The following is a 144,179-nucleotide window of genomic DNA, read 5'->3' as shown; positions in this document are numbered from 1 at the left end:
CACGAGATCTGATGGTTTGATAAGGGGTTTCCCCTTTCGCTTGGCTCCCGTTCTCTCTTGCCTTCTGCGATGTAAGACGTACCTTTCACCTTCCACCATGATTGTGAGGCCTCCCCAGCCACATGGAGCTGTGAGTTCATTAAACCTCCTTTTCTTTATAAATTACCCAGTCTCAGGTATGTCTTTATCGACAGTGTGGAAATGGACTAATACATATGGTGTGGTTAGAACACCTCCAGGCCATAACGCACCATTCCAGGAAAAAGGCCAGGGCAGCCCAGCGGGCAGAGCGTGCTCCCTTCCTTATGCAAATGTGCCTGGGAGCTCTGGAAGGTACCGGGGAGCAGAGAACAGAGCTGACTCCTGCAGGGAAGGAGACCCCCACACACCTTCCCGTACATCTGAGTTTTGAATCAGGTGGCTCATATTGGCTAGTCAAAGAATTAAATTTCAAAGTAAGTGTTTTAAATTTGACATTGAGACCAAAGAGCCCCCAGTTTTGGAGTCAGCCACACCTGAGTTCCAATATCTGCTCCTCCCCTATCAACACTTTGGGCCAAGTACCTCACATCTCTGAGCCCTGGTCTCCCCATCTAAGAAACAGGCTGGAATCGGCGTGTCTCTCGGGGTTTCCAAGGATTACGTGAAATGAGATCATGCATGAAAGCACTTGGGGCTGCGTGCCGTGGCTCACGCCTGTAATCCCAGCACTTTGGGAGGCCAAGACGAGAGAACTGCTTGAGCCCAGGAGTTTCAGACCAGCCTGGCAACATAGGGAGACCCTGTCTCTACAAAAAATAAAATAAAATAAGTTAGCTGGAGTGGTGGCACATGCCTGTGGTCCCAGTTACTCGGGAGGTTGAGGTGGGAAGATTGCTTTAGCATGGGAAGTCAAGGCTACAGTGATCCATGATTGCACCCCTGCACCCCAGCCTGGACAACAAAATGAGATCCCATAAGTAAGAAAAGAAAAGAGGAGAGGAGAGAGGAGAGGGGGACGGGGAGGGGAAGGAGGAGGGGGAGGGAGAGGGAGAGAATCATGCAGGTAAGAGTTTAAATACTCCTGAGACTCAGGTCTGCCCTAGCCTGATTGCACCCCTGCACCCCAGCCTGGACAACAAAATGAGATCCCATAAGTAAGAAAAGAAAAGAGGAGAGGGAGAGGGGGAGGGGGACGGGGAGGGGAAGGGAGAGGGAGAGGGAGAGGGAGAGAATCATGCAGGTAAGAGTTTAAATACTCCTGAGACTCAGGTCTGCCCTAGCCTGATGAAGTGCTCTGGAATGGGACCCAGGCATCAGTGACTTTTATACCTCCTCAGGGGATCCCAATGTGAAGCTAAGACCTGCTGCTGTCAAGGCAGCGGGCCATCCCATGCTGTTTCACCCAAAGCTGACCTCAGAGGACCTTCAGTCTAATGTGGAGAGCCAGCAGTGTGACATGTTCGTTTTCTCATCCTGTCTTAGGGCTGTGCCTAGAAGGTGTCCTCAAGGTTGGAGACAGCTCTACATAATAATTCACTCCCCACTTAAAAAATAAAAATAAAAAGAACTGGTTACAGGACCAGTTGGGACATGAAGGAGGCAATTCTACTTGAGAGTGCTGGTGGAAGAAAGGAAGAATTAGGAAAAGCTAGCCAGAGGAGATAATGGTTTAGTTGATCTAGACAGATGGAAGTATTTATTAGGTGCCATGGTCTAAATGTTTAGGTATCTTCAAGACTCGCGTATTAAAATCCTAAAGCCTGATATGATGCTATTAGAAGGTGGGACCTTTGGTAAGTTATTAGGTCATGGGGGTGGAGCCCTCATGGATGGGATTAATGTCCTTATAAAAGAGACCCCAGGCCGGGTTCAGCAGCTCACACCTGTAATCCCAGCACTTTGGGATGCCGAGGCGGGCGGATCCACAAGGTCAGGAGATGGAGACCATCCTGGCTAACAGGGTGAAACCTCATCTCTACTAAAAATAAAAAATTAGCTGGGCATGATGGCGGGCACTGGTAGTCACAGCTACTCAGGATGCTGAGGCAGGAGAATTGCTTGAACCCAAGGGGCAGAGCTTGCAGTAAGCCAAGATCGTGCCACTGCACTCCAGCCTGGGCAACAGAGCGAGACTCCATCTAAAACAAAACAAAACAAAACTCAGAGAGATCTCTTGCCCCTTCCAACACGTGAGGTTGCAGTGAAAAGATGAGGAACGGGGTCCTCACCAGACACCAAATTGGCTGACACCTTGATCTTGGACTTCCCAGCCTCCAGAACTGTGAGAAATAACTTATGTTGTTTGTAAGCCACTCAGTCTGTAGTAGTTCATAAGAGCAGCTCGAACAGATTAAGACATTAGGTAGTTGAAGGAAATGGGCATTCCCAAATGGGAAAGCAGCATGAGGGAAAGCATGAGCAAAGGAATGGAGGCATGAAGAGATGGTATGTTGGCTGGGCACAATGGCTCATGTCTGTAATCTCAGCACTTTGGGAGGCCAAGGCAGGTGGATTGCTTGAGCTCACGAATTCAAGACTAGCCTGGTGACATGGCAAAATCTCATCTCTACAAAAACTCAGAAATTAGCCAGGTGTGGTGGCATGTGCCTGTAGTCCCAGCTACTCAGGAGGCTGAGGTGGGAGGATGGCTTAAGCCTGGAAGGCAGTTTGCAATGAGCCAAGATCGCACCACTGCACTCCAGGCTGGGTGACAGAGACAGATCTTGTCTCAAAAAAAAAAAAAAAAAAAATTAATTAAAGAGGTGGTGTGTTTAGGAAACAGCAGGTGTGGCCAAAGTGTTAGTGCACCGTAGGGAGGGGCATGAGGCAAAGCCAGCACAATCAGTGGCAGTAACCGGATATCTAGAAGTGCCATGCCACCAGGAGTCTTTTATTCTATGAGCTCTATTTCTCAGTGAACGATCCCTGAAAGCTTAAGCAAGGGAGTGTCACAATCAGGTATGCATCATAGAAAGTTCACTGCGACAGCCCTCCAAGATGGCAGGACGATTAGTAAGGAACCCTTTGCAATGGTACCAGCAGGCAGAAACAAATGAATTATAGGTCATGTTGCACAATAATAAAAAAGAACTTTTTGAATGCAAATGCAAAAGTCATTTTCATAAACATTATACATATACATGTTTAGGAGATTATTTTTATTCAAACAATAGCAATGGAAGTCTTTGAAGAATGGCCCAGAAAGCCCAGAATTAGTACGGCTCAGGACCTTTGAGAATTGAAAGGAGCTGGCATGCTCTGGTTCAAAGGGGGATCAGGAAGGGGGAAAGGCCTCTTTAGAAATAAGGTTCCAATAGCCTTCTGCCAGTACTGAATCCAGAACAATATTTAAATATAAAGGGGGTAATATGCAGGTCAGAAATAGAGTCCGTGATGACAAATTACAGTGGCCAGCCAATTTTGAGTTCTGCCTGCATTAACTCCGCTGCTGTTAACTGATTGGTTTATGGCTGATTTCTTTAGTGGGGCATTAATAGCTCACAAGAGTATGTTTCTTGTATGTGATTCACCACTTAGCCATGAGAATACAAGAATAAACATAAGTGGTATCAGTGAGGATTTTTTGACTGCAAATAACAGGAAAAAACTACTCAAATTGGCCTTGTAGCTGAGGAAAGGCCAGAGCCTTCAGGTATGGTTTGATCAAGGTGCCAGGTCCATTTCTCTCTGGGTCTCTCAGCTCTTCGCCTGTGTGTGTGTCAGCTTTGTCCCCAGCAAAACAGAAGCAGTTTAAGACCTCACACCCTCAAGCTCACTTTTCAGAAGAAGAAAGTTTCTCTTTCTCCAAACTTCCTACCAAAGTTTAGGCTTTATTCTAATTGTATCCACTTATGCCACATGTTCACTTTTAGGACAATTACTGTGGCAAGGAGGCATGGGATTTCACTGATTGGCTTGAGTCAACTAGGGCCAACCTCTGTAGCTGGGAGCAGGATCAGCCCCACCCAAAATGCTCGGCCGTTTCATCATGGGGTAGGAGTGGGATGTGCACGGGAGAAGCAAATGTCTCCTGTCCAGTAGAATGTTACCTTGGGTAATCCAATAACCCCTAATAAGGACAGCAGATGTCAATCACTCCCATTTACCATGTGTCATGTTTGCTATTTAAAATGAGACTAACTGCTGTGTGCATCATCAAAACCCCCAAACTTAGCCTGGGCAACATAGTGAGACCCTGTCTCTACCAAAAAAAAAAAAAAAAAAATTAGCTGGGCATGATAGCATACTCCTGTAGCCCCACCTACTCAGGAGGCTGATGTGTGAGGATTGTTTGAACCCAGGAGTTTGAGGCTACAGTGAGTCATGTTCATACTACTGCACTCCAGCTTGGGTGACAGAGCAAGACCGTGTCTCAAAAAAAAAAAAAAAAAAAAAAAGCCCCAAACACAAGAAAGGACACCATCTGACAAAGGCACTTTATTGCTTTACCATTCACAATTAACAGTCAAGAACAAATAATAATAACAAATAAAATAACTTTTAAGAGGACAAGACATTAGAAATAAAAAAGGACACTAATAACATTTGTAAAAGCTTGTGCTGGATATGGTTGCCCCCATTCGTGTGTGTGTGTGTGTGTGTGTGTGTGTGTGTGGCTGTGTGTGTTGGTGGCCACAGCTAAGCCTCTGTCACCAGGGAAGGCTGAGGCTCCAAAGGCACACCTCAGGAACCTATACCTCGAGGCTAGGTGGCCGGACCCCTGAGCTTAAGCTCCCTCTCGCACCCTTCGCTGGACAGCATGTCTCCAATTTCAAACTGACCTAAGGCTCTTACTCCTGGGTTTTTTGTTTTTACATCTTCTCCCAGCCAGTCTTTGGAAGGGCATGATTAGAGAAGTGCTCCTTTGCTGATGGAGGAGGGGACCTAAGGAAGAAGGTGGATCTCAGGTGCCTCCTCTCTAATTAATCCTCCCGCCCAGTTTCCTTTGCCTCTCTTCCTTCTACCCCGTCATGTTTTTTTACACTCTGCCCCTTCTGCCTCTTAGCATTTCAAAAACTGTAGAGTGTACCCCATAGTGGGCATTTTTAGTCTAGGCCTTCTAATTAGCATCAGAAATTTCCTGGATTCCCAGTCGCCTCCTGAAAAAGCTGAGAGATATGTCTCCTTCCAGGCTTCTTGGGTGAGGCTAGGTTGCAAGCTCTGAGCTGTTCAAAGGTTGCCAAAATCCCTCCAATAGATGCAGTATCCCTATTCTGACGTGTCAGAGAGTGAGCTTGTGACCCTTGAAAGATGGTGAGTATCTCTTCTCATCTCCTCGGACCTCCACAGTTGATGCATATGTTTCCCAGGGGAATTAGGTCATTTATTTCAACTCAAGAGCAATGTTCAGCAAGCAATGCTGGGGAGCTTTCCTCTACATTGGAAATGATTCTTGTTGCCCTATCAGGAAAGAAAATTTAAAAAACAACCCTAACCATTGTCTCAGTACTTTGTACTGATCGAAGAAAACCACCTCTCTGACAAGCATCTAATAGCATCTACTACATTTAGTGTCATAGACTCTCATTTTGCAAGCGAGCTGGATTCATTGCAAACATCCACAACTTCCACTCAGAGAGGCAGGCAAATGTCAGATGGAAGAAAAACCCTGGAGGCCAGATCTTTACTAGTGCTCACTTCTCCATCAGTCTTTCTAAATGTTCTGAATAATAGCTTGTACATTGTTTGGGGGCCATGGCGGGTTCCACATTCTTATGATTCTAGACAGAAAGAGAGAGGGAGAGATAATACTCTTAGAAAATACTCCAACAGAAACATATGAGATCATTTAGATCTGTAAATTATTAACATTATTTTCATTATTTGTCTTCTTCAGCTTTCTCCCACATTCTCTCTATCGTTTCTCTCGTGTCTCTTCCATTCCCCATCTCTTCCCCAGCTCCCTTTCTCCTCTTCCTTCACCATCTTCCTTCTTTCCATCTCAGTCTCCTGTCACTCTTCCTCCAAAAGTCTCGTACAGGGTTCCTCCTTTCAACATTTCATTCAATCACACTAAGCAGTGCCAGCTATGATTATCCAGTACAAACCCAGTGGGTACAAGCTATTGTCCTTGAAAGTTCTCCCTAGAGAAATACAGTATTGCCAGCCTAACTAGCCTTATCTCCTTTTAAAAAAAGCTATATTTTTATTATTATTATTTTTTGTAGAGATGGGGTCTCATTATTTGCCCAGGCTGGTCTCAAACTCTTGGGCTCAAGCGATTCTCCTGCCTCCGGCTCCCAAAGTGCTAGGAGTATGGGGATGAGCCAACAAGCTAAGCTCCATTTTATCTCTTTAGAAATGGACTGATGCCCAGTTCAGTGGCTCATGCCTGTAATCCCAGCACTTTGGGAGGATGAGGTGGGAGGATCACTTGAGCTCAGGAATTTGAGACCAGCCTGGGCAACACGGCAGAAACCCCCATCTCTACAAAAAATACCAAAATTAGCCGGGCATGGTGGCATGTGCCTGTAGTCCCAGCTACTTGGGAGGCTGAGGTAGGAGAATCACTTGAGCCCAGAAGGTTGAGGCTGCAGTGAGCCAAGATCATACCACTGGTCTCAAGTCTGGGTGACAGAGTGAGACCCTGTCTCGAAACAATAACAACAACAACAACAAATAGAACTAAAAAAATAGATTGAGTTGCCTTGAGATCAAGCAGCAGGGAAAGAGAGCATTGCCTTTACACAGCCTGGTGAAAAGGATCCCACAGAACTATGTTTACATCCAATGTCCTTCCCTGGTCCTGGCGGAGGACCTAGGTCTTTAAACAGCCTGAGAAGTATCACCATGATCTCTGGAGTCATATTCATGGAAGTTGGTAATCTAAAGGACCTTTGGGGTATCTAAATTAAGCTGCCCTTTTTACAGATGAGAAAATCAAAGGCCAGGGAAATTAAGTGATGTGTCTGAAATCACATAGATGCTCAGAGTTACAACAGCAGAGAACTCCCTTTTTGATCTCTCTTTCTTTCAGTTAAGAAAAAGAAAAAGAAAGCCTGCAGGGCAGCCAAGGATTGAAGATCCAACAACCAGGTCTCTGCTCTGCCCTGGTGTATTCAGTCCCAAAAGCAGGAGCGAAAGCCCACTGACTCACCTAATAGTCAGGGCGGGGCACGTTGCTCTGGCTTACATAGGGATTTTGCATCTGGCTGTCTCTGGAGGCCGCTATCCTGACCTTAGGAAAGATGCTCCCTTCTGCTCCAACATTGGTGAAGCCTGTCGACTGCAGTTTTAGATTTTGAAAGTCTTTGTCAATCAAGTTCTCTTCTTCAATATCCTTCTTTTTGTTATTTGATCTGTAATCAGTAAGAGGAATTAGGATTTGACAATGACAGAAAGTTTCTTGAAGTAAATGTTAACATTCTTTTTAAAAATATTTTCAAATTCTGAAATAATTTCACATTTATTTGTAAGTTACAAAATACATATATTACAGTGTTCTCACACACTTATCACCCAGATTCCCCAATTATTAACATTTCTGAACCAATTAAGAATAAGTTACATAACCAAAGAACACCAACGGTTTTTTTATGAAAGAATAAGTTGCAGACTTGATACCCCACTAAGAATGAAATAAAACACTTCATTATTTTCTTCAGTGTAGGTTCCCTAAGTTTAAGCTCATGAGCTCTGAATATCTACAAAACCTGGACTTCAATGCTGATCCAACATAACCATCTAATTCCACTGGCCTCATTCATATTTTGGTCATAATATTATTATTCTTAAGTGTGCTTTTGAATTATTTCTGGAAATGATAATAGAGGTCAAAGAGAAAAGATAATTTGTGATACAGCATTTCATTCAAGCAAAGTCAACATCTAAGAATCACCTCGGTGGGTAAAATGAGTAAAATAAGCTCAAAGACGTGAAAAGAGGCTGGGCTTGGTAGCTCACCTCTGTAATCCCAGCACTTTGGGAGGCCGCAGTGGGCAGATCACTTGAGGCCAGGAGTTCGAGATCAGCCTGGCTAACATAGTGAAACCTCATCTCCATTAAAAATACAAAAATTAACCAGGCACAGTGGCACGTGCCTCTAGTCCCAGTTGCTCGGGAGGCTGAGGCAGGAGAATCGCTTGAACCTGGGAGGTGGAGGTTGCAATGAGCCAAGATCATGCCACTGTACTCCAGCCTGGGTGACAGACCAAGACTCTGTCTTAAGAAAAAAAAAAAAAAAAAAAAAAACAAGAACAAAATATTTCAGGAACCTAAAATCTGTTTATCCTCTCACATTGTAGTGGAAAACTACTTATTTTGCCAAAATATAAGACATGAACTAAATGTTAGAAAACAGTAGCTTTAAAAAATCAAAGTGGATCCCCAGTTGGCACATGTAGAATGGGAAAGAGATCACAGCATTTGCCTCCCTGTTAATGGGAGGACCTTTAGTCTATCTGAATATCTGTTGAATGAATGAACTCTACTGCCCTTTCCATAAGAGAAGAGACCTTAAGGTACCAAGCTGAGAAATAGCCTTGCAGAGATAACACATGTGTGTTTGTGTGTGTGCGTGTGTGACAGGGTCTTGCTCTGTCACCCAGGCTGGAGTGCAGTGGGGCAATCTTGGCTCACCGCAGCCTCCGCCTCCCAGTTCAAGGGATTCTTCTGCCTCAGCCTCCTGAGTAGCAGGATTACAGGGGTGCCACCACCATGTCCAGCTAACGAAATAACCTTTCTTAAAAAAAGTTTTAAAAAACCCAGGGGTTCAGTTGAGGTTGATTTTAGACCATCTGTAGCAGAGTCCTGGACAGGGAAGTGACGTGATGAAAACTGTATTTCACAACTTCAGTGGAGTTAAATACTATTACATTAATAAAGAGTTTTTAATGACATAAGGAAATGGTTGCTATGTCATCTTACGGTGTTAAACCAAAAAAAAACCTAATCCAAAATTTTAAAAACACAAAAGATACAAAATTATGTATATAATATTATTTTAAAAGATAGAAATAAATCTGGAAGGTTACATCTCAAAATGTTAGTTGCCTCAGCGTGGTGGGTTTTGTGAGTGATTTTTAAATTCCACCCCTTTACCCACTGCTCTATTTTCTTGATTTTGTTCCATGATCATGCTATTGCTTATATAATAAGAAGAAAACTAAGGTAAGGAAAAAACGTTAGTGGTATTAGAAAGGCCTCTCCTTTTCTCCCTTCTCTTGCCCAGGAGAGGATGAATGTGTTTGGAAACTAGAGAGTGTCATGCTGGTGGTGCTGTGCCACAGGAAAAGGCCACTTCTGGCAGGTGTGGTGGCTCATGACAGGCTCATGCCAGTAATCCCAGCACTCTGGGAGGCCGAGGTGGGAGGATGGTTTGAATCCAGGGGTTTGAGAACAACATGGGCAACAGAGTGAGACCCCCATCTCTCCATAAAAAAAAAAAGAATTAAAAAGGACACTTTCATCCCATACCTTGCTGTGATGATCAATGCAATTATCATGCTGAGAATGACAACGCCAGCGATGGTGCCCACAATAGTGAGGATCAGCTGAAATTCTGAAAGGGAGAAGAAAATAAGAACAGTCTCCAGCAAGCCGGCCCCCAACTGTCTACTGCACAGGTTCGTGATTCCCAGGGACTCCTAGCTGTGAAGACGATCAGGCTCTGGTCTCCAACCCTCCAGGCCCGGTTGGATAGTTGGCCTATTTCCTTTAGCATCCGCCCCTCATACCTCCTAAACTGTGCCTTCAGAACTCAATTGGAAAGGGCAGCCTTGCCAGACAAAAGACTGTAAATACAAAGGAGGTCGATGGTGGCAGGGTCTTCCTGGACTTTGTGGGGAGTGGAGTATTAACTGAGGGCCACACCTCCCTCCTTACCTCTGCTGCCTTTGCCTGCCCTCCATACCTCACCTTACTGATAAGCTAAGGAAACCAGGTTGGAGTTAAATGTCACTGCTAGAGGAGCCAGCTAATGGCTTGATAATAACATCAATGAGGGAAGAGTCTAGACATTCATTATCACCCATTCTCCTCTCCTAACTCTGCCCTGGTTGGCACTATTGACGCCTGACTGCGGCTATGAGACACAATGTAACAGACACACCAGATTGCAAACACCTCATGTGAAAAAAATGTGAGATAATTGGTTTTTTTTTTTTTTATTGATTCCATGTTGAAATGATATTTTGGCTATATGGGTTAAATAAAATATATTCTTAAAATCAACCTCATCTGTTTCCTTTCACTTCTGACAATTTACTTGAAATTTCTAAAATTTGAAATGAAATGTGTAGCTCGCATAATATTTCTATTGCACAATGCACAACACTGCTCTAGACCTCTTTGTCTCTTTCTGTTATATGACTTCCACAAATGCCACCGTTAATGTGGATTCCTGGGGCCATAGACTAGCAAATCTGGAAAAGACCTCAAAGTTTGTCTGGTCCAAACTTCTCATTTTATAGGTGTGGAAATTGAAAGCCCTGAAAAAAGACTTAGCAAATTATTCCTTGCAATAAAATACAGTAAAAATGGAGAATGTCACTTATCACTATCTTCATGGCTGGCAGGAAGGCTGACAGTAATATTTCCTTCATCTTGGAAGACTGATCTTTAGTTCATTATGTACATTTTAGAATATAAAATGATTGAAAATTTAAAGCTAGTATTGTCTTAATCTGGTGGGGGTGGGGCATGGGAGGGAACAGAATTTGAATTTGTAGCAAAATATCCCAAATCAGTAAATAGCTCTGAGACAAAAGGATTTGAGTATTTAAATGTCTGGTTTCTAGGTCTGCTCTTCTACAATCACCAGAATTTTTGGAATGTACTGGTCTTTTATCTCTAGTAGCAGCAGATAACACATAGGTAAGCTAATGTAGGAAATCAATATAATGCTAAGACACCCTTCTCTGGTCTCAAGCAAGTCCAGAGGTACCAGCCCACTCCTGGGGCTGAGTTCTGTTATTTTCTACGGCAGAGGGGCTGCTGTTCATAACCTAAGGGTGGGCATGGCATGGCAGGACCCAGAAGGCAAACTGGAGGCAGACGGTCTCTCTCTTTATGAAAGAGGACAGAGACTTTGAAGGACTGGGCAGGATGTTGAATGGAGTCACTACTGATTTCTCAGATGTTTAATAACTTGTTTATAATAGCAAGACTTTCATACTCACTGTCCTCACAGTCGAATCCGCTGTAGCCAAATGCACACCTGAAATACAGTGAGCGATAGGGAACAGTGTTAAAGAGCCTGTGTGGGGAGCGTGTCAGAGTTCCCACCCCAATCTCCACCTTTTCCTTTCCATCTTCCTTTTATTCTGTCCTCCCTTGCTTTTTTTTGCTCTTTCTTTTGTCTTCCTTACACTCTCATTCTTCCAGGAGACCACCTTCCATGGGGTTCTGGAAAGGTGAGGGGGGTATGCAATCCCATGCAGGCTCATTTGTTACTGACTGAACACTCCATCCTCCAGGCTTCAGGAAGATTCTGCAATTCAGGCAAAACTGGACCCAAGAGGCATGGAGGGTAGTGGGACCCTCTCAGGCTGTGACACCACATGGCTCTGCCACTTATTTGCTGCCCTGTGAGCTGGAGGATGTTATTTACATTCAGTTTCCTCACCTGAAAATGGGAAATTAAGACATTTCCTGACAGTGTTGCTGTGCGATAGGTATTACCTAGTGTGTTTCCTGGAGCATAGACGATGCTCAAAAACTATCGATGATGCTGGGCGCAGTGGCTCATGCCTGTAATCCCAGCACTTTGGGAGGCCGAAGAGGGTGAATCATGAGGTCAGGAGTTCAAGACCAGCCTGGCAAAGATGGTGAAACCCCATCTCCACTAAAAATACAAAAATTAGCCAGACGCAGTGGCAGGCACCTGTAATCCCAGCTACTCGAGAGGCTTAGGCAGGAGAATCGCTTGAACCTCAGGGGCGGAGGTTGCAGTGAGCCGAGATTGCGCCATTGCACTCTGGCCTGGGGGACAGAGTGAGACTCCATCTCAAAAAAAAAAAAAAAAAAACTATTGATGATGATGATGAAGATGCTCTGTCTCTGCCAACCTATGCCAGCTTACCAACTTCCTGACTCAGCGCCTATATACGTGTTGTAAGGTCTCTCTTCTTTGCCTAGCTCCAGCTATGGTAAGACAAAAACAAAGTAATTTTTCTTACTTTTGGCAGTTCCCATTACCATCTTCCTCGTAGCCGGGCACGCACGCACACTCAGGGGCCCCGCCGTTCTTCTTTATTAAGCATTCCTTGTGCTCTGCATTGCAGGCATCAGGACACTTGAGACTGGAAGCTTCAAAACAGAATGATTTCTGGGTAATTTTCAGAAACAATCTCTTTAACCCCAAAGTCACATGTGACAACATGACAGTGTTTTTCACATTGCTTCTTCTAGGTAAAATGAGATGCTTATTGACTCCATACATGATGTGTCCCCTGTGAAGCTGGACATGGGTTAGCAAAGGTCCCAGCCATGGTCCATATGTCTAAAGTCAGAAGTCACATCACTTGGACTCTGAAATGCATGTGGAAACTTAAGCAGTGAATTTTGTTGCAAAAGGAGAGAAAGTGGAGTTGTGAAGAACATTTAAAAGCAGGTGAAACACTTACCAACACAGAAAGGGCTCTGTGGGTTAGTCCTTTGCAGGCCAGGTTTGCAATCACATGCCAAACTATTGATGCATTCATCCGCAGTCTTGTTACAGCCATAATAATCACACCTAAAGGTCACTGAGAAGCACAAATAATTTTAAAATATATTCAGCACGACAATATGGATAAGGTAATTTGTGAAAATTACTCCACCCCATTGCTGTTATACTTTGCATTTTAATAAGTTTTGGGGCCAGGTGCAGTGGCTCACAACTGCAATTCCAGCACTTTAGAAGGCCAAGGCAGGAGGATCGTTTGAGCCTAGGAGTTCAAGATCAGCCTGGGCAACACAGTGAAAAAATTTAAAAGTTAGCTGGGCATGGTGGCAAGCTCCTGTAGTCCCAGTTACTCAGGAGGCTCGAGTGGGAGGATCACTTGAGTCCAGAAGTTCAAGGTTACAGTGAGCCATGATCATGCCACTGCACTCCAACTTGAGCGAGAGTGAGACCTTGTCTCGAAATATAAAAATAAATAAATAAATAAAACTGGGTTGGAAGGCATTAGGGTTAAAAGATGAGTCTGGGCTGGGCGTGGTGGCTCACATCTGTAATCCCAGCACTTTGGGAGGCTGAGGCTGGTGGATCATGAGGTCAGGAGTTTGAGACCAGCCTGGCCAATATGGTGAAACCCTGTCTCTGCTAAAAATACAAAAATTAGCTGCGTGTGGTGGCAGGCACCTGTAATCCCAGCTACTCAGGAGGTTGAGGCAGGAGAATTGCTTGAACCTAGGAGGCAGAGGTTGCAGTGAGCCGAGATCATACCATTGCACTCCATCTCCGGGTGACAGAGCAAGACTCTGTCTTGGGAAGAAAAAAAAAAAAAAACTGAGTCTGAGAATGGATTAGGGGGAGAGAATAGGAGTAGTTAGAGTCATATGGCTCCTCTCTACTAAACATCCCACACTGTAACTGAGCCTCCTTCATCAACTGCCACATGAAAATGCCTCGGATTAAAAGCCTAGAGCAAGATATTCTACAATTTTGGGCAAAGAAAACAATTTATCTTTGCCACTGAAGCCAGAGAACAGGAAAAAGTATTTTCCGGCCAGGTGTGGTGGCTCACACCTGTAATCCCAGCACCTTGGGAGGCCAAGGCGGGCAGATCACCTGAGGTCAGGAGTTCGAGGCCAGCCCGGCCAAAACGGCGAAAACCGTCTCTACTAAAAATACAAAAATTAGCTGGGCGTGGTGGCGCATGCCTATAATCCCAGCTATTTGAGAGGCTGAGGCAGCAGAATCGCTTGAACCCACGAGTTGGAGGTTGCGGTGAGCCAAGATCATCCCACTGCACTCTGGGCAACAGTGTGAGACCCTGTCAAATGAACAAACAAACAAACAAACAAGCAAACATTTAAGAGATGAAGAAAGGAGTCTTAGAAGAAGCAAAAAGAAGGATGAGGGAGGCACAAAGGTGATTAGGAGAATGGTGGATGCAGGCCCAGGAAGAAGGAACATCTAGAAGGGAACGATACTAGTGTCAAATGCTATAGAAAAGTCAAATAAGTTGTGGCCCAACAGAGGATTCTGGATTTGGCAGCCAGCCAGGACTGAGAACCAGCTGCAAACACCTCTTCCCGGGACTGGCCCCAACGGGTCACCTCTGGGGTGAGGAACTTCTGATGACTGCTGTGGTGGGTTGACTGCAGTCATGACATCAATTTATTCACACCTTTCTGTACCCCTTTGGCAGGGCCCTTCCACACTGTGCTTGGTCATGAGAATTGCTTTAGCCAACCGGACAGTTGTAACTCTGATGTAAGCAGAGCCTTGAGAAATACTTGTGCATTTTACCCCCTTGCTTCTCTTGAAATCCTTTGGATGGGTCTGCTCAGAATAAGAGACCATGTGGAGCAGAGACAAACCAATTATCTGACCCAGGAGCTTAATGGCAGATGCTTAAGTGAGCCCAGCAGAGATCAATTAAGCCTGGCCCAGATCAGCAGACTATCCACTTGAGCCCAGCCCAAATTCAGACCCAAAGAATTCCAGGGTTGCAATAAATAAATGGTGGTTGTTTTCGGCCACTACCGTTGTAACACAGCATGCGCAAATTGCTACAGCTACGTGGTGGGTTTGTGTGTCAGTCTAAAGGGGAAAATAGTACAGGTAATGCTTGGTCTTGCTCTATTGCCCAGGCTGGAGTGTGGTGTCATGATCTCAGCTCACTGCAGCCTCACCCTCCTGGGCTCACGCAATCCTCCCACCTCAGCCTCCTAAGTAGCTGAGACCACAGACCTGCACCACCACACCTGGCTGATTTTTTGTATTTCTTTGTAGAGATTTTACCATGTTGCCCAGGTTGGTCTCAAACTCCTGGGCTCAAGGAATCTGCCAATCTTGGCCTCCCAAAGTGTTGGGATTACAGGCGTGAGCCACCACGCCCAGCCATAGGTAAAACTTTCTGTAATCATTTGGAAAGCTGTAACTCGACAGAAAGCCCCGTTGTTTCTCCTTTTCCTTTCCCTGTCCAGCAGTGGTTTGTCTGGTCATTTATACCTCCCTAGAGAGGAACACACTGGTCAGTTTGATGACTTGGAAGATAGCTGGAAAGAAGCAGAGGGCAAGCGAGCAAGAAAAGGGAAGAAGAATTGGTTAAAAGGAAATTTAGAGACAGTTGTCAGTTCAATGACGCAGTTCTTGCCTCCTTTTCACATATAATGAAAAGGTTTACAAAAAAGGTAGGTAAGTCTTCAGGTAAACTTTGAATAAAATTATACGATACTTACAATCATAGCTTAGAATGCCGCTTGAGTTCTTTCCAACTGCTATTTTAATTTTATCAGACACAGTCGTCTCATTGTCACTTGTGGTTTCTGTTAAAATTGTTACTATTGTTACATTAACAAACTTGTCAGCAGCACGCATTTCAGATCTTGAGGACAGAGGTGTGCTAAAAATGAGATGAATCTGCTGTTACTTAATGAATTGAACTCAAGAATCAACAAATAAGTCTTCTAATCTCCCAGACTCCCGAATCTCCCAGCCCTAGTCCTGACCCGCTGTCCTGTCCCTACGATTGGGACCCACATATGGAGGCCAGGGGCTGCAAAAAGATGGCAATGTAAAGGCTTGGAGGTCTCTGTTTGATGTGTATTCAGAGGAAACCTATGGTGAAAACAATATTCTGTTGGAGAAAAATTAGGAAAATTGTGGATAATCATTTTTGGAAGAATTGTGAATCATCATTTGAAGGATCTAGGAGCCTAGAGCTAACCAGAATTAGAACAAGTAACACCTGAAATGGGAAATTGTCACTTTCTGTAGGACAGCGAGAGTAGGTCTCGCTGAACTGTTAAATCTCAGACTGGTTCTTTGAGAGAGACAGAGGGGCGTGTCCCTCCCTATACACGGAGAAAGCAGCAACCAGCCATAGAGAGCCTGGATCACTTCCAGAAAGGACCAGGAAGTCAGCAGGCAGCTTCAAAGCGGGAACATGATTGGCCTGGACACACACGACCCAGAGGAGAAGTGAAAAAGAGGGCCAGGGCTGCGGGAAACATGAGCACATACTACCAAATCCTACCCTCAATATGAAGTGCCTGCCACGAGCAAGACATTGTCACTGTCTCTCTCTCTAATCAGCACTGCAGTTCGGAGCCCTAAGCACAGCTGTGCAATTATTTCATTGTCCAAAATGAATCAAGCAATACAATCACTGAGAGGGGGAAAAGGGACTTTTAAAAACTTCTTCACTATCTGATTTGTCGCTCTGTGCTATTAAGCCTCAGGATATATTTTTGTTGTGTAAATTTTTTTTTAAACTCCTTTTTGACTTTTATTTATTTTTTATTTTTTATTTTATTTTTTTTTTTGAGACAGGGTCTTGCTCTGTCACCAGGCTGGAGTGCGGTGGTGAGATCACGTCTTACCGCAGCCTCGACCTCCTGGGCTCAGCCGATCCTGCCGCCTCGGCCTCTCAAGTAACTGGGACCACAGGCACGTGCCACCATGCCCAGCTAAAATTTCATTTTGACTTTCAAATAAATGCAGAAGCCTGAAAATATAGCCAGCCTATTTAGGCAATGTTTGCAGCCACCTTGGGTCCTCAGAACAATCAAGAAAAATCCAAAACATGAACCAAATTCCATTTTTAGGCACAATCATCTCAAAATGGAGTCCAAAAAATGAACTGGGCTTCAGCATTGTAATTTAATATTTTCTACCATAATTCGTTCACGATGGGATTTGGTGGTGGGGCAGGGGCGGGGAGTGGGAGTGGAATGTAATAGGGCAGTGCGAAAGGTGAACTTGATAAAAATTATTCTATATTGGTTGAAATACATGGTATAGCTTTGCACTGGGGCTAGGAAAGCAAATGCCATCCAAAATTTATTCGTTAAAAGAACCTACAGGTTTATACTCTAATTCAGGAGGCAAGACGTTACACCTGTGAAACAGTTAAAGTGAACACTGGAGCCACTGCACACTTGAATACAAATGACGAGGGCACTAGGCTTGGAGTTAAGACATGAGGTCCAGACCCTTGTGGCCCAAGACCAGTCAGCTTCTCTGGGCCCGAGTTTTAAAGAGAGGTTTTAAAGAGAGAAATTCTGAGGATCCTTCCAATTCTAACATTGCTGTAGTAGGAAAGAGCTTCGGGAGTCAGAGGGGAGAGATAATTTTGGCCTGGAGCCTAAGAAATGCCTTTCTAGGTGAGCCTCAGATGCATTTGCCCTGCAATGGGCCCCCAGGTGGGGGAAGTAGTTCCCTCCATGCCTCTGAGCTCACGGGTGAAGGTTTGCCTCCAAACAAGCTTGGCTCCCTTTTAGTAACTCCTTAAGAATCAAAGGAGTGCCACAGTTTTGGGGATCCCCCAAATGACCTTGTGGGACCAGCTCTCCATCACACTGCAGGGTCCCATATTCTAGAAAGGAAACAGAATGGTGTCGAAATCAACCATGTGCCAGGCACTGCATACAGGGAATCTTCCAAATGTTATCTCAGTTACTCCTCCCAAGGCTCCAGGGAAGTTGATCAGATTATCCCAATTACACAGATGCAGTGACAAAGGTTCTGAGAGGTTAGAACACCTGCCTGGTCACTCAAGGATGAAGTGCCAAGGCCAGGATTCAAGTACAGGTTTGGCTAACTCCATTCCAATTTCACCGTTCCTGTTTGTATCCAGTCATCCCCTACCCATGAACTGGCTGTTGTCCACTAAACCAAACCTAATCCCTAGAAACAATTCACAGCCCTCCAGCAGCTGTCTGCCGTACACCTCCAGCTACAGAGTCTCTGCGTTTGGGCCCAGCCCGTCTGCTTGCTGCCAGCCTCCCACCATGCAAACTGTGCCTCTTCACTGCCAACCAGACTTGCCCCTCATTCAAGACCAAGCTAGAAATCCATCACTTTCAAAAGACCTCTCTGAAATTTTATACACAAACTCTCTCTCCCTCTCTCTCTCATTCCACAAAAGATTTTTAAAAGATTTTTTTTTTCAGGCCGGGAGTAGTGGCTAATGCCTGTAATCCCAGCACTTTGGGAGGCTGAGGCGGGTGGATCATGAGGTCAGGAGTTCAAGACCAGCCTGATCAACAATGATGAAATCCCGTCTCTACTAAAAATACAAAAATTAGGCCGGGTGTGGGGCGTACACCTGTAATCCCAGCTACTCTGGAGGCTGAGGAAGGAGAATCGCTTGAACCCAGGAGGTAGAGGTTGCAGTGAGCTGAGATCATGCAACTGTACCCCAGCCTGCATGACGGGAGTGAAAAAAAAAAAATCTTTTTTGTAGAGATGTAGTGTCACTATGTTGCTTAGGCTGGTCTTGAACTCCTGGCCTCAAGTGATCTTCCAATTTCAGCCTCTCAAAGTGCTAGGATTATAGGTGTGAGCCACCATGCCTGGCCTCCACAAAGGATTTGATATGGCTTATAAGGATAAATACAATAGTAAGACTTAAGATGTAAATAGTGCATTGCTACACGAGGACTGCTTTTCCTACCTAACTTCGTTTGTCTTAGAGCATTCTTTCCTCAGCCTGAGTACTTGTGTATTAATGTGCTTCAGAGGAGGCTGAGATGCAATTGCTAATTTCTTGAGAATCTTCTTCCTCTTTATTTCCCTAAATAGCACCCAGCACTTGCCATTACCTGTTAAAGTGCTCAATAAGTGCTTGTTCTCACTGCAGAAAGAGCTCACCACTGACCCTTCGGTAGCCAGGTGTGTGATTTGGGTGTTCTTGTCCGCCTCACACTTGCCATATGAGGGAAGAGATGATCACGGGCCATTCAGTCTCCCCCTGGCCCGCTGGAATGCACATTCCAGGGATTGACTAGGTATGGTTTGCAGCCATGGGATCAAGACAAAGAGATCCAGATGATGTCCTGGGCCGTGTGCACAAGTTGTTGCACAGCCAAGCACAGACAGAATCTTGCCTTCCGCAGGCCACACCCTGCCCAGAGTTGGGGTGACATCAGAGGCAGGGCCAAGGCACACAGTCCTGTTTGCAGTGCTCATACTGAGACTGACCCTCTCCTCTTAACTTGTGGCTTGCCACAGAGGGTCTTAATGTTACATGCAGACCTCAAGAGAAGCTCGGAAGTTAGACAGACACACATCTGCCTCCAAAGTACCTCGGCAGTCCATAACAAACTTACCTTACATTAAGAATTACAGTCTGTCCATAAACAGATGTGCCAAATACACCTTTAAACTGTGGAGGAGAACAGATTTAATAACAAGTGAAAAACAATTTTTTTTCACATTTTCTACAAATCAAATGAGGCAGAAAAAAATAATAGTCTATCTAGCTTTTAACAGGATCCAACTGGGTAGCAAATGGGCCCTGGGGGACTTCTTAGGGCCTGAACTGGGACTGCCCCTACAAAGGCTGCAAAGAGGACCGTGAAGAAAGTAAGCTGTCTCTATTTTCCTAACTCGATTCTAATGGTTGCAAGGGAGCTCTGGTGCATCCCTTCTGGATTACAAATCTCCCAGGAACTAAGAATGCCTCATCACCTCACTGGTTTCCCCAGGAACATCAAACCCTGACTGAGATCAAGTCTCTGATCTCTGAAGACCGGGACATAAGGCTTGTAACTGGAGGGGGCTTTTGTGACACTCACACTCAAAGTCAAGTTTGAGGAAAGTAGTGCTAAGTGACCATTGCTCAGTAAACCACATGAAGTACTTCAGGGGTTCCCTGGAAGTAGGACCACATTGATGTTGCTGTCTTCAATGTACTGAAACCATCCATGCTGGCAAATTTGAAAGCAGATCCGAGATGAGAGGGCAAGTCACTGCCAGCTGGCCCACAGGGCAGAGGTGACATGGCAAATGGGCAGAGCAAACTCTGTGACACAGCAGCCACAGATTCTATCCTAGCATTGTCAGGTACTGGCTGGCTGTGCAGTCGGAAGCACTAGCTCTCTTTGCACCATCTGTAAAATCATTTCCATGATACGTTTTTTACATGTTACCAGTTCTAATAGTGATATAATTTCAAATTGAGAGACACTGTCATGGAATAAGACTTCAGCTTTAAAAAAATGTCTCTCCATCTCTACTTCTTTTTTTTTTTCTCCAGGCAGAGTCTTACTCTGTCACCCAGGCTGGAGTGCAGTGGCATGATCTTGGGCCACTGCAACCCCCACCTCCTGGGTTCAAGTGATTCTCCTGCCTCAGCCTCCTGAGTAGCTGGGATTACAGGCGCCCGCCACCACGCCCGGCTCATTTTTCTGTATTTTTAGTAGAGATGAGGTTTCACCATGTTCGCTAGGCTGGTTTCAAACACCTGACCTCAAGTAATCTGCCCGCCTCAGCCTCCCAAAGTGCTAGGATTACTCGCATGAGCCGCCGTGCCCAGCCTCCACCTCAACTTCTAAGACATATTTAAGGCTAATATTTTTTCCTTTAAAACTGAACTTTGAGCTATATTGGCTGGATGCTCTCTGAGAGTCCTTCCAGGGCTAACATCTGTGGCTGCAAAATGGAAAAACCCTTTCCTTTCATGCTCGCTCACACGTGTGTACTCGGTCACAATAACCTAAACGATGGGAAAGTATTGTTCATGCCAACATTTTTGAAAATGGGAAAAATAAATAATAGATATTCAGATATAATTATTCTTCTAGACATTTTTTTAAAGCCAGACTAGTATGAAAATGTATGCAAATTTGAATATAAAAAAGAAAAACAACATCTTTAAATTTTTTCTCTTTCATTCTGTGGAAACAATTTATTTTAAAACTTCATAATATTTATCTGTCCATTTAAAACTGTATTAATAGCTTATGAAACAATGGGTATGGTATGGCTGGAGCCAGCTTCTGCAGGCCCTCTGCCATGCCAGGCCAGGTGCCATGCCTCCAGGTGCAAGACGATGGGGTGGTCCAAGGGTCCCAGGGGAGAGGCCTGGGCAGTGAAGAAGTGGTGGCACCGGTGGAGGCACTCAGGACAGCTGCTGTTTACCAACCAGTAAAGGTACATTTCACTGTTTGAACAACTGGTACCATGGTACCAGCGTGAACCACCTGAAGACCAGCTCTACTCTCTGCAACTCAGTGTTAGAACAAAAGAATGTTTTACAGAACGGAAAGCTGGAAAGTACTTACGAAGTCAGTAATTTTACTATGCAAATCTTGATAGGCCACAGAATGTTTCTCTTCTGGATCAAATGTTTCTGATACGCTCACTGAAATCATCCCAGGGAATACCTTTCCTGAAAGTTAAGCAGACTCTTTCTGTAGTAGTTAATGAAAAGAGGGTCATTTCCATTTTGTTTTAAAACATAGATTATTTTTTAGAATTCCCAACATTGTATAATGACACTACAGGAAATCTGGAAATATTTTTAAAGTTATGCATAATCCCACCCAACCTGGCACAACCATTTTCATTTTGGTATATTTCTTTCTGTTCACAGTTTACATCATTGTTGTAATTCCAAGTTTATGCCACATTTCTTTTTTTCTTATTATATAATAGGTATTTTCCAAATCGTTGCCTAGTCTTTTTTTTTTTAGAGAAAGAGAGAGACAGGGTCTTGCTCTGTCACCCAGGCTGGAGTGCAGTGGCACAACTGGCTTACTGCAGGCTTGAACTCCTGGGCTCAAGGGATCCTCCTGCCTCAGCCTCCTGACTAGCTGAGACTACAGGTATACGCCACCACAGCCAGGCAATTTTTTAACATTTGTAGAAATAGGGGTCTCAGTATGTTGGCTAGGCTAGTCTCAAGTTCCTGGCCTCAAGTGATCCTCCTGCCTTGGCCTCCCAAAGTGCTAGGATTACAGGTGTGAGCTCCTATGCCTGGTCTCATAACCATCATTTTTAAAGGTTGCGTAATATTCTATGAAGTATATCTTCCCTTCCTTGATGTAATCATTTTTTGTTATTGGACTTAGTGCTTTTAATTATTTAAAAGGAAAAGAAAAAGGTTGCAATGAACATCTTCACACAGAAACTGTTCTTCTGTATTTGGGGTCACTTACTTAGAGTAAATTCCCAGAAGTGAGATTATTAGTGCTAAAAATATGAGCATTTGGGGGGCTTTTGATATATCCCTAACCCAGTGGGCAATGCAATGCATTAATTTCTTATAGAATTGGCTGCTCTGGAAAATGAAGATATTTCTCATTCATAAAACAGAAAAAAAACCAGAACTAGAACTCAGACAGTCAGTCCTCAGACCTTCATTGCACCCTGGTGTTTGATCTAATCAAAACATCATTATGCCACAGGTGTATAAATGTACTCCTGAAATCCATTTTTAGAGCTGAAGGGCTCTTATATCTCTAAGAGGGGGATCTGATGTTGTGGAGCAAACAAATCTTGTGACACAGAACTGAAGATCAGGTTCCCAGGGTTGCTGGACTATGTGGTCTTAGATAGATCACCTTGTTCTACCTCAGTGTCCCTAAGTAACAGCACTTTTCTCTACTTTGCTGGCCTTTGTTGCCTCCACATTTTCTTTATCTCTGATATTTTGGAATCTCCTTTTGCCACCATTTTGAGTTTTCGATTGCATTTTTGGTATGAGATACAGAGCTCAGACACGGCTCATCCCTTGTAACTCACCTTTCTGACACGTAGAAGAGTTGTAGTAATACCCTTCTAAACACAGGCAAAAACGTGTATTATGCAGCTCAACACATAATGAATTATCTTCACAAGGATCATCTTGGCAAGGATTGCTGGGACCTTAGATGCAGTAGAAAGAGGTTAGAAATCCAGAGAAATGACAATAAATAACAAGAGGAAATGTATTTTTCCATCTTCTTGCCTCCCTCCTGGGCCCTTTCCATTCCTTGGTTGTGTTACTCCACAGCACACTTTTGGAAGAGTTAAAAACAAATATTTGCTTGCTTAGGTCTCTAGAGAGTTGTTTCTGAAATTCTAGAACCAAATATAATACTCGTCAATAGTAAAGATCAGAGATTAGTGGACAAGGACTTGCCCAGAGAAAGAGAGATTGCAGTCTTCTAACGCCAAGGAGTCAGGAATCTTCAGATCTTAAAGTGCCCCCAGAACCTTGAAGCACGGTCCTCTAACACAAGCTGGGGCTCCCCAAAACATTCTAGATAAAACATCTTATTTTTAGAAAGGTATGAAGAATCGAACAGCCAAGAAGCTCGGAAAAGAAACTCGATGTCATATTCTGGTAAGCATACCTAGGAGACATAGCCATAAAAACAGGAATGGGACAGGAAAGGAGAGAATGTGGATTAACTCAGTGAAAATTCTAAGAGGCCATGAGAAGACACTCCAGCCTCTGGCTTTCTAAGTGGATCACTTGAATAAATGGTGAAAATAACACTGCAATGGGTTCTACACTGCGGGCCGAGACTCCCAGGCCAAGCAGAGTGCAGTATCTTTCTATCTCTGGGAACTGATGAGGTCTGAGGAGGAGAGTTAGCTCAGTGGTCCAACGGTGATCTGGGCTGCCAGTTTTCTTCATTTCTGTCAAGTGGAATGATTCTGAGCTACGATGGCAGAATAGCTTATGTGTTTGATAACCTTCAAAGCTGTCTTGAGAGTCTTACAAACCTATATGTAGAAACCACTGATTTCTTTAAAAGTTGTATGTAAGGTATGATGTGTATAACATGCTCTCTTTTGTGAATAAAAGAAGGGGAGGATTATACACAAGCAAATATGTATGCTTATATTTGCATAGGTAATTTCAGGAGGGAGATACAAGGAATTGGCCACAGAAGTTGCCTCTGGGGAAGGAAACTCGGGGTCTGGGTCCGAGGGGTTCAGGATGAGAGCGAGATTTAATTTTTATTGCACATGATTTGGCCCTGTTTGAGCTGCTTTTTCCATAATCATAGGCCTAATTTACTTCTTTTAAAAAATAAAAAGTAAAATAATGCTGGTGAGAATATGGGGCAACAGGAACTCTCATTCATTGTTTGGTGGTAATGCAAAATGCCACAGCCACTTTGAGAGGAAAGTTTGGTGGCTTCTTACAAAACTGAACATACTCTTACGAGAAGATCTGAGAGTCGCCCTCCTTGGTATTTAACCAAAGGTGTGGAAAATTTATGTCCACACAAAAACCTGCACATCCACGTTAATATCAGCTTTGTTCATGAGTGCCACAACTTGGAAGCAACCGAGATACCGTTCAGTAGGTGAATGGATAAACAAACTGGTACATCTAGACAATGAAATATCATTCAGCACTCAAAAATGAGCTATCAAGCCATGAAAACACATGGAGGAAATGCATACTACTATGTAAAAGAAGTCAATCTCGAAAGGCTACATACTGTATGATTCCAACTGTATGAAGTTCTGGAAAAGGCAAAACTATGGAGACAGTAAAAAGATCTGTGGTTGCCAGGAGTTAGAGGGGAGGATGAAAAGTGCAAAGGATTCTTAGGGTTGTGATCCCATAATAGTGGATGCATGCCATACATTTATTTGTCCAAATTCATAAAATGCATAACATCAAGAGTGATCTCTAATGTAAACTATGGTCTGTAGGTGATAATGATGTGTCACTGGAGGTTTATCAATTGTAATAAACACACCGCTCTGGTAGGGGATGTTGATAATGTGTGTGTCAGGCCAGGGAGTATATAGGAAACCTCTGTACCTTTCTCTAAATCTTGCTATGAGTCTAAAACAGCTCTAAAAATAAAGTCCATTAACATTATTTTTTTGAGACAGGGTCTTGCTCTGTGCCCAGCCTGACACAATCTTGGCTGGCTGCAACCTCTGCCTCCAGGGCTTGAGTGGTCCCCCCACTTCAGCCTCCTGAGTAGCTGAGACTACAGGTGTGTGCTACCACACCTGGCTAATTTTTGTATTTTTCTTTTGTAGAGATGGGGTTTTGCCACGTTTCCCAGGCTGTTCTTGAACTCCTGAGCTCAAGTAATTCACCCACCTCAGCCTCCCAAAGTGCTGAAATTACAGGCGTGAGCCATCATGCCCGGCTTCCATTAACAATTTTTTTTTTTTTTTTTTTGAGACGGAGTCTTGCTCTGTCACCCAAGCTGGAGTGCAGTGGTGCAGTCTCAGCTCACTGCAACCTCCACCTCCTGGGTTCACGCCATTCTCCTGCCTCAGCCTTCCAAGTAGCTGGAACTATAGGCGCTCGCCACTATGCCCGGTTAATTTTTTGTATTCTTTAGTAGAGACAGGGTTTCGCTGTGTTAGCCAGGATGGTCTCGATCTGACCTCGTAATCTGCCCGCCTCAGCCTCCTAAAGTGCTGGAATTACAGGTGTGAGCCACCGCGCCCGGCCAACAATTTTTTAAAGAGAAAAAAATAGACTATATAGGATAAAAGGAGACATAGTTCAGTATCTTATAAACAAAATAAGGGTCACCCCTCTGACAAAGTATGAACCAGTCTTCTAAATAAAATTAATGGCTTCTTTAAGAAAAGCCTCAGCCACCTTGCAAAGATGACTTGGGACATCTTAGGGAAGAGACTGGATGTATCTCCTTCTGGAGATACCAGACAAGTAACTCCCGGGTGCTTTCTCTTCGGCAACGAAGGACAGACTTGTTAGCTTGTTTCATGGCCAGGAATTGATTAAGTCACAGGATGTTATAGCCAGAAGAGATTTGGGGGCTTTTTAGTTTAGTCTCGCCTTATTGCAGATCAGTAAGTTGAAGCCAAGAGAGAAATGACTTGCCCCAGACCCCACAGTTTATTCATGGTAGGGCCAGAACACAGGAAGATGGCCTGACTCTTAGGGAACACCTGGCAAAGCAGAAATGGCTTAGAAAACCTCCCTTTCCTGATTCCAGGAGAGCTGTGTCCCATTGGATCCCACTTTCAGAGTGGCCCCTCCAAACATGAAAGAAGACTGGGGAAAGACGTCTTAGATACAGCCTCTGGGCTCTACTTGCTTAACCATCCACTTCTTAAATCTATCAAAGAACATTGAGGAAGCTACCAGAAGTTAAGGGTAGGGAGACATCCACTTGGTCTTTGACCCTGGGTGAGTCATGGCCCTCACTGGGTCCCAGCTTTCCCGTCTGAGAATGATAACATTTATCTAGATTCTTCAGGCTCTAAAGTGTGACGATTCTTCTAGATCAAGGGCTGGCAAACTATAGTTCACGAGTCATATCTGACCAACCTTTTGTTTGTTAACTGTGGCTGCTTTCATGTTAAAATAGTAGAGTGCAGGAGTTACAACAGAGACCCCAGATGGTCCACAAGGCCATTTAGCCTTTACTGATAAACTTGGTTGATTTCTGTTATAGACTGAGCTTGGGGAAGTGAAGCAAATGGTTCCTGTTTCATTAACTTCTGCTTGAGGTCATTTGTCATCTCTTAGTGTTCCCAAAGCATCTGTCCTTTGGACAATGGCCCTGGTTATGCCTAGGACTGTTTGAACACTGCTGTTGTTTTGCTTTCTATGCGTCAGTCTCAAATTCTTGGCTTGACACAAGTTCCACATTGTGATCAGCCACCATCTTACCTCAAGGGTAGAACTCACTTCTTCCTTAGGTAGACCAGAGAGCTAGATCAGTGGGGCTGAACAGTCCATGCTTATTTGGACCTGGTCTTCTCAGAGAAGCTAAAACTATTTCTAAAAATCCTCTAGGGAGAGGAAAGCTATAGAGATACCTTTCACAAAGCCCGAGTTCATCGAAAAAAAAAATACTGCACAGCTAGCAAATAACTTGAGGTAGGATAGGAGGAAAGGAAAGGAGAACAGAAGGAAACTGAGGGTTTTAGGATCTCTGCCGTCACTACATTGTGACCCAGATTTCAAACCCACAGTTAATTTCCAAGGAAACCTTGGGCTTCTTTAGACTCATTTTCCTGGCCCACCAGAACATACCCACCTCCCTCCCTCCACAGTGGTATGCTCCATTCTTGGGGAGTCTTTGAGGGAATCGCCCTTACCTGTGGTGTTTAGGGTGCTGGTCTCCAGTGAAGTGATGCCAGTGGGAGACTCTGATGATTGGTTGTCTTTTGTGGTGGGGGACATTTTATTGTCACTTTGTGTTTCAGAAGGAACCATTGTGATTGATCCATCATTTGTAGATGAAGCAGTGATTCTGTCAGTTGTAGTTAATGAATTTGCATTTGCAGTTGACTCATTGTCTGTAGTAGTAGGTGTAGGAATTGTGGAGGAATTACGTATATTAATTGTGGGGGAAGCAGGTGAAGCAGCTGTTGGGGAAGAAGGTGTAGTTGTGCTGCCAGCAGTTTCAGAGGAATTAGTTTCAGTGGCATCAGTTATAGCTGCTGCAGGATGACTAGTTGCAGTTTCTATGTTTTTAAAAGCAACAGGTGATTGGCCTTGGATAGTGGCTGCAGGAACAAAGATACCAAGTTTGAGCAGACAGTACATTGAATAACTAATGGCAGTTCTTAATACTAATTCGTATCCAACTCATTCTTTTTTTTTTTTTTTTTTTTTTTTGTAGAGATAAGGTTTCCCCAAGTTGCCTAGATTAGTCATAAACCCCTGGGCTCAAGCGATCCACCCTCTTTGGCCTCCCAAACTGCTGAGATTATAGTTATGAACTGCCATGCCCAGCCTCAACTCATTCGTTTCTGGAAAAATGAATATATATGACTATATTAAAAATTAAAATACATGGTTATTTCTAAACACAAAAAATTCCACAATAAACAAAATTAAAAATTAGACAAAACTGGAAAAAAGTTATTGAAAAATATGACAGAGTTAATGTTTATTTATTTATTTTAGAAATAAGGTCTTCCTCTGCCACCCAGGCTGGAGTGCAGTGGTGTGATCATAGTTCACGGCAGTCTTGAGCTCCTAGGCTCAAGCAATCCTCCCACCTCAGCCTCCTAAATAGCTAGGACTACAATGGTAACGCCTCCATGGCTGGCTAATGTTTTTTGTGTTTTAGAGATGGGGGTCTCACTATCCTGGCTAGGCTGGTCTCTTAACTCCTGGCCTCAAATGATCCTCCTGTCTCAGCCTCCCAAAGTACTGGGATTGCAGACATGACCCACCAGTCCCACAGAGGAGTTAATATTTTTTAAGTTGAATACCAAGAAGCAATATTATTTATGCCTGTAGTTGTACAACTGTCGATCTGGGTTTAATATACTTCAGACTGTTCTCAGTGACGACAATTGAGAATGCCACAAGGTGGCGCAGTGACTACCTGGAAGTGGACTCCTTTTGTCTTTCTGCACTTTAAGGCAACCGCCCCCATTTTTCATTACCTTGATAGATTGAGGGAGGGAAAGGTTAGGGTTGGGTAAAGAACAATAAAATAAAAATACCTCATTAAGTGCTTATTATACTTCTTCCAAAATTGTATTCTAGTAGTGTTTTCCCATTCACAATTCTCGATACATTGACTAAGAGTAAGATGAGTAAGTGATCTTTGCTTTCTGAGCTATGATGGGTATCAAAGTTGCATTTTCACAACTTTTAGGAACCCCTGGATACATGGAGTGGTAAACTCTAGTGATTCAGTGATCTATTTTCTTTTCCTTTTTCTTTTCTTTCTTTCTTTCTTTTTTTTTAGAGACATGGTCTTGTTCTGTCACCCAGGCTGGAGTGCAGTGGTGCCATCATAGCTCACTGCAGCCCCAAACTCCTGGGCTCAAGTGATCCTCCCACCTTGGCCTCCCAAGTGTTGGGATAACAGGTGTGAGCCACCTTGCCTGGCCCAGTGATAAGTTTTCTAGAAATTTTCATTGTCTCTAAGAACTCTGACCTTGACAATAGGTTAAAAATTATTGAAAGAAAAAGTTTTAGTGAGGAAGCAATTTCCAAACCTTAGAGTACAGAGAACTGTGGAATATGCTTCCTGATTCCCCCATGGGTCTATGAGCCCCTTGAGGGCAGAGCCTGGCTCTTCACCTTGAAGAGGGCTTGGCTAACATAGCCATTCAGAAATGTTGAAGAGATCAGCAATTGCTCTTCCTAAGCAAGAAATACATCATCAGCTGGCAATGTTGACTGCCACTCTTCCTATTCCTGCCACTCAGGATAGTTCTCATCTATCAAGCGCTGGCCCTGCGCCCGACAGTACCTGTGAAGTAGACGTAAATGCCCTCATTTGACAGAAGAGCCCACCAATACTCAGAGGGGTTAAGAAATTTGCCCAGAGGCAAAGCCAGGTTTGTGAGATGACAATGTCCTAACTACCACTTGATTAAAGTTACGGGGAAGGCCATCCATTTAATGAGAAACCAAGACATCCCCGAGGAGCAAACACAAGAAGAGCAAATAGAGAAAATTGGAGATCAGAATGAAAGCAGTGGAAGCAGAAGTGACCTCCACGGTGCCCTCTATCACTGGGGTAGCAGTGAGAGTGGCCAGGGGCTGGCTCTCGCCATGGAAAACTCTAGACAGAAGAAAAGGGCTTGGCAGACTGTGGATGCAAACAGCCCCAACCCCACCAGACCCTGAATTTCATGCTTTGGAAATGTTCATTCTCGGCCGATGCCAAAGAACCAACATGTTTCTGTATATGTGCATAAAACAAATCGGGACATCTTAAGAGGTTTTCTGCAGGTCTTTGGAATTATGACAAGGAGTTTTGGACTTCTAGGCTTGTTTATTTTGGTTTTAAATTTCTGTTCACTAGGGAGATTACATTTCAGAATAATCAATTAGTTTGAATAAATGAGACACATTCCAAGCTGACAGCAATTCATTGCTGTGAATAGCTACAATTTTTTAAAATAACTAAAATATACTTGTGTGTGTCTATGTGTATATGTGTGTTTTATCCGAGGGTTGTACAGATTTTAGGGAAGACAGCTTAGAGCTGATATCCCAGGCTTAAATTATCTAGTAAAAATACCCAAGAGGAATTGTAAAATAACCTATTCTGTTCAATCTATAGATAACAGAAATATATGAAGACATCTGTGCAGTAAAAATAGCTTTAGTCTTTTTATTTCCTTAGGTCCTAAAACTTCTAAATAACACAAGGATAGCACAATGTCCACGGAGGTACAAATCATAGGTTTCAGTGGCAAAATATATGCCCTGACCTGGTTTCTTTCTGGGGAAGACTCCATAATCACCGCCCCTGTCCAGGGCACATCTATAACTGCTTTATTCAAAGCTAGCTGAAAGTCACAATCAAACACCTTTCTCCCAGATCTAAACTCTTCATTGTGATGAGATGTTGGTTCCCAAAGGCACTCATCAGATTCTGTGGAATAATGCAGTCCTAATCTCTCAGAGAAAGCAAAAACAACCTGGAAAGTTTTGCCTGTTAAAGGCACTTCAAATGTCACTGGCATATTTTTCGTTTGTTTCAGTAAATGCTTGTGTAGAGGTCCCTGCAGTCAAGGTGCTATACAAGGCCTAGGGGTGAGGAGGAACGTAAAGGTGTACAAGACACACTTTCTGCCCTTGGTTGGTCAGAATCCTGAGAGGCAACTCATGTTTGAAGTAGTGATTCCTTACACACACCTCCAAAATCCTTAACATTACAGAAAAAAGCAACTTTAAAAAAATTTTCAGGCCAGGAGTGGTAGCTCATGTCTGTAATCCCAGCACTCTAGGAGGCTGAGGTGGGTGGATCACGAGATCAAGAGATTGAGACCATCCTGGCCAACATGGTGAAACCCTGTCTCTGCTAAAAGTACAAAAATTAGCTGGGCATGGTGGCACACGCCTGTAGTCCCAGCTACTTGGGAGGCTGAGACAGGAGAATTGCTTGAACCCAGGAGGCACAAGTCGCAGTGGGCCGAGATCGTGACACTGCACTCCAGCCTGGCAACAGAGTGAGACTCTGTCTCAAAAAAAAAAAAGCAACTTTTTAAAATGTATCAGGCCAGGTGCGGTGGCTCATGCCTATAATCCCACCAGTTTGGGAGGCCGAGGTGGGCAGATCACCTGTGGTCAGGAGTTTGGGATCAGCTTAGCCAACATGGTGAAACGTCATCTCTACTAAAAATGCAAAAATTAGCTGGGCATGGTGGTGGGCACCTGTAATCCCAGCCACTCAGGAAGCTGAGGCAAGAGAATCACTTGAACCTGGGAGGCAGAGGTTGCAGTGAGCTGAGATCTTGCCATTGCACTCCAGCCTGGGCGACAAGAGCAAAACTCCATCTCAAAAAATAAAATAAGGCCGGGCGTGGTGGCTCACGCCTGTAATCCCAGAACTTTGGGAGGCCAAGGTGGGTGGATCACAAGGTCAGGAGTTTGAGAACAGCCTGGCCAATGTAGTGAAACCCCATCTCTACTAAAAATACAAAAAAATTAGCCAGGCATGGTGGTGAGCACCTGTAATCCCAGCTACTTGGGAGGCTGAGGCAGGAGAATTGCTTGAACCTGGCAGGGGGAGGTTGCAGTGAGCCAAGATCGCACCATTGCACTCCAGCCTGGGCAACAAGAGCAAAACTCTGTCTCAAAATAAATAAGTAAATAATAAAATAAACTTTTTTTTCCAAAAGCAAACCTTAATAGCCACAAAAACTGTCAATATTAATATATCTGGAGGTAGATGGGTGGGAAGGCAGATTGGATGCTCAATTTTTATTTCATATACATCTGTTTTGTTTGAATTTGTTACAGTGGGTCTGCATTACTTGTATAACTTTTTTAAACAAAGAAGAGGAAATCAAAACCAAAGTCTGAAAATCAGATCCAGGCTGGACGTGGTACTTCATGCCTGTAATCCCAGCACTTTGGGAGGCCAAGGCAGGTGGATCTCCTGAGGTCAGGAGTCTGAGACCAGCCTGGCCAACATGGTGAAACCTCATCTCTACTAAAAATACAAAAATTAGCCAGGTGTGGTGGCAGGTGCCTGTAATCCCAGCTACCCGGAAGGCTGAGGCGGGAGAATCACTTGAACCTGGGAGACGGAGGTTGCCGTGAGCCGAGATCGTGCCATTGCACTCTAGCCTGGGCGACAAGAGTGAAACTCAGTCTCAAAAAAGAAAAAAAAAAGAAAGGAAGAAATGAAGAAAGAAAGAAAGATCAGATCCAAGTGCAGACATGACAAAAAGGGAAATCATAAGCCCCTACTATGTGCCAGGGAGTATCCCAGCACATCAGGCTCTCTGTCTCATTTAATCCTCAGTCACTCTTCAGTATAGGGATCTCCCCTCTATTGTTGCACAGGAAGACACTGACGGTCAGAGACACCCCACAGCTAATAAGCGGTGGCATGCTGTCTGAATCCCTGCTTGCTCCACGATTTGCCCTTCCCCCTGGGTTCTCTGGGTTGAGAAACATCTCCACTCCCCTAAGGTACCTTGAGCCTCAATGATTCCTGATTCCCCTACCTCTCTATTCATCTCCTTGGCCCTCCCAGCCAACTTTCCCCTTTCTACCGCCCTTCCATTCTATTTTTTAAAAGTCAAGCATTTTTTAATAGTGGCTCCTGAAAGTCATACAAGCCTCACCAATTCTTCCTTGGTCCTGAAGGCTTGGACCTGGCATCTGCCCCCAGCGTTGGCAGGAGAGATCTGGTGAGCCCTCCCCTCCTGTGCACCTAGCCTTTTCCAAACTTCCCACATTAAAAGCCTGAAACCAGCTCTCAAAAACTCTAATCCCGATGCCATTCATTCCTGTTCTCTGAAAGGGCTTAATTTCTCTTCATATGTCTGCCTCATCAAAGACTTTCTTCCTTTTTGCAAGCAGCTTCTAGATTTCAACTCATTGAACCTGAAGGAAATCAAAATATTTCACCCTCGAATATAACTCCCTGATATAATGAGTGTTTTAAATTAAAAACTCTCAGAGGTCAACAAGCGCTGTAAGGACTGACCCACCAAAGAAGAACTATTGCTCCTGTTCCCCTCCCTGTTATGTCATTATCCACTACAGGAAAGAAGACCAAGAAGGAAACCACCCCTGAGCAGACCCTTCGTCAAGATAATGACTGTCTCCAAGGATCTTTAAATTCCAAGGAAAATTATCTACAAGTTCATTTTTGTTCCCAGATCAGATTGTTCTCCCTACTAATCATTTATTGCCCCTCAACAGAATTCCTCTTCTCCCTTCTTCCGTAACTTGTTTTATCGAGATCCAAGCCCCCTTTCTTTCTGTAACTTCAAGATGAAATATAAGCTTCTATACCTCATCAGGAAGTTGGGTGTTCATGCTGAAGGCTCCTGGGTACACACATTAAATACACTTGTATGCCTTTTTTCCTATTAATCCATCTACTTCATGGCAGTGATTTTTCAGCAAAATTTTAAGCCAATTGGCCCCCACAACCCTCACCTCTCAACGTATTGATGATCTCACCCACATGTGGCCCATAGAACCCTTCCTAACTCAGAACAAAGAGTACATGTCTGAAGTCTAATCAACATGACAACTACTCCCTATGGTTTAGCCTTCTCAAATTCAAGTACATTTGTGCAAGGAGGCTTTTTCCTGCGGTCAGCTCTCTGATTATCATGAGGGGGGATCCAGAACGCTACAGTAGAGAACTGGGTCCTTGGAACCTACTTAGTCCTTCTTATCTGGCCTCAGGAACTCTCAAAGACAAACCTCTGATTTGCTCTCAAAGACAAACCTCTGGTTGCTTACTCCATAGGCCACTTCTTCTCCCCAAACCCCCCGAGATGGACTCTGGCTCTGTCACCCTGTGCCATCTCAGCTCACTGCAACCTCCACCTCCCGAGTTAAAGCGATTCTTCCTGCCTCAGCCTCCTGAGTAGCTGGGACTACAGGTGCCCACCACCATGCCTGGCTAATTGTTTTTTTTTTTTTTTTTTTTTTTTTAGTGTAGAGATGGGGTTTCACCATGTTGGCCAGGGTGGTTTCAAACTCCTGACATCAAGTGATCCACATGCCTTGGCCTCCCAAATTGCTGAGATTACAGGCTTGAGCCACCGCGCCCAGCCCATAGACCACTTTTGCTGCTGCTCTATCTTCCCCATCACAGGATAAAATGCCTGTGTCTTTGAGCTGAGCTGGAGAGGAAACTTCATTTATAAAATAGACCATGTGCTGGGCTGGGAGAATTTGTAGCCGTAGGCCTGCTGATTCTACCTCAAAGACAACATACATGATTGGAAGAATTAAAATGTAAAAATATTCCTTACCTGTGTGTACAAAAAGGAGAGCAAGAAGAGTAAGATGAGTGACGGCTTTCATTTTTGCTGTTCTTGCTTGGTAATCCAAGGAGGAAATGATTTCCCTCCCTGGCTACCTTTAGTTTTAACTGTCTTTCAGGTACAAAGTCCGGTCATTAATTGACGTCAAACCAGAGAAAGGCAATTATAGCCAGCATTTTGTCATATACCATAGGTCTCTTCCGAGCTTTTGAGATAGAAGAGGTGGAGCTGGCCTTACGAATCATTTTTCTGACTTGAAGCCCAAAATAACTTAGGACATTCCAAATATCCTTGTGAGGTTGGTGGCACAAGAGTTTGGTTAATCTCTTGATATCTCAAATGTCTCCAAGCTACCATGTTTTAGGAGGTCACCATTCCATTAAACATTCAATAATGAACTGTGCTCTACTCACCCGCATTTGAGTGCAGGAAACCCACTTTCCTCCAGCTGTAGTTCTGAGAATCCCTGAAGAGGACTTACATGTTTCCCAAAATTATTAGTTGCTTAACTTTAGTCACCATATGCTGGGGACCACCATTCCGGGCCTCTCTGATGGCCATATCTAGCAACTTAGTAATCACATCTCCAAGCTTCTATGACTCTACCTGGATACAGCCCCCCAGTAAAGTTTCCAAGCATAATGAACATCACATCATGGCATCTAACCTAACTTTACTGAAGTCTTGTGGGTGACTGGTGTGTTGGGGAGTGGGAAATAAAGTACAGAAAAGAGAAAACCTAGAACAGCTGATTTGATCTCTCTGCTCCTGGCTGCGCATTGGGCAGGTCCCCACCTCTCAGTTCCCTTTCTCACCTTCTCTCTAGTTCCTCAGCCCCTCACCTCTCACCATGTGTCAGGAACCAGCTTTACGACTTGGATTTGGGTCTTCTTAATCCAGTTCTCCCTCCTTAAAGTCCAGGGCCCCAACTGTACTGTGTCCAGCCCCAGCCAGAGGAATGTAAACTAATGATACCTTCTGAGTTGTGGCTAGAGTTTTGAGTTTAAATTTTCTTTTTTTTCTTGAGACAGAGTCTCACTCTGTCGCCCAGGCTGAAGTGCAGTGGCACAATCTCAGTTCACTGCAACCTCTGCCTCCAGGGCTCAAGTGATCCTCCTGCCTCAGTCACCCAAGTAGTTGGGATTACAGGCATGCACCACCATGCTTGGCTGATTTTTGTATTTTCAGACGAGATGGGGTTTTGTCATGTTGTCCAGGCTGGTCTCAAACTCTTAGACTCAAGCAATCCCCCACCTCAGCCTCCCAAAGTGCTGTGATTACAAGCACATGTGCCACCACGCCTGGCCTTTGGGTTTAAATTTTTAACTCTGACCTTGATGAAAACAAAACATTTTTGTATGATCGCCCATAATTGCTTTTTGTCCTAGAGTCTCCATTCAAGAATAAGATAGGGGTTTGTTCTTACATGGCTGAGAGGTCCATTTAAACACTTTTTCCAAAACAAAGACACGTCTAAGACCCATTATGTTGTGCTATTATTCTCAGCTTGAATAACTCCTGGAATCAGTATTTAAACAAAGGCTTGTTTTTCTTTTCTTTTTAAACTAGCTTTATTGAGCTATAATTTATGTCAATAAACTGCCCTATTTACAGTGTACAGTTCAACGAGTTTTGATTGATTTATATACATGTGTAGCTACCATTGCAACCAAGATACCAGGCATTCCCGACACACCCAAGACTTTCCTCTTGTCCCTTTTTAGTGCTGCATCCCCCACACTCCACCCCAACCCCAGGCAACCGTTGATCTGCTTTCTGTCTCTAGAGATTAGTCTGTATTTTCTAGCATTTTATGTAAATGGAATCATACAGATGTAGTTTTTTGTTTTGTTTTGTTTTTTTGGGCCAGTTTCTTTCACTTAACATGATCATTTTGAGATTCATCCTTGCTGTGTGTATTCATAGTTTGTTTCTTCTTATATCTGAACACTACTCCACTGTATCGATGCACCATGGCTTGTTTATCAATTTGTCTGTTGATGGACATTTGAGTTGTTTCTAGTTTTGACTATTACAAATAAAAATATTATAAATAAGGCCAGATGTGGTGGCTCATGCCTATAATCCCAGCACTTTGGAAGGCTGAGGCAGGTGGATCACCTGAGATCAGGAGTTGGAGATCAGCCTGGCCAATGTGGCAAAACCTCATCTGTACTAAAAATACAAAAATTAGCCAGGTGTGGTGGCGGGCACCTGTAACCCAGCTACTCACGAGAGTGAGGCAGGAGAATCCCTTGAACCCTGGAAGTAGAATTTGCAGTGAGCCAAGATCACGTCACTGCACTCCAGCCTGGGCAACAGAGTGGGACTCCGTCTCCAAAAAAAAAAAAAAAAAAAAAAGTTATAAGTATTCATGTACACATTTTTTTATGAACACACACTTTCATTTCTTTAGGGTAAATATTTAGAATAGAATGGCTGCATCACATGGTAGGTATATAACTTTTTAATAAATGGTCAAATGGTTTTCCTAAGTTGTTATGCCATTTTCCATCAGCAATATATGAGAATTCCAGTTGTTCCCTATCCTTGCCAACACTTGGTATTGTCAGTCTTTATATTAGCTATGCTAAAGGGTATGTAGTGGCATCTCACTTTTGTTTTAATTTGCATCTCCTGATGACAAATGATGTTGAACATCTTTTTATGTGCATATTAGACACTCATGTCTCTTCTTTTGTAAAGTACCTGTTCAAATAATTTGCACGTTGTAAAATTGAGTTGGTTTTCTTCTTGGTTTTTAATGGTAGAAGTTCTTCACATATGTATTGCTAATCTTTTCTCCTTTTCTGCCATTTTTATATGGCATTTTAAACTTACTATATTCACTTTATAAAAGCCTAACCAGGAATCTAGAAAACTTGAAAAAGTGGCCTGGGGTCACGTAAGTAGCAGCAGGATCTCAAATGCAGGGTCTCAAATCCTGTCTCCTAAACTGGGAGGAGCCTATCACACCCCTTCACGTCTTAGGTTCAAGATATCAAGTGAGTAGTGCCCACAGTGCTCTATCACCAGTGTCTACTGATGCCACCATATTATAACAGTGTCAATATTTCCATGGTTTTCTATATTACTTATCTGCTGAGCATAGAAAGAAAAGTATAACCAGGAAGGCATGGAGGACTGCCAAGCATCTGGCTCCCTGACTCTTCCCTGGCTTTATCATCTGGAAAAATATGGGCAGCAAGAAAGTCAGGCAGTCCTCAAAGTATAAATCAGCAATCACTGTTATGCCCCCTCCTAACTCAATCCACACTCGACTTCAGTACTGCAGGATCACAGAGAAAATGCACAGAGCTTTCATGAGGGGAACAGCTTCTTCCTCAGGGCTGATGTTTCCTTGCATATGGAGGGAGTTTAATTCCTGAAACACTCCTGGCCTCTTGGCATGTCTTTATTCATTTTGCCCTAAATGAAGAGTAGTGACTTATTTCAGAATAAACTGGGAATACTCACCTCAGATCCTGCGGTTTCCCTTTGGGGAGAGAACCTGGATTCAGGATTGTTATGCCAAGAAGGTAATGATCCAGTAGGAGGAAGGCCTAAGCCACATTCTCAAAAATAAGCTTCTATAAAAGTAATATTTTGTGTCCATCTGTTGTACTCTTTATTTTACTTCTCACAGAACTCAAAACCTGGATAGGAAAAAGGGGTGATATTTATTAGTATGAAATGGCTAAATTCTAAGTATCTATAAGTCAAGAACACAGACTCCATTTTCCCATAGAAACAATGTTATATGTTGGTAACGTTGTCACCAAGTCAGCTAAACGAAAAGCTCTTTACCCATAATTACCTGGTTGCAAAAGAACTACTGTTCAGGGTGAGCTTTTCAATGATTCTATTCACTATGCAGAGGAATGGGACATGCCCATTAATCTAAAGTAATATCCAGTTATATAGGCATAAAGTAAACTCAAGAGAGCTATATCGGAGCCTTTTAGAATTAGAATTCAATCCATCAAGAGCCCCTCTAGTCAGGTGCAGTGGCTCACATCTTAATCTCAGCACTTTGGGAGGCCGAAGTGGGAGGGTTGCTTGAGCCCAGGAATTCGAGACCAGCCTAAGCAGTATAGTGAGACTTTGTCTCTACAAAACTATTTTAAAATAATTATCTGACCATGGTGACGCATGCCTATAGTACCAGATACTTGGGAGGCTGGGGCAGGAGGATCCCTTAAGCCCTGGAGGTGGAGGTTGCAGTGATCTGAGATTGCACTGCTGCACCACAGCGTGGGTGACAGAGTGAGACCCTGTCTCAAGCAAAAGAGCCCCTCTTCAGCTACTTTGATTCTGCAACGCTGCAACACCGTGCTAAGGCTCTAGAGCATCATTAAAACATAACATTTCTATCAAGATTAAATAGTTAGACCCAAAGATTTTTTTCTGTCTATAGAACCAGATGTAAATACTTGTTAAGCTCCTATCTCCTCTCTAATTCCAACCCCTCAACAGAAGTGTGAATATAGCTTTCCTAGAGTCACTACTACCATTTATTGATATCACATTTAGATACTACATGAAGCTGATCAGCATTTTCCTCTCTAATTCAGAAGACCATTCCCAGAGAAATGACTTGTGGAAAGCAATATTCCCAACTCAAATGTCTAATTGATGACACATTGACAGAACCATTTCCACTCTTGTTTTTTATACCCTCTGAAATTAACTTTTCAGCAAATGGTTGCTTTACATGAGTAATGTTCAGGAGGGGGCTGTTCAATCGATCCCTGGTACTCAAGGCATCTCTACACATCCATCAGGTATCGAGGATGAAGCAGTGAACAAGACGATGAAGGTCGCTGCTCTCCCGGAGCTTCTGTAAGCTGATGGGTAGTGGGAGTGGGTAAAAAAGTAATTAAATACAATGATTTTAGACAGTGATCAATGCTCTGAAGAAAATAAAAACACAACAATGGGATAGTGACTTGTGGGGTATGAGATGCTACTTTAAATAGGATGGTCAGCAAAATCTTCTTGCAGGAGCTGATATCAGAACTGAGAGCTGCTACTGAAGGGAAGCCTGCCATATATACATCAGAAAAGGGGCATTCCAGCTAGAAGAGCAGTAAGTGCAAAGGCCCTGAGGCCAGAACAAGTCTGGTGTGTTTGAAGAGCACCATGATCTAGGAGGAGATTGTGGGGAGATGTTGTCAGAGAGACAGGCTGGGGCCTGATGCTGCAGGATCTTAGAGGCTGTGGAAAGGAGGGTGGATTTTATTCTAAGCACAATGGCAGAAGCCATGGGGACATTTAAGCAGAAGAACAACAGGCCAGATCTTCCTTGGGGGCCTTATCTAAAGGAGCTGGTCTACTCGCCTGACCATCCGCCTCAGTTCGTTTCCTCCATGGCCCTCATCACGATATGTAATTACTTTGTCTCTTTGCTGGCTTAGCTACCTGTTGCCTAACTTCCATGAGAGTTTCTCTTCCCTGTCCACTCCTCTGTCTCCAGCATCCAGAACAGCTGGCACATGGCAGGTGCTCAGTAAAGATTTACGGAAGAAAGGAAGGAATGAATGAAGGCCGTCCGATTTGTTCTAGGTGCAAGGAACAGGGAATGCAAAGTAAGTAAGACACAGTCCGGGGTCTTCAGACCCACAGTGCATTCAGACAATTTAACTTCCAAAAGTTGGTTGTCATGATCAAATTATTCACAAAAGAGAAAATATTATTATTAAATAAATGTGTAGGGGAAAATATTTAATTTTTTACTCATTTTAAAGACGTTACAACTAAAACAAAAGTGAGATTATATTTTACCTTTCTTTTTTTTTTGAGATGGAGTCTCACTCTGCCACCCAGGCTAGTATGCAGTGGCACGATCTCTGCTCACTGCAACCTCCACCTACTGGGTTCAAGCAATTCTCCTGCCTCAGCCTCCTGAGTAGCTGGGATTATAGGTTTGTACCACCCCACCTGACTAATGTTTGTATTTTTAGTAGCGATGGGTTTCACCAAATTGGCCAGGCTGGTCTTGAACTCCTGACCTCTAGTGATCCACCTGCTTCAGCCTCCCAAAGTGCTGGGATTACAGGTGTGAGCCACCACACTGGTGTAATATTTTACATATTTTAAAAATGTGTACAATGATATATCCAACTCTGGTGTAGGTGCAAATAATTCAATATGCTTTACAATTGCTACATAGTAATATCCTACACTTTGGCAACAGGTATTAAGAGCAATTTAAAAATGTTCTTGGCTGGGCATGATTTTGAGAGGCCAATGGGGGAGGATCGCTTGAGTCCATGAGTTTGAGACAAGTCTGGGCAATATAGTGAGACCCTATCCCTACAAAAAATTAAAAAATTAGTTGAGCATGGTGTCGCATGCCTGCGGTCCCAGCTAGTCAGGAGGCTGCGGTGGGAGGATTGCTTGAGCCAAGGAGGGTGAGGCTGCAGTGAGCTGTGATTATGCCACTGCACTCCAGCCTGGGTGACAGAGTCAGACCCTGTCTTAAAACAAAACAAAACAAAACAAAATGTTTTTACCCTGTGATCGAGAAATTTACTTCTGGAACTTTATCTTAAATAATTTCTTCAAAAAAAAATTTTTTTTTAGTTTTGTAGAAACGGGGGTCTTGAACTCTGGCCTCAAGCAATCTTCCTGCCTCCGCTTCGCTAAGTGCTAGGATTACAGGCGTGAGCTACAGTGCCTGGTCAAGGAATAATTTCAAATGAAGGGAACATTATATGCACAAATATATTTGCTGCAGTATTACATATATACAGTATAAAAAATTGAAAACAACCTTACCCAACAACAGAGGTTTAAATGTGGTGACCACCCTTGATGAGAGGTATGACTATCCACACACAGAACGATGCAGAAGACCACAGCATTGACGGGAAGTGCTTATTCTACTATGATAGAAGTTGAAGAGGCAGGATTCTCGTTATATCTCTAATTATATAAAAACCATGCCTCCATAAAGATAAGCGCTGGAAGGAAACATGAACACACGAAAATGACTTGCTTTGTTGGGTGGCAGGACAGCGGTTGAGCACTCCTGTGGCAACTTCCTCTTCGTACACAAACAATGTAATGGGCTCAGAGAAAGGGTCAAGTACCAACGTAAAGATTTTCTTTTTCTTTGAGAGACATGGTCTCACTCTGTTGCCCAGGCTAGAGTGCAGTAGTGCAATCTCTCTTCACTGCAACCTCTGCCTAATCCTCCCACCTCAGCCTCCCAAGTAACTGGGACTACAGGCAGTGCACCATCATGCCTGCCTAAATTTTGTATTTTTAGTAGAGATGGGGTCTCACTATGTTGCCCAGGCTTGTCTTGAACTCCTTAGCTCAAGGGGTCTGCCCACCTTGGCCTCCCAAAGTGTTGGGATTACAGATGAGAGCCACTGCGCCCAGCCATGTGTTTAACCACTGGAGATGTGTTCCAAAACACCTTGACCTTCGAAAGGAGCAGGCATTGGCTTTTTGAGTCTTGGTTTATACAATTTCACAATTGCTTATCTACTCACCTCACTGAATTTAGTCAGCTCTAAAAATATATTTCACATCATAAGAGATTTTGTGGGCTTCTTATTTTATTATTTTATTTTATTTTATTTTATTTATTATCTTTTGGAATGAAACTCTTGGAGTTCTATAAAGAGATTTTCCCCAGGAAGGAGTTTGATTTCTTACCTACTTCCTCCTCTACTCACCCATCAAGACTATGGGAGGTTTGACTGAGATCAGAAAGCTCTTGCAGTGGCCACAAATTGTAATTCACATCTCTTCAGAGAGGAAGCGAGTGGTTCCAGAGATTAAAACATTGTCCCCAGAGATGCTAGCACCAGGCCTGGACTTGTTGCTCTTTAAGAGGAAAATTGAAAACAATGGGTGGGAATAGGTTTGCCCCTCTTTGGGGTTTGTACCTCTCAACCTTACCCAGTCCAGTTATTCCTAAAATGAGAGATGACACAACTAGGGCATCGGTCCTCAAAAATGTGTTCCCCAGACCAGCAGCACCAGCATGACCTGGAAACTTTTTAGAAATGCATATTTTCAGGCCCCCACCTAGGCCTACTGAATCAGCAATCTGTGTTTTTTTGTTTGTTTTGTTTTGGTTTGTTTTGAGATGGAGTTTCACTCTTGTTGCCCAGGTTGGAGTGCAATGGTGCGATCTCGGCTCACTGCAACCTTGGCCTCCTGGGTTCAAGCGATTCTCCTGCCTCAACCTGCTGAGTAGCTAGGATTACAGGCATGCGCCACCACACCCGGATAATTTTTGTATTTTTAGTGTGACTCTGCTTGTGCTCTGCTCTGAGGACCACTGCCTTTGTGACACACAAGATGATTTTAAGTGTCCACGGACACAGCATTAGATAACAGTGATTCACCTGGAGGGGAAAGTTATGCCTTTTCAAATTTCAGTCATTCTGATTACACAATGAGAAAATCTCATGTATTGCTAAGATATGTTTAACTCTTCTCTAATAATTACACATTCCTTTTTGTGAGGAATAGAGATCAGGCCCCAGACACAGAGGCTTTGGCAATCAAACTCCTGGTAATCTAATAACACTTTATTTTTGTTTATGTTTCTTATGGCTATTTTCTATCCATGGCAAAGGAAACTAGTTTTTTTTTTTCTTCTAAATTTGGGATGGTGATGACAATTTAATTTAATTTTATTTATTTATCTATTTTCTGGAGACAGGGTCTTGCTCTATCACCCAAGCCGGAGCACAGTGGCACAGTCACAGCTCACTGCAGCCTCAAACTGCTGGGCTCAAGAGAGCCTCCCACCTCAGCCCCTTGAGTAGCTGGAACTACAGGCATGTACCACCATGCTTGACTAAATCATAAACAATTTTTTTTTTCATAGAGACAGGGTCTCAGCATCTTGCCCAAGTTCATCTCAAACTCCTGGGCTCAAGTGATCCTCCATCTTGGCCTCCCGAAGCGCTGAGATTACAGGTGTGAATCACCACACCAAGCTGTAACATTTATTTTAAAATTAAGTTTGGCCTGGCACAGTGGCTCACAACTATAATCTCAGAAAAGAAAAGAAAAACTAGTTACCAATAGGACATAATCTTTGGAATTCTTCCCTACCTTGAATAAAACTTACATTTTCAATGGAAATGACCTGATGTTCTTACAGAGCTGAGCTCCCAGGGTGGTGTCCTCACATGGACCAAGTATGGAGTAGTATGAATGATCGCTTTCCCCATTGCCCCAACTTGGAGAATTAAGAGTGCGCTGGATACTATTTCATAGTTGCTAGAATAACTATCAACAAAAAGGTAATTGCAAGTGTTGGTGGGTACGTGGTGAAATTGGAACTGTGATATACTGCTAGTAAGAATGTAAAATGGTTCAGCCAATCTGGAAAACAGTATGACAGTTCCTCAAAAAGTTAGACATAGAGTTATCATTTTGATGCAGTAATTCCATTCCTAAGTATATACTCAAGAGAAATGAAAATATGTCTACACAGAAAACTCATAGCAGCATTATTCATGATAGACAAAAGGTAGAAACAACCCAATGTCCATCAATTGATGAACAGATAAACAAAATGTGGTATATCTATATAATGGAATACAGGTGCTCTTCAACTTACAATAGAGTTACGTTCCAATAAACCCATTATAAGTTGAAAACATCATAAGTTGAAAGTGCATTTAATACATCTAACCTACCACACATCATTACTTAATCTAGCCTACCTTACACAGGCTCAGAACAGTTACATCAGTCTATGGTTGGGTAAAACCATCTAACACAAAGTCCATTTTATAATAAGTTTTGAATATCTCACGTAATTTCTTGAATGCTGGTATTGAAAGTGAAAACAGTATGGGTACCACTGTAAAGTCAAAAGATCACAAGTCAAATGATTACAAGTCAAGACCATCTATATTATTTGACCATAAAAAGGAATGAAATACTAACACAGGCTACAACATAGATGAACTTCAAAAATATTATGCTCAGTGAAAGGAGCCAGACAAAAAGACGACATGTTGTATGATTCCTTTTATAATAAATGTTCAGTATAAGCAAATCCACAGAGGCCAAATGCAGTCTAGCAGTTGTCTAGGGATTGGGGGACATGGGAGGTTTGGAGTATGATGACTGAGAAGTTCAGGTTTCTTGTTGGAATGATGGAAATGTTTTAAAATTGATTGTGTTAATGATTGTGGTGATGCACTGAATTTACTTTTTATTTTTATTTTTTAATTTTGAGATGGAATCTCACTTTATTGCTCAGACTGGAGTGCAGTGGCATGATGTTGGCTTACTACAACCTCCGCCTCCTGAGCTCAAGTGATTCTCCTGCCTCAGACTCCCGAGTAGCTGGGATTACAGGTTCTCACCACCACATCCTTCTAATTTTTGTGTTTTTAGTAGAGATGGGGTTTCACCATGTTGGCCAGGCTGGTCTCAAACTCCTGACCTCAAGTGATCCTCCCGCCTTGGCATCCCAAAGTGCAGTGTGAGCCACTGTACCTGGCTGACGCACTGAATTTAAATGAGTGAATTAAATTGTTTGGTGCGTGAATGATATCTAATAAAGCTGTTACCAAAAAAAAAAAAAAAAAGAGAATTTTTTTCTATGAGTTAGGACTGATTAGATGGAAACCCCTCCAGGGCAATTTGAGAGAGGACTGTCTTAAAGGAAATTTTTACTCAGAAAAGGCCTCCCTCTGCTACACATAATCTTTTGCAATGACCACAGAAAATAGATTTTGAGATACGGAAATTTCAAAAAATTTTCTTTGCACTTGCATTGGGGGCCAAAAAGCAGCTGTTAAGACGATAGTTTAACTTCATAAAATACGTCTGCTGCAAATTTGTGTGGGAAGGGAGATCTTGCTTCTCATTGTAACTTTTGACCACCTGGTAAGGAAAACTGTTTTACATTACTTGTGAGTCATACAACATTAGTTGTTAAAATGACTTTACCGCAGGATAAAATTTGCATGTAAGTGCTGTTTTGCCTTGTAATTGTAAGTTGAATTCATTAAGAAGCATTATTATCTGGTCAGGTGAGGCGCAGTGGCTCATGCCTGTCATTCCAGCACTTTGGGAGGCTGAGGAGGGCAGATCACTTGAGGTCAGGAGTTTGAGACCAACCTGGCCAACATGGTGAAACCCCGTCGCTACTATAAATACAAAAATAGCCAGGTGTGGTGGCACACACGTAGTCCCAGTTACTCAGAAGGCTGAGGCAGGAGAATCGCTTGAATCCAGGAGGCAGAGGTTGCAGAGAGCCAAGATCGGCCCACTGCACTCCAACCCGGGCGACAGCAAGACTCCATCTCAAGGGAAAAAAAAAAAAAAAAGAAGCATTATCTAACCTTCAACAAAAGATTATTTCAAAAGCCATCCAGTGTTTAATAATAGTGGTTAAAAGTGGTTCTTCTCACTGAAAATTTTAATCTTAGCCCTGTGCTCAAAAACTTGCAATAAAATGTTGCCACTACTAAGCCACGAAACTGCTGTACAGTAGGGTGAGTGACAGTATTCAGCTTCTCTATCTGACAAAAATTCATGGAATCAATGATGGTTAAATCTATTTAGAGTGTATAAGGCTCACTCTTGACACTACTGGTTCAATAACACATGATATATTCAAATATTTTCTGCAAAATACTTGCTCATGCGTGCAGTGAATAACCATATATTTTAAATGCCTCACAATTTTACAAGCTTTGCAAATATGCCCAACTACAGATGGTTCTGTTCCAACATATTTCTACCACTGTCAATTGTCATACATCTTAGAGGATCCTACTTCAGTTTATACTGAAATATTGCATTTCTGTTCTTTGAAAATATTCATTAAACAACAAAAAACCCAGCTTTATTGAGATTTAATCCACATATTATAAAATTCACCCATTTAAACTGTATAATTTCATTAAAATTATTCTTGCCTATAGTTGTTCCACAGAAGTTATATAGGCTAATTCTTTAGTCACTTCAAACTTGTCATTGACTCAAATAAACAGCAGAGTAGTATTGGTAGCAACTGTCAGCTCATCAAGATTCAAAGAAAACCACTCAAAGTCATTTGCCTTGTTTTTAAATTAACTATTGATACTGTTACCAGTGATTTCAACTCTCGGAGCAACTATTCTTTCCAAAGCAGTCTTAAGCAAGTTTTGCATGGTCTTGAACAAGTTTCTTTCCTCTGGATACATTTCTTTGGCTGCTGCAATCAAACATAATGTAATCAACTCATCCCTAAATGGCTTTCCTTGCTTGGCTTACAAATGAAGCACTCAGAAACTTGCTTTGGTTGCAGCCTCATTTTCAATATTTAATTTTAAGAAGACATTCCGCTAGGAAAAGATATTCCATTTTACATTTTCTGTTTTTTTCTATGGCTGCTTTCCTGTGACTTGGGAATATTGTGATATGTGCTTAGTGTAGTAATATTAACATGAACTATTATTTTAGGCTACCTATACTGTCATTGCACAGTACACACAATGCTTTGCCATCTATTTTGATAATAAAATAATCCCTGTTCCACACCCCAAAATAATTCATACTGTGACTTAAATGCATGACATTTAAAGTCCCCTTTTCTCTTCTTTTCTTCTTTTGACACAATGGGTATGCATTGGTAATTTAATAAAAAGAAAAGAAAATGTGCTAGGCACTGTGGCTTATGCCTGTAATTCCAGCACTTTCAGAGGCCAAGGCGGGCAGATTGCTTGAGGCCAGGGGTTCGAGACCAGCCTGGCCAACATGGTGAAACCCTGTCTCTACAAAAAATACAAAAATTAGCTGGGTGTGGTGGCAGGCACCTGTAATCCCAGCTACTTGGGAGGCTGAGGTAGGAGAATCACTTGAACCCAGGAGGCAGAGGTTGCAGCGAGTCAAGATCGTGTCACTACACTCCAGCCTCAGTGACAGAGTGAGACTCTGTCTTAAAAAAGAAAAAAAAAGAAAGAAAGATAGAGAATGTCACAGTATGACCATATGCATGGCATTTGAAATATTATTGAGCCATAGCTGCATCATGGGATGTGTGGTGTTCTGTTTCAGGTGCAGTGATGAGAGCATCACATACAATCTCTGTCATGACTACTATACTCTGCTATTACAGCACAAATACAGCTACAGATTATATGCACACAAATGAGTGTGGCTGTGCTCCAATAAAATTTTGTGGACACTAAAATTTGGATCCTATATAATTTTCATATTTTACAAATTATTACTTTAAAATTTTATTTTAGTGATTTAAAATGCAAAAATCATTCTTAGCTTGTGGATCCTACAAAAATAGGCAGCTGACTGATTCTAACTCATGGCGTTATAGGTTGCCAACCCCTGATCTAGAGAGTTATCAGCTCAATGAGGATAGGTCCTCCCTCACCAACATAAGAGCTCATCATTGCCCAGCAGTGTCCCAAAGATTGACAGGGGAAATAGGCTCTCAATTTTAACCTCCTAGAATGACCACAAGGCTTGACATCCATTAGGATGTCAGAAACCACCATCTCTCAGAACTCTTTCCTGAGGCTAGGTTGAATATTATAAGACATCCATTGTCTCCTTTAACACAACTCTGAGAAGTCAGTTTTATGGGCACATTTTTACTGATTAAAAAATTCAGCAATAGAGAAGTTAAGTAACAAAGGGATATGTGTCAGATCTGGGATTCCCAGGTTTCAAAGCCACGCTGTACTCACCAGGCCACACTATTACTATTTAATCTAGACACTTAATCTACGCCTGCCCCTCATCTCTGCCCATGTTCTCCAACCAGGCCTTCTTCTAGAATCACCAATGACATCTGCCTGTATCCTGCCTAATCAGTCAACATAGCTGTGCTTGCGGGCCTGCCCTCTTCCATACACTTCTGTAGCTTACGTGCTTTTATGACACACACTTTCAATGACTACGTGTATCGCAGAAAGGATAATAAACTGGACTTTTATTCCAATCCTTCTATAAACCAGCTATGTAACCCGCAAAATACTTTGCCCTCTCTGATCTTTAGTTTTCTTTTCTGTAAAGGAGGACTGGGGAGTTGAGCGATATCAACATTTCCTGAGCTCATTTCTAATTTTAGCCTTCCATGAGTCAATTGATTCCCTGTTTTATTACCCACATATTGCAACGTCACACTATTAGTAACTTACAGAAAGCTATTACTGCTGATAGACTAGAGTAGCATAGACCCTGAACCTTGTTTCAGGTATATGACACAATTGTCTATTAATAAACATGCCACCCCTGAAATGTCAACTGGTTGGCACATTCACAAGGGTATTTAAGGATAAATTAACTGTGTTTCCTGTTGGGCGTCAAAAAAAAAAAAAAAAGAATAAATTAGTCAGAGGCCAACTTGATCTTTGATCTTTAGCCAAATGCATGAACTAAAGAGGGTAGAGAATGGGGCATTATGGAATGGGGAGGGACTGAAATGAAAGCCAATTTTACAAGTACTTATTAAGCACCTACCATGTGTTAACAGCGGGGAGCAGGGGTTGATACCAAAACAAATAGATAAGTAAGACTGAGGTCTTTGTTCTTGAGGAGTCCACAGTCTAGTGGGTGATGACCAAGAAGCTAATAATAGAAATTTAAGAATAATACACATTTATGAATGAATAGCATTGATGTCAGTGAGTCTTTTGACCTATCTGCCACTGTAGAGAAGTAGGAGGAGAAAATTTGCTTTATTGTGATGCCTATTAACAAGGGGACAGAGAGAGGCTCAGTGAACATTCATGGCCTCAAAGTTCATTACCACTGAAGGTTACTCTGACTTAATTCTTTGGACACAAGCACAGTGTTGGGGGGCAAGAGGGTGAGTAGGATGTGCTCCTCTCATTACAGTGTGCTTCTCAACTTGTTTCACAGTTTAGGAGGTTGTTGGGAATATGCTAAAAAAAAAAAAAAAGAAACACGTTATTATGTGAAATCAGCTACATAAATGGTGAAACCCAAGTCACAGTTCAGTTGATTGATTCACAGTGTGAACTACAAAATGTATTACCTTTAACAAATAGGTACATTATACATGTAATTTAATACATATGATTGTATTAGTAAATGCTGTATTTAGTCAATATTGACTCGTTCAATTCTCATAACTCCAACAGGTAGATTCTATTATTGTTAACATTTGAAGAAACTAAGGCACAAAGTGATGCAAAATAATGTGCCCAGGGCCACGGAGCTAGTAAGTGGGGGAGGTGCACCCAGGAAGCCTGCATGAATGGCCTGTGATTTGGCACCGTAAGTCAGAGGCACCTGCCTAGGACTTGTACTTAGAAGAGAGAAAGGGGCCGGATGCGGTGGCTCACGCCTGTAATCCCAGCACTTCAGGAGGATGAGGCAGGCAGATCACCTGAGGTCAGGAGTTTGAGACCAGCCTGGCCAACATAGTGAAACCCCATCTCTACTAAAAATACAAAAATTATCTGAGCATGGTGGTTCATGCCTATAATCCCAGCTACTCAGGTGGCTGAGGCAGGAGAATCACTTGAACTTGGGGGGCAGAGGTTGCAGTGAGCCAAGATCATGCCACTGCACTCCAGCCTGGGTGACAGTGAGCCTCTGTCTCAAAAAAAAAAAAAAAGAAGAAGAGAGAAAGGAAGCAGACACAGAGTCCTTTTTTTTTTTTTGCCAGGGTCAGTGGTGGGTGCTGTGTGGTCCATGCCCTTTGGTGGTGGCAGTGGGGCTGTCTTCACTAGAGCCCTCCTGCGGAGTGACTTGACCCCTGTTCCTGTCTGCAGATCTTCCAAGACCCTCTGGCAATTCTGTGAGTCATCTGATATCCTTTAAATCAAACAGATTGGATGCTTACGTCTGCAACGAAGAACCCAACTAATACAGGGGGGTATGATAGTTAGAATTTAAAGCTCTTATTTGCCTCCTCAAGAAAGCCATAATAATAGCCCTCAGCATCTATTGAGTGCCTACAATATGCCAGGAACTGTGCTAGGATATATATAGATATACACCAAAAATAAGCAGAAGAACATCGTATTCTTCTTTCCATACCTCCTGTTGTGTTGCCTATATTATTTTTACTCTATCAGGGTTTTATAACATATTCTATTTCCAAATCTTAATGCATTCAGTTTTTAGCATTAATTCTACATCTAAACACATCCAATACTTATCCCTCATAGCTTTTTCATTCCCAAATTTTGCGTTTTGATTCCTCTCTTAGTTGGCAGATGTCCCCATGGAGTGCTTTTCCTTGCATGCCAGGTTCCCTCAAATCATTTCTATTGGACGAAATCTGCCTATTGCTTTCATGATTAAATTAATAACCTTATAGATGTTGACTCATTGTCTTCTGGCTTTGCATGCTGCTGTGAAGAAGTCTGATTCTGCCCTTTCAAAGGGCAGAGTTTTTTGAGACAGAGTTTTGCTGTTGTTGCCCAGGCTGGAATGCAGTAGCATGATTTTGGCTCACTGCAACCTCCGTCTCCCAGATTCAAGTGATTCTCCTGCCTCAGCCTAACGAGTAGCTGCAATTACAGGCGCCTGCCACTATACCTGGCTAACTTTTTGTATTTTTGCAGAGACAGGGTTTCACCGTGTTGGCCAGGCTGGTATCGAACTCCTGAACTCAGGTGATCCACCTGCCTCAGCCTCCCAAAGTGCTGGGATTACAGGTGTGAGCTACCGTGCCCGGCCAGGACTTCCTTTTAATGCCTGGTTTTAAACTGTTCTGGTTTTAAAAGTAGCCAACAAAAGCAACAACTAAGATCTGAGAATCCCATGGCCTTGCCAAGGTCCTATCCTAGTAAATAGCTCATTTGAGCCCAGGATTTGCATCTAGATCTGTCTGTGAAGCCTGCTTTCTTCTATCCCACCATATGAGGATGTTTCTGTCCTGCTGGGGAAAATACAACCAGGGATATTAGGAAGCTTTGGATAAAGTCATTCAGCCTCACTGGGCCTGAAAATCCTCTTTTGTAACATGGCAGACCTGGACCACATTAGTGGCTCATAGATTTAAAGGCTTAGAAAAATTAGTGACATGTCAAAAAAAAAAAAAACTGATTGTGGAGGGGACTGACATGGAGCTGCTGACTAAGTGTAGGTACAGAAAACTACCATCTTCTATCACCATTATAAGGAACATTTTTATTACCAAAAAAGTAGAAAGGATATTATCTCATATCAATGAGGTAGCATTTAAATTGAGTAAATATTGCTTTTAAAAAATCTCCCTACTTATTTTATGCATTTGACCTCTGCCCAGTGATAACGTCTTCCTGAATCAGCATCTGTCTCTCTCTATGAGCAGGATTTTTAAAGCCTTGGCCCACATGACCTCTCTAAAACGTTGTCCAGGTCTCACATTCTGATACTTTGAGTAAAGGGAAAGCTGCTCCTATTTTGCAGGCTAAGATGGCTATAATCTGTCACTTGATCTTTACAAAGGAATTAGCCTCAGTGCAAGATATGAAGCAACCAGAAAGGAAATGAGGGACAAGGGACTTCACATTGGGAGTCGTGGGTACGGACAGTCAGGAAACTTGGACCTTGCTCCTGTTAACTTAATTATCACCAGGCTAAATATAGATTGAGTTCTACATGGATTATCAAATTATGACGTATTGTCAATACAGCTTTTGTCTTTTTTTTTTTTTCTTAAGACAGGTACTGACTCTGTTGCCCAGGCTAGAGCGCAGTGGCATGATCTTGGCTCACTGCACCGTCCGCCTCCTGGGCTCAAGCGATTCTCCCACCTCAGCCTCCTGAGTAGCTGGAACTACAGGCGCACACCACCATGCCTTACTAACTTTTGTATTTTTTGTAGAGACAAGGTTTTGCCATGTTGGCCAGGCCAGTCTCGAGCTCCTGGGCTCAAGCAATCCTCCCACCTGGGCCTCCCAAACTGCTGGGATTATAGGTGTGAGCTACCATGCCCAGCTGCTCTTATCTTATTGATGATAATAGTATCACAGTGATAATGCCTTACTTGTGCAACTGTGAAGTAAGCAGGAGGGAAGGGCAGAGGAATTAATATTTTAATTTTTTCTGTTATATAACAAGACAGCTACTTCAAGTGTGCCTGCCACAGAGCCTAATACACAGTTCCTCACACCTGCTTCCTTTCAGGCCTAGAGCCTTAGATGCACTCATCATTTAGACACAATTTAGAGACATCCTATCATTCAATCCCTCAGCATACATCTAAATTCTCTAGTTTTCATTGCTTCTATATTATACAGGAGGAAACGAATGCCGAGTGGTTAAGAAATTAATCAAGGTCTCACTGCAGTAGAGGGGAGTTTCAAATCTCGGTCCTTGTGGTTCAACAGCCCACTCACATCACAAAGCTTCACACAGCAGCTTTGGCAAATATTAGACATACAATAAGTGCTTCTGATTTAAATTTTTAAAAACAAATTAAAACAACTTGGTTGAAGAATGTTAATGATAATCATAAATGGAGCTGGGCATGGTGGCTCATGCCTATAATCTCAACACTTTGGGAGGCCAAGGCAGGAGGATCGCCCGAGGCCAAGAGTTCAAGACCAGCCTGGGCAATATGGCAAGATCTTATATCTATATATATTTTCTTAATTAGGTGGGTATGGTGGTGCATGCCTGTAGTCTAAGCTACTCAGGAGGCTGTGGTGGGATGGGAGAACTGCTTGAGCCCAGGAGTTTGAGGCTACAGCTAGCTATGATTGCACTACTGCACTTCATCCTGGGCAATATAATAAGACCCTGTCTCAAAAAAAAAAATCATCTGCCCCCCCCCAAAAAAAAAAGATAACATAAATGTCCCATGGCATTGAACTAGGAATCAAACAATCTGCATGAACTATAGTAACTAGGGTTACTTTTGGAGAGCTGTACTCATCAGCACTCCAGCTAAGTAATGCTGCAGTAACAAGTCAAGTGATGCCTAAGTCTCAGTACCTTAACATAACAACATTTCTCATACCAGTCCAACTCTGGTCAGCAAGCCACTATGTTCGTCTGAGGCAGTCAGTGTCCTAGGCCACCAACGGCTCCATCCCAGCACATAGTTCCATGATTGCTGAAGCTAGAGAAGTGAACATCACACACAGGCTCTTAAAGCATCTTCTCGGGGTCGGGCGCGGTGGATCACGCCTGTAATCCCAGCACTTTGGGAGGCCGAGGCAGGTGGATCACAAGGTCAGGAGTTCGAGACCAGCCTGGCCAATATGGTGAAACCTCGTCTCTACTAAAAAAAAAAACAAAAAAATTAGCTGGGCTTGGTGGCGCATGCCTGTAATCCCAGCTACTCAGGAAGCTGAGGCAGGAGAATTGCTTGAATCTAGAAGGCAGAGGTTGCAGTAAGCCAAGATCATGCCATTGCACTCCAGCCTGGGCGACAGAGATGCCGTCTCAAAAAAATAAAATAAAAATAAATAAAAAGCATCTACCCAGAAGTGACACATTTCACTCCCATCTACATTTCTTTGGTCAAAGTGATTCACGTGGCCACATTTCAAAGGGGTAGAAAAGTGCATCCTACCATGTGCCTGGAAGGAAGAAAGCTGGACATATTTGGTAAATAGCAGAAATCTCCTTCTCTACCTCCAGGCAATCAGTTCCTATAGTTTTATCTTTTCCAAAATGCAATGTAAATGGAAAAGCCTTTTGTGTCCTTTTTGTGTCCAGCTTTTTTCACTTAGCACACTGCTTTGAGACTTTTTGTGTCCAGCTTTTTTCACTTAGCACAATACTTTGAGATTCATCTATGTCGTTGCCTTTTGTAGTACTTTGTTCCTTTAAATTGCTGAGTGAGATTCTGTTGCACACTTCCACAATTCCCCAGGGAAAGGACTTTCTAGTGTGTTTTAAAAGTCTTTCCTCCACAAATGTTTGCCTGGGCTTTGCTACAAGAGATCTTTGCTAAGTGCTCCTGTTCAGTGATATGTCATAGCTATATATTTTTCCACCATCAGCCAGTCATCGGCCTGCAGCTACTAGAGGAGCTAGAACTCCAGAATCTTTAGTTGTCATGATTTATTTGTTTTGTTGGCTGATCAGTCTGCCCACTCACTCGTTCTTCATTTTAGTGAATGCCAACTGAGTGCCAGGCACTGAGCAGATAGTATTTAATAAGGATAGGATTGGTTCCTATCCCCACAGGATTTATGATTTTGAGCTCATTAATCCCTTCATGACATAGGAAACAGGTTGGAGAAGGAGTAAAGGGGAGATGATGAGAACACTTTGACTACAAGTCCAAGGTCTTTAGGGGCAGTTACTAGCATATCAGTATGGAGAGGACATTCAATTCTGCAACTGTCTTTCCTCTACTTTGTTGTTGTTATTGTTTTGTTGGCGGTGGTGGTGTCTTACTCTGTCACCCAAGCTGGAGTACAGTGGCTTGATCCTAACTCACTGCAGCCTTGAACTCCTGGGCTCAAGTGATCCTCCAGCCTCAGACTCCTGAGTACTGAGACTACAGGCATGAGCCACCGTGGCTGGTCAATTAAAAAAAAAAAAAAATTGTAGAGACAGGGTCTTGCTTTGTTGTCCAGGCTGGTGTCTTGAACTCCGGGCTTCAAGCGATTCTCCCACTTCGGCTTCCCAAAGTGTCATCTTTTCTTCTTTTGGTAACAGGAGGGCCCTATTGAAGAGAACCAATGTGCTATTTCTTCATAGTTTTCAATTCCTAGGGCTGGATTGTGGTAGCCACTTGGCACAATGAGCAGGAACTACAGGTCAGAAAGATAAAAAGGTCCCAGGAGTAACGATATTTATGTTGATTTGTATTGAAATCATAGGAGACACTCATCGTGTTTTCCTATGAATTCTCCCCTTTAACCCTCATGGTAACTCTGTGAGGCAAAGATTATTATCCCCACTTTACTGATCAGGACACTGAGGGTCAAAGAACTGGGCAGCCTCTTAGGCCTGATGTCATGATCTGGGAAAACAGCCACAAAATGGCTGGAGAGTGTCTTGTACCAGTTGATGGTGCTGCAAGTATGCATGGGGTCAATACACATCAACATAAATACCTTTATGCCTGGCATCTTTTTATCTTTCTGACCTGAAATTCCTGCTCACTGTGCCACGTGGCTACCACAATCCAGCCCTAGGAACTGAAAGCTGCCACAGCCGTTCAATATCCAGTATGGGAGAGGACTCTGACCTGTGTGATCTACGCATTGTGCCCCTTACCTTTGACTTCCCAAGCAACCGGAAAATGGCTCATTGCGCATTGCTGAGGTTTAGCCCAACAGTCTAAAACCACTTTTTGGCTCTTTATTTGCTGGCAATCAAAGCCTGAGGTGGAGGTTCTGTGTTGCCAGGTCAGTGGCACAAGCAGGATAAGCACTCAGGCCAGCTTATCGTGCACAGCAGAAGTTCCTTCCATTTTGGGTTCACAACAATTACCAGGGTGCAGCATTATTCACAATAGCCAAAATATGGAAACAACATAAGTACCTATCAACTGATGAATGGATAAAGAAACTGTGGCGTATATTACCACATGTGGAATATTATTCAGTATTAAAAACAGAGATCCTGCCATTTGCAACAATGTGGGCAACAAGGAACCTGGAGGACATTATCAAGTGAAGTCAGCCAGGCTCAGAAAGACAAACACTGAATGATCTCACTTCCACGCGGAATCTAGAAACAAGGTGAACTCATAGACACAGAGAGTGGAACGGTGGGAGAGTACAGAAATGGGAAGAAATAGATCAAAGGGTACATACGTGCAGTTACGTAAGATGAATCAGCCTCGAGATCTAATGTATGGTCTGAGTACCACAGTTAGTAATACTGTGTTGTATACTGAAAATTTGCTAAGAGAATAGATTTCGGGTGCTCTTAACACACATACACACACACACACACACACACACGAGGATATAATAATTTGCTTGACTATAATAGCCATTTCACTGTGTATATTAAAACACCATGCTGTATACCTTAAATATATACAATTAAAAAAATAAAATACAAAAAAAAAAACTAGTATGAGAGGAGAGAAAGTCTGAAAATGATGTGATGTTTATAAGTCTGCCTAAGCTGAGCGGGAGCAAGAAAGGGGTCAGTCCTGGGTTCCTGCTCAGACCTCAGTTGGGATTGTGAGCTGTGGGGCTTGGAGAGCTGAGTGGGTGGGGCTGGCTCGGGAGAGGAGAGCGCTACTGGCCACCTCCATTCATCTGGAAAGCCGTAGCCCTGATCCAACCTGCCAAAAGGTCACCTTCATGCCCCAAACTGCCATTATTGGCCTCCCCCAGTGCCAAGGTTTTTGCCATAAAGCATATGAGAGGCTCATCATCCCCGACCTGCAAGGTATCCAAGGAAGCAATTCATTCACGAATGTGTATCTAGACAGGCAGCCACATCCCTCGGCCACCATGAGTGTAAGGTCCATGGCCCACTATCTTAAAGTTCTGCAGATTCTCCCCACCAGAGCACACAAAGGCTTACTTTCCCCTCTCTCCTCCAACCCATGAAGAGTTGGCATGGAAGGCATAGTGGGAGACATTGAGGAGGAAATTGTAAGTTTCTGAATTGGTCACTTATGCTCTCCAATTCACATAAATAAAAGCAGATGTGATATCTAAGTTTGGCTTTCTGCCATTTAGGTCTGTTTGTCCATCCCTCCCTCCCTCCATCCATCCATCCATCTATCCATCCATCACCAAAAGTGTACTTCCCCCGTGCTGGGCACTGAGAATATAGAAATGACTCAGCCTCCACATTTGCCATGTGGAAGTTCACTGTACAACTGTTCCATTGCTTAAGTGATGCCCTCCTGCAAAGTAACTGTTGCATTCTAGTCTGGTTTTCTTGTTTGTAAGAGGAAAACACACAATGAAAATGATATTAATTTTATTGCATCATTTTGCTGACTAGAACGCCAGACTTATAGTGGATATAAGTATAAAAATAACCAAATTCTTACAAATAATACTTTGCTGCTACAGTACTGAATAATTAGTGGAGGTTGCAATTATAATACAACTTTAAATAACATTCTCATAATAGGTTTAACACAATCGATCAGTGGCTAAGGTTTAAAGGTTTACAAAGAGAAATCCAGGACAACATGAAAACTCCAAAAGTTCATATTCCAGCTACATGCTTCATTTAACCATCAATCCACCAACACAAACATTAACAAAACTCAGAGCAACTCATGATGAAATAGTCATTCTCTTTTTAGGACAGGCCAAGGTTAATAAAGAAAGGTAAATGAGTCGGATTAGTTTCCCAGGCAGAACTGATTCCATCCCATCCCTGGCCTATCCCATCCTCCCTACCCAAAAAATCTGTAATGAAGTATGGTTAAGTGCAATTTAAAAATCAGAATATGCAAATTATTCAAAATGTCCTCTTTGAAAATGCCCAGGTGACAGACCCAGTCTCAGACCTGTCTCTTTTTAGACCTAAATGGTCCCCTTTGGTTTCACAGGGTCCAGATATGATGGAGTGTAACGCTACTGAGGATACTTTACTACAACAATTAATTGGCATTTAATACTTTCATGTTCCTACTATTTTAGCCACTTCTCTTCCTTGGAGATTTAAGAAAAAGAAAAAAGAAAACATACCCAAAGGCAAACTCTACAAAACCAGTATCTCTGTTTCCAAAAACACACATGAGAACCTCAGAATGACACTTTGTTAAGGGAGGAAATGAAATGTCCCTTCTCATCCACACAAAAGCTTTCAGATAGGAAAAAAAAGATGATACTAGGGGTAATTTCAAGTAAAATACAAAATATTGAAATACTGAACTTTGCGTTCTTCCTCTTTCCAAAGAAGTGCTGTAGTCTCAAAATTGGTGTATTTTAGAACTATGGGCCAAAACCCTAGTTTTGGGTGTGTTAGGCTAAACTTAGCCAAGGGCGACTGGACTGGACAGCTCCTCTTCTTCAGGCAGAGTTAAATCGGCTTACAGGACACCCGGGCACTTCACCAGGGGCCAACACAGTTTCACACAGGCATCAAAAAGCCACGCGAGGTGGGTGACCCAAAGGTGCCCGCTCTGGGAACTTTCACATCTGAATAGGTGTCATCCTTCAACGGCATATTCTTGGCTAGCCATCCAGCCTACGAGTCCAAAGATGCTGCCTTCTGCCTTGGGCCCACTTTAAGAGTTACCTCTTTAAGAACTCAATCATCACATCTTGAAGTTTTTGACCTCAGATGCCATCAGCCAGCTTGACTGAACCACCTATCAGCAATTTTGGCTCTAAATGACTTAGCTGCTTCTGAAAATATACTTCCCCTCAAAGGAGGAAGATGTGTCAGCGTTTAAGACATTCCACTGAATATGTTCCCAATTCTGAAAACAGTTCACAAAAATATGCTTCCAGTAGGTGGGAGCCATGGCCTTACCATGGGAACACGGCAAGCAGCTCTCAGATGGATGTGTATGTCTGACTGCGCTTGTCAGAAACCCAGGTCCTCGCCTTACACTTCCTATACCAAAGCCACGTGCCGGTGTGCTTCTTGCTGAGCACAAGCCAGCCACTATTTTCTTAATGACAAGTGTCTAAGAAAGATATGTAAAAGCCAATCTGAAAGCACATTTTCAAAAGGGTATTCAGCATTTTTTTTTCTTGAATTTCATATCATTAGTTTGGTTACTCCTTAAAAATAATATTAAGGTTCCTTAAAAGAAACTTATTTTAAAAGCCCTTTCTCCCTTGCCCTCTTTGATATTTAAGGTACACAGAATGGTGACGGGTGTGCCAGGACAGTGAGGCAGGGGCTACAGTGGGCAGAGCAGCTGGGGGAGTCAGGCAGACAAGGATTTCAGTCCTGCTTCTACAAGGCAAGCTATGTATCCTCTCTGAAGGTTTCTGTATCTGAGAAATGGGCACTTCCATGCCCACCTCTCGAGGATGCTGTGAGGAGCCTTGCCCAGAGCCTGGTCATGGTAGGAGCATGTCAGTTCATCTGTCTAAAGACACAGACTCCAGGGCCTTGGGCTGGCTCAAGGGGCAGAGGAAAAGACAATGCAATAAGACCCTCTGGAGCTTAAACCAAACCACTGATGCCAGGGAGCCAGCCAGCCACCCTTCCCTGCTGCAGTGTGTGATAGGACACACAGATGCCCTGCGCCCGGCTCTGCTCTACAGAGGTTTAAGCATCATTTGAGCAGTTACACATCACTTGCCCCGTCCTCTCACCTTCCCCCAGCTGTGGGGTATTGCTGCAGGATTGTGGCATCTGTGCACGTGAATCACACACCCCAGCTGCAGGGGCTGACATGGAGCAGTGTCTGGGCGGAGAGCCTTGGTGTGCCAAGTGTGCATCCAGGCCTCTTCTGCTACCGGGTGTTTCCCCTCGGCCTAGGCAGGACCCTTCTGCAGCTAGGAACCCCATGCAGGAGTGCAGCTGGCCCTCCCTTCCTCACAGGCTCACAGCCATGCTTTATTCATGTCCCCTTAGAGCCTCATGCTCTGGAGGTGCCTTCCCCACCCCCACACGCCTCCTGGAAACCGTGGAGACGGTGTGAACTCAACCTTGTGGGTGCCTCCTTTTTTTCTCAGTTAAAACAACAACAAAATAAATAATCCACTCCATACGGAAGAAACCCATGAAGAAGCAGCATTCTTGGAACTCACAGGACACTGTTTTCTGGATGTTGGGATTCTTCCCAAGAATGCTTTTGGGACAGAGCACTTCATTTTGTGGAGCTGAAGGTTTCTGGCTCCGATAGAGGAGACGATTTGTCAGCTGTGATGTCAGCTGAAGGCAGCAAGAGTGTGTGCCTGGGAATAGCCTCCCTGCATGGCTCTTCCCACAGCTGCGGGTCCTGGGGATGAGCAGGCATGCTGTGGAAGGAGCCAAGAAGCCAAGTCTGTGGGCTCAGGTGAGCTGCAGGAGCTCGGAGCTCTCCAGTTAGGTGCGAGGCTGTGAGCCACAAAGGGCCACTGGTTCTACAGAGAGAGAGAGAGGCAAGGCCCAAGATTTCAAAAAGGCGATACTTTGAAATTTTAGGTTAGCCTCCACTGATAAAAGCAGTTCTCCTTTGATTTATCTCATGGATGAGTGCAATTTAACTACTAAAATGCACCTCCCCTAACTAGGGCTCTTGCTACAGCAGGGTGATGGTGAGTGGTGGAGACCACGGGACACAGGAGTTCACGCTTAAAACCATCAGGGCCAAGGATTATGTAAGAATAAGGATTATATTTAGAGGACCTTGAAGAAACGACCACGCCCGGGGCAGAACTGTCCCAGTGGCTGCACCATTTCCAGAAATGTGTGTGCTGCGGCGCTCCCCGCCTCAGGGTGGAGACAATTCTTTTACCTCTGTATCCCTTCACTTCATCCACAACCACGATGCCCCAAAGCAGGCCAACAGACAGTTCCACAGGTGGCAATTAAAGACACCGAGTACTGGATGTCTCCCTGGCAGGACCCACGTCACAGGCATAATAAATAAGACGAGTGGAACTTCCTTCCCGAAGGTCAACCCTCACTTCCTCGACCAACCGGAAGTCTTCAGTTCTCCCACATTGACTGGAAGCAGAACCACATTTCTGGAGGGTGCGACACAGCCATATAAAGAGGTACAAATGACTGGGTGAGAAAAAAAATAGTTATTTCTTCAGCCGAATAAACAGCTTTGAGTGGTTGAAAGTTTACATGGGGTTTGTGGACGAGATTCTGGGTACAAAGTGCTGCAGTAGCAGGTGAGCAAACTCACATGTGGCTCCATCTCGGCTCCCTGTTCTTCCTCAGGAATCCACGCAGCTTCCCAAAGCACTGTTGATGCAGGAAATCTAACCTACCTATTCAGCCCGTCCCTCTAAACACATCCAGCTGCAGGGGCTCATCAAGCTACTTTCCCAGAGTGGTGAAACCTGCATTCAGTTTGACATTTCTCCTCCTTACGCAGCTGCCTCTGGCCTCCACGATGGTGGTCAGAGTCCCAGGCCCCAGGCTGGACCCTCATGGATGAAAAATGCCCCCCTGCCTGCAATCGGCCTGCAGAGCCTCCAGCTGAAACCAAATGTAATTTGTTTTGCCTTGATCCAGGCTTGTTTGAAAAAGTGAGATTTAACTGCAAAGAGATTAAAAAAAAATCTTAAATAAATGTGTCACCTTGACTTAAAAAAAACACATTGCAATTGTGTGCTGTGCCTCACACATTTCCTCATTGTGGGGGTTGGCTTGGAAACTGTAGCATAAGACAACCTAGAAACATATGAAAACACTGTCCGTTCAGCGGCGACATCTTCAGACTTTAGTGGTACGCTCATCCTCATCTGTTGTTTAGCACACAGGCGCTGGGCAGGAAAATAATTAACAAGCCAGTATTTTGCTGCAAATGAATCACCAAATTGCTGCCTATGGAAGTGTCTCAGGAAAGGAAGCCTTCTTTCTGGAACAGTCTTGAAACAGATCCAAAAGGAAACCTCCCATCCAATTTACTAAAGTGCAAATGAAGGGAAAACCAGGTCCCTGCACTGATGTCTAGTGGTCTGCCCTGGCTAATAGTCGCCCTGGTGCCAGTGCCATGGTGCAGTCACTCAGAGAGACTCTCTTGATACTGGCCCACATTCACGTTCACAGTAACAACAAAGGTGCCGAATGAGCAGCCTGTGGTTCCACATCCACCTGTCCCCTTCACTGTGGTCACGCCCCGCATGCCTGTCCCTCTTCCTGCTTGCCACTCAGCGTGGCTCCGACAAATCCTGAGCGCAGCCTCCTGGTGCGGTCCTCTGAGTCAGAGGTCCCAGGCGACTGGCTCAGAGCAACGAGTCCCTCTCTCTCCTGGACTTAAAAGTAGTCTCTTCTTCTGCTTTCATCACTGATGAAAGACGGGTTATACTGTCCGGGGAAAATGCAAGAATGCCGTGATCCTGGCAGTCCAGTGTAGGCCGGGTAGAGTCCATTTCGTTCAAGTTCTGGATTCCTTACACTTGTGGGCTGGTGGCCAAAGAGAAAAGAAGAAAAGTCAATTTATCTTTCTTGGGTTTAAATTACAGTGTTAAATCCCAGTGATTTTAGACCAATGTAGGAAAAGATCTGGGTTTATTCTGTATGATGTGGTTCTACTGATCATTTCTAATTTTTTTAAAGTGTCTTTCTCTCTGGAGCACAACCCGCTTTAAATCTTTCCTGTCCCTGCCACCATGCAGAAGGCGACTAATGCAACTGGAGGAAATGACCTTTGTAAAGTCCTACGACCACCTAGTTGCAGGTGGAGTTAGGACCCCAAACCAGGAGGCCAACAGCAATCCTCAAGTGACCAGTTTGATCTCAAAAAAAGGCTCTCTGGGAATAAGAGGGGCTACTTTGAGGAGGCCTTCATAGTAGCACCAAAGGTAAATTATTTCTTGGCAGAAATAAAATACTAGCTACTGTGTATCATAAATGAGTCACAGGAGAGCCCAGTGTGGGAATCACCTGGACGACACCTGAGCCCACTGTGTGGAACAGCTTGTCTACCCAGGTGACAGTTTCATGCCCTAAGCTTAGGCTCTGCCTCTACAGACTGCTCAGCCAGCTCTTTTCTTTTTTCTCTTCTCTTCTCTTCCCCTTTCTTTTCTTTTTCTTTCTTTTTTTACCTTTCCCTCTCTTTCTTTCTTTTCTTTTCTTTTTCTTTCTCTTTCTTTTTTTTAAGATGGATTCTCACTCTGTCGCCAGGCTGGAGTGCAGAGGCGCAATCTTGGCTCACTGCAACTTCTGCCTCCTGGGTTCGAGTGATTCTCCTGCCTCAGCCTCCCGAGTAGCTGGGCTACAGGCACACACTACCAAGCCCAGCTAATTTTTGCATTTTTAGTAGAGACGGGGTTTCACCGTGTTAGCCAGGATGGTCTCGATCTCTTGACCTCGTGATCCGCCCACCTCGGCCTCCCAAAGTGCTGGGATTACAGGCATGAGCCACTGTGCCCGGCCTTTTCTTTTTCTCTTTGAGACAGGGTCTTGCTCTGTTGCCCAGGCTGGAGTGCGATGGCACAAACACTGTTCACTGTAGCCTTGACCTCCTGGGTTTAAGTGATCCTCCTGCCTTAGCCTCCTGAGTAGCTGGGACTACAGGGGTCCACCACCATGCCTGGCTAATTTAAAAAAAAAAAAATCTGTAGAGACAGGGGCTCACCATGTTGCCCAGGCTGGTCTTGAACTCCTGGGGTCAAGCAATCCCCACACCTTGGCCTCCCAAAGTGATTACAGGGATTACAGGCATGAGCCACCGTGCCTGGCTAGCCTGCTATTTTTGGAATAAAAATGGGGTTCATTTACATTCTTGACTATATTTATTTAAGGCAACTCTTTAATACCATGGAAACATGCAGTGAAGTTGGTTCCTATGATGCCACAGGCCTGTTTGTTGCTGGTTATTGTAACGTGCTGGGGCTGAGGGGTCCTGAGCAAAGGATGTCAGCGTGGGGACACACTGGGGTAAAATACCTGCTCAGTTATGGCTTCAGTTAGTAAAGGAAAAGGACTTTCCTGATGAACACAGAAACAAAGCCCTATGCAGAAATATTAATGGGAATATTTTCGCTAGAGCTAAGTTTGTATCTCTTTATGTTTTTATCCTTATTTATAACTTTTTGTTCTTTCTTTAGGTTCAAAATTTTCAAAAAGAGTCCACGGAAATAAACAGCTCCTTAGCATGAACAAACTTGTCCCTCCCATCCAAAGTCTGAATCCTCGTGGTTAATTCCCACAGCAACCCAGAGGGATTACGGTTTCTGTAACAAGATTGTCTAACACCATTAAGTCCCCATGGGGCAAGGTTTCACATTTATTGCTATTCCTCAAACAGCTGCACGCGGCACGAGAAGTCACCTGATAACCATTTACTTTTCAGCTCAGATAAGCCTGTTAATGTTTGCTTTATGGTTGATACAGTGATATGAAATGAGCTGAACAGTTTACAGGAATATGACACAGGTTAAATTCAACGTGGGAGAGAAGCAGCAAGAGTTCAAGGTTGTCTCCTACCTTTCCAAATGATGCAGTCCAGGCTGGACATAGCAAATTATTAAAGCCCTACTGAGTATACAATATTCTAAACCTGAGAAGTGCTTGTTGAGGATGACATTGAATTGTTGTTCTCTTTATACCTTTTCCCCATCCCCTAGTTGGTTTTTTTGGTTGTTTATTTTATTATTATTATTATTATTATTATTATTATTATTTTGAGATAGGATCTCACTCTGTTGCCCAGGCTGGAGTGCAGTGGTGCAATCTCAGCTCACTGCAACCTCCACCTCCCCGACTCAAGCAATCCTCCCATCTTAGCTTCTCAAGTAGCTGGAACCACAGGCAAGCACCACCATGCCAGGCTTTTTGTAGAGATGAGCGTGGTTTCTGTAGAGACATGGTTTCACCACGTTGCCTAGACTGGTCTCAAACTCCTGGACTCACAAGATCCTCCCACCTTGGCCTCCCAAAGTGCAGGGATTACAAGTGTGAGCCACTGTACCCAGCCACCAATCCCCTAGTTTTAAATACTTAACCACACAAGGTAAGCATGGCAGACAGGAGATAAAAATGAAAGGGCCAAAGCCTAAATATCACCAAATTCTTGCTCTACCTTTCAGTTTCCATTCCTATAACTTAAAAGCAAGTTTAGTAACAAGAAGGTTACTGTTACAACCACATAAATATAATGTGCTTTATGGAAATATCCTTCATAGCAACACTGATAAGTACCATGCAAATAGACTGCAGGTAAACTGAATAGCAAATCAGAGGTACATGCCACTACTCTTTAACCCTTAACTAACTGTAATGCTTTTACTACAACAAAACAGAATTATTTTACTTCTCAGAGGAACCAGGGGCCCTGGGGTCATCCTGACACAGGAATACACACCGAGTAGTACACATCCGTCATCTGGAGGAGGTTTTTGGTACTTCCATTCTCATGCATTTCAATAGCTTCTCGGCCCCATTCCTGTGAGCGAGGATTTTTGGGGTATTCAGCATATGGGGACATTTGGAAATCTCCACTTTTGAAGATGAGTTTGCTTATGTCGTTTTTATTCTTTCTGTGGGATACAAAAATATTGTAAAGCTCAATTCTGTAAGGAAGTGATATCTGTGAAAGCACCAACTTTTTATAATGTAATTTCAACTGAAAGCTACCATTATATTTCTTTGTAGCTGCCCGCTGAGTATTATTAGTATTGTTTTATTTGGTATTTGCCTACAACAAGTAAATATGCAGTTAGGTGCAAAAAAAGATGCAAAAAGTCTTCCAATCCCAAAGGACCAGATTATCAGGGGTAGGGGGACAAAAACAGTGGCAACAGAGCAGATCTAGACTCTTCTACAGGACACAGATTACTGTGTCTTGGGGGTGGCCAGGAAAACAAGGGTCATAAATTCACAGAATGCTGGAGCCAGAGGGGCCCTTAGACTCATTCTAGTCCAGTGGATCCCGAGCTGCCCAAACATCAGAATTTACATGAAGAGTCTGGGTGTCCCCCAGATTGACTGAAGCAGGAGCTCTGGGGATAGGACACGGCAGCTCCAGCTCAGTAAAGAGACCTGACTTGTCCTCTTGGTCACCTTTTACTACTAGAAGGCTTGGAACTAGAATTCAAGCCTCCAACTCTCTGGGCAGTGCTCTTTCTACTACAAGAAGCAAATATTTCACAAGTCATAAAAACAGAACAGTTTGTTTATGAAAAAGTCCACCTATTTATATACCTGTACAATTCTCATTTCAGCAGGTTAGAGAAACGCTACTTGTGAGATTTCACTGATGGCAAATTGTTGGAATCTGTGTTCTTCACCTGTCTAACCGGCCCAGGACCAGAAGTTTTAAATTATATTTGTCACGGATAGGATAATCCGAAGTCTTTTCTTTCTACCTCACTTAATCTACAAATAAGTTTTCCAGGGAAGGCATAAAGTGACTCGGGGTCATAAAACCGAACGCCCAGCGTGTGGCTTAGGTGCTGGCTCTTTGTGGAAGTTGGGAACAGACCTGGCACAGACCTTGCTTCCTGGTGGGTGGGGTACCTGGGCTCAGACAAAGATATACTCATGCGCAACTATCTTCTCTTCTCAGGAGCCAGCAGGTACAGGCTCCTTCCCCAAATGGGTACACCATATAGTACAGAACACATAGCAGATATGAGGCTTCTGTCCCTTGAGTGCTCAGGTTATGTCCCTCTAGGTAACCATTCCTAGTCTCATCCCCTGAAGTTTATTTCCACTCATATGGTTTATCCTTGATGATTTGCTAGCAATTTGGAAAATGACAGGCAAAGGCTATACCATAAGGCCTGCATTCCTAGTTGGGTAGTTAGAGTACATTGCTCTCTGCTGCCTTTTTGGAGACAGAGGATATCTTAAAATGTCCTTTATGTCAGCGGTAGAAAAGATAACTAGCTATTTTGGGAGGTTCCCCTCATCTGTTACATCTAGATAATTCCTGCCATTATTATCATCTAAGTCAGAGGTAATAATTTTCCCCTATCTGAATAGATCATCATGGAGAAGGGGAATCAATTTCCTCCTCTCCCTTCCTTTTCCAATAGCAACCCAATCTCAATGGCTTCCAGGAAGCCCAAAGCATCCCACATTGCTGCTACAACCTCTCTACTGCAAAAATACTTCATCTTTCTTTGTCTGCTTCTCTTTCTCTCTGTATATAGCTTTACAGAGAAACCGTTCACATGTCATACAATTCACTCATTTAATGGTTTCTAGCATATTTAGACTTGTGCAACCATCATCACAATTTTAGAACAGTTTCATCACCCCAAGAAGAAACTCCATATCCCCTAGCCACCATCTTCCAATTCTCCCCTTTTTCCCACGACCCTGGCCCTAGACAACGATTAATCTACTTTCCAACTCTATTAGATTTGCCTATTTCAGATGAGTCATACAAATAGAATCACACAATAGGTGGTCTTTTGGGACTGGCTTGTTTCACTTAGCATATTTTCAAGGTTCACCCCTGTTATAGTATGTATCAGTACTTCATTCATGTTATGCTGGAATCATATTCCATTGTAGAAATACATCATATTTTGTTTATCTACTGACAAACATTGGTAGAGTTTTCACATTTTGGCTATTGTAAATAATGTTGCTGTGAACATTCATGTAAAGTTTTTGTGTGAGTACACCTTTTCACTTCTCTTGATATACCTAAGAGTGGAAGTGCTGGGTCAAATGGTAACTCTGTCTTTAACTTTCAGACTTTTTCAAAGCAGCTGCACCATTTTACATTGCCACCAGCAGTGTACAGGGGTTCTAATTTTTCCACATCCTCACCAGTGCTTGTTATTTTGGGTTTTTTCTTTTCTTTTTTTTTTTTTTTTTGAGATGGAGTCTGGCTCTGTAGCCCAGGCTGGAGTGCAGTGGCATGATCTCAGCTCATGGCAACTTCTGCCTCCCGGGTTCAAGCAATTCTCCTGCCTCAGCCTCCCGAGTAGCTGGAATTACGGGTGCCCGCCACTACGCCCGGCTAATTTTTTATATTTTTAGTACAGACAGGGGTTTCACCATGTTGGCCAGGCTGGTCTCGGACTCCTAACCTGAAGTGATCCACCCGCCTCAACCTCCCAAAGTGCTGAGATTACAGGCTGAGCCACTGTGCCCAGCTGCTATTTTCTGGGGTTTTGTTTGTTTTTAATAGCCATCTTAGTGGGTGTGAAGTGGTGTCTCATGGTAGTTTCGATTTGCATTTCCTAGGTGACTAATGATGTTGACCATCCTTTTGTGTGTGCTATGATCAGGATATGGTTTGTCCCCACCCAGTCTCATGCTGAAATTTAATCCCCAGTGTGGAGGTGCTGGGGGATGGGGCCTACAGGGAGGTGTTTGGGCCATGAGGGCAGATCTCTCATGAAAGGACTAATGCCTTTCCTGGGACAGCTGGTTGTTCAAAAGAGCCTGATACCTCTCCCCTAGTCCCCTACCTCTTGCTTCCTTTCTCATCAGGTGGCTCCCTTCATCTTCCTTCAGGAGTGGAAGCAGCCTGGGGCCCTCACCAGATGCAGATGCCCAGTCTCAAACTTTCCAACCATCAGAATTGTGAGCCAAATAAACCTTTTTCTTGAGAAATTTCCCAGTGATATGGTTTGGCTGTGTCCCCACCCAAATCTCAGCTTGAATTCCCACGTGTTGCGGGAGGGACCTGGTGGGAGGTGGCTGAATCACGGGGGAGGGTCTTTCCCATGCTGTTCTCATGATAGTAAACGAGTCTCATGAGATCTGGTGGTTCTATAAGGGGGAGATCCCCTGCACAAGCTCTCTCTCTTTGCCTGCTGCATTTATGTAAGATGTATCTTGCTCCTCCTTGCCTTCCACCATGATTGTGAGGCTTCCCCAGCCATGAGGAACTGTAAGTCCATTAAACCTCTTTCTTTTGCAAATTGCCCAGTCTTGGGTATGTCTTTATCAGCCGTATGAAAATGGACTAATATATGCAGCCTCAGGCATTCCTTTACAGCAACACAAAATGGACTAAGACAACGTGCTTACTGGCCATCTGTATATCTTCTTTGAAGAAATGTCTATTCAAGTTTTTTGTCCATTTTTAAAATTAGGTTGTTGAGTTATAAGAGTTCCTTCTATATTCTAGATACAAGTCCCTTATTAGACATATAATTTGCAAGTATTTTCTCATGCAATCCATATTTGCAAGTATGGGTTGTCTTTTCACTTTCTTGATAGTGTTCTTCAGAGTATAAAAGTTTTTAATTCTGATGATGCCTAATTTATTTACTTTCTCATTTCCTGCTTGTGCTTTCAGCTATTCTTTTCTAATAAAGAAAATGAAGTTTCATTTACTACCCTTCTTTTTCCTCACAGGCACCAACTATCGTGAATTCCCTTTTTCCTTTTATTAAAATGGGTTAGTCACATTACGATTTAATATTGTGAACCATCTCAAGTATTCTGTAAGAGAATAGAATCTGACCCTTGTATAGCACAGGCAAAGGAACAGGACTGGAATCTGAACTCTCATCACTTACCTGCAACAGGTAACAATCAGTGCGATGCCTAGGATGAGCAGGAGCCCACCTCCGGCAGCTGCGATCACCACAGTGATAAGCTGATAGGCTAAACGTAAAACAAACAAAAAGGCAGATTGGCTGGAGGTAATGAAGGAATGAGTGAGTTCTCAAGAATGGTCTCCCCTGACTCTACAGTCGCCACCCTGCCTTGAGGGGTGCCCGTGCCTACAACTTCCTACTCTCTGGCAAGGGATCCTCAATGGCTATCTCCAAGCCTCTCCGTATTGAGAAAGGTTCTTTTTTTTTTTTTGGAGACAGAGTCTCACCCTGTCACCCAGGCTGGAGTGCAGTGGTGCGATCTCGGCTCACTGCAACCTCCGCCTCCCAGGTTCAAGCGATTCTCCTGCCTCAGCTTCCCGAGTAGCTGGGACTACAGGCGCCTGCCACCATACCTGGCGAATTTTTTTGTATTTTCAGTAGAGACGGGGATTCAGCGTGTTAGCCAGGATGGTCTCAATCTCCTGACCTCGTGATCCACCCGCCTCGGCCTCCCAGCGTGCTGGGATTACAGGCGTGAGCCACCGCGCCCGGCCAAAAAGCTCCCTTTTTTGGGCTGGGTGCAGTGGCTGACGCCTGTAATCCCAGCACGTTGGGAGGCCGAGGCAGGCGGATCACAAGGTCAGGAGATCCAGACTACGGTGAAATCCCGTCTCTACTAAAAATACAAAAACTACAGGCGCGGTGGCGGGCGCCTGTAGTCCCAGCTACTTGGGAGGCTGAGGCAGGAGACTGGAGTGAAACTGGGAGGCGGAGCTTGCAGTGAGCCGAGATCCCGCCACTGCACTCCAGCCTGGGCGATACAGTGAGACTCTGTCTCAAAAAAACAAAACTAAATAAAAAAGTAATGCAGATAACTCAGAATCTTTTCTTGGCCACTTCCCACTCTTTGGTGTTGTTTAATTTTTTGAGTTAATGGTAATAGTAGATATAAAAATTCTTTTTTTTTTTTTCCCTAGACGGAGTCTTGCTCTTGTTGCCCAGGCTGGAGTGCAACGGTGTGATCCCAGTTCACTGAACCTCCGCCTCCTGGGTTCAAGCGATTCTTCTGCCTCAGCCTCCCGAGTAGCTTGGATTACAGACACATCCACCATGCCCTGCTAATTTTTTTGTATTTTTAGTAGAGATGGGGTTTCACAATGTTGGCCAGGCTGATCTCGAACTCCTAACCTCAGAAGATCTGCCCGCCTTGGCTTCCCAAAGTGCTGGGATTACAGGCTTGAGCCACCATGCCTGGCCTAAAAATTCTTGATTCAGTTCTAGATTTTTACTTCATAAAATAAAAAGGAGGCAACCCTAGGTTAGACTCCCCAATTTTATAAGGAACATTACTGATCAGTTAAGTCCAGAGTCTGGGAATCACTGCATCAATCATGCTAGGGACTGAGTAGCTCCTCAATAAATACACATCAAATTTAATTACCAGAAATTAGCAGTGATTAAGCAAGTACATATCATATGTAGAAAGCAATATTAAAAGCTTTAGTTGCTTTTATATCTATGTATTTCTGGCAAAATCATATATTCAATAAATTCTATTAAATATTCCGGTTGATTTTTTGGTTGTGGAAATATAATGAAAATTGTGTTCTCTAGTTGTAGGATCCAGGATGAAACACCAGTAGCCGGATTCTCGATAGTAAATTAAGATTGGAGCCATGCTGTCTAGGGTCTCATGCTCTCTTGTCCTTGTAAACAAGGATCAGGTACAGGGCTGACACGCTCCTCCCCTCCTCACCAAGCTCCCAGAGCACTAGGTGCTGGTTGAGAGTGAAGACAGGCAGCAGGCAGACTGTGAGCAAATACAAGCCATGCAACAATTTACCTATCCTTTTATTTAAATAAATAGCATAGAAACCTGACTATTATGTAAAACCATCAGTATTAGGATACAAAAACTGTCAGTATTAAGATACACAGGAAACAAAGCCAAGCCACAGAATAAACACATTCTCTTCCTTACCTCCCAACACATATATTTGAAAGTTTCTTTTTTAACAAAAGTGAAGACAGAAAACAAACCTCTTGAATTTATCCACTTTTCTTCATCTCCCCCATCATGGCTCTGAGCTACCATCATCCCTTGTCTGGACAACTGTAGCTGCTTCCCAACACATCTACCTGTGCCCAGTCTTGTCCACTCACTACAGAAAGCAAATCTGATCTTGCCATTTCCCTGCTTTAAAAAACCCTCCGTGGCTCCCTTTTTTCCTAAAGACCAGAGTCTAGCTCCTGCTTATCCTTCCACACCAAGTTAAATTTTCTCATTTCCAACAAAAGAAGTAAGTATCCATTTTAGAAGTGACCCTTGCAAGTGGCTGCAGCTGTGGCAGGTTCCTGTTTGAAACAAGCAGTTTTGTCGAAAAAGAGACACAGATGGTGTAGAGCAGTGCTTCTCAAACTATCTGTGGTCAAGGACCAGTTTTTTGGTTTTTTTTATTTTTACAGAGTCTGGCTCCATCGCTCAGGCTGGAGTGCAATGGTGTGATCTTGGCTCACTGCAACCTCTTCCTCCCAAGTTCAAGGAATCCTCATGCCTCAACCTCCTGAGTAGCTGGGATTACAGGCAGGTGCCAGCATGCCCAGCTCATTTTTTGGTATTTTTAATAGAGACGAGGTTTCGCTATGTTGGCCAGGCTGGTCTTGAACTCTTGGCCTCCAGTGATCCGCTCACCTTGGCCTCCCACGGTGCTGGGATTACAGGTGTGAGCCACCACGCCTGGCCTGAGGACCAGTTTTTGCTTGCTTGTTTGTGCTTCTGGTTATCCTTTTTTTTTTTTTTTTGAGACAGGTCTCACTATGTTACCCACACTGGAGTGCAGTGGCACAATCACAGTTCACTGTAGCCTTCAATTCCTGGGCTCAAGCAATCCTTCTGTCTCAGTCTGCCAAGCAGCTGGGACCACGGACGCCTGCCAAGCAGCTGGGACCACAGGCGCAGCTAATTTTTGGGTTTTGTAGGGACAGGGTATCACTATGTTGTCCAGGCTGGTCTTGAACTCCTGGTCTCAAGTGGTCCTCTCACCCTGGCCTCCCAAAGTGCTGGGATTACAGGTGTGAGCCACTGCACCCAGCCTGATATTCTTTTTAAGTAAAGAAAATAAAGTCCCATGTGCTCCTCCCCTCATCTGTCCCCACAGGTACCAACTATCATAAATTTAACTTTCCCATTTTTTTTTAAAGGAGTTGACTGTGGGCTGGTATATTTGTAAAATATAATAAAACTCTTTTCCAAGGCTCCCATGCTTGGATGTCACAGTTATGTCAAGTTAATATAAACATTTCTAAGTGCTCACTCTCAACTTCTGTGTCATCTTGCCACAGTCCAGTAACACTTCCCACGGCAGACCACCAGTTGCGTAGCACTGGCATAGATGAGGGCTTCTCAAACTCCCGTCTGCATCTCAGTCACCCACAAGCCTTGTTAAAACCCAGATTCCTGGTCCCTGCTCCAAGGGATTTGGTTCAGTCGTACTGGGCAGGGGCTCAGAACCTGCACTTCTAGAGGCTTCTATGGGATGGTGCTGCTGCCAGCCAATGGACCAGACCGTGGGTAGCACTGGTTTTGATTACACAGGAGAGGAAAGAGCACTGGGCTGAAAGCCAGGAGACCACCCAGCACACAAGCAGAGAGAAAGAGCCTGGGAGGGAGCTCACCAAAATGTTTGCACAAGTTAGTACTGCCTCGGGTAATGGTGGAGAACTTGCTTTCTTCTTTGTGCTTTTCTGCATTTCCCAAATTTTATTTACATATTTACATACGTGCACACGCACACACACACACATACAGACACCCCTCCCTGAAATCTTGACATTGTGTATAGATACACACACATATTCTTTAAAGAGTTCATTTGAGGTTCTTTGGCAGCCATGTCACTGTAACCTTGTAATATCCCCCACAGATCTTAAAATCACTCTACAAATGATCTTTTGGGGTTAAGTACTGATTTTAGATTTATGATGATGTAGAAGTGCACGGATTTGAATAAGTGCCAGCTGAAGTGTTTCCTAGCTTCAGAGGTGCTCTGAATATTTATTTAGGTGAGACAGAGGCAGTGAATGTCATCTTAGGTTTGTCTGTCCTATCCTTTCTAGTGTGAAAAGATTTTCCAGAATGAAGAGCTTGGAATTCTTAGTCCTACTTTCTTCTTGACATTTGTTGACATTTCAGTCTTTCTCAAGCAATGCCTCCATGTTTCCCTGATTCTTCACAGCTTGACATTGTTGTCATCACTGTTAGCATCTTTCATCAAACCAACAGCACATTCTGGGCCTTAGCCTTTCCTCAGAGCCATATTTGTCTATGTTTATATGCTTATTTGGATGGGATCTACTGGACTATCTGCTTAGCCACCCCCCTTCTGAGAACTGTGCACCCCTTCCAACTGCAGCTGGGGGTGGGCACACTCCGACATGTAACACCATCCCCTGGACACAGCTGGCTGGTCTTGGAATAAACCCATCATCCAAACTGGATCCATTAGTTACTTCCCAGGAATGTGGGAAAGAGGGCCATCGCTTTCAAAATTGTGAGCTAGTGACCTCCCCACCCCTGACCAAGAGCTGCTTGGTGACCCTATTTTCCATCATGTTGTCTGGGAAGTAGAGCCTGTGTACAGACACACGGCAAACAGCGGAGATGAGACATGAGGATGCAGTCATGGCAACGTGTGCTCTCATAGGAAGCCCCTTGCTACCCTCAGCTGCTGAACTTCCTTCCCCTACTTCCTTGGTTCCTGCCACTCCTGATGCCAGGATCCTTCCAATAAACTCTCTTTGTCGCTTAGGCTAGCTAGGCTCACTTACTCCAGGAGAACCTTAGCCAACCTTCCTTTAAGATTCTTAAACACATTACAGAACTTTCTAGGTAGCCACATTAGTTTTTATCTTACAATGCATTCAGTTCTCTCCATATTTTCCTCACTGAGCTCACTCGTGATTTATAGTTAGAATTTTGCCTTTATTTTTTAATCTTTTTTTGAGACAGGGTCTTGCTCTGTCACCCAGGCTGCAGTGCAGTGGCATGATCACAGCTCACTGCAACCTCAACCTCCCCAGCTCAAGTGATCTTCCCACCTCAGTTTCCCGAGTGGCTGGGACACTAAGCGCATGCCACCATGCCTGGCTGAATTTTTTTTTTGGTCTCACTGTGTTGTCCAGGTTGGTCTCAAATTTCTGGGTTCAAGCAACCCTCCCTCCTCGGCCTCCTAAAGTGCTGGGATTACAGGTGTGAGCCACTGCACTCAGACAATTTTTGCCTTTAAAATCTTTCCATTCCTCGTCCATCTCTGTTCACAGCGTTCTTCTTTTCCCCTGCACCTTCTGAAATTCACCTTTTTCAAGTCTACAGGCAGGGTGTGAACATACCCAGTGCCCACCACTCTCCACTGTGACAGTGCCCCACACGATTCTGTCACTTTCTCCTGATGTTTTACACAACTCTATCCCTTCCACCTCACCAAACAGTCCTCGCTAGTAGGAGGGTTGGGTACAGAGCAGCAGTTCCTTCTCCCCAATCCCTGCCTTCCCCCGTTTGAAGTGAAGGGAGGCCAGTCAAGACCGAATAAAATGACTGCTTTTAGCTGAATGAGATTTCCAGTTGCCTTCTGGGTAATATTAATAGATTCTCCCTCCTTCCTCCTAAGCAGTTTAGTGCTGTCTTCCTGGATGTATGTTCTGAGTGACTCCCACCAACACGCAGCACTTCTACTGGTTTAAGTCTTTTATAACACAAGGCAACGACTGGGTGAACACAACTGAAGACACCTTCTACACCTGCCGTGAGACCATGGGTTGGGCTGGGGAGACAGTGCAGACTGACATTTAAGCGGAATGTCTGACTTCACGGGCAGAGGGCTGTCAGTGGGGAAGGCAGACTCTCACTCCCTGCTGGCTATGCTGGGAGGCTGTGGGGAAGAGTTCTCCTCTGAAGAGGTGCAGACCATTTGAACGAAAGGATGACCTACAAAAGAGACATGTGGCAAATACGACAGAGGGATGGAAAAAAAGTCTGTGGTCAGAAAAAAGTAATCTAGGAGAATTATGTGAGCTCTATAATCACAAAATGACAATAACCATGAAACAGAAAAATGGGGCCAGGCATGGTGGCTCACGCCTGTAATCCCAGCACTATGGAAGGCTGAGGCAGGTGGATCACCTCAGTTCAGGAGTTCGATACCAGCCTGGCCAACATGATAAAACCGTGTCTCTGCTAAAAATACAAAAAGTTAGCCAGGTGTGGTGGCGAGTGCCTGTAATTCCAGCTACTCGGGAGGCTGAGGCAGGAGAATCCCTTGAATCCCAGAGGCGGAGGTTGCAGTGAGCCACGATCATGCCATTGCACTCCAGCCTGGGCAACAAGAGTGAAACTCCATCTCAAAAAAAAAAAAAGACAGAAGAGAAAACCAAAAAATAAAACAAAAACAAACAAAAAACAGAAAAAAAATGGCTTAGATGACAAGAATATTTTAAAAAGAGACTTTTGAAAGGCAGTGAGAGAAATGGTTAAGCAAATTACAGTATGTCCATAGAGCAGAATTCCACAGGACTATCAAAAGTGACATTATAAAATCATGTAAGTGAAAACATTCCACAGTTTACTAGTTTTAAAAGCAGGTCACAGAACAGTATATTCAGTGAGATTCAATTTCTGTTAAAAAGACACACACATATATATCTCTGGAAAAATACGTAATACCAGTGTTTCTCAAACTTTAATATGCATATGAATCTGCCTATTAACTAAATTTATGGGCCTGGTGAAAATTCAGATTTGGATTCAGTGGGTCTGGAGTCGGGAGTCCGAAGCTGTGCATTTCCAGCAAGCTCCAAGGTGACATGGATCCTGCTGGCCTATGCCCCACACTTAGTAGTAAGGAAACGTGGTGAACATAGTGTTTAACGGGTGGTGAGATTGTTTACTTTACTCTCCTCTTCCCTTAACTTCTATTTTCTAATTAATTTGGGTTAAAATAGGGGAAATTAATGGGCATGTGCTGTACTGTTATTTTTTTAAAAAAGGAATTTATTTTAAAAACAGAAAAAAGGCTAAACAACCCAAAGTGTCATGAGAGCAATTATGAAACTGTGAGGAGGAACCAACGTAAGCTTCCAGCAACAGAGGAAATGCGCACGCCCTAAGAAAAGGGTGGAGGCAAGGGGAGAGAGAGACACGACTGATGACACATTCCTAAAAGAATTCTGGGGCCATCTGGCAAATGGTATATTTGCTGTTGGAATTGGTGGAATCTGGGATATAAACAGAGAGATATTTTACATGTTTAGAAAATTAAAAGGAGAGCAGTGATAAGAAAGGTGCAGACCTGCGCTGCCCAGGAGCGGGGCCCCTGCTCCAGCAGGACCTGCTCTTCCACAGGTGGTGAAGACTTGAGAGAAAGGCTTGGTCCTGCCCTTTCCAGTTATTTATTCATTTATTTATTTTTTGAGACAGAGTCTCACTTTATCGCCCAGGCTGGAGTGCAATGGTGCGATCTCAGCTCACTGTAGCCTCTGCCTCCCAGGTTCAAGTGATTCTCCTGCCTCAGCCTCCCGAGTAGCTGGGATTACAGGTACATGCCACCACTCCCAGCTAATTTTTTTTATTTTTAGTAGAGACGAGGTTTCACCATGTTGGCCAGTCTGGTCTCGAACTCCTGACCTCGAGCGACTCTCCTGCCTCAGCATCCCAAAGTGCTGGGATTACAGGCGTGAGCCACCGTGCCCGGCCCTTTCCAGTTTCTCTGTAAGGAGTAAGGACTGAACTCTGGGCACAACTAGAAAGCGAACAGAAACTTTTACAGGAGTAGGACATAGGTTATGCCTAATGCCCAAATCTACTGGAGTTGGATGATTGCAAGGAATGTAGGAGCAAGAAAACCTTAAGACTGTGTGCTTGGCTGGAAAAAGCCAGCCTCCCCAGCCTCGCTGGGCTTGGGTAGAGTACGTGCCCTAAGAAGTCTGCATAGAGAAGAAGCATTTCTTGCCTATGAAAAATCCAGCCTGAGTCACAGCCCCAGGAAGGCCCCTGCTGTCTTAGGTGGCAATAATGGGAGTAACGGTGGTGGGCGGTCAGAACGCTGATATTTGGCACAAAACATTGAATGCTGAGTCACAGACTCCCAAGATGCTATCACCATAGAGAGGGATGAATTCCCAACTCCTTAACCAACACCCAGGTCTGGGCCCAGACCTCAGAGAAAGAGGCAGGTGGCAAGTGCTACTTATTATCAGCCACTATAATATTAACTGCCTTGCAACACTGAAACTAATAGAGATATCAAAATGATAAAGTGATATTTACACGCCATCGCAGAATAACAACAGTTACCACACTAATGATAAGCTGCCAGTTCCAAAAGGTGGCCAGGAGCAAAACATCCAGACAGGCCTCTGCCCTCTGCTGGACACAGTGACAGTGACTTGGACTAATGGGAAGGAAAAGGAAGTCTGAGGCATCAGAGAGAAATCTTGGCTACTTCCAGAACCCCACAAACATAATGGGGAGGGCGTGACTTTTTCCTGACTTAAGAATTTACAGACTAGTCAATGACATAGGGAAATAGCATCCCCAAACATGTATAGTGCTTAATAATCTCCGAGAAAAATTACCAATGCCACTCAGAATAATGCCCTGCAGCTCACAGCCCTGTCCTGCAACCCTTCATAGACTCATGTTCCCTCGATGGATCACTCTTCCATTCGATGAGAAACATGAAGCATTTTCTAATAAAACTTATTTAGGGGTCAGGTGCGGTGGCTCACGCCTGTAATCCTAACACTTTGGGAGACCAACGTGGGAGGATTGCTTGAGCCTGAGAGATTGAGGCTACAGTGAACCATGATCAGGGAGGCCACTGCACTCCAGTCTGGGCAACAGAGAGAGACCTCATCCCTAAAAATAAAAATTAAAAACTAGGGAGCTGTCTGACCAACGCAGGGTTAAAGCAGTAGCTCATTCTATGAGAGGCCTGTCAGGGATGAGAGGCCCCAAGAGGACTGAGCAGGTCATATCTCTTACCTCCTGCTCCCTGGCTCACCCAAGGGGCACACGTGGAGAACAGGGTGGCCACACCTCCACACCTCTCACCTGTCTCACTGGATCTCTCTTTCTCTGCCATCAGGTGGATTGCATTCAGATGAGTTTCTTGCACACGTGATACAGGTCTGCTGCACCTTGAGCCTCCTTCCCTCACATTATTTTTAATCCATGCTGCATAAAATTGTCTCAGCCTCTGTTCCTAATATTATAATATCTTAGGATCAGGTCTGCAGGCTTGTGATGCAACCTCTACTCTTAGCCTTGAAGCATCTCTTCTGAAAGACTATATAAGTATACACACACACACACACACGTACACACACACACACACACACATATATATACCATGTAGTTCTAGTATTCCAGCATTTGAGAAACAAGTCTCAAACATCTTAAATTTCTGATTGTTCAGCCTCCTTTTTCCACACTGAAACGTTATAGATTTTCTTATCTATTTTTGTGCACAGGCTACTCCATTCTCTGATCAGTTTACGAGCTCTCTGTGACTCTGTTCTGGTTTCAAGTGAGAAATAAGATTCACACAAAAAAGTGAACACACACCACTCTGTAGACTAGGCAGCCCCTTTAAGGCACAGATAGCCTCCTAAATACGAAAGCATAACGACCCTGAGCCCAGCTGCGAAACTGACTTGCCTAAATACTGATCTTTAGAAAAGGACATGCACTGCCATCCATACTGTTTTACATAAGCCAAATCTCCAAAATACTCAAGCCTACCCTGTGAAGCATTGACACCTAGAAAGAATTCTGACTATTCTTTATTAAACAAAAAAGGCTAAACTATGATAACTTCCTTGCCTTATTAAACTGAGTGCACCAAATACCATTCAGCGGGTGATGACTGGGGTCCATCGGAGTGAAGGGCCGTGCTCACACGGTGCTATGGCCCCACAGTGTCCTCTGGGACTTCTAAAGAGTACAGGCTTGTTTACTACACCACTTAGGGTTGCAGGTTGCTACTTAAAAAACAAACATCGGCGGGGCACGGTGGCTCACACCTGTAATCCCAGCACTTTGGGAGGCCAAGGTGGGCAGATTACGAGGTCAAGAGATCGGGACCATCCTGGCCATCATGGTGAAACCCCGTCTCTAATAAAAATAGAAAAATTAGCTGGGCGTGGTGGTGTGTGCCTGTTTTCCCAGCTACTTGGGAGACTGAGGCAAGAAAATCGCTTGAACCCAGGAGGCGGAGGTTGCAGTGAGCCGAGATCACGCCACTGCACTTCAGCCTGGAGATAGAACAAGACTCCATCTCAAAAAAACAAACAAAAGAAAAACCAAATATCAATTCTGTGAGCTCCTCCCTCTCTACTCAATAAGACTATACATATAATTGCTTCTAGAAGTGCCTCCCTAGTCTTCTTCTGAGACTATCTTCTGTAACCTCTTGCTAGTTTGCAGTCAAAATAAATCAGATGACCAAAGTCCTCAGTAATCCTAAATGGATATGTAATTCTAAGTCTGTAGACTCTGGCCTGAGAGAAGCTCCACGCTGGGTGCACCAAGAGAGTTTTATGTCAGTTTTATATTCAGCATTGAATGTGTTTGATTTTATTTCATTATTTTTTATTTTTTAGTTATGCTCAAAGAAGGTCAATAATGAAACTTGCTAATAGAAAACCTTTACGAACAAAGAAAACACCACTGAAGAAATCAGATGTAAGGTATACCATTGGGGAATAGAAACAGGGGGCTTTTTTACACACATTCAATAAAATCGTGTCTACTTTCCTTCTAGTAAACTGAGAATACAGTCCCCTGGCACGTTTGTCTATAGGATGAGAGACAAAGCTGTCCTAAACGAAAATCTTCATTGTTAGTATTTCTGTTACATCCTATGATACGCTATATCCCCAAATTTAATTTTGCTGATAATTTCCATTTCTAATGTATCAATATAAGAAAATGTCAGTGCAAGCAATCTTAAATGAATCACAGTTGCTTTTCTCCAAGAACTGGATTAGGTGCAAAACACACCACGCTCACAGTCCCCACCAACACTCTTGGCTGCTTGGAGTTCCACCCTCTACTTCCACGTGGAGTAGAGAGGATTCCTAAGTGTGTCTCTAGCATGCCTGGGGGACTATGCTGGAAATCTCTAAGCTGCACCCCCACATTCTCCTCCGTACAGTCTGTTCTCAATGCAGCCCAAATTGCTTTCCTTGATCAAACTGCTTTCCTGCTCTAAGACTTTTGCCCTGCCTGACAGTTATTGGTTAGTCTACACTCTTCAGCCTGGTGATCCCAACGCCAACAGTTCAGACCCCATATACTCTGCCAGCCCAAATCCTCTACTTTCTGCCTTCCTATCTTCCTATCCTCCAACCACGCCCACTTACATACTGTCCCCAGAACACCAAGGATCCATGGCTGCCTCAAGACCTTTGTCTAAGTTGTTCCCTCTGCCTGGGATGTCCTCCCCTCATACCCGTCAGTTTAAATCTTTCCAACTGTTCCTCTAATTCCACTCCCTCCAAGAAGTACTGTTGACTGTCCTCCCATTCTTCTCTGGGCACAGTCCCTGCCTCCCCGTCCCACACCCCATGTCTAGTTATCACAGTAACACTCAGTACACAGCAGGGCTATTTAGGAGTAAGTGTTTCTCTTCCTGCCCAGACCTTGAGCCCCTAAACAGCACCAGTCAAATCTTTCTCTCTTTTTTTTTTTTTTGGTTGTTTTTTAGATGAAGTCTTCCTCTGCCGTCCAGGCTGAAGTGTCATGGTGTGATCTCAGCTCACTGCAACCTCTGCCTCAAAGGTTCAAGTGATTCTCTCACCTCAGCTTCCCAAGTAGCTAGGATTACAGGCACGTGCCATCACACCCAGCTAATTTTTTATTTTTACTAGAGATGGGGTTTCACCAGGTTGGCCAAAATGGTCTCTAACTCCTGGCCTTAAGTGATCCTCCTGCCTCCGTCTTCCAAAGTGCTGGGATTACAGGCGTGAGCCACCATGCCCAGCCTTTCTCTTTGTTGCCCCCATGCCATCGGCACAGAACCTAAGAAGACAGCGGGTGTGAACTGAGGGAAGTGGGAGGAGACTGACACGTGTGCACTAACAACAGGGCCAGGCCCCTGCCCACGCATAATGGTCCACTTTTGTACACTTACGGTTTCCGCAATTGAGACCACCAAGGCCAAATGGGCAACTGCAAGCCAAGAAAGAAAAAAGGGTAAGAATTAGTTTCAAATCTCAAAAGAAATAAGTGAGGCAATTTATCTAAATAACTTCTAGATAAGATTTGTAACAAAATGAGACTAAATGAACTTTGAGCCTACCTCATGCAGGTTTCATTTTCAAGCCTATATCCATCTTCACATGCTGAAAAAGAAAAGGAAAATGCATGAGTGTGTCCGTTTACCTCTCCCAAACTCCCAGTTAATTAAATGCCAGCCACCCTAAAGTCCACAAGATTATTCTAGTACCAGAAGCCTGCAAATTGGTTTGGAATGATCCTCACTTAAATACTGTTGCCAGCGTAACTTTTTTTTTTTTTTGAGACACAGTCTCACTCTGCCGCCCAGGCTGGAGTGCGGTGGTGCCATCTTGGCTCACCGCAACCTCCACCTCCTGGGTTCAACGGATTCTCCAGGCTCAGCCTCCCAAGTAGCTGGGATTACAGGCATGTGCCATCATGCCCAGCTAATTTTTGTATTTTTAGTAGAGATGGGGTTTCACCCTGTTGCTCAGGCTTGTCTTGAACTCCTGAGTTCAAAGTGATCTGCCCGCCTCTGCCTCCCAAAGTGCTGGGATTACAGGCGTGAGTCACTATGCCCGGCCTCAAATCTTAACCTCAAGAAACTTTTCTTAACCTCTTTGTGGCTCTCAATCTCCCAGCTATAAAAAGTATTTTATTGGAGGTGATTAAGTGAAATTAAGGCATTCAAATGGCTTAGTACAGGTCTGGTACACAGTAACCACTAAATCAATGTTTTGTAGTTGTAATTATTATTATTTTTTGAGATGGAGTCTTGTTTTGTCGCCCAGGCTGGAGTGCAGTGGCACTATCTTGGCTCACTGCAACCTCCACCTCCTGGGTTCAAGCGATTCTCCTGCTTCAGCCTCCCAAGCAGCTGGGAATACAGGGGCCCGCCATGAAGCCTGGCTAATTTTTGTATTTTTAGGAGAGATGAGGTTTCGCCCTGTTGGCCAGGCTGCTCAAACTCCTGACCTCAGATGATCCGCCCACCTCCACCTCCCAAAGTACTAGGATTAAAGGCGTGAGCCACCGTGTCAGGCATGTGGTTGTAATTATTATATGACCAATGCAATTCATTTAGAAGCTCTCTATAGCTGAAGAATGTCCCCTGGGGAACCTCCTTCCATCGCAAAAACATATGGCTCACCTTCTTAATGTAAATCAAACCTGTAACCTGATAACGGCCCTGCTGCCACCCTTCGATGAGAAGGGGGGAGCTTTGGGTGACATCTTCTGGGGCACAGTTCTGGTGTGTGCCCAGGTTTTCATAACAGAATGCTCACCCTGTAGTCTGTGTAGGGGATTTTGGACATATCTAGATGTGTGTTAATTGGCACCTTGCCCAAGAACTGAACTTTGAACCCTTGGGTGGTGCGGCTCCTGGAACACTACTTCACTGAAGCAGTTGTGGCTCGGCCATTTCCCTGGATCAGCAGTTCCTAAATTTCTGTGATCAGAGAACATTTTCAACACAACGATAAGATGACAGAACACCATGAGCTATAATGCATGCTTGAATGAAAGCAGACAATGAAAAATGGCCTCACAGACAAATTCTCTGCTGCAAGGAATGATAAAAATGTGATTCAGGGTTAATGTATGAGATCCATCGCATAAAAGATCCCGAATAAGAAAAGGTACAGAGTGGTAGAGCTGCAATACTTGATGGGATAGCAGACATGCTAATGGTGGGTTAGAGGGGCCAGCAGCATGCATGGCTGGGGGTGAGGAGGGACAGGGGGCTGGCGAGAGGGGCCCTGTGGGCTGGGTCCAGCATCCTTGTGCATGATAACTTTCCTCATGACGATGTGTTGAATGTTCTTCCTCCTCCTACTTTTTTTTTTTTTTTTTTTTTTTTTGAGACGGAGTCTCACTCTGTCGCCCAGGCTGGAGTGCAGTGGTGCGATCTCCGCTCACTGCAAGCTCTGCTGCCTCCCGAGTTCATGCCATTCTCCTGCCTCAGCCTCCCGAGAAGCTGGGACTACAGGCGCCCGCCACCACGCCCGGCTAATTTTTTTTTTGTATTTTTAGTAGAGACGGGGTTTCACTGTGTTTGCCAGGATGGTCTCGATCTCCTGACCTTGTGATCCGCCCACATCGGCCTCCCAAAGGGCTGGGATTACAGGTGTGAGCCACCGCGCCCGGCCCCTCCTCCTACTTTCTTAATGTTAGCAGTTGAACATCTCTGGCATCTGCTTTATTGTTACAGACTTTCTATTAACATATCACTAGAGGGTTGTGGAATACAGTTTCAAAAACAAAATCAACTGTAATGTGTCTCACGGAAGATATTAGAAAGCTGTGCACCTGGACTGCACTGTTTTGGCCCCACAGAATCACTTTTCCGAGCTACAATCTCTTGTATTAAAGGCCTTTTTGTTATAAGCAGCAGCCATGGAAAGTCCCTGTGGTATTTATTTGGGGATGTCATGGACTGCTTTGCTACAATATCACTCAGTAACCTCTTGATGAGGATGCCCCAGAGAAATTTCTCTTGGCCCCATTGTTTTAAAAGACAGGGATGCTCCTCAACAGCCGTTCTTTATTTTAGGGACCCTGACTCTTTTCAAAGTCATGTTTCTCTTTTTGCCTCAGTGTCCAGGAACCTCAGCAGCACTTAAGTGAGGGGCCTTCTTTTACCAAGCGTGCAGGACCCTGCTGTGTCTCATTCTGCATATTCACTTTCCTTCTGGCTTCAACAAAACAGTCTGTTAATTTCCCCTTCAACCTGATTTACCTTTTACATATTTTTCAATCTTCTTTTATCAAATCAATTTTCACTAGGTGCTTTCACTTTATGCCACGGGTAGAGCATAATTGCATCCCGTTTAGGGAAGGAGTAATGAGGCCCCATCTCCCAATCTTTGATACCTGAGTTCTCGGCTGGCCTCACTCAGGTGGGGTCTTCTCCAAGGGGGCAGCTGAGTGCTCCTGCCTCTCCTGTGTCCGGTGGCCCTCCTCCTGTGTGTGCCTCTGCCTCATGCTGCAGCAGGTCATGGGAGTGGGGAAAGCTGCCCTGGATGATCTGTGGATGGCTAAGGCTGCAGGGCAGCCACTGGGGATTGCTTGCTTCTTAGTGACTCCTCCCCACCCATCTCGGCACTGAGGCAGGGTGATGTCACACCAGTCTGTTCTATTTTGAACACTTCTTCCTGGAAATGTTTTTACATCCAATCTCCCCACCCAACATTAGATTTCATCTGCTGGGTGGAGGCGGTCCATTCCATGGCTGTCATCCAGCCAGATGTAAGGTCCATCTGTTGTCCTGCCACAAGCTGATGGGTTGGGCTGTTTCCATTTTGTTTCAGGAGTGACCTGGCTCCCTGATGTCATGATATTTCTCTATTTCAAATGGGCTCATTCCGTCATTCATTGGTGGTTGAGTGCTACTATGCTGTGGAGCTGTTCTGGGGAAACTTGTCAGTGAGGTGCTACTGTGCTCCTTAGGACCCAGCTTCTCATCTCACTCACCCTAGAGCAGCAGTCCCCACATTTTTGGCACCAGTGACCGGTTTCATGGAAAACAATTTTTCCATGGACCAGCAAGGTGGCGGTCTCGGGGAGATGGTCTAGGAATGAAGCTGTTCCACCTCAGATCATCAGGCATTAGATTCTCATAAGGACCACGTAACCTAGATCCCTCGCGTGTGCAGTTCACAATAGGGTCCATACTTCTACGAGAATCTAATGCTACCGCTGATGTGACAGGAGGTGGAGCTCAGCTGTGCAGCCCGGTTCCTAACTGCACCTCCTGCTATGCAGCCCGGTTCCTAATAGACCACAAACCAGTAGGGTTGGAGACTCCTGCCCCAGAGGTATTCTGACCCAGAGCACTGAAGATGAAATGAATGTGGCAACAGCTAGTACATATTCACAAACTGGGCTTCCCCTATTGCCATAAGGCACAAGTGAATTCAAGTCTTCTGGACTTAAAAATAGAAATAAGTAGATAGTGACATCTTTTTTTTTTTTTCTTTTTGAGATGGAGTCTCGCTCTGTCACCCAGGCTGGAGTGCAGTGGCGGGATCTCGGCTCACTGCAACCTCTGCCTCCTGGGTTGAAGCGATTCTTCTGCCTCAGACTCCTGAGAAGCTGGGACTACAGACGTGCACCACCACACCCAGCTAATTTTTGTATTTTTAGTAGAGACAGAGTTTCACCATATTGGCCAAGCTGGCCTTGAACTCCTGACCTCATGATCCTCCCACCTTGGCCTCCCAAAGTGCTGGGATTATAGGCATGATGAGCCACAGTGCCCAGCTGCCAGTGGCTTCTTAAAAACTCTTGTGTTCCCTTGTGGGAAATTGTATCTAGCCATGCCAATCTTTTCCTATCTTATTTGCTGCCTCATCCATTCATCTATTCAACAGACACTTGCTGAACCCTGCACTGTTCAGGACACGGTTCTGGCACCTAAGGCACTGGCAGTCTGATTAAAGAAAGAGACATGCAAACAGGTTGTGCGAATTCATTGCCAGGTGTGGTGGCTCACGCCTGTAATCCTAGCACTTTGGGAGGTTGAGGTGGGTGGATTGCTTGAGCCTAGGAGTTTGAGACCAGCCTCGGCAACATGGCAAAAGTCCATCTCTACAAAGAATACAAAAATTAGCTGGATATAGTGGCAAGGACCTGTAGTCCCACCTACTTGGGAGACTGAGGTGGGAGGATCACTTGAGCCCAGGAGGTCAAGGTGGCAGTGAGACCTGATTGTACCACTGCACTCCAGCCTGAGTGACAGAGCAAGGCTTTGTCTCTAAAAAGAAAAAAAAAAAAAAGAATTAATCATGATGCCTGCATGATGGAAGGAAGCTAAGAAACCTATGAGAGGGATTGAGAGGGGTATCTACTTTGATTTTATAGGTAGCTTTGAAAGTCTGGTAAAGACATTTTCTGTGAGACACCAAACACATTGTGTGTGTGTGTGTGTGTGTGCGCGCGCGCGTGCACACACAGCAGAGAACATAGAGACTTGCTAATGTATAGCTTGAACTGCAGTGATTTAGAGAACACACACTCCTCTATCCTCTACTTATACACAGGATTGAGCCTTGATTTGAGGTGTCAGTGCTCCAGCACTGATGGCCAGAAGATGTCACTGCTAACCCATCAGAATCCAGCCTAAAGGGCTGTGGCCCAAGCAGCTCTGGGATCCACTCATCAGAGGCCTGATGGTGCAAATACTGCCAAGAAAGGGCTTCACCGGGTCTCAGCAACAAGCCCAAAGGCAAACTAAGGTTTCCTTATGCTGCTTCTTGGGTCCTTACTTGGTCAACATAAGGTGGCTGGTGCCTGTGTCAGCACACTCGGTAAATCTTTAACAGCTATTGTTAATGCTAGCCTGTAAGTGAAACGATTATAAAATTGCTGACTTGGAAACAGAGGAAGTGGCGCAGGCCAGTCAGAAGCAAAGGTGACAGGGCCATTGTTGAGATACTCTTCACAGGGAACACCACAGCACCATGCCCATCCTCTGCCTACCTTGTATCATCCCCTGTCAGCAGCACAGCACCCCAACACACGTGGATGTTAGCCCAACCCCCTTCCCACGTGAAGATAGGCTCAGCTCCCCATTTCTTTTTTTTTTTTTTTGAGACGGATGTTGCCCAGGCTGCAGTGGTATAATGGCGTGATCTCGGCTCACTGCAACCTCCGCTCCACTGAGTCAAGAGATTATCCTGCCTCAGCCTCCCAAGTAGCTGGGATTACAGGCAAGTGCCATCACATCCAGCTAATTTTGTATTTTTTGTAGAGATGGGGTTTCTCCGTGTTGGTCAGGCTGGTCTTGAACTCCTGACCTCAGGTGATCCGCCCACCTCGGCCTCCCAAAGTGCTGAGATTACAGGCGTGAGTCACTGCTCCCGGTTCAACTCCCCATTTCTAAGAGGTGCAAGGAACCCTCTGCATTAAAGCAGATAAGATGGCATGAGGAAGCATCATCTCTTTGTAGCAATGTGGCAGTCTGGCATGGCATTGAGACATGCTGTGTGCTAGTCACACATCAGGACCTAGGCCCAACAGAGAGTTGGCCCTCCCCTTCAAAACCCATCACAGGTCTCACCTGGAGAGCTAATGATGAGCACTTGAGAACTCTGTATCCAAACCTAAAAAAGTCAGAGGGTCTGAAGCTCAGGATAAGAGTGCTGCCCTGAAATATATTTTTATCTGTGATGAACAAGTCCTCCAATGGGAAGTCCTGATAGAGAAAACTGGCATGTCACCTCGCCCTAGGATGTGATTTTTATTAGATTCCAGTAGCATCCATTGACATCTATCACCAACAAGGTGTTGACTGAGTAGGCAAACTGGCCATCCACGATGGCCTTTATATCATTAGTTTTTCTGGTGATTGCAAGTTGCAGCAGCCTTTTTATAAGTCAGGGTGCGTGGTGCTCTGGACCTGAATTAATTTTATTTTAAAGCAGTATTCTTGGACTACATTCTTTGAGCAGTTTTTCCCTCAAACTAAATGAATTTAAGCCTCATCTTAAAGGTTAGTAGCATTAGATTTCTGCTCTCAAACACTGCATGAGACCTTTAAAACCAGAACTCATTAATTCAACAACAACCTGGACCAAATACAAGAGCAGATGCTGACGGCTTACAAAGGGCCTCTATATCCACTGCTTTCCTTAACTCTTAGAATAAATATCCAATACAGGATCACCATACCCATTTCTCAGAAGAGGAAACTGAGGCTCAGAGAAACAAAGTAACTTGCCCAAGGGGATACACGATCAGTGAGGCAGAGTCAGGCTTTGACTCTGGCCTCAGCTGCCTCTGAAAGATATAAGCCTGACTCTATGCCTGTACTTCCACTTTAAAAGATTAGCAGACAATAGATAAAGCTTTGGGAATTAAAACAATAATTTTTCTAACTTCCTTTAAGTGGAAAAAAAAAGAAAAGGCACTGCTACCACAGGCATTCCATTCTCTCTTCCTTTGAATTTAATTGGCCAGACCAGCATGCACCAGTCAAAGATAATGCTATTATTCCAAGGAGATAATGTATTCAATCTTGCCACGAGCAAAATAACAAGAACCAGTTACCCTCAGTTTAGAATGGTCACGCCTAAGCAGAGAGAGAGAGCAAGAGAGAGAGAGAGCGAGAGAGAGAGCGAGAGAGAGAGAGACAGAGCACCAGGCAGAGTCCCAGGATGGGGCACAGAACCCTAGGCGAAGCTGTGGCTACCTCGGCAGGAGTGGTCCATCTTGTTGAACTGAAAGTATCCCGACTTGCACTGGCACAGGGCAACGCCATCCAGGTCAGTGCAGATGGAGGTGTCTTTGTCACATTCGGGACTCTTCCGCTTGCACAAGCTGCCCGCTGGAATGGAAAAACAAGACGGTGAAATAAAACAAAACCTCCTCCACTTCAAACCTTAAAACCTCCTCCACTTCAAACCTTAAAACCTCCTCCACTTCAAAGCTCGTGTGTCTGCATGAACTTTCTATTTCAAGAGGCTGAGAACAGTTTTCCAGAAAGTCTCCACAGAGCAACACTCCTCTCAGGAGTCCATCTGCACTGCCTTCTGCCACTCCTTCTCTGATCAGCTGCAGGCTGTGCACCAGCCTTCCCCATTGAAAACACCCTCACGGCAGGCCACGGACCAACTGAAAAACCAAATTGGAATCAACAGGGCCCTGTTCCCTCCTCTGGTGCTCACTGCAAATACAGCCCTTAATGACCCGGTATCTTCCAAAGGACTGCAGAGGAAGGATCAGCACAACCAGAAAATATGGCCAAGTTCTTAGGAAGCCGAGACTCAGGCTAAGAACAGGAGTGCAGGCCACACCTATCTCAAGTGGAAGTGCATCTCAGCTCTGCGTCTCTGCATGGCCTAAAAAGGGACCTAGCACCACTCCCTGTGGCAGGGTGGCTTGCTGTCCTGACAGCGTGCTGCCTACATCACCCTGCCCACTGGTGAGGAGGAGGGGTCTGAAAGACAATCTACTTGCCCCGGGCTGCAGTGTAATTCTGTTTATCAGGCAGTCTCCCCCACTCCACTGATGGGTTCCTGAGGCTTCTTCATCTCTGGGTCTTCAGTACCTTGCACAGGGATTGGTTGGTACACATGGCAGCCTGTCACTGACCAGGCAGAGAGAAACAGAGGCAGGCAGAGAAGGAGCCCATCTTTCAGGCTTGCTACCTCATTCACTTTAGGGCCTTATTCATTTTATGGATGACAAAGAATCATTTCATTATTATCAGAAAGCATTTCCTATGGGGCATATGGCCCTCTGTGAAGTTGTCTACAGCAGACACAATAAGGGTCCATAGGCCTACTGTGTATATGGGGTACACAGAGAATGGAACAAAAATAGGAAACCAACTGGATAGTGGATAGTACCTTATTTACACCCATGTGCAGGGCAAGGCAAGCTAGATACTTGCTGTTGTTATTGGGGGGCAAGCTCAAGTTCCGAATGGGAAGAAAGATGCAAGAGGAAGGGCCATGTATCTATTGTGCAGGGAGGAATGACTGCCAATTTTCCAGCCATGGTCTCCCATTTCCCACCCAAAGGAGGAAGCCAACCTATTCAGAAGCCAGGTACCCCTTTTAAAAGTGCAAAACTGCCCCTGCCCAGGCAGGTTTTGGTGACATGAGCTGCCACCCCACATGGGGTTCCTCACATCTGCCCCCTTTTGTGAGTCCTGAGAGCTCAGGGCCGGTGGACAGCCTGGTCACACGAGGTAAACTTAGGATACAACTCTAGTTCTCAAAGCTGAATTTCCTGCCTTTATCAGTGGAAGCTGGCGTGCTCAACCAGAACCACATTTGTGTGTGCGATAGAATTTCCTTTGTTTATTGTAAAAAGTTTGTATTTAAGGGAGAAAAATTAAAAATGGAAAATCTCACCAGGCAAACACTGCGAAGCTGGCACCAGGGAGGTAATGAACTTCCACAATCCCTCATCTCCACTCTTTGAAGGCTTTGCCAGTCCTCAAGCCTTAATATAAAGAAATTCCTCCAGGGCAGAAACCTGTCCAGGCTGACACTTGCCTTGTCCAGCGGCCAGCCAGAGTCGCCTGGCCTGATTAGATATTTTCTGGAAGCCAATGTCACGTCTTCCTTCCACCCTGCCCATTAATCCAGCCCGTTGGCAAAAAGGACACTCTGCTGCAGCAACTGTGCCCTGCACAGAAGCAGATCTATGCAAAAGCATGGGACACAGGGCCTGCCTCTGCAGTGGAGGAGTCGCTACCCTGCAAATTCTCAAAGAATATTCTACCATAAATCCATCCAATAGGACCACATAGAACCCCATTTTCATGTAAAGCCCGGCAATGTGATTTTGCTACATTCACAATTCCCATGGTCTTTCCTGGGCATAACATCCGCCAACACAGACAATGAGACTCTTAAGTAAATCTAAAGCTGAGATGTTCCATGGGGGATTTCCAAAGACTAAACCTCTGGAGACGACAAGAGCTGCACTTCTTTGAAAGGCAAGGAAGTGGATGTTTTATGAAGTGAAGACAGAAAACCCTCCTTTCCAACGGCAGTGTCCAGAGTAGCCCAGCACTGCCCATATGCTGGAAACACCCAGATGTCAGAAGCTGTCAAGGCCACCTCTCTAGCACTCAGAAAGGTTAGCATGAGACCAGGCTGGTCTTGGCAAAACCTGAAGAAGACCTGGGAGGAAAAACAGGGAAACAAGCCTGTCTTTCTCAGTTGATATGCATAGCTGTCTTTGTTCTCATGGGCTCTGAAAGGAGAAGTAAATAGGAACTTCAGCAAGGCAGCAAGGGTGAGAGGTACTTTCCCATAAACCATATACAAGCAGTTGGAAGAATGGGAGTCAGAGGGTGGGTAGGGCTGCCATGAGCAGGCTCTTTCAAATCCAAATGACTGGCATTTGAATTGTAAAGGCACGAATGCATTTATGGGGCACAAAAAGTAACCTGGTACAATATTGATCACATAGAATGTACTCCATAAATTTTAGTGAACTGAAAGGTGACTTTCCTACTGCAGTGGGGAGGACAACTTGGTACCCTTGAATCCGTGGCAAGAGAAACAAAAAAGTAAAACCACAGAGCCTCAAAGTTTCGAGCATGATATAATGGGGCATGACCATGATATAATGGGGCATGACCATGATATAATGGGGCATGACCTTTCTACCTCACTCCCCCATCAATAGTAACTTCAACTTCAGAGGTTTAGCTTTTTTTTTTTTTTCAAATTAATAACTAGCCTTAAATGGGCCAAGCTCCAGCTCTTATCCTAGAATGAAGGGCTAACAATCTGGCTCTCAAGCTCTGTAATATACAGGCCCACTCCAGAAAGCTCTCTTGACCAGCAGTTACGGAACCCAGGCCCACTGGGAATGTCAATGTCATGGATCTACCAGCAGACTGTTACAATCTGATATCTTCTACTCATGTCCAGCATCTGCATGCCAGATGGGAGGTTTAGACTAGATTCTCCATCCTTTGCCAGCCCTACTTGTGCAGTAAAATGAGCTAACTTTGATCATATAGCATGTGGCAACAGGGACAAGCCCCCTTTGCAAAGAAGTACTTTAGATTCCAGTTGAGTTTCCTGTCCTGGAGGTGAAACTTCCCCTCCAAGACCCAAACTTCCCTTTTGAACTTGTCTCCAATCCTTTCTTCATTTGCCTCACACCAGAGGCACTATAGAAGCTTTTGACAAAACAGACAAAGCAAGAATGAGAAAAGGAAAATAACTGTTTATGGCGCCACTGTGGGCATTCTGGCCTCCGTTCTTCTGGTCTCGTTTCTGTGCATTTATAATGTGCAAACAAACACAAACAATGGGTAATAATGCACATGGGTTTGTTTTGTGGTTTTTTTTTTAACCTAATAATGTATCATGATGAAGGTTTTGGTGGTGGTTGTTTATTTTGCTTTTTGAGGCAGGGTCTCACTCTGTGGCCCAGGCTGGGGTGCAGCGGTGCAATCATAGCCTCGAACTCCTGGGCTTAAGGGCACCTCAGCCTCCCATAGTGCTGGGATTACAGATGCGAGCCACTGCTTCTGGCCAGATGAAGGTTTTTTTGGATCATTGACAAGCATGTACATTCTATTTCCCCAAAGAGAGCTGGAACTTTTCAAGGGAAAAAGAGTGATTTCTGCTTTGTCACATCAGCTCCTATACCCCTCCCCCTCCCACATCAACACTGGATAAAAGAAATAGAAGGAGCTGCATGCCAAGGACCAGGTGTCTTCAAGGCTTGTGTACAGGACTCTGGGTGTGTGTGTGCATGTGTCTGTACATGCATGCACACATAAAGGAAGACGCATGTGCACAAAGGTCTTTGACTTAACACCCATGCCAAAAATAGGCTCTGTGAGGGCCTTTCCTTGGTCTGAGCCCTGGATGCCTTGCATTTCCATCTTAGGTCTTGCCTAACAATATGGGTAGGGTCCTCCCAGAGGGCTGCCCTCTTACCTCTGAAGATCCGCCTCTGAGATCCCAAGAGCTGGCAGACCTCGGCAGAGGACTTGCAGGAGTTGACACATTTCTGCATCCTATCAGCCAGGTCAAACAGCGTCACATTGGAGGCCAGGGAAAAGGTTGTTTGCAGTGAGATCACCACCGCGTTGGACTCCCTATAGGCAAAGTTTGTGGGTTTTTAATAGCCCTGAAATGACACGTAGGTCCCAAGGCTTTTGGAAATGAGTGTCATCACCATTCTCCAGTGACGGAACGGGAGAGCATGAAGGTCAGTGACCTTGTCCCTGGATCGCCCCATGGCTGGGTGAAAACAGCCCGGTTTTGTTGCTATCACCCACGTTAGAACAGCCTCCCCTTTCTACAGACTAGTTCACAAGCAAATGTAATCTGTTACTTACCTAGAGGCGTGAACTGTAGATCGGATGTAACTAGGTAACGCTGAAAAACACATATTTAACTGAAAGGAAGAACAAGTCTGTCGTTAACTGTGAGTTAGACAAAAGCCTTGGACCTAGAACCAGTTTCCTATTTTCAGGATAAAACAGGCATTTTCCAGCCATCAAGTTATCAGCAGGCGGCTTTGCACAGAAGTGGTGTCCTTTTTTTGTTCCCCTCTTAAATGCCTTTCTGTTGTTCCACGAGTACAAAGAGAAAGAGGCAGAGAGTAAATCAGTGGGGAAAATCTTGGCAGGAAATGATGTTCAGAATAGCACCCTTGGATGCAAAACATCTTCAAAGGAGCAGCTCTCTTCTAAGGCCCAGGGTTTCAAACAACTCAGAGGCAACTGTTTATTTGGACTTTGCATAGTGAACGAGCTGCATTGGAAAGGCTCCTTTTAGCTACCCTAGCTCTGACAGGCCCTACATAGACGCCTTATAATCTACAATGAGTTGACCTAACTCAAAGACAGGTCTTCTTCAAAAAGGCTCTCCGTGAGAAATTACATTACGTGGGTCAAGAGCCCTTTTGTTGAGAGCAAATTAAGAGCTACTCTCCCAATGTTTGCCTTGTGCCCTTGGAGACAGTAGAAAATCCCTCTACAGCATGAAATATCAGGCCTGCTTCCCTGCTGCCCTGCACAATAGGAGCTACCGAGACTCCCTTCCCAGAGTGGAGGGTCTCAGTACTGGGCCCAGTGCAGACCCACCTGTCTACATGCCACTCTACAGAAGATGGGGGCAAACATGGGGCATTATCAAACCCTTTCTGGCTTCCTATGACATCATTTTATAGCCTAATAGCAATGATTTATTACTGTTGTTTTATTATTAACCTGTTTTTCCAGGTTTGGTAAACAGAATAACATCTCGGGAAAGACCATGTGAGTGGCTTTCCCAGCCAATGATTCATTAATCTTCACTCGTTCTTGGGGACAGGTGCGTCACATCACCAGTAAATTATACATTGATACTGGGCAAAAAATAGCAAGTCAAATGAGTCACTGAGCACCATGTAATGTGAAGGACTGCACTTCTGCATAGGGTTCTAAACCCCTAAACTGTCTTAGCAGGAGATATCCACCTGCAGCACGACCAAGGGGCAGCTATGGCGAAGGGACAAGGCGTAGGATTAGTAGACATAAAATTCTGCTGTGTAGTAAAGAATTTAACCTTGGCCCCAGGGAAGTCAGGCCTTTGCTCTTAGATCCTGGGAGGCCATCTCTAAGCCCTCGGAATGTGCTGTCTAATAAAAACTTCTTTGTTTACCTGGGGGTGCTGGGCCATGCCAGAGTCCAACAATGTGATTTATGGTGGGGTTGGGTAACATGGTATCAGCTCAACCTCTAGAGGGGCTAGAGATTGAGGTCAGCCACATGACAAAGCCCCAGTCAAGGCTCTGGAGAGCTTCCGTGGTTGGCAGAACTCCCTGCATACTGGACACACTGTTGCCAGGAGGAGTTAACACTGTGCATGACTCCTCAGCGGGAGGACAGCTGGAAGCTCTGTGTTTGGAACTCTCCCGGACTCTCTGCCCTCTCTGCCCCGTGCATCTCTTTCCTTGGCTGATTTAAACCTGTTGACTTGCACTGTAATAAACTGTAGCTGCGAATATAATTGCTTTTAGTAAGCTCTGTGACTCCTCTAGTGAATATTGAAACTGAGGGTGATCTTGGGGATGCCTGAACTTGAAGTTGGTATCAGTAGTGAGGGTGGGTTAATGGACTGCTCCCCAACTTTGCACCTGCTGTGCATGGACTCAGGCAATGTCATTCACTTCCAGACCTCCCGGGTTTCTCTCTGTAGACGTGCTGGCAATGCCTGTCACAGGAGTGCGCCATCTGACATCATCCCTATCACGAAGGGAATGCTCAGGAGATAGAGAAATAGAACTGGATCCACATTTTACATAAATAAAGTCCAAAGTCCCATAGAAATGTATAATTCCTGGCTAATATACTAACTCTTATCCACAAAGAAGAAGTAACATTGAGATTGGAAATCAATTCATCTCTAAAGTCTTGTAACGGTAAATTTCAATTTTCTGAACCTAGGGTTTAAAAACTCACTGTATAGACGAGTCAAATCTCTGACTCAGATAGCAGTTGAGAAGCAAAGTTTATTATACGAGCTTCATTTTCCTCTCTTCTTTCTTCCTCTACATTTTCCTTTTTAGTTGTTGCTGTTTGGGGGGGTTTCTTTTGTTTTTCAGACACGGTGTCGCTCTGTCACCCAGGCTGGAGTGCAGTGGTTTGATCACAGCTCACCACAGCCTCAACCTCTGGGACTCACATGGTCCTCCCACCTCAGTCTCCTGAGTAGCTGGGACCACACGTGCATGCCACCAACCCTAGCTAATTTTTGTCTTTTTTGTAGAGACGGGGTCTTGCCATGCTGCCCAGGACGGCATTTTTCTTTTCTTTTCTTTTTTTAAATTTCTGATCAAAAGCAGGCAAAGAGGGAAAGAAGCAGAATCAAAGGCCCCTCAGTCATCTATACAGTGAGTTCTCAAACCCTAGGGCATCAGGATTAACTGTTGCACCTTTGGCATTCCTTTGAGGAAAGAGTATCATTCCCCCGAGCTCCAAAATACAAGGGGAAAGTCACACAGCCTGTCAACAGCAGATGGGACCGTAAGATTTTCTGGGTCCTTCTTCCTCACCAACAGCTCCTGCTGGTGCCTGTCATCTGCATGTCTGTGACTATGAGTTTGCACATGGGAAAGAAACACCAAGGTGCAGATAAAGACTGTGCATGAGGACACATCTGAAGAAACTCTTCTACTGGGCACCCACACCTCGCTTCCATTTCTGAAAGGCTTTTTATTTTACCGTGAAGTTTTCCTTCCAAATATAGCAAAAGTGAAGAGCCCAGGAGATAGAGCTGACCCCTAGGCAGTTCCCTCTTGGAATAAAATCTGTTCTAGGAAACAAAAGACTAGTAGAAAGATGCCATTCAGGACACTTACCGTTTTGGTGATCTCATTTTCAACTCCTTGTAGGTCTGAATGTTTTTCCACAGTAGTATTAAGAAAAGTTCTCTTTAATTTAAACTCCGTCACAAAGGTTCTAACTGAAAATGAGAACGTAACTTGTTAGATTACACAACAGAAGAACCTACACAAGGCTGTGTGTTTGTAAATCTCTGGGGTGTCTGGCTTTACTCTGCCTCACAGGACAATCTCTGAGCATTTCTTTCTCCTTATGGGTGGAGACCTGCTCTCCCTCTTCTAGGTTTTTCTCTAGCAAAGTGAGCATCTACTGGACAGTGCTAAAGGCTTAGACTGAGCAAACTTTTGAGAGAGAGAAACTCCAAAGAGCCTTTTGTGTATGTGCAAGGCTGCTAAGAGAAGGACCCTTTGCAATGTCCCTAGGATGGCCTCCCACATAATAGATGCCCAAGAAAGCTGCTACAAAGAAGAAAAACGAACAGGTCTAAACAATGTCATCCTAGGTGGAGGGAGGGAGATATGTTAGACACTAAAAATGCTCCTCAGGCCTCATCAGGCTTTCGACAGAGGAAAGCTCTTGCCCTCCGAGGTCTCCAACTGAGTCATGCCCTCCACTTCAAGGGGGTGCTTCAGGTTTCTCTTGTCCTTAGAGCCACCCCCATCCAAAACCCCATTCTGCTTGGTCAGAGGAAATTCCCATTTTATCATTGATAAAGGGGGCAACTTCCTAAGAAAGTTCACCCAGGCTCCCAAGGGCCACCACTGGCATTGGAGCATATGCGTGTCCATCTTCAAAGCTCTTCTTTCCCCTATAACCTCTGTGCCCTGAGGAATCTGATATCCTAAGGACACCCAAGGGGCTTGAGAGAAAGAAAGGTGCCAAGCATTTGTCTTGGGCCTATACTCCATGGGGCTGCCAACTGCATGATTAGAAGCCACATAATGAAAACAGCCCATATTCAAGACACTGTTGGGTTCGGAAATGAAAAAAAGCAGCCTCATTTTCAAGGCCCATTTCACTCAAAAAATAAAATTCCAGTTAACATCAATTTGTGCTGATTGGGCCAGAGGAGAATGGGACTTACAAATGGGCAGGCAACCAAAATTTAGTATGGCGTGTTTTATTGCTGGCTCTTATCTTCCTTGATATTAAATGCTTATCTTTCCCTCCAGATGGAAAAAAAAATAACTCAAGACACAGAAGTCCATGAAGCTGCTCTTTCCCCAAAAGCTTGCATGCTGAATTGAGAAAAAGACCCACAAATGAGCCAGGGAAAACATTTAACATCTTACGCTTACTGTCTAAAGCGCTTAATCCTTACTTAACATCTTTTTGCTTGTTCTACAGTTCAGTGAAGCCAGCTGCTTAGGACTCTTTCTGAGCAGCAGGGAGCTCTCTGAAAACATTCTTAGCCAAATGAAAGCATTTCAGCATGCTCTAATTTGCATGTTCCTCTGAGGTTTATGAACAATGAAGCTAAATGACTTGAAAAGGGAAAGATGATTGTGAATGCCATAGTGCTGTTCTCCTCCTGAGCCATGCTACCTGTGGGACCCTCTGCACACAGGCTTCCAGAACTATGGTCCCGCTTCTTCACTTTTCCATCTCACATGTCTAGGCTGATACCCAGACTCTCTGTATAGAAATTCATATTGCAAATGTCAGGTTCATAGGTCTATTCTGAGTCAGGACAGTAAATGTGGCCTCTGCTTTCTGTGTGAATATAAAGATATATCGGTTTCATTCCAAACCCTGCACTCACTCCAGGCAGGGTTTTTTGTTGTTGTTGTTGTTTTTAAAGACACTTATTACACCTTTATGCCTGCAGTTACAGCACCTGGCTTTAAGTAGAATTTTTACTTACAATTGAAATGTTGATTTCCATATGTTATCTAAATGATTTTTTTGGGAAAGAGCCATAATTATTACTTTGCACTCAGAGCAGTTTATTGTTTTCAATGCTTTCAATTCTGGTCCGAGAGTTTGAAGACTAAAGTTAAATGATACCTCCCATCTGGACAGCTCTTTACCATTTTCAAAGCTTGCTCAAATATATTACTTTATTTGATCTTCACAATAATCTTGAGTGGGAAGCAGGACCGATGGTAATCTGATTTTACAGATGAGGAAATTAGGGCTCAGGAGCCATATGCTATAGGTAGTGGCCCTTGAGCTGGAAGCAAATCATTTGAGTCCTGGGCAAATATACTTTCCCCACAATCCTTAAAAACAAAATCATTTCCAGCTTCTCTGTTCTTAAACTGAAAACTCCTGGCTATTTCTTAGGGTGTGGCTAAATAGTTTACTAAAACGCAAGTGCATTATTAGAATAAAAGAAATTCTTTTTATTTTTTTTATTTTTTATTTTTTGAGACTGAGTCTTGCTGTACGGCCCAGGCTGGAGTGCAGTGGTGCAATCTTGACTCATTACAACCTTCGCCTCCCGGGTTCAAGCAATTCTCATGCCTCAGCCTCCCAAGTAGCTAGGACTACTTGGGTGTGTAACACCATGCGTGGCTAATTTTTGTAATTTTAGTAGAGTCAGGGTTTGACCATGTTGACCAGGCTGGTCTTGAATTCCCGATCTCAAGGGTTCAGCCCGCCTCGGCCTCCCAAAGTGTTGGGATTACAGGCATCAGCCACTGCGCCAGGCCAGAATGAGAGAAATTCTTGATTTTGACTGATGTCTCTATTTCTAGATCCTTCTTTTTGAAATAATGTTTTGACTTGATCTTTGTATTTTAAACAAATTTCAAAATTCTACCATGATTTTGGTAGGGTACTTCTTAAAAATTCCCTTCAGCCCACAGCTAATAGCACTTTCAAAGGATACAGACATTTGCTCTCTCAAAAACACTGAGCGCTTTTTGTGTGTTAAGTGTCACACTGGGCAATTTAAGACAATTGAAAGATGAGTTATTTTATCTGCCAGTTTCCTTACTGAGCTTAGAAAGTCTGTATCTGGCCAGGCACAGTGGCTCACACCTGTAATCCCAGTACTTTGGGAGGTCAAGGCAGGCAGATCACTTGAGGTTAGGAGTTCGAGAGCATGGCCAATGTGGCGAAGCCCCTTCTATACTAAAACTACAAAAATCAGCCAGGCATGGTGGTGCACACTTGTAACCCCAGGTACGCGAGGCTGAGGCATGAAAATCGCTTGAACCTGGGAGGTAGAGGTTGCAGAGAGCTGAGATGGTGCCACTGCACTGCAGCCTGGGCAACAGAGTGAGACTCTGTCTCAAAAAAAAAAAAAAACTCTGTATCTTTCATTTCTAACTTCTTCAACAAGTTATGCATTAAACTTGATATTCTAACAAGGGTCACACCCTGCAAGCAAGAAAGCTCCTGAAATTAACACATTATGGTGTAATAGAAAGAGCTGTGGGCTGGAAACTAGGCTTCCCACCAACGCGTTCAGTAAGCTTGGCCACTCAGCACCTTGTGGGGGCCTTGGCTTTTGTTTGGTTTGTTTGTTTGCTTTTTAACTTGTAAAATGGAGATTATTTTCAAAATCAAACAGCTTCATGAATCTATCAAATTAGCGAACAAAATATGACAAATTGTGCAATACAATTAGGATAGCAGCTTTCTCAGAACGCATCTGCCTGTGAGCAAGAGCACGAAGGTCACTTTTAAAAACCGAAAGAATGTGTGAATGTGGTAGGACAATCAGAGTTTTACTCTCTCTTTTCTTTCTTTCTTTTTTCTTTTTTTACTATGTAGTCAGAATAATCCTTTTGATTTTTTTTTTTCCTAGCTCCAGGGTGGAGTGGTTAAGCAAATAATATTACACACAAATGATGGCATAATATGCATTCATTAAGATGTTTGTACAATGTTTTTAACAACATAGGAAAATGTTTAAGATATAAAGTTTATACAAATGTCCTATGATTTCAACTATGTAAAAATATACTGCACATCAAAACCATAACGCAAAGTAGGGTGCTTTATCTCCGGGTAGTAGAATAACGGACAATAGCTTCCACTTTTTTTCTATATTCCTTAAGTTTGTACCTTGGACAACTACTGATTTGATTAGGAAGAAAAATAACAAACGTTACCTTGTAAAATATATTATGGTACAGAATAAAGTCCGAAATAGACCAAGTCTCTTACCCAAATTGCATATCCCTTTTTCCAACTGGTACCCAACCGGGCATTTGCAGATAAAGGATCCCTGAGTATTGTTGCATGTGGCCGTGGATGGGCAGGGGTTCGACAGGCATTCATCCACATCTGTAGAGGAGAAAAAAGAAGACCATCTTGAATCTGTAGCAAACAGCAAAACCATAACCCAGTATAGCAAGTACTTAGTAAGGGCCAAATATGCTAGGTGTGGTGAGACCCCAAAGGATGTATATGAGAACACCCTTGCCCTCAGGGGGCTTGCCATCTATTGAGGGTGGAGGTGGCCATATAAATAACTGTAAATACAAGACAAGATTTGCATATACGGGGAAAACAGCAAATTTTAATGGAGGGGAGAATTAAAGACTGTTTCACATAACATCTGGACTACAACTGGAAGGACTTTAATCAATAGATTAGGGCGGCAGCAGGCGGATTCCAGGCTGAGGCATCAGCACAGTAAAGTCCAGGGGCAGGAATAGGGTCCAGCGTGGCAGAAGTGTCGGGAACAGACACAGATCAGGAAGTCTGTCAGTGCCACACTACAGTCCATGCCACACTACAGTTCCTGACATTCTCCTGCAGATCACAACCTACAAGTGTGCTAACTCTCGAGTAAGCAGGGTATTAACTAAAATAGTGTATTCGTCCACATTTTGGAGGAAAAAGGAGTTTACTGGGTAGCCTAATGTGCTACTATAGTGTAGACCACTGGGCATTACTTTTTCTCTTACCTACACTGCAATCATCCCCTTGCCAGGAAGGCGGGCACCTGCAGTGGTAGCCACGGCTGGTGTTGTCTGCGATGCATTCGCCATCATGAAGACAAGGGTTCGTGGCACAGCTGTTGACTGCAAACACATTCCAGGAGTAAAGCAGTTAACCACACAGGAAACGTAAAGGCGGCTCTAGGTAAATATTTAATTCTCCCAGCTAATATTTGATTCTTACTTATTTTTGTTTACTTGCCCTGAAAGGCAACATTACAAAACTAAAATGGGTTTCCCAGAGGTGCAGTGGGACTGCGTCCTGGTACTAGTTTGTGTTCAGATATAAATGTTAGACAATAGGATCTCTGAATGCAAGAACTAATTCTAATCAAATGCAGCTTACAGGTCACTCCATTCAGGATTGATGATTATATCGCTTTGGTGACACTTAGAAAATTACACTTGAATCAATGTCAACTGAAAGCACACATTAGGGGGGAAAAGGATCTCTGATCAACTCATCCCCCTGCAAGAAGATTTACTCTGTGTGCGTGTGTGCACACGTGCCCTGTCCTTTCTCTTGGGCTGGCATGGGGATGGTTTGCTTATGAGCTTCTAGTCCAGGTTGATTGTGGTTGACAGGTTGGAACTGTACTGCTCACTGAGCTTTCTGCTCCAGCCACTACAAAGCATCATCTCTTCTTTCCTTCTTCCCTAAGACGCCAGTTTCCATTTCACTCCTTCTCCAACAGCAGTTTTCCTTTCCCGTGTCTGGACAAGCCAAAAGTGTAATTTTGAACATGACATGAAAAGATGCATCATCCTACTTCCTTCTACTGTTCCTTAAATGACAAAGGATTATTGGGCTGACTTTACTTTCCTGGTACCAGCAACTTCAACATGGCTATAAAAACCACCCTAAGTGTGATATAAAGGAGCCCTGGCCGTGCAGTCACTGTGGGAAAAGGTTAGTTCACCATCTTTTCATTTACATGTCTCCCCACTCCCATTTATCAACTAGCCACACACTCTTTGGGAGACAAAGGAGCTTGGGCTTCCCTGGATCAAGAGAAACCCAGTGATACCAAGAAGCCCCCTGGTGACTGGGGAGCCCCTGACTCAAGAGACTCTGAGATCTAATCCAGAAGCAGATACCCAGTTGATCCCTGTCCAGCCAGGCCATCTAAGCTTCTTTACTTGAGTTTCTCCACCCTGCAATCCTGCTTCACTACCCTCCTCTGACCTCTGAGAAGTTAAAGGCATGCTTGAAAAGCTCTTACAACTACAGGACACTAAAAGCTGCAATTGTACCATCTACTGATGTGACACATGGCCAATGCATCCTTTCCTCTTTATTCAGGAAGCATTATGCAACACAGGGGTGAGAAAATTAGGCCTACCCATGACCTTCTTTTACACTTTAAGTGTTTAAACAGGAAGCATTTTAGGTCACAAAACAGAGGCTATTTCAAATGCCAGCCATTTCTACAAATTCACATGAACCCCGAGCCCCATGTAGCTCTCAGTGCTGGACTGGGCCTTGCAGTTAACATGTGCTTGCGTGACTGTGTTTTACCTGAGGCTGAAGAGGACAGTGTTGTTGGTGACTGTGTGCTGCTCTGAACAGCAAAGGTGGCAGATTTGGGAGCCAAGGCTTCAGCTGTGGAAACAACTGTGGTTTGGGGAGAAGGAGATGTTCCGAGGGAATGTGAAGCTGGGCTGTACTCTGCTGTAACGCCAAGTTTTGTGGTCAATTCTTTTGCTGATGTGGGTATACTGGTCAGAGGGATCAATCCAGTGGTAGCATCTACATTCACTTGGTTCCTTTCTGTGCTGATGCCACCTTCTGTTGAGATTTGAGGAACTAGAATTTCAGGATGGGTCAGCGAGAGCTGTTTTCCAGCTGTAGTCTGTATGGCTGTAAGACCAGTGACCAGAGATGCTGTGCTTGACAGGGTGCCAGGAGTGGTCCTAGGAGGATGAGAGGTCTTCAGAATGGTGGTGGTGAAAGCTGGAGACATTTGTGCTAAGTTGGCGCTTGTGGCTAGAAGGGTTTGCTCTGTGGAGGACTCTGTTAAGGATGGAGGCAAAGGAGAGCTCGTTGTTATAGCTTTGGTGGACTCTGTGGGCAGAGACACCAGGCTTGGTGACTTTGATTCTGTAATGACTTTCTCTTGGTGTGGGGTGCTCCGGTTCTTAAGGTCTGCAGTTTGACTACTATGGAGCATTGTCATAAATGATGTCATTGTTGATGTCTGAACTGAAGTCACAGGAGTCTCCGTTACCCTGGGCAGGACTAGGGTAGAAGATGACTGTGGTAAGGTTGTTTGTGAGACAGAAAGTGGGGCAGATGTAGATGTTGTTAAGGATACTGATAAAGGTGATGGTGAGGAAGACAATAGTGTGAATGCATCAGAGGTAGACTTTAGTAGATGCACAGAGGCCCCAGTTGATGGCAAAATTGATGAAAATAAATGGTGGGATTGTGACACAGAGGGCAGAGGCAAAGGAGGTCCTGCTGAAGAAGAAGAAGAGGAGGAGGAGGAGGAAGAGGAGGAGGGGGAAGAAGAGGAGGAGTCACTAACAAACTCAGCATCAGTGTCCAGAACAACCGAAGTGTTTGGCATATTAATGGTGGGTGTGTAGGATGGAAGGTTGGATGTATGCAGAACTGGTGACTCAGTAGAAGGCTGAGCATATTCCCCGTCATAGGATGAGATGTTACTTCTCTCAGTCTGAGTATGAGAAAAGGAGGAATAGTCTGAATGTGAAGAGTTTGAGATCTTAATATAAGAAGTTGAGCTCTCCACGATATCTGAGGATGAACTGTTATCTGTAATGGACAGTAATGCCCGTTCTCCTTTGGTGAAAGTAGATGACAGGTAGGTGTGGTCTGTGTGGTCACTGGAAGTCCTTTGTTCAGTAGCTGTGCCACTCACTTGACCGTAGCTAATCCCAGTGACTGTAAAGGGAAAAGCCAAAGTTAGGTCAAATAAAAGAACAACAAATCTCTGAAATATACACTATCAAACAGACTTTCAGTGTCCTGGAACTCAATGAATTCAAGTGGGTGAAACACTTGCTTTGGAGAGGTGGCTTTCAATGGTGAGCACTCTGAACAAAGACATTGTGGGCAGGCAGGAGTGGTCAGTGTCTCCTCTGAGCAGACTGACCTTCTGACAGAAGCAGTGGTAGTGGCAGTGGAAATGGTAACAAAAGAGAAGTGGGGACTAAGAGTCTAAAAATGGAGAGGAGTTCCAAATTCCCTCCACATGCCTTTTTCGATAAAAGCAAACTGCTATCTGAAAAGTTCTTAAGACCCCAAATAGAATAACTGTTATGTCTAAATGAAAAAATGAAAACCTTCCCAACTTGCCATTCTGTAGAATGAGATATTTTTTTCCTAGGAGATTGACCTCAGCCACAAGTGGTTAGTCTCTTATTTTAAGTCTCCCAGCAGACACTATCCCAAATTCCTTAGGTGAGTGTGTGTGGGGGCTGGGGGTGGGAATTGGGGAGGGGTGTTCACCTTCCTGACGTGGGAGAACCTAGAAAGTTCTCTCCATAAAGAGCTTATAAGGCACTTTCTGGCTTGACAGCTAACTGAATCATCCCAGGACTGTGAGTAAATTAATAGATGAGCTGAAGGGATGTGTTAAAAGAGACTGTGGAAGACATCCCACCTCCTAGGGCACTGGAGGCAGCCAGTGACCGTGAGACCAGGCCCATGTCGTCCGTCACGTTCACGTGCAGAGAGGCGCTCTCTGTTTCTTGGGGCATGGTCGCTGCATGGCTGCCCGCTTCCCCAGAAGTCATGCTCATGCTGGTGTTGGTGAGGGTGATAGACCGCAGTGTGCGTTCCCCGTTTCCAGTGACAGTAGCCAAGGTGTGGGTGCCGGGAGAGGGCACCCCAGAAGTCCTGTCCTCTGCATTGGCGGAACTGTCACCAAGCGCTTGGCCCGGCTCTTGGCTGTCTTCCAAGGCTAAAAGTAGAGTGAAAGAGGATGGCTGAAAAATGCAGGGCTGTAGCAACAGGATTGTGCACCAAGCCTCACTTCCTGGGCCATGGGAGCCAAGACACTTCCCTGTACTCTTAGGGTCTTTATCTGAGATGTCTGTTGCTCTTGTAAACATGGCTCAGTGATTGAAACCTCAAGAGGAATTGTGGATCAGCACATCTGTTCAGGCACCCTGGATTTATAGGAGGGTACGTTACTTTAGTAATGGGATTGATACTGGATTTTTGCTCAGTGATACAATAAATAGAGTTTATGTCAGAGAAATTGGTAGTGGTGGTGAGGAGGTAAACAGTGGGTGAAAGACTAATAACCCTACTGGGGCTTTAGACATTTGCACAAGGCCCAGGAGGAAGGCCATAGTCCTCCGTGGAAGGCTCTTCCTTCTGGAAAGACCAGGAATACATGAATGGCCACAGGGCCGGTCATTCCAGAGCATTAGTACAATGGCAAAGAAATAGCCTGGGGTTGGGGGTGAAAGGTGGGCTTGTTTTTTGTCTTCTTTCATTTTTTAAAATGCATGTGTTTTATTCCATTGATGGGGATGGAATAGGGAAGATGACACATGAATAAATGTTCTTTTCATTCTCTTTTGGGTATATGTTTATGCTACAAATCTAAAGGGTCTTAGAACTAATCTTAGATTGTTAGATTATCAGATAAACCCTTCTTTTCAGAAATGATGAAAATGAGGTCCAATTCTCCTTGGCCTAAATCCTTCCTAATCTGGCTGTACAAAAACAAAACAAAACAAAACAAACAAACAAACAAACAAAAAAACAGGCTCTTTTCTGGTTCTTATTCACATTCCCAGCCCAGACTGGTTGTCAGTACCCCACGGCCATGCTTTGATGGAAAACAGTGTAAAGCTGAGTGTTGGCTAAATTCATTTTGGGATAGGTTTGAAATGACAAGAGACAGGAATGAGCGTGGGCCACGAGCATCACTGAGAAAGCCAGAAGCCAGAGAGGGATGCAACTCAAGCCAGGCTGAAGGGCTCGAGACCTGTGGAGAGCCAACCAGGAGAGGCTCAAGAGCAGGATCTAACTGAGTGTGATTTCTCTGGGCAAAGAGAAAAAGGCCTTGGATAGAGAGATCCTAAACTCTCTGCTAAAGGAAATTTAGGCCAATGACCACATCAGGGTTACAGGCTCAACAAAGTAGAGAGAGAATCAGACATGAAATGGAGGGGCTGAATCTGAATGCAAAAAAGGCAGCGGGTCAAGAACTCTAAAAGGCTGGAGTGCAGAACCCGTCAGCTTTGGGTGACTCTGAGGGAACGAGATAAAGCATTGTGTTAACCCACAGTGAGATGGTTTCAGGAATGTGGCTACTTTCTATCTAGCTCTTTGTAACTGAACTCCAAGATCTGATCACACTGAAATCATATTTTCCTCTTGAACCAACTGAGCATTAATTGTAGAGAAGAGGGTACTGAAGAGATGTAAAAGGGAAAGGCTATGAAACTCAAGATCCTGGTTTGAGAAGGTAGAAGTCCTGACCTCCACAGTAGTGAGGGTGAAAAATGATTCCTTTTGCTTAGGAGACAGACAATGCGTTTTCCAGGCACAGACATAAAAGAGCATAAATATCCCCCGCTCGTATGTGTGGTATTCTTTCATGATAAATGCATGCTTTTCCACATCACATGAGTATTAATAAATGCTAATCTTCCTCATCAATTAGGATTCTCATATGGGGGAAATGAAGCTATTACTAGTGACTTGAGAAGTAAGAATTTAAACCTATTCAAAGCTTAAATGATAAGCTAATACATTTTTGCTTTAGTCAGAATATACTTTACATTGATAAAAGACTTCTGAGAATTGTTTTAAAAAATTATCCCAAAGCATTATTAAAAAGAAACATCAAAAGAAAAATCTTCTCAAATTGACAAATTGGACTTCTTCAAATTTAAAAACCTTTGTGCTACAAATGATTCCATCAAGAAAGAGAAAAGACAACCCACAGGAGAAATGTCTGCAAATTATATATTTGATAAAGGACTGTATCCAGATTATGCAAAGAACTTTTTTTTTTTTTGAGACAGAGTGTCTCTGTCACCCAGGCTAGAGTGTAGTGGCACGATCTCAGCTCACTGCAACCTCCGCCTCACAGGTTCAAGCGATTCTCCTGCCTCAGCCTCCCGAGTAGCTGGGATTATAGGCATGTGCCACTGTGTCTGGCTAATTTCTGTATTTTTAGTAGAGACAGGGTTTTGCCATGTTGGCCAGGCTGGTCTTGAACTTCTGACCTCAAGTGATTCGCCCACTGCAGTCTGCCAAACTGCTGGAATTACAGGCGTGAGCCACCACAGCCAGCCACAAAGAACTCTTACAATTTAATAAGAAAAAGTCAAATAACCCAATTTTAATAGTCAAAAGATTGGAATAGACATATTCAAAGAAGACATACAAGTGGCCAAGAAGCACATGAAAAGATGCTCAGCATTATTAGTCAACTGGGAAATACAAGTCAAAACCACAATGAGATGCCTTCACCCCCACTCAGATGGCTATAATCAGAAAAGATGGATAATTACAAGTGTCGGTAAAGATGTAGCAACATTAGAACACTTGTACACTGCTGGTGGGAAAATAAAATGATGCAGCCACTTTGGAAACGAGTTCGGCAGTTCCTCAGAAGGTTAAAAATAGAACAGCCACAGCCACATAATCTGGCCCTTCCTAAAGAATTGAAAATTTACGACCACATATACACTTGCACCCGAACGTTCACCAAAGCATTACTCATCATAGTCAAAAGGTGGGAACAACCTAAACATCCATCAGTCGATGACAATTGATAAACGAAGTGTGGCATATCCCTGCCATGGCATATTAGTAAGCCACGAAAAGGAACGAAGTTGTGATACAACATGAATGAACCTTGAAAACATGACACTAAGGGAAAGACACAAAGGACCACATATTGTATGATTTCATTTACAGGAAATGTCTCGAATGGACAAATTTACAGAGACAGAAAACACAGGAGTGATTGCCAGGGACTGGAAGAGGGGAGAATGGGAGGTGACTGCTGATGAGTTTGGAGTTTCTTCGTGGGGTGATGGAAATGTTCCGGAATTAGACAGTGGTGATGCTGCACAACTTTGTGACTACACTAAAAATCACTGAATTGTGTACTTTAAATGGGCAAATACAATGGAATGTGAAATACCTCAATAAAGCTGTTTTTTTTAAAAAGAGAGAATTTATTTGAATGAATGCACCGACAACTACTAACAAGAAGGTGAGATTTTCACCTTCCAGAAGCTCTGTGACTGAGGCAGGTATGGAGTTATGGGTTGGCCACAGGGAATGAGAGGATGTGGACAGAGAAGTCCCTGAGCTATGTGTGGGAAGAGGAAGTGGCAAGAACAGCTTCTCAGAGATGTACCAGAAAAAACTGGGGGATATATAGGTGTATCTGTATCAACCAGCCAGAATAAGGGCCTGGGAAATAAGCAAGAAAGGTGGAGGGGCCTGAGGAGTTCTTTCATTCACTCATGCTTTTTTTGGGGGGGGGCGGGGGGAGAGTTTCACTTTGATTGCCCAGACTGGAGTGCAGTGGTGTGATCTCAGCTCACTGCAACCTCCACCTCCTGGGTTCAAACAATTCTCCTGCCTCAGCCTCCCAAGTAGCTGGGATTACAGGTGCCTGCCACCACACCTGGCTAATTTTTTGTATTGTTAGTAGAGACGGGGTTTCATCAAGTTGGTCAGTCTGGTCTTGAACTCCTGACCTCAGGTGATCCACCCGCCTCGACCTCCCAAAGTCCTGGGATTACAGGCGTGAGTCACCACGCCTGGCCCTCATGCATGGTTTTAATATGCCACGGATTTCATAAGCATCGTGAGTCCCTCTCTCCTCCATGGGGCACAATTGCATGCAATGGAAAAACTCACTCGAACGTTCTCCACGTGGTGCTGATGAATTCAAGCTTTCCGAGGAAGATGTAGATGAAGACTCTGAATAATTCCTATCTCCCAATGCTGTGTGACTTCCTCCAGACTGTACAGTAGAGTCTGAGAAATGGGTCAACACTGATGCATTCACACCTTCAGGGTATGAAGCAGAGCTTCCTGTCACATCTGCAGATGTTGTGCTGTTGGTCAAGAGCCAGTGTTCAGTGCTCGCTCCACCTCTTGTGGGTGCGACTGACCTAGACACAGTCTCGGTCTGAGACATGGGACTTCCATCTTGCACGTCAGAGCTGCTGGCAAGCTGATGTTCTCCAAAGGCTGTAAGGTATCATAGGAAAAAAGGCCATGACATAGATATGAAAGAGATCCCTTGGCAACAAAGAAGTGAGACCTCTCTAGGGAAAGATTCTTTGCCAAGGAACCTGGTATGGTGTTTATTAAATGTATTATGCACTATCATATTCTAAATAATTATTTCAAAACTCTTGGGTGGCAGCAAGGTAGCAATACAAAAAAGGATAACTTGCTGAATAGGGGACTTTCGAAACAGCATGTGCAAGTAGCAGAGTAACCTATAGGCTTGAGTGTTTAATTCTCTTTCCCATAGAAAGTGTTTGAGAGAGTGAGTGTGTGGTTACATACAACAAACACAATGCACATAAACATAGCGCACAGTCAGAGCATTTTCCTAAAGCTGTTCTCTTATGAATAAAGGTTATTCTAATACCAAAGTATAGCAGAAACAAAAATCAATCATAAGGATCAAGCTAAACCACGAATTTGGGAACAATATTTACATCTGCACATTTATGTGGAAAGACAATGTGTACACAAAATAACTGAAGCTAGTTTAAAGAGTGGGCCAGGCTGGGCACAGTGGCTCATGCCTGTAATCCCAGCACTTTGGGAGGGCAAGGCGGGAGGATTGCTTAGGGCCAGAGCCCAAGGCCAGCCTGGGCAACATTGCAAGACTCCATCTCTACAAAAAACAGAAAAGTTAGCTGGGTGGAGTGGCATGCACCTGTAGTCCTAGCTACTCCGGAGGCTGAGGTGAGAGATCATCTGAGCCTGGGGAGGTTGAGGCTGCAGTGCGCTGTGATCATGCCACTGCACTCTAGCCTGGGTGACAGAGCCAGGTGTTGTCTTCAAAACAAAATAAAACATAAAGAGCAGGCCAGCTCTCAGCTTGAAGACCATGCTGTAGAGTGAAAAGAAGATGGAACTGAGAACGCTGAGGCTAAGGTCTCAACTCTACTGAGTGAGCCAGATGGCCAGGCATCCATTACTTAAATCCTCAGAGCCATAGTTTTCTCATCTATAAGAAAGCAGGAGGAATGACACCTGTCTGACTAACTTCACAATGTTCTCATAAGAGTGACCATGAAAATGCAATAGTGCCATTAAAAAGCATACTTTTCTCTGGAGATTACAAATGGTCTTGAAGAGATCCCCTAAGAAAATTCAACAATTTACAAAAGTCCCTAATAGATCAAGTAAAGACGGAATACTTACTTGGGGAATCATTTTGCCAATGCAAAGATGTACGTCCAAATTCATTTTCTGTAGATGGTTCAATGAATTCCCCATCCCCTGGATTCCCAGTTACTCTACTGTTTCTTCTTGATTCCACGGCAGAGGGTGAAAGATGGACTGAAGCTGAAGTCGTGGCAATTTTGGAGTCCTTAGGGAAACCTTCTGTCTTGCTCACAGGTCCCAGACTGACCGTCAAAGATCGGAGTGTTCTCGGGCCACCATCAGTGAACACCGTGGCAGCGTGCATTGTCTTTGTCTGACGGACTGAGGAGCTCTGGAGGCCAGTGGAGCTGTTAAGCTTCTCTGTACTTTCAGAAGCTACAACGGAAAAAGATATGCTTCAAAATTACTCAGGAGTGTAAGAAAATCACTGTATTAGAGAGACAAATGATGTTTCTTACATTTTGGTGGATACATCTAAATACCATGGACCTAATATAGATACAAACATATCTATACACACACATGTGACCAGGACACATGCCGTCACTCTCCCCTTACTAGTTCTAATTCTCACAGAGGAAGGTGGAGAACACCGAGATCCCTTGCCAGGCACAATGAGAAGCTTATATGTTATTTGCATGATTTGTTTTTTAAAAAGGAAGATGAAAATGTCTGCTGAATTTTACATGACAGCTTAAACAGGACTGGCCACTGTGATAAAGTTTTTGTTATTTTGCTCTGGTTTGTTTTAGCAATGTAATGCTTTTGTTCAAATGCTGTTATTGATTAAAATCTCATACATAAAATGAATAAAAGTGAAGCTGCTGCAAGGTGGCCCACCCCAGGTCACTACTAAGGAGGCCTAGGGTTTTGCAGAACACAGCTGGAACGCTCATGGCCTAGAGCAGTAACTCCCAGCCTTGTCACCATCAAGGGTTCTTTGTTATTCCCCACCTCATGGCCACCCTAAGCCTTATGCTTTGAAAGACTATTCACCAAACTGCATTTGTTAAGTAACAGAATTTCTAACCAGCAGGAAATACTTATTATTACCCCACAAATTTAATTCCACCCAAAAGCAAACAGGCTTCATTGTCATACTTTGCCCCGTTAAGCTTTAGAGACCAGCTCTCAAATCTTCATACTACTCCAGTGGGCCCCTTGGAGATCAAGGACTCCACGAGCAGTTTCTCTCATTGATGGACGGCAGCCACGGGGAAACTGTCAAGAACCTCAAGGAGTGAATCAGACACTATTGGTCAAAAGGCATAGTCTGTTCCACATAAGTACAGGTGGCTCCCTTCCATAAATAACTTTCTAAAGGATGCCCTGAGAACTGACCTCCAGAAAGGTCTATTAAAATCTTCACTCCAAACGGGAATAAACTGCAGGAAAGCTTAGGGAATGGAAAGAAACATGGTGGGTAAGACTAAAGGCACAAAAAGAGAGTGTCTTTCTTCTTTTTAGCCTAAAAATAATAAAAAGTATTCTACACCTATACAATAAAAGGCTTTGAGCTGTTAATTATGGCCTAGAAAAGGGAAAAAGGAAGTTGTCATTACAAACAATTCCTTGAAGACCAGTCCTATGTGTAGTTGTGACCACAACCACAAATAAATTTTAAATATCACTACAGCAAGAGAGAGAGAGAGAGAGAGAGAAAGAGAGCGAGCAAGCATGGGAAACAAAAAGGTTCCTCTCACTCTTGTGCAAAACCATAAAACCAGCTATATCTAGAACACAGCCAGCAGCTCTGGTCACCCCACCTTAATGGAGACAAAATGAAGATGCAGGCAATCTATAAAACTAGTAATGGAAACAAGAAACAGAAAGACCTGGACACAAAAATAGAGTCCCAGACCACCAAAATCCACCTCTACTTAAAAACATAAACCAAACCAAACCAAACCAAACCAACAAAACATATTTCAGTATTTAAAAAAAGAAAAAGAAAAGAAAGCATAATAGACATGCCCCAAATCCTCACTCAACCACATGGCTTCTCAGCCCTAACTTCATTAGAGTCATCATTTATATCCACCAAATTACAGCCTCATCAGCTTTCTGGAGGTTCTTTCAAAACACTTCTATTCCCAGGAAACTGCATGAATTTCATCCATTCAACATTCCCATCAAAATCCAGTGATCGACCTGGTGCAGTGGCTCATGCCTGTAATCCCAGCACTTTGGGAGGTCGAGGTGGATGGATCACCTGAGGACAGGTGTTTGAGACCAGCCTGGCCAACATGGTGAAACACCATCTCTACTAAAAATACAAAAATTAGCTGGCTGTGGTGGTGGGTGCCTGTAATCCCAGCTACTCAGGAGGTTGAGGCAGGAGAATTGCTTGAACTCGGGAGGTGGAGGTTGCAGTGAGCTGAGATTGTGCCACCGCACTCCAGCCTGAGCGACAAAGAGAGACTTGGTCTCAAACAAACAAACAAACAAACAACCAAACCAAACCAAACAAACAAAAAACTCCAATGGTGATACTGAATTCAGCCTGAAAAACCCAGGCCTGTCCACCTCTAGTGGATTTAGCAAATCAATGGAAATGAAATATAATTACAAAAGTCACAAATGCTGAAAGTCAGGAAAGGAAAATGGCTCTGTTTTTCCCTGACTCTGAGAGCTCTGCAGAACATTGCTTCTTTATCTCATTATCTCATCATTATCATCATTATCAAAAACTACCATTCACTGACCAATTATGACTTGCAAGGAATTGGGCTAAGTACATTATGTACAAATCTCACTTAGTCCTCATGGGAAAGCTATGAAATGTGTGTGAATACTTTGACAGAGTTGGTGACTCTTTGTACAAAGAGAAAATGTTTGGTCAAACTAATCTACAAACACCACTTATATTACTAAATGAGCACCTGTTAAATAAATCTAGGGGGAAATGTACCACATTTCTAATCAACAGGCTAGATTCTTGGTTATTTAATAATTGCCCTTCTTGCTCATTTCTACCCCTAAAGCAGCCATTCAAAGATGGAAAGACCATCCATCTGGGGGCAGAAACAAGCCAAATTCCTGATCTTTATAATGGGAGGTTGCAAGAATGCCTGCTTGTCTGCTAAAAGTACATGGGTCTCTCTTCAATCATAGCACAAAACACTGGAACCTCAGGAACACGTCGGAATGCTCAACCTTGACCTGACCGCAATCCAGAACTTGCCAGAAGTGCAGCTGAAGCAGCTGATATTTGAGAAAGATACGCCACATCTACAATCTTCAGAGTTATTTATGCTCTCTTTCTTTACAAAGTGAAATCACCACAAAGCAATTTACCTGACCACAGTAGCTTAGCTACCCACAGAAATACTTTCATGAGTTGAGATCCATTAGTATACCCTCAGCTCCTATTAAGAATCTATATAAAATATCAGCTTTTAAAGAACATTAGCACAATTTCCACAAAACAGCAATTGAAGGCATTTTGCATTATGATTCTCAACGTTTCTTACATAAACCGTCCTCTTAAAATGTACTGCCCCCAAACACTTATGCCTATGGATGAAATTGTATGCTTACTTTATCTGAAAACAATCGCATGCCCCACCCGGTTTCCCTTTGTGCCCTGGTTTCCAGGAAGCTCAGTACTAAATTTAGTGCTCAATTGTAGCCACTCTCATACAATTCAACATACACATATCTCTTTCCACCTTCAAAAGGGAGCTTTTTTCCCATTTGTTGCTTTGTTTGCTTTTCCCTCCGATGATCAAACAATACAATGGTCATTATTTAAAAATATGGAATGTATAGAAAGATATAAAGCAGCAAAAGATGTAAAGCAGCAAGAAAAACAACTTCAATGGTTTCTGATCTCTTTTTAAAAATCTGATTCCATTCCCTAGGCCTATACTTGCTTTAACACTGTAAAGCATACAATTTGGTTTTGGAAGCAGGTAACTCCTGGCTATCCCAGCCTTGGAAAAGGTTATGTTGCATGCGTGTGTCTGTGTAGCTGAGTGAAGAGTGAAACGAGGCACAGAATACAAAGGCTGGATACACGTGGAATCACAGATGCTGAAACTAGAAAGAATCTTTCAGATCATCTGCTCAAATCCCTTCATGTTCCAAATAAGGAGCCCCCTCCTCTCTGTGCCAGGCTCCTAGCTATCTTCCTTGTGTTCACCTAGTGAGGCGCATCACTCATTGGACTGGTGCAAGTGCCAGGCTTTTCACAGGGTCACATTTCCTAGTGGGTGGAGTGGCCAAGTGTTCACAAGCCCCGCTGCATTCCCCCTTTGCTTTTGTTTTTCCAGAGCTGGCCAACCAGGCTGAGTCGACTCCAGGTCTGCCTGGCAGGTCCTGCTGGCTCTCTCTCAGCACTCTTGCCTGAGTGCCTAGAGCTCCTGTATCGTGTAGTCAGAAAGGGACAGTCATGTCTCAACAATTAGATTCAAGGGGAAGACTCTGGTTAGTGGGTTAGCAGATGCCAGCCCAGCTTTAAAAACAGAGCAGAACTTTGTTTCCCATGTAACTTCAGATCCTTGTGCATATACCCTCTGCATCCCCACAGGGAGGAGGGGAGGTTGGCAGGATGGATTCAGACATACTTGGATGCCTGGTGAGAACCCCATTTAACAGCACCCAGAGCCATTTCTAATATCTAAAAGGGTGGTGGGACTCTACCTCAAACTGCACACACAGTTCACTAAAAAGGAAGAGAAATGCTCAGTAAAAGACTCAAGAGATATGAAAGATATGATGAAACTCACCAGCAGTTAAAAGTATAAGCTTTTAAAAGGATGGATGGTAAAAGAATTTCAGGAACAGTTATATTTTTTAGTGTTGAAAAATATAGATGAAAAAAATATATAGGGGGATATAGAGTCATAGAGTCCAGTCCAGTAAAGTTGGAAACATAGGCTGATTTTTCAAATATACCACCAAAGTAGGTTGAATTTAAATTATAAATATTAAATGATCCTGACCAGAATCAAAGCATAGCTTCCTAGAAAATGCTTCCTTTCTACCGTTTAGTAAAGTTGTAAATCACTGAACCACAGAACTTTGAGGCTGGAAGAATTGCAGCTTTTATCCAATCCAACCAATGTTTATGAATAATGTTAAAAAGCAATCTTCTAAAAACATGAATCATAAATTATATCCAAATCCAGTCAGCAGGAAACTGTGTACAGGGTATGTGGAAGAGGAACTGGCTGCTTTAAATGGGCACTCCAGAGGGACTTCTGGCTTTAGTTTTGGCTTTGATGACACAAACCCAAACTCCCAGTCTCACAAGGCACTTTCTAAAAACCTCTGACCTATAAAAATTTTGCAATGGCAATTTCAGAGGCAACCTAACCTCTATTTTCCAAGAATATTTCCAACCCTCTCTGTCCTGCTCCCTATGGTACGAGGACGAAAACACAAGCAGCACAAACAAACACTGAATAAAACCTCAGAGAAGAAAAAAGATGGTCAGAGCTTCTAATATTCTCTTTGGCCCATGGCATGATGTGCCCTGTGAGGGTATCTGGGCACATGCTAATCCCTATGTCTTATCGGCTACACCTTGTTCTGGGGCGAGGGGGAACCTAAAAGAAGTAACAGACACAGCCCATGTCCTCAAGAGGATTACAGTCTCTCTGGGCAGAGAGGCATTAGATGACCTGCTGTGACAAGGTGTGCAGCACAGAGGACCAGATGGTTGAAGAAAGGCTCGGGAATCCCTGAGCTGAGACTTAACTGATGAGTAGTAATTGGAACAGCAGAGAGAGAGGCGAGCACTCCACAGCTGTAGTTACTAATACCACACCTTGCAAACTCCTGCGTTATATCTGTTTTTGTTTTTTTTTTTTTCAAAATGGCACCTAGAAAAATGTACACTCCTGTTTTCTTTACCACCAAAGGAAACATTTTTGCAATAATGAAGAAATAAAATCTCACTCCTAATCAAATGGTACAATGCTCACCATTTCATGCACCCCAAGATAAGGTCTCTTGTTTGAGAATAGACAACAAGAGCTGGGTGCGGTGGCTCACGCCTGTAATCCCAGCAATTTGGGAGGCCGAGGCGGGGGGATTCCCTGAGGTCAGGAGTTCAAGACCAGCCTGGCCAACATGCTGAAACCTCATCTCTACTAAAAACACAAAAATTAGCCGGGCATGCGGATGGGCGCCTGTAATCCCAGCTACTTAGGAGACTGAGGCAGGAGAATCACTTGAACCTGGGAGGCAGAGGTTGCAGTGAGCTGAGATTGCGTCACTGTACTCCAGCCTGGGCGACAAAAAAAGAAAAACTATGTTAAACATGGGCCTCAATACTGAGATAAACTGGGTAGGTTGTACCTACTTCCACCCCAAGTACCTGGCATTAGAGGAAGAGCATTTTGGCTTGATGTCTTTTCCCCTTACTCCCTATTATGAGTATGTAACTAGCTGGCTATGCACATTGATTTATGTCTACTTTGGGTGACTTCTGAGTGTTAAGCTGGGTATGTGGCACTCACATGAGGAATGGTCTGAGAGAGAAGAGGAAGCTGCTGTCCTATAGAAATGCATCCAGGAGAGATCTGGTCCTGAGGAATTTCTCTTCCTAGAGGGCATGGTCAGCTCTCCCATCTCCAAAGCATGAAGAGAGGACGGGCTCCAAGCCGAAGTGGTGGCCTCTTGGCTGTGCACAGTCACTTCTTCTGACAGCCCCATCAACCCCTCTGTTCCCATCTCCAAGGTTGTTCCGCTCTTTGTTTGAAAAGGGGCAATTCTTTCATCGAACTCTGAACTGCTGGATGGCAGGTGAAGACTTTCCGAGGCTGAAAACAGACAGCTACAATTAGAATTCCACCAGCAGACTTCAAAATGTCTTAATATGCTTTTAGGGGGCTCAGTTCTGACACCTACAAAATATACACACATGAGAAGAAATTAGGATAATAATTCATTCTACAAAAAATAAACTCCTGAAAGAGACCACAAACCAAGCCAGTGACTGTTATTAGATCTCACAAAGATTCTGTGTATTGTGGTAAAATTCTCAGAAAAGGGACTCACTGGAGGTAAGTATGGAATCGGAGATCAGGGTTCTGATCATTAGGACCCAGCATCCACATTCCACCAAATTGGTCCCAGAATTTACCTGAATGCAATATAAACAAAATTCCCAATATCTAGGTGACCAAGAAGACCAGGGAATATCACGTGCAGAGTTTCTAAGCTCTGTAAGAATCATTTATGAATACAAAAGACTTTCATATGCATCTTTACAGGATCAAGCCCCTCCCAACCAGATCTCCTGCCACTAGGACCTGAAACCATGGAGTCATCCCTGACGGCTTCATCCTTTACTTTCAGGCCATCAACAGATCCTATCACTTTTCCTTGGTGAAGTCTCTACCAATCCCCTTCTCTTTATCCCTGTGGCCACCAGGCCACATTGCAGCACCTGATGTCTGAATTTCTCTGTCTGCCTGGGTGGTCCTTTTGACTCCAGGTTCCCTCCATCCTCCCACCCCCATGCTAGACATCCTGTACCTGCCTGCCGGGTGAATCCTCCTCAAATTCACTTTAGCTATGTCACTTACTTGCTCAGAAACCTTCACTGACTCTTCCTACCACATCAAATCTAAACTGCCAGGTTTCTAAAGTCCTCTGTGATTGTCCCTAACCCCATCCACACAATGGTCCTGCCTGCTCCTCCTCTCCTCTGTGGGCAACTGATACCCTTCCCAAGGGAGGCTGCTGGCCTTGCCACCCTACAGACAGGCCACACCTGTCTTTCTCTCCTCTGCACTTCACTCTCGTTGTCCAGGCATTCCACACCTCAGCACCCCCGCCACCTTGCTCAGATACACACACATAAGCTCTAATCCCAGTTTGGAAACCTGTTAACTGTTTGACCCACACATATTGGGTCAACTAACTTCTCTGAGCTTCAGTTTCCAAATGCCTAAAAGGAGAACAACATGATCTAACGGGCTTGCTGGAAGGATTGAAAGAACAGACACGGTGGTATGTAGTAGGTCCCTAATTAATGCCAGTTTTTCTTAGACTTCTCTTCCTTGATGAAATCTTACCCACTGAGCCCCAGCACCTTCTTGACATTTTTTGCTAAAAATAGCAAACCACCAGGCTGTGCACACCAGAGCAAGAACAACCGTTTGCGCCACATGAACACAAACCAAACCCAAGCCTGTCCCAGCTATGCATCCCACAAAATATAGTGTCTCTGAGACCCTCGGGTGTGGCAGGCTCCCTGGAAAAGGCACAAAGTTTGGATTCCACTGGCCGTGGATCACAGATACCACAGGACCAGCGAGGCTGCTCAGCAAATCTGCATCCTTGTCTGGTCTGTATTGACAAGCATAATACAAATGAGGCCTAAGTCACAGGTCTGACCCACCCCAGCCTAGGAACCTTGGAAGGGCACAATGGTTCAGAATGGGGGTTGTGGGGAATGGCAGAAACTTTGTTTTCCAGGACTGGACACGCATGCATGAAACGCACATCATCAGCACAAGCTCACCTAAGGTGCTACTCTGGGAAGTCAGAGCTGTTGCAATCTCCAGCGAGTACCCAACAGGCAAATTGGTGAAGTTTGTTCTACTTGAAGAGCCATTCCTTCCTCTAGCCTCTGCTGTTTCAGCAAGTAGAGTGAGGTTTTCTGGAGCATCCGAAGCAGCATAGCTCTTCCCGGAGGTCTGAACCATCACGCCCTCTTTGGAGGACACTGTTGAAAAGTCCTCTTGATTCTGATAGAAGGTGATGTTTTCTATGTGGGACTCCGTGTTACTTTCTGGCCAGTGTTTCCAGGCAGCATCTGAAACAAGAAGAGGATGCATCAGGGAGAACTTGCTGGCTTCTGAAAAGAAAAGTAAACCTTCAGAAAAGATACTATGAGACACATCAGTAGAGAGGGAATGTAAATAAAAGAATTTTGGCCAGGTGTGGTGGCTCACGCCTGTAATTCCAGCACTTTGGGAGGCTGAGGCGGGAGGATCACCTGAAGTCAGGAGTTCAAGACCAGCCTGGCCAACATGGTGAAACCCTGTCTCTACTGAAAATACAAAAAAATTAGCCAGTCATGATGGCAGGCACCTTAGGCACCTATAATCCCAGCTACTAGGGAGGCTGAGGCAGGAGAATCACTTGAACCCGAGAGGTGGAGGTTGCAGTGAGCCAAGAATGTGCCATTGCATTCCAGCCTGGGCAACAAGAGTGAAACTCAATCTCAAAAAAAATAATAATAATAATTTCTCCTTTCTTTTTTCCCCATATTAATTATTCTTATAATCCAGAGGAAGGAATTATGAAGCAACAATACAATACAGGATTAAATTTCATTGTACATAGAATAAATGATAAAAATTTATTGATAGAAAGAGATCAGCATGGGGCTCATGGAAGAGCAACTGAACCTCTGGCACCTGTGCGGGTCAGAGAGGGAACTGGAGAAGGAAGATTGGGGGTAAGCATAAGGCAAGAAGCTTCTCATATTTGCCAAAGTTGCTAAGTCTGCCTCCTGGGGTGGTAGGAAGCTATTATACAAGCTGGCAGCCCTTGACCCTGACACCTACTCTTGCAGGTGGGAGGTGTAATGCACAATTCTGATAAAACATGAAGACTCTGGCAATAGTACTAAAACTTGTGTGATATGAATGGGTTTGAGGCAGTAATTCCAAATTGAATTTATCTGAAGGAGATAGTCAAGAATGTGGACAAAGATTTAGCTGCATAGATGTTCATTACAGCATTGTTTACAATAGAAAAAGGAAAAGAAAGAACAAACCTAAAACTCTTTCAGCGGGGGAGGGTCACGCATCTTGCCCAAGTCACAGTCAAAAAGCAGGAGGGCCAGGCAGCCTGCTCCAAACCCAGGCCCCTCGCCCGCCAGCTGTGCTCAGCTGGAAGGGAAAATGGTGGAGAGGAGTATGGTTTCCAGTTGGGAGTGCTGAGGAAATAATGCTCTTAAGTATGGACTGTTACTTGAAGCCTGTATATTAGGAATGTATTTATATTAGTCAGAAAATACATTTAAATGATAGTTAACATCCATAATGCCCAAGATGGTGGCAAAGAGGGTATTAGTTAAAAATGTTCTGAGGATAAAGTTAAAGTTGGGGGTTAAATTGGGCAAGAGTAAGTCATGTGTAGCATCAAATGCCATTTGTCAAGGCAGGAGGTTCAGGGTCAGAGCAGGTGTGTGGGATGCCCAAGTCCAGTCCAAGAAAGCTGCCCTGTTACTCTGGAAAAGTCTGTACCCAGCCTGGCCACTGCTCAGAAGCCAAAGCTGGGCCACTGCTGGGTGCTGGGCCCCTAAAAAATAGCACCAAAACCAAACAGGATTCTGAGAACACTGTCCTTTCCCCATACATCCAAAACAATATGGACTCCAATATCAAATATGGGTGCCAACTGAGGGACACTGAGAAAGGGTGAGGACAGGACCACGTGACATTGTCGCTGATTACGTGACTCCCTGAAAACAACATTTAATTTTCCCCACTTGGAAATGGTATTTCTCTTTCTGCTTGGGAATGGGGACTGTGGGCACTGGTGAGAAACCTCTGTGGGGATGAATGGAATCACTTCTATTCATATGAATCAAACAAAAATGGCAAACCGTCAGACAAGTAGAAGCTGCAGGCAGAACCTACAGTTTGTATCTAAATACCACACACACATACATGCGTACATACATACACACACACACCCCCACATATACCCCTCACACACATACGCACACACACACATACACATGCACACACATACACACGCACACATACACACATATACACACGCACACACACACATGCACACACACGCACGGAACAAGTTATCTCTCAGATCAGTGCTGCCTAAGTGATACTGAGTCACAAACACAATCTACAAGTGTACACTTTAAATTTTCTAGTAGCTGCATTTTTAAAATTAAAAAATATGAAATTAATTTCAATATTAATATTTTATTTCACTCAGCATATCCAAAATATTATCACTCAATGTGTAATTGATATAAAAATATTGAGATATTTTATATTCTTTTTTTGGTATTAAATGTTTAAAATCCAGTGAATGTTTTGGGAACCACATCTCAAGAGTTCCATAGCCACACGTGGCTGGTGGCTGCATCACTTGCCAGTGCAGTTCTAGATCGATGGTTCTGAACATTTCTCCACCCTGATTCACTCCTTCTAGAAGCAGTGGCTCACTTATTTGGGGTTAGGGGGTGATGATTGCAAAAAACTTCCAGAAGACATTCTGACAAACCTTCCTGAGAGAATCACTTCCTCCCCAAATCCCTTGAGAGTTACTGTTTTTATGCCTCTTGATCTGTTTCCTGTGGGTGATAATTAACAGAGGCTTCCTGGAGGGGGAGGGAAGTTGCCATGCATCTGGGCTCCTCTGGGGCCCAGTTCCAGACAGGCAAGACCCACGTGCAGCTAGAAATGGGACGTGGAAGGGCGTTTCCAGGGGTAGCCACAAGGCCTCCAAGTTCAACTTGAGAGCCTAGGGTTACAGACAGCAGTGGCCCACAGGACACGCTCCCTTTGTTCTACCTCTGGGAGCTACAAAGGCAAGTTGGTCTCCTGGGAGGAGGTGAAAGGTCTGAGGATGCTTTCTCTCTCCTCTTGGTTAACTGTACACAATAAGAAATTATTCCCCAAGGAAGCCAGAGAGAAGCGATTGTGGGGAAGCAGAAGGGACTCGAAACCCATGCCCCAAAGCTGGCCAGCTGTGAGCAAAGGGAAGGCAATGAACTTGGCTCCATTACAACCTTCAGACAAGGTGAGACTCAGCCATTGGTGAGTGTGACGGGGCCTTTGAGGAGGCAGCTTTGTTCCCTTCGTCTCCAGGGACCAGGAGTGGAGGTCCCAGAGCCCAGTCAGCTCAGGGAACTCCAGTGCAGTCTCCGAGGGGAAAAGAACGGCCACATGCAGACAGGGCAGGACCCACACTGACCTGCGCTCTCTTCCTGGAGGGGTGACTAAGGATGTAAGAAAGAAAAAATGCACGCTATAAACAAAACTAAAAGGCAGACAATAGTCCTGCAGTATCCTCAATGACCCTGCCACTAAAAACAGCTCAAAATGCTGAACAAAATATATTTTTAAAAAAATTTCTGAAAGCATTGCTGAGCTGGCAAGTAAGTAAAGAATCAAATCTTCTGAGGCCAAAAATGAACCATGACTAGGAATCCAGAGAAATGAGCTAATGTTGAGGCTGGCAGCTGCCCTGGAGGCACCTGTTCAACATTTGTGACCTTGAATTTCTGTTCTGATGGCTGCCGAGAATCAGGAGATGGGAGACACGATTCTCAAGGAGGGAATCCAACAGGAAACCACTGTGTAAAGCTGGGACTTTACACAGCTATGTCTTGGGTGTGAGGCAAATAGAAACAAACCTGCTCCACAGAAGGGCACAGCAAAGAAACCTGGCCCTTCAATCTTGGTTTCAAGTGAAAGAATAAATAAATCTCACCCAAGAATATATAACCATAAAGCTAGCCCTCGTATGGGTGTGCCGCATGTCACATTACCTCTGTGGTCTAAACTAAGGATGTATTTACGAGTGGTCCTGAATCCTGCGAATGTACTAAAAACCACCGAATTGTATACTTTCAAAGGGTAAACTTTATGGCATGTGAATCAGGGGCCTCCACACCCAGGCCACGGACTGGTAGCGGTCCATGGGTTATTAGGAACCAGGCTGCACAGGAGGAGGTGAGCAGTGGGCGGGCGAGCATTGCCACCTTAGCTCCGCCTCCTGCCAGCTAAGCAGTGGCATCAGATTCTCAAAGGAGCAAGAACCTTATTGTGAACTGTGCATGTCCGAAAGATCTAAGTTGCATGCTCTGTCTGAGAATCTAACGCCTGATATGATCTGAGGTGGAAGAGTTTCATCCCAACCCCCAGCCTACCCCACTCCACCCTATCTGTGGAAAAATTGTCTTCCATGAAACCGGTCTCTGGTGCCAAAAAGGTTGGGGACCACTGATGTAAATTATATCTCCAACACACACACATCCTGTTAATAATGGAGCAGAGGCGGTCCTGATGGATAGTGCCTTCAGGTACCTGTATTGTGTAGACACAAATACAAATGCTCTCCAGATAAACATATCTTCAAACCAGTTGTTATCACTTATTGATAACATTCTAAGGAATAAGAGACCACAGTCAAAAATCACAAAATACATGAGAAAATGAGGCATCCATGAGGAAACAAGACATCCATACCTCTTTGTCTGGTAACTCTAGTATTTGAAGTCTTTGCTTGTTAAACAATTGCCAACAAATTAAACAAGCAAAGACTTCAAATGCTAGAATTACCAGACAAAGAAGTATACAAAACTACATTAGAAAAAAATGTTTAAAAAAGAGACTATAAATAATAACCCAAAATATTTGAAACAAAGCTAGATGGAAATTCTAGAAATAAAAAAGTAGTAATTGAAATTTTAAAAACTCAACAGCAGATTAGATATGACCAAAGTGAGAATTAGAAAATAATTATAATTCACTAGGTATGGTGGCTCACACTTATAATTCTAGCACTTTGGGAGACCAAGGCAGGAGGATCACTTGAGCCCATGAGTTCAAGACCAGCCTGGGCAACATAGTGAGACCTTGTCTCTACAAATAATAAACAAAATTAGCTGGGTATGGTGGTGCATACCCGTGGTCCCAGCTACTTGGAAGGCTGAGGTGGAAGGATCGCTTGAGCCCGGGAGATGAAGGTTGCAGTGAGCTGTGATTGTGCCACTATACTCCAGCTTGGACAATAGAGTGAGACCATCTCGAAAGAAAAAAAAAAAAAAGAGTTAGAAAATAAATGATAATAGAATGCTCAAAATGAGATTTAAAAACAGAAAAATATGAAAAAGAGGTTAAGAGACAAAAAGAATGAGAAAGTCCAACACACAATGGATTGGAGTTTAGGAGGAGAAAACAGAGAAAGTAGAAGTGAAAATATTTCTTTAATTTTTATTGTTTTATTTTTTATTTGAGACAGAGTCTCACTTTGTCACCCAGGCTGGAGTACATCTCAGCTCACTGCAACCTCCACCTCCTGGGTTCAAGCAATTCTCATGCCCCAGCTTCCTGAGTAGCTGGGATTACAGGTGTGCCACACACCTGGTTAATTTTTTTGTATTTTTAGTAGAGATGGGGTTTCACCATGTTGGCCAGGCTGGTCTCAAACTCCTGACCTCAGGTGATCTGCCCACCTCAGCCTCCCAAAGTGTGGGGCTTATAGAAGTGGTAATATTTCAAAAGGTAATGGCTGGAAAATTTCCCAAACTAATGAGAACTATAAACCTTCATTTTATGGCGGCTTCTTAGGAGACTAAATTGGAAAAGAAACATATACCTCTATCATAGTGAAACTACACAAAAACCACAGACTAAGACTAGGTCTTAAAAGCAACCAGAGGGGAAAAAAATGATAAATCATCTATAGAAGGTGACAATTACAGCTGATTTCTCAGCAGTGACAATGGAAGCCAAAAGACAGTGGATAAATATTTTCAACGTGCTGAGAGAGAAAACTATAATCGTACATTCAGCAAAGCTATCTTTCAGAAACATCTTCAGACTATCAAATAAAAACACGTTCAGTCAAAATTAAGCTTTTCAACCATTCCTACCAAAGGAAATTATAACAAATTTCTTTCAAGCAGAAGAAAAACAATCCTTAATGAAAGATATCAGATGCAAGTCAATGTAATGAGCACAGAAAACAACACATGTGTGAATAAATCTAAAGGAACACTGAATTTATGAAATAATAACAATAATTTCTCATTTGTGAAATAAAACAAGATGGAACAAATCCTGCATAACAATAGCTCATAAGTCTGGCATGGGATAATTAGAATCATGTTGCGTAGGAGAAGGTTAACTTTGAGTTTTGTGAAAAACGCATTTAAAATATCTCTCTAAAGAATAGAAATAGAGGCCTGGCATGGTGGCTCACGTCTGTAATCTCAGCACTTTGGGAGGCCGAGGTGGGAGGATTACTTAAGGCCAGGAGTTTGAAACCAGCCTGGGCCACATAGTGAGACACTGTCTCTATCAAATAAAAAAAATTAACCAGGCATGGTGGTACATGCCTGTAGTTGCAGCTACTTGGGAGGCTAGGGTGGGAGGATCGCTTGAGCCCAGGAGGTCAAGGCTGCAGTGAGCTGTGATGGTGCCACTGCACTTCAGCCTGGATGACCGAGCAAGACCCTGTTTCAAAAAAAAAAAAAAGAATAGAAATAGAATGTGTCACTTCCAAATTGGTAGAGCTTGGAATGATAGAAAATGAATACTGCCTAAAACCAAATATTAAAAAAAAATCAATAATAGATAGCAACATAAGCAGGTTAGAGATATGGAAAAAAATACTAAGATAATCAGTTAAAAGGGTTGAGAATGTTTGATTGTGGGGAACAAAAAATGATGATGATAGGAGTAATCAGAGTTTTATTACAGCCTTATACAATCTATTTGATCTTCAAACTATGTATAAGTCTGACAAAAATAAAAGCTATATTTGTAAAAAGTTGAATGACAAAAAAGGGTAAATGTCTGCAGTGCCTGATAAAAATGTTTAGCATCCTTAACACACAAAGAACTTTTTCAAATCCCTAAGATGTACCCCTCGTAGACAAAGAACATGAATGTGCAATTCACAAAAGGAAATATATAAGTGGAGAATAAATACATGAAAGCGTTGTTGAAAATCAAGGTACAAACCCAAACTAGAAAAGACCTTTTATATTACTTGTTTATTTTTGCATATCAAATTGGCAAAGATTTAAGAATAATATCTAATGTCGTTACAGGTACTTTCATACGATATTGGTAAAGATACAATTAACAGTCTTTTTGGTGAGGAATTTAGCAATCCATTGCAAAAGCATTAAAAATAGGTATATATTTTGGCCCAAGAATTCCATTTCTGGAAATGAGTTCTAAGGAAATGATTAGGAAGTGTGCAAAGTTTCGGGTATAAGGAAGTTTATCACAGAATTGTTTATAATAATGAAAAGTGGAAACAACCTAAATTTCGACAATAGGGAGTTAGTTAACTTAATTACGAGACAACAACATTTTAAAGGACTGACCAAAATATATTGTTGATACAGTTTTTCTTATGTATTATGCTCACACTATATTGTTAAATGCAAACACAAATTACAAAATAGTATGTATCATATGATTCCATGTTATTAAAAATATATCTATGACAAATGTGTCTCCTAAGAAAAAGAACAAAAATGGTTGGTATCTTGATAAAAGGATCCCAGGTCTACAGACCTGGAGAAGCCACTTAGGAATGGGCTTTCTGGGATCCCCAGACTGCCTCCTAAGGTAGGTGAAGTCTGTAGACCTTTTATAGAAAGTTGGCTCATGCAACTTGCTACTAACCAAGTGTGCAGGTAGGAGTTCCAGTGACATTTCTGAAACATAATATAAGCATGTGAGTGGCTTTTGATGGCATAGCTGAAAGACTGATGAGTTTCCTTGTGCCTTGGCTGCTCTGCCCCTGGATGCCTAACTACTCTCAGTAACAGTCCTGGCTGTAACTGGTGGCTCATGACCACCTCCCCAGAGCAGCCAGACACAAGATACACCCTTGGCCAGTGCAGCCACTGCTGGCCCCTGCTGGCCCCAAAGACCTGCCTTCTGTGGTTCCACCTCCACTTCTTCTCCTTAGTCAGCGGGCACCAGAGTCGCCTGCACTGGTGAGAAGCTACTACTTTCCGTGTCTCTAGAAATTCAATTCTTAATAAGAGAGGCAGTGGGGGAATGCACAGACTGTAGTTCAAGTGAGACCATGGAGGTTAGACTTCTGGCTCCACCTCTTTCATACCCTATGATCTTAAGTGAGATTGTTAATTTCTCCATGCCCCAGCTTGCCTTTTGTAAAATGAGGATATTAACAGTATCTCCCTCACTGGGTGGTTGTGAAAACCAGTGGAATATAGACATGTAAGAGCGTAGGAAGAGTACCTGGTACATAGTGAATGCTACATACGTCATAGCTATTAAATGGATTTAGGGTTGTCAACTTTTAAGAAATAGATTTGGGTAGACGACCTTGGCAGGCACTGCTAATCAATCAAAGCTCAGTGTCCTAATCCTTCTTCAGGTAGTGGACCAGAGCCCGTACCAGAGCGGCCCCAGGCTCCCAAGCCCTCTTGGAAGCTAGGAATCCACTCTGACAAAAGCACTGAGGCTAGACAAATGGCTGCAGGAACAGTCTGGGCCTCGCTGAATTCCACTCCACGACACCTCTCCTAGGAGGTATAGGGAGAGCTTAGGGCACACAGGGTGAGACCTGGGACCACCTCCAGCACAGCAAGCTCTTGAAGTCACTGGCTCATGCAATTTGCTACTAACCAAGTGTGTAGGTAGGAGTTCCAGTGACATTTCTGAAACATAATGTAAGCGTGTGAGTGGCTTTTGATGGCATAGCTGAAAGACTGATGAGTTTCCTCACTGATCCTTGGGAAACAATATGAAACAATATGAAAGACATCCCACTGTCCCCTATTGAACTCCGGGTGCCCCTCTATATCTCTTATTGCCTACGAACTTTTCCTTAGGAAAGGGATTAATAAACCACACAGCTGGGGCAGGCAACACCCCTAGCCCACCCCTACTGCCGCTGGAGGTCTTGTTTGACTGTGAACATCCAAGTGCTTTACACCATTCCCAGTGGCATCTCAGCAGGGACAACGGGTCAAATGCTAAAATATGTACTGAAGTCCAATGACTGATCCTTTCTGAAGCCCTGAGTTAGTTAGGGCCGCTGTGGATGAATTCTGTTGAGGGCATGGCTCCCTATTCAGCACCTGTGTAAACCCTGAATAGAGAGTAATTTGGAATAAACCTGCCACATGGGGGGCGAGGTGTCAAAGAACCTGCTCTTATTCTTGGTGGAAAAGAGAAATGACCATGGAGAAATGGAAAGGAGACAAGATTCCTCAAGCTTCAGAGCCTGCGCCCAATGAAGTCAGGAGTAAGGAGAAGAGGCTGTGCCCCCTCAGACGTTCATGGGGTGGGAGGGGGCACCCTGGAGGCTCAGTAGACTGGTGCTGTGCACCTCACCCGGGCCAGCTTCGCAGATGGTCGGAGATGATCATTCAAACCCCATTCACACCAACCCTCTTCATGTTGGAGACGAGACATCCCATTTCTCAGGTATCTTTTGAGCTGAAAATACCATCCTTCCCTCTGTACTTAGCCCCCTGTGCTGGGCTGTAACTTTCCCTTGTACCATGAATGGAGATTAAATTAACAAGAGAGTTTTATTGCTTGCTTTGCCTGTTTTTTTTTTTCCCTCCTAATTGACAACTTCCACTTCTGTAGCGTCTTAATGTTCCAAAACATCTGTTTGTGAACCAGCATCATCAGGGATGCTAGCACAGCCCAAGAATAGGATTTCCTAATTAGCAGCTGCTACAGAGTCAACTCCTTGCCACCCTCCACTCCCTGCCCGTGATTTGGGGCTTTTCAACTTGCATTGTTTCGGAGCAGTGGAGTGAGTAGGAGCATACAGGGAGTGTGCTGTGTTATCCAAAGAGGCAATTTCCTCCTGGAGGGTCCACCCCACCCCCACACCTCGGCGTCAACCCCCGCAGCGGGCCAAATGACAAGCACTGCCAGCTACAAGCTTGTGTTTCTGAGGCACACAGTTGAAGAACAAGCCCTTTATTTTCTTTTCCCTCCATTTGGATTCAGATTTCACTAACATCTATTTAGGGCTTACCACGTGCTAAACATTTTCACATGCATTATCTCATTAATACCCTGTCAAGCGGGTATTATTATCCTCATACGGCACATGGGGAAACTGAGGGTCAGAAAGATTAAGTGATTGTTCCAGGTCACGCACTCAATAGCAGTACAGACACAGTCTGAACCCAGGGCTCATTCCATCACACTGCATGCAGCTTATTCCGTGAGGCTTTAAGGCACTGGCCAGAAGAGCAGAGCCAAAAAAAAAAAAAGCCCCCCACAAAAAGCCAAACTGCAGCTTGAAACACAACTGTGCTGACCTTGTTTCTCCCTAAGAGGAATGAAATGCTGCCTATCACATGGGCTTTGGAATCAGACAGACTTGATTTGACAACAGCTGCACGTTATTAGCTAGAAGACTGAGCAAGAGGACTTCAAAATCAGCTTCTAACTCAGAGAGGATTTTTATGCATAACGAAAGAATAAGAGAGAAAGAGGGGAGCCATAATGGAGAACGAGCTTGAGGAACAAGAAAAGTCTGTTTTTGAAACGTGACGTTTGGGGTGATGTTACAACTTCCAAGTGAAAACGTCTGGCAGACAGTTAAAGATTCAGGACTGCTGATTAGGAGAAGGCCAGGATATGACATACGAAGGGAAAAATCAAGGATCAAGGACTGATTTTGGGGAAAACTTGAATGTGGAGACAGGAGAAGAGCCAGTGACAGAGACACAGATGACAAGGGAAGGATAGGATGAAATTAAAGGTAAGAGCCAGTGAAGAGGAAGGCAGTGAGACCAGCCCTACAGAAAGTCCCTAGGCCTTTCTAGGGTGTTGCCTGGTAGAAGAAAGATGAAAGTCATACTGCTTAAAAGGGAGAGGTTCCAGAACAGTAAGACACCGATCCCCAGCTGCGGAATTCCCCGTTCCTGCCTCCCCGGTAGAGCATTCCTGGGATCCTCAATTTGGGGTCTGGTGGACCACATTCAAATGAAAATATACCTACACTGTTGTAGATACCAGCAACGGATCCTTACACCTATGAGAGTGGGTTTCTTTGTCATTTTAAAACATTTTCCTAAAATTTAATTGTTCATACAGGAAGGGGAGAAAACAGACTCTTTTTCTTTTTTTTTTTAAAGGACTTTCAGCACCCTCCTTTAAAAATCCCCTTTGAGTATGATGGACGGCCACAGACTGAAGAGGGGCACAGCACTGTTCACAGGTCCTTGCCAGGAGAGTGAATCTGTGCTTCTCTTCCCACAGATCAAATTAAGAAAAAAATTCCCACGCATTTTACAATCGACAAAGTACTTTTCACGGGGTAATTTCACGGCCTAAATTATCCCTTTAGATTCTGACCCTCTGAGTGGCAGGCAGGAGGGTAATTCTTGCCCTGTCTTACAGAAGTGGAGACTGAGGCTCCGTACAGAAGTCACCTGCTCGGGTTAACCCAGAAAATAGGTGGCAGAGCGGAGACTAGAGACCAGCTCCTTCATTTCAGTGTCTTTCCTCACGGACCACTTTCAAACGAAAACCAGTGAGGACTGAGCAGAGAGAAGCTCTTGCTAAACTGATTTCCGGCGTGTGGCAAGCTCTACTAGCTAGCATCCACACTGCTTTACTTCCTTCATTCTGGCCAAAGTTACCTGGATTGTCTCTGGTGTCCCCATCCCTCTGCAAAGGTGACCACTACCCTTAGGAACCAAAGCAACCAGCTAGCCTGACCATCACAGGACTGAGGTCCGAGAGGAAGAGTAACAGTTTCAAATCTGCAATCCAACCAATGAGTAGCATTTATCAACTCAAAAAATACTTTCACACCCATTAGGAAGGCTATTATCAAAAACGAAGAATGGAAAAGAAGTGCTGGCAAGGATATGGAGAACTCAGAACACTCCTGCATTGCTGGCGGGAATGTAAGACGGTGCAGCCACTGTAGAAAACAGCATGGCAGTTCCTCAAAACCTTAAGAGTTATGAGTTGATCCAGCAATCCCACTTCTGGGTCTATATCCAAAAGAATCGAAAGCAGGAACTCAAACAGACACTTATGCACCCATTTTCATAGCATTATTCACAACAGCTAAAGATGAAAGCAACCCAGCTATCTATCAGTAGATGAAAGGATAAACAAAATGTGGTATATATGTACAATGGGATATAATTCAGCCTTCAAAATGAGGGAAATTCTAACACATGCTACATGGGTAAACCCTAAAAACATGATGGTAAGTGAAATAAGCCAGCCACAAAAGGACAAATATTATATGATTCCATTTTCATGAGGTATCAAGAATAGGCAAAATCACAGAGACAGAAAGCAGAATAAAGGTTTTCAGGGGCTGGGAGCAGGGAGGAACAGGAAGTTATTATTTAATGAGTTTCTATTTGGGATGATGAAAAATTTCAGTAAACAGATGGTGATGATGATTGCAACAACATTGTGATTATACTCAATGCCACTGAACTGTATAGTTAAAAATGGTTAAAATGGTAAAGTTTATGTTGTGCATATTTTACTACAATAAGAAATGTATGTATTTACTAGGCCAAGCACAGTGGCTCATGCCTATAATCCCAGCACTTTGGGAGGCCAAGGCGGGTGGATCACTTGAGGTCAGGAGTTCGAGACCAGCCTGGCCAACATGGCAAAACCCTATCTCTACTAAAAATACAAAAATTAGCCAGGCATGGTGGCACGTGCCTGTAATCTCAGCTACTAAGGAGGCTGAGGTACAAGAATCGCTTGAACCTGGGAGGCAGAGGTTTCAGTAAGCCAAGAGCATACCACTACACCCCAGCCTGGGTGACAGAGCAAGACCCTGTCTCCAAAAAAAAAAAAAAGTATGTATTTACTGAACACCAACCATAAGCAAGGCACTGTGAGGGTTACAAGGATGAATCAGGTATAGAATCTGCCTCCAGGAGTTCCAGGAGAGCTGGATCATGTTAATAGGTCTCTATGATGCTTCTGAGGTATGAGAAGGGGCCCCCCAGGGATAGAGACTGAGACTGTGCCTGGGAGTTTGGAAGGGGCAAGGCTGGGACTACAAACCCATCCTCCCTTCCACGGCTGTCAGTCCCAGTCCCCTTCAGATAGCAGGAGCCCTTCCCCTGCAGGCCCTCTTGGCCTGATACCTTCCCCCAAGGGTCCTCCCGATGAGGGGGATTTCAGGCCAGTGGCCAGCAGCGGGATATTCTGGGACATGCAAGAACCTTGGGGGCCTGTGGGAAGGTGGCTGCAGCCTCCCCAGAAAAGCAGCCACCCACTCAGCGAGGCCACTCTGGGCTGTGTTTTGAAACGCTGCTGCGGATGTAATGATTTTGGGTGGAGGACGTTTAGAAGCCAAATGAGTTTGTGTGAACAAAAGACTCAGCCCTCGATCTGGACTGTCCAGGGCTCTCGGGGAGTTTCGTTTCCTTCCTTGTTCTTGCCCTGAAAGAGGCAGCCCTAAGAAAAATCAAGCATGTTGGAAAGTGCTGGACTTGAGATTTGACGATCAGATTTTTAAAATGCTTCCCCTGCAAGCACTCTAGTGACGAAGAAAGTAAAACCTACCTCCCCTCCCTGTGAGGGGTCGGCTCTTGTTCAGCTGAGCATTCTCTCCGGGTGACAGACGTCTGCTGGACTGAACCCAGACCCAGGGGAGGCCTGGCCTGGAGCTCCCAAGTCAGGGTCAGCCTTCTAGAAATAGAACCGGCTCTGAGGTGGCCTTGGGCATGAAGGAGGGATGCAGCCTATCCCAGCAGGAGTGAAAGATGAAGGACCTTGAGGTGACCTCAAGCTCTTTGCTTTAAAAAGAATTCTATAGGTTTTTTTTTTCCCCCCAAGGCCTTGAGAAAAAGTCCTAGGGTCAAAGGTCACAAGATTCCCATTTGGTTAAATAAGTGAACAAAAAGGCTTTCTGCAGGCAGGAAAGGGGGTCTACCTTGTTTCTAGGGGCACCTTCCTTGCTGCCTCCATTTTCTTTGCCCCTCTCATCCTTTGACAAATAAATATCCAACAGAGTGGCTGAAGAGGAGGCTCTTTGGTAAAGGGGGAGTTTCCAGAAAGAAGCTGAAGCCAGTAGCTCCCAGTCCCCGCTGGACACAAAGGCCAAGGGCGCCAGCGGGGTGGTGCAGGCCTCCGGGTCTCCTGTGTTGTCACCGCCACATTCGATCACACCCAGAGAGGAAGCTGGGTGGCAGGGCTCCACCAAAGGAGACCTGCCAGGTTAGCGAAACAATAAAAAGGCAAGGAAAAACATCCTGGTTCCGAGGAGGAAGAGGGGGGAGAGGCGGGCGCAGGAGGGGCGGGAGGAAACGGGCCTGCTCCCGGGGGTGTGCGCACTGGGCAGCCCGGCCTGGGCCCGGGCCCTGGAGGCCACACAGCTGGAGGCTGACTTTCAGAAGCTCTGCAGTTAATTTACTCGACAGACCTCTGTGAAGTGGCCCAGGACTCTGAGGAAATCATAGAAATAATTTGTCTGGAGAGTTGACGACTGCTAGAAAATGGAGCCGTGGAGTGATGTTTCAGCACGAAGGGCTCTGAGGCCTGCGCTGGGTGACGGGAGGGAGCCTCAGGGCCTCCGAGGGGAGAGGCTAAAATCTAGTTAAGGGAGAAATGTAAAGTCTGCGAATGCGTTTTGTAAATCAAGATTGGGAAACCTGACATTCTGTTCAAATATAACCAGTATTTTAAAAAATCAGTTGTATACCATAGCCAGTTAAGAAAGAGATAAAACAGAGAAAGAGGAAGAAAGGAAGGGGGCTGAAAAGAGAAATAAGACAAAAAGAAATGAAGCTAAGGAATTTTTTCAAAAGACATACCAGAGCAGGACAATAATAATGATTATTATCATTATATTGCAGCCAAAACGTAGGTAGCATCCACTCCACGTCAGCCACTGTGCTAAGCATTTCACATGCACTGTCTCAATCCATCCTCACGACAGCCTTATGAGGTCCTCCCGTGATTATCCCTGCTTTTCTGATAAGGAAACTGAGGTGTAGTGAGATTAAGTAATTTGTCTAAGGTTACACAGCAAATAGTAAAACTGGATCCAAACCCAGGTCCGTCTGACTGCAATGAAAACCCAGTTTAAAAAAATGCAGAAATAGAGAAAGAATGAAATAAGAAAGAGCAAAACTAAGACTGAGCGCTCCAGAGAAAGGGTAACATGGACTGAAAGCAAAAGCCAGAAAGGACAGAGCCAGGCTTCCTCCTTGTGGGCTTCGGGGATGTCCCACTAACGACACTGGGATCCAAATTGCAATTTCCTGACACAAACAGGGATATGACATCTTGATGTCCTATGTAACTCACTGTCCAAATGGAATTCAGCACTCTGATACGATTTAGAAGAAAGGGAAGGAGCAAGGATGGGAGGAAGGGAGAGCGAGGAATCCATGCTGATTACATGCAAGTAAGAAAAGGCGGCAAAGGACGAAGATGATGGGTTTGAGTGCATTATTGGGAGATTATTGGGACCATTAGCAAGCAAAGGGAGGTCAGGTTTTGGAGGAGGAAGGGATGACGTATTTGCATGTATAACTGTTACCTGTTGGTTTAAAGTGAAGCTCACTAGACCTGTGTGAATGCTGGCAGATGGCTGAAGACGCAGAACTGGATTATAGTTGGAAGCGCTCAAACAAGTGAAGCCACACTGTGTTTTCTCTCCAATCCTTTGTCCCACAGTTCTCTCTACCTAGACTGTCCTACTTCCTTCCCCTTGGCCTCCTGGCAAAATCAGCTCAGAGATCACCCCTTCCAAGAAATCTTCCCCAGAGACAACTCTCTCCCTCTGGACTGTTTTATCTTGTTACACAATTCTAGCTTATTCTCTCGCACTCCTAGGTCTCTTATGAGAGACTGTGGCTCACAGCAGGCACTCCATAAATGTTCACTGAACCGAGGGGGAGGCAGAAGGTCAAGGGTAGAGTTGTGAAGGACATCCCATCTGATGGGAGGCAGAAGAGATGGGAAAGTGTTAGCCATGGCAATCACAGACAGATGACAGGACAGAGACGAACAACTGAAAAGGCTATTGAGATTTCCGAGAAATGTTCTCCCTTTCTCCAACTCCTCTCCAACTTTCCACTCATCCTTCCATGTCTACCTCTTCCTGATGCCTGCCTCTCTCAGAGACATAACGCCTGATGTGTTCCCAGGAAGCGTTCATGACTAACATGTACACAGCACATGAATGTTTACAAAGCGTGTCCATGTGGATCAGTTCCATTCATCCTTCCAACAACACTGTGAAGTCAACAAAACAGTTATCGTCTCCATTTTACAGATATGGAAGCAGGTACAAAAGTTAAATGACTTGCCCAAGGTCATAGCCAGTTCACTATATCACAACTAAAACATTGTTCTGTCCAGTTACAAGTGCTTTCACAGCCATAATTGTATTTGCCCCTCCTCAAAAATCTTGTTAGGAGCAGGAAAGTCTTTACTATCCCCAATTTTAATATGAGGAAATTAAGGCCTAGAGACATTAGGCAGCTATCCAATGCCACAGAGGCGGAAAGCGGAAGGGGTTAGGCACAGGTCCTCCAACCCCCGCCAGAGCTCCATGGCATCTCTCCCCAACTCTGCCAGCAGCCACAGTCAGTAGCACTCCATTACCATAAAGCATGACTGTACTAGAAATAATTCCTAACAAACCACAAGAATTCCCCTACCCAAGTGGATATGGTCCTCTTCAAAGAGGTCCCAATAAGACAATACTTACTCCATCAATACTGTTATTGCTCAAACCATTTTCTAAAATTTGCTACTTTTCTTTTTTTCATATATATGTATGTGCATATGTATATATACACATATATATACACACATACACACACACACACACACACACACATATATATATATATAAATTATAGAGATGAGGTCTCACTATGTTGCCCAGGCTGGTCTTGAACGCCTGGCCTCAAGCAATTCTCCTGCCTCAGCTCCCAAAGTGCTGGGTTTACAGATGTGAGCCACTGTGCCCAACCCAATTGGCTAATTTTCAATAGAGCCTGCAGAATATTATTCTCTTGAGTTTCCTGAATAATGATACATTTCCAACTCTTGATAATGATGTTGGATTATTTTGGAAACACAAAACTTCAAAGACGATCTGATGAAAGATGCAGGAGATGGAGATCCGCGACCCCATTTTCAATCCAGAAGGTTTGCTGCAAGAAACAACAGGGAGTTGCCTGTGTGGCTCACACACACTCTGAAGGTGGCTCTCAACTCCTTCAAACACTTGTGAAGCACGTATTGATAACCCCCAAAGGTTCTGATCTGAAGAATATTCATTGACCACAGAGGTCCAAGTGGGACTGATTTTCAAAGGCTTCTTATTTTGAGGTCACACCTGGCATACTGCTTTTATTTAATCCTAGTTGCCCTCTATGTGGTCATCTGGTCTCCTCAGATGACCATAGGTGAGGGCTGTTGCACTTGGTTTTTCTGACTTCAAATCATGAAAGTTGGCTCTTTCCTCTTCATGTTTAAGGCTAAGAAGCAAGAGAGAGTTCTAGGGATACCAAAGGGTGAAGTTGGCAGGGGTCCAACGAGGGGAAGACCAGGTAACAGAGGTCTTTGGAACATGGACTTGAACCCTAGGCAGGGAGCTTGCCCGCTGTCCAATAAAATACCTGGAGGGCAAGGTGCGGTTGGGGACAGGGAGAGTGTTGCTGTCAACACAATGACCAGTGTAAATGGGCACTGGTTTCAGTAGCATTTCTAGAGCTCTCCTGCCCAGGCATCAAGCCGTCTGCTTTATAGGTGTTATACTGCACTTATCCATGCTGAGCAGGGCTCTTTCTATTAATAGCCCATTTGACAGATGACAAACTGACCGCACAGAGAGGCTAAATAACCTACCACAGTCCTACAGCTGGCAAGTGGCACTGCTGGGGTTTGAATTGAGACTGTCTGATCCTTCCAAGCCGGGACCTCTGTGGCCTGTGATTGCAACACCAGCAGGGCTCTCATCCACACCCTGGCAAAAGATGACCCCTGAAAAAGTCTCACCACATGGCCGTAATAAAGGTCCTGGTGGCCAGGGAGGTGGCAGGAGTGAAACCCGTCCCTAAGTTGAAGTGTCTCCATCTCCTATCACCTAGAAAAGGAAAATGGAGTGGTTTTCAATTCTAGCCCAACATATGATAATCACTAGTCACAGCCCTGCACAAGGAACATCCCTCCAGATGACAAGCAGGTATCTCTCTCCTGACTCTTGCTACTCCTTCCTCCAATTTGATTCTTCAGTTCCAAGGTGGAACTGCAGGGCCACCTGAAGAGCTTGACCTTGGCCTCTGCCCTCTTCTTGTCACTTTTCTTCCTCTCCCATCTTCATTTCCCAGCCTATCAGAGACATTAAGGAGAAACTTGCCAACTTAAATCCATCTTTGCCTTCAGCACCTTCTTTGCACGGATAGATGGGGGCTCCTGTTATTCAGGGTCTTCAGTGAGGTCAGATCCTCCCTCAAGTCCCCCAAGACATTCCAGGAGTTGGGAACACGGTCTTGCCTCCCTGCCATGCCATTTGACCTGTAAACTTTACTCAAAAACGTTTACATGACAGGAAAGCTAGAATGAAGTTCAAGTACTTCAGAGCTAAAATATTAAGCAAAAGGAAACTGTCCATTTTTAATAGCCTCTGTAGACTTTGCAGATGGTCCTTCCAGCTCCTTAAGAATCCTTGCAACTAGAGCCCCATACCACGTGGTGGTACAGACCCTGCTGCATGATCCTCCATGGCACCTAGAGGAAAATTGACCTCCTTACCATGGTTCTCACGGCCCTGGGTGATCCAGGCACCCTGGCCTTCCTTCTTGCCAATCCTGAGACAAGGCAAGCTGAGTCCTATCTTAGATCATCTGCCCTGGCTGCTCCCCCTGCCTGGAAGGCTCTTGCTGCTATAGGCAGGGGGACGCCATGTGCCAAGTCTCCAAGACAGGAATGAGTTTGGCATGTATTAACAATTGTCTGGTGTAAGTGGGGAGCAGAGCAAGAGAGGGTGAGAGAGGTGGCTGGTCAGATCCTGCAGGCCTCATATTCCAATTTAGGGGGTCTGGATTTTATTCTAAGTATAATGCAAAGCTCTTGGAGGGTGTTAAGCCTCCAAGTAAGGTTGACCTGAGTTACATTTTAAGAAGATCACTCTGGCTTCTCTGAGTACAGATTAGAGAGAGAGCATAAGTGGATGCAGAGAACAGAAAAGAGCAGTGGGGAGGAAGACAGCAGATTCACCATGTATTCTGGAAACAGAATCACTTGGAGTTGCCAAAGAAAGAATCACGGTAGTGGGTGAGGAAAGGAGAGGAATAGAGGGTGACTTCTAGGCTTCTAGCTTAAGGAACTAGGTGCATGGTGTTGCTAACTCCCGACATGGGAAGAGGCAGGAGTTGACGCAGGGTTAGGGGGTGAGAATCAAGGATTCTGATTCTCTCTGATTTTCCTATTCTTTTTCACCGTCAAACTTTGTCACAGGCAGGCCTTCCATGCCTATCATACAGTAGGCAGGCTTCTTCCCACACTTTTAGAAGTCCCACTAAACAGCTCAGAATGGAGGCCAGTGGCCTGTCCCCAGACCTCATTCTCCCCAGTCTCCCTCTGCCTTTTAACTCAGATAGTTTCCAGATGAGAAGACAAGTCAAAGCAGAAAGCAGAAATATGATAACTTACACGGACCTTCACAGACCTCCACATTTGATGCGTAAACCGTGCTACATTCAGATTATCTGCCAATCCACAGCCAGCCTGCAAGTCACCCCCACCTCTCATTGCGCCCTCATGCGGGGCTGGCATCCCTTCCTCCCTACCATCCACACTGGATGTTCTCCACCCGACTGGAGCTGATTTCCTCTTCCTCTGTGGCTTTAACTACTGCCCCTCAGGGCTGAATCTGGTCCTGGCCTCCCTCTAGTTCAGTTCCACATTCTCAGCCATCCACAGAATACTTCCAAGGGGACATGCAATCTTTACACTGAAAGGCTGAAACTGAAGGAGCCTCTTTAACAGCAAAGAGCTCCTCTCCATTCTGTCCCATCATCCCCGTGGCCAGGCAGTCTAGTACTCCAGCCTTACTCTTTTAAGTGGCACTTGCATCTCTCCCTTTCAATTTCCACTACCTCCACTCTAACCCAGGCTCTGTCCTCAGTCTTTCCTCCCAACATATCAATATGAGGCCCAGCAGCATTCCAGTGCCTCTTAAACAACTACGGGGCTGTAGTGAGGGCAGATATGCATGTGGTTCATCTATAAGACCCCAGCTTCAAGCAGAAATGAACAAGCAAACTATGCTCTCCCTGTTCAAAAGCCATCCGGGGCTCCTTGGTGTGGATGGGATGAAGACAAACACCTTAACAGGCCTCTAAAGCCCTCCACAATCAGGTCTAATCCTCCTTTCCAGTCTTGTCTTCAATGATTAGTTGATTTGGGAGCCTAACTGGCCTCTTCAATTCCTTTTCTCCAGCCTTACTGGCTGTTGATCACCTCCATTTTGAAAAGTCTTGAGCTTTTCAACATTTGGGATTTTGCAGATGCCATTCATCCTCCATCTCTTTTATTTATTTATTTATTTATTTATTTATTTATTTATTTATTTATTTTGAGATGAAGTCTCACTTTGTTGCCTAAGATAGAGTGCAGTGGGGCATTCTCAGCTAACTGCAACCTCCGGCTCCCAGGTTCAAGCAATTCTCATGCCTCAGCCTCCTGAGTAGCTGGGATTACAGGCACATGCCATCATGCCCAGCTAATTTTTGTATTTTGAGTAGCGACAGGGTTTTACCATGTTGGTCAGGCTGGTCTCGAACTCCTGACCTCAAGTGATCCACCCACCTTGGCCTCCCAAAGTGCTGGGATTACACGCATGAGCCATCGTGCCCAGCCCATCCTTCACCTCTCTGTCTATCCACATCCCTGTCAACTTTCAAAGTTAAATCAACTCCCCCCTTTCCCACTGAAGTCTCCCTGGACTATCCAGCCCCCAGTGGTTTCCACGTCTGCATGCCCATCTCCACCCTCACCATTCCTTTGGTCAGTATGATCTCCCGTGGCATTTCTTCAGTTGTGAATCACTCATGCATCGTTAGTTTGCTTTTTACAACCTTGATGTGTGTGCTCCAACAAGACTGAATGTTCCCTGGGGGCATCACAGACATGCAATACAACCTCATCACCTGGCGTGACTCTTCCACATAGCAAGCCTTCCGCAAATATTTCCTGATTTACAAATCAGTCCAATTCGACACAGAGACATCTGCCATACTCCAACAAAAGAAGAGTGAAAAACCAGGATAGAAACGTCTTTGTTTCTGTCTATGCCTGATGAATGGTGAGTGGGTAGAAGACAGCATACATAGATGTTCAAATGAAAGCAATTTGACAGCATCTGCATGGAGTACCATTTAACCTCGCCTCCTACTGGGCAGGTATTCATAACAACTACCTCCCAATGTCAGCCACTGCTCCACGTTCCCAGGAGAGGGCCCATTCAGAAAGTCACCAGTTCATTTCAGCTTGGCTTATAATTAATGCAGCAACCTCTAGCATCAATAACCTATGGATTGGCATATGAGTAGGGTATAATTTACAATCTCTATATAAAATGTCATTTTAAAGACTTGTGGTCTTGTCTCAGGCAATTTCAAACAAAATTTTTAAAACATTTTTACTCAATAGGTGTAAAAACTCATTGCTACTGCCATCTCCTCATATTTTCCCCACCCCAACGCTGGCCCCTAATCGCTACAAAAAAGCAAGGCAAGGAATGGAGGGAGGGAGGAAGAAGAATGATGAGCGGGAGAGGATCTTAGAGATCTAGGACAACTGGCACCTCATTTTACAGATGAGAAAACTGAGACCTCCTGATATTGTGGGACAAGCAAATGGATTTGGTCAAAATCTTTTTGAATCCTGCTGCCTCCATTTACTGTGTGATCTAACCTCTCCAGGCTACTGTTTCCAGAACTGTAAAAGGGAAATAACATCCCTCACAGGCTTGTTTTCAGGTTAAATGGACAAGGATTGTGAAGGCACTGACCACACATAGGTGCTCAAAGGCCAAGAAGTCAAAAGTCAGACCCCAACTAGTTTCCTTCCTTGTTGCCTCCCCAGGATTCTTAGAAGAGAACATTTACTGCAGCTGAAACCTCCCATTCATACAAAAAAGACGCTGGAGACAGAGGGAAGCCACTGAAGAAGGCAGTAAGTGGCTAACGAAACCGCAGCTGCCATCTGTTCTTTGCTTTCTGAGTGTCTCTGGACAAGGACAAGTTAAACCTCAGGAACACTGTTTTCAGCCAGCTGGGCAGGGCTGCTGGAAGGTAGGAGAGATCACCGGGAGGGCAGAGGCTCCTTCCCCAGCCTCCAGGACAAGGATGCAGAAACTGCCCACCTAGGCAGCAAATACCTTTCAGTCTCCCTCAGTCCACACCATTCAGGTCTCTGGCAAAAAATAACAGTTCAGCATGTGCACACAGGCTGAGGAAAGCAATAAAAGGGTTCTTGCAAAGTAAAAAGGATGTGGCTTTTAAACACTCATGCACCACGGAGAGTCCCTTGCCCCCTCCCACCTTCCCCCTTCTATTTGGGACACCCTCCATCAAAGCAAACAGGCTTCTCAGGAATCCCCACTACCACCCGCCGCAAGCCTCCGCCAGGAGTGAGGTAGCGGCTTTCTGGAGGAAAGCCACTCTCCCTGCCCTGAGGGGCTGCCTCTTGCCCGCTGCACCTTGTAATGGTTCTCCCAGCAGCCAAGCTAAATGACAAAGTTGGCCCACAAAGTTAGAGCAATTCAGGCGACAGCTATTTAACAGTTCAGAAGGGGCTCCGCTCAAAGCACTTCCTTTCCTCTAGGGAGCTGCATTTTTCTAAGATTATTATTTCTTGGGCTGGCTGCTCAGCTACTCAGCGTCATTTCCCCTTTGGGTGGGAAAGTTCTTTCCTTCTGCATTGATTTTCATTATGATTTAAGCCTTCTCTCCCTCTCATCTGCAGATCTCACAATTAAAGCATAGCATATGGATCACAAAATCAAGGCACATAAACTTTGCATTCAGCTTAGAACTGTGGCTCGGAAGTCCTGAGTGGCAGAAAAACACACGCATAAAAAGAAAACCTCTAGGTCTCAGCATCTTGTCACCACTGGCTGAAACATCAGCAATAAACATCAACTGAACGGCCAGCAGGGTGACAGGTGGGCGCAAAAGCTTAACAATGGCTGTATAAACAGGGAGCTGCTCTCCAGGGACTTACAGTCTAATACAGGCAAACAACCCACATAATAGAATGCAAATGCGGTTACTCAGCAATGAGAAGTTGAACTCTGCCAGGAAGAGAAGAGCTGGGAATGGCCCACAGGGAAGAAAAGGACATCTGTGGCCCTTGCTGCTGACACTAGTGTATTTGGAAGTCCCAGGGGCCAGGCCCTGACTACCAGCATCCCCATGGCACGAAGGGGCTGCAGGCAGCTTCCCCAGCAACCAAATGGAGCACGTTACTTGTGAGACTCAGGGCTTGTTAGCAGCAGTAGCATGGCACCTCCCCAAACACAAAAATGCTGAGGGAGAGCAGGGATGACCATCTGTCAGGGGTGCTGCAGGGGCAGACATCTGCTGCAACACAGTGTGGACTGGAGAACCTGTGGAGGACCTCTCAGCATCAAGACCTTGCTGCCTTGTGAAATAAGTGATAGCATCTAGTGAAACATGAGGGCTAATCCAAAAGGCCCCCAATCCTGGTTATTAGAAAAGTCAGACTCACTGAAATCGCTGAACACTGGTTTTCTTATGTGGTGTTTCTTTTTTATCCCTAAATGACACTGCTTGAGCCACTACCAGAAAAACAAGCACAGGTCATGCCTAGATCCTTGGCCATATGAGTAGCTTCCAGCAGCTTCAACAGGTGTTCATTTCATCTCTTCTAATCGCACCTTTCTAACATCTCTTCAGAGATTGGGCCTTCGAGCCACTGATGAGGAGGCACTCCTTGGGTGGTGTCTGTGGGACAGCAGGAGACCAGGAGAGCCTACTTAGGTAAGAGAAGGTGGGCACTATTCCAACTACTCTCTCGCTGCTTTCTGGGACTCTCACACGTATTCCTTCCAGTACCTCATATACCTGAAGACTCCATCACTCACCTCTGCAAAGGAATCAAACTGGGAAAGCCACAAAGCCAAGACTAGCAGTGCTACCTGCCACACCTGTGAGGGATGTTTGGGTCACATAAGGCCCCAATTCTTACCAGCTGAGTCCTGTAAGCTAGCTGCCTCCACTGTCCCTATCTCTGTAATACCTACCTCTCTACGGTCTCTGGAGATCCTACCCCTAAGAGACGGAAAGAGACTCATGTGCCAGCCCCATCCAGCCAGGGCCCCTGCAAGTCAGTGTCCCTCCCACCTATCCCCTAACAACAAGATGGGGGCCATTCAGCTAACAAAGCCTGACTACTAACCAGAGAAATCTGCCTTCAGCTCTTGGGTGTCTCCTCTGAAATGTTCTCAGTTCTCTGCACTCTATCTTCTGTTTAGAAAAACTCACAAAATACTACAGTGTTCCTCAGTTACTTTTCTAGTTGGAGAAAGTTGGGAAATGTGCTCTTTTATGTTCTTGATTCCTTCCCATGGAACTTAGCAAAACAGTGTATGCTGTAAGTAATCTCAAGTCAGGGTCACTCTGGGATGTGTCTCCTACAAGTCTTCAGAAGCTTATCGCTCCTCTCCCTTTTCTTACTGTTCCTCGGTTTCTCAATCTTATACCAGTGATTTAAAAATTCACAAAATAAGGCATTTTGCGATAATGGGAATACTGTTGAATATGAAATTGAGTTTTTACAGGAGAACTTGATTTTTAAAAATCCAAACTTTTTCTTATTTAACTCTAAGAAGCACCTCTAGGTTGGAGGAAGCAAGCTAATTCACGTGCCAGAAAGTCTGCATGATATGAGAAACTTAAATGAATTGTCAATTACGCAGACAAAAAACTCAACTTTCAGGGGACCTCCAAATCAAGGTCCAGTGTTGCAAGCAACCCAGCTTCTTTGAATAGCCGGGACAGAGCATATGCCCTGTGTCACGCACAGGAAGGCAAAGGCTAACACCACCACATTGCTGACTTTGTTCAAAGCACTTTCCATTTATTTTTACTTTCATTTTGTCACATCATCACTAGGAGGCTAGAAGGAACAGGCATCATCACTTCCATTT

General features: G+C 44.2%; 3 protein-coding genes across 3 annotated transcripts in view; all 3 read right to left on the bottom strand.

The window, feature by feature from the left end:
* ITGB5 (integrin, beta 5) overlaps positions 1 to 426 on the bottom strand; it is a 144,151-nt gene extending 143,725 nt beyond the window's left edge. The window contains exon 1 of the mRNA XM_011971614.1: positions 390 to 426. Coding sequence (XP_011827004.1) covers positions 390 to 426 — 37 coding nt within the window. The remainder of the gene's footprint in view (positions 1 to 389) is intronic.
* A 3,973-nt stretch (positions 427 to 4,399) lies between these two features.
* On the bottom strand, positions 4,400 to 34,097 carry MUC13 (mucin 13, cell surface associated). Its single transcript, XM_011971536.1, has 12 exons — positions 34,013 to 34,097; positions 26,903 to 27,313; positions 22,604 to 22,726; positions 21,142 to 21,248; positions 19,186 to 19,241; positions 15,313 to 15,476; positions 12,546 to 12,665; positions 12,099 to 12,228; positions 11,100 to 11,137; positions 9,397 to 9,481; positions 7,079 to 7,280; positions 4,400 to 5,702 (listed from the first exon to the last, which is right to left on the bottom strand). The coding sequence occupies exons 1-11, from the start codon at positions 34,062 to 34,064 to the stop codon at positions 7,079 to 7,081; spliced, it is 1,488 nt and encodes a 495-aa protein (XP_011826926.1). The 5' UTR covers positions 34,065 to 34,097; the 3' UTR covers positions 4,400 to 5,702.
* Positions 34,098 to 56,822: 22,725 nt separating this feature from the next.
* Positions 56,823 to 119,064, bottom strand: HEG1 (heart development protein with EGF-like domains 1). Its single transcript, XM_011971535.1, has 17 exons — positions 118,777 to 119,064; positions 116,765 to 117,067; positions 110,334 to 110,672; positions 108,804 to 109,139; positions 104,563 to 104,862; positions 102,456 to 103,841; positions 100,904 to 101,020; positions 100,158 to 100,277; positions 96,056 to 96,159; positions 93,048 to 93,106; positions 92,644 to 92,804; positions 88,416 to 88,550; positions 81,306 to 81,348; positions 81,138 to 81,175; positions 68,929 to 69,016; positions 64,803 to 64,977; positions 56,823 to 61,900 (listed from the first exon to the last, which is right to left on the bottom strand). Exons 1-17 carry the CDS (start codon positions 118,958 to 118,960, stop codon positions 61,751 to 61,753), a joined length of 4,038 nt encoding a protein of 1,345 aa, XP_011826925.1. The 5' UTR covers positions 118,961 to 119,064; the 3' UTR covers positions 56,823 to 61,750.
* Positions 119,065 to 144,179: the final 25,115 nt, after the last annotated feature.

This window comes from Mandrillus leucophaeus, unplaced genomic scaffold, assembly GCF_000951045.1.
Source record: "Mandrillus leucophaeus isolate KB7577 unplaced genomic scaffold, Mleu.le_1.0 Scaffold123, whole genome shotgun sequence".
NCBI classification, from domain to species: domain Eukaryota; kingdom Metazoa; phylum Chordata; class Mammalia; order Primates; family Cercopithecidae; genus Mandrillus; species Mandrillus leucophaeus.
The sequence above is the reverse complement of the archived record's forward strand: the minus strand, read 5'-3'. Positions and strand labels throughout refer to the sequence as shown.

Bases quoted from the DNA above. Each gene is read 5' to 3' on its own strand.
- MUC13 (XM_011971536.1), bottom strand. From the start codon at position 34,064: ATGAAAGCCGTCACTCATCTTACTCTTCTTGCTCTCCTTTTTGTACAC. The intron at 22,727-26,902 runs GTAAGGGCGATT...ACTGCATCTAAG, and splicing joins CAGCACCCTAAACACCACAG to GTCCCAGCAATCCTTGCCAA. The intron at 11,138-12,098 runs GTAAGAAAAATT...ACTGTATTTCAG, and splicing joins GGTAATGGGAACTGCCAAAA to GTGTGCATTTGGCTACAGCG.
- HEG1 (XM_011971535.1), bottom strand. From the start codon at position 118,960: ATGGTTCAGACCTCCGGGAAGAGCTATGCTGCTTCGGATGCTCCAGAA. The intron at 96,160-100,157 runs GTAAGAGACTTG...TCTCATTTTCAG, and splicing joins AAAAGGGATATGCAATTTGG to TTAGAACCTTTGTGACGGAG. The intron at 92,805-93,047 runs GTAAGTAACAGA...CTTTGCCTATAG, and splicing joins TCTACAGTTCACGCCTCTAG to GGAGTCCAACGCGGTGGTGA.